Consider the following 144,179-nt stretch of genomic DNA (forward strand, 5'->3'; position numbering starts at 1 on the left):
AGAGGCAGAAATCTAATCCTTCAGTTAATCACCAGCAATATTTGAAAAGAGAGGAGCTATTGTGTGTCTGCCTCAGGTGAGCAGCAGGAATAAAGCACATCAGGAAATGAAATGTGTGTAAATCACTGAAAAGGAGAAGTTGACCAAAGTTGCATTTCAAGGCATTCAAAGAGCAGGAGAATGGATGAGAGGTGGGAAAAAACCCCTGTTCAGCTGCTGAAAAATGGAAAACATTTGTTTTATGTTCCAAAGGTGACTTCTGCACTTAGACAAAAGGGGTTTAACCACGGGGCTTTTAAAGGCAGGCATCCTGTAGTCATGATTTCAAGAGTTTTAACAGAAATAGAAAGATTCTTTATCTTAAATTCTAACTTCTGAAAAATTTGTTCTCCAGGTAATCAGGCAAATCTTTCTGTCCTAAACTGGAGAGAAATACAGGGTGTATTTCAACTGTTTCAGTAGAAGATCACCAGATTTTTGGGTATGATTTAGAGGAATTTTTAATGTTTGCTCTGTGTTTGCTCTGAATCTCAACATAGAGGGTGGTTTTTTGGTTCCCCCCCCCCCCTCGATCTGAGGAGGGCTTGGTTCTGTTTGCCCATCTGTGGATTGACAGGATTTTAGGTGTCTCACAGGAAAACAACACCTCTTCAAGCATGCATTCCCTGTTCCTGACAAGTTCACTGTTCATGTGAACAGGGCTAGGAATGAGAGACAGACACATCAATTTATCATGGAGAGAGGAAAAAAAGGCTGCAGTCAATAGGACTGGAAACAAACAGCACCTCTCTCCTGCTTTTTAGGAGTGGTTTTTTTTCAGAGCACACATCCAGACTTTAGAACTTGCTGGAGAACTATTTTAGCTTGCTAGAATTTGGGGTCGAGCTGTCCCTAGAAGAATGTTTTTTATGGTTGCAAAAGGTGCAAATTGAGTGAGGTCTGAGCTTTGGTTCTGCATGAGATTCCTGAGTAATTAGTGTGTTAATCAGTGAGAGTCTCCTGTTGCTGTCAGCCTCGTGCTGAGGATGTGCCACAGAGCTGGAGCTGCTGTGGGTGGGCCAGGCCTTGGGACACTGGTAAACCCCATGGGACAGCCTGAAATCCCTGATGTGGGACACTTGGTGGGTCAGCTCCTCTGACCATAAACACCTTGTCCTTTCCTTGTCCTGCTTCTCCAGGAAATCCTCCTGCAATGCTGCCCAAACTGATCAGGGAGAAGAGAGTGCAGTGGGTGGAAAGGTCATCTTGTGTTTAGAACATGAAATATAAAAGTGCAAATAAAATTACACACATGCTGTGACTGGAAATGTGTCTTATTCCATGGTGAAAAAGGGATAAACCACACGATCTTAGGTTAGCTTTCAAGGATTAGGGTCAGGCTGTCCCTTGCCGTGGTCCTGGGTGCTTTCATGCTAAAAATTGCTTTAAGAGTTTTGAAGAATTCCTTAGGTGAAAAGATATTTAGTTGTGTAGTTTCTGCACGTGCCATAGGGAGAGGGCAAAAAGTGCAGTGGCTCCTTGTGAATGAGCAGCTTCTCCTTGGGTTTTCCCAGGGAAAGATTCTTCCTTTCACCAGTCTGCTTGGCTGTGAGCTGAACACAGCAGCTTTGCAGACCTGTGCCAGGCTGGTTTTGTTTTTACAAGTAAAACAAGAAAGAGGCTGTGGCTGTCTGCAAAAAACCACCATGCAAGAGTTATCTCCAGGAGTGCCTGGGGCAGGGGCACAGGTGGGGTGAGAGGTGCCAGGGCTGCTTAGGAGGGTTTTATTCCTTCCATGAGCTGGTGCTGTGTGTGTAAATAAAATCATGTATTTCTTCTGCCTTTGGCAGTTCTGTGTGGACTGTTGCTATAAAGGCAAAAACCCCTTAAATATTTTAAATTTTTGTTTGTGTATTCAGAGTAAGAACATTTTGTTGTTAGGGGTTATGTGGTGGGAAAAGTGTTGAATATTCTTAGTGTGGGCCACTTCCATTGTAGGAGAAAGCTCAGGATGTGTCTGCTCTGATGAAAGAGCATCTTGCGTCTCTCTGTAAAACAGGGCAAGGCCAATTCTTCCATTGCAGCAGCTAAGAGGTGAGAACACAAGAATAATTTAAGAATATTAGAATATAAGAATACTAACAGTATTCTTACTGTTAGTATATTCTATAATATAGTCCATATTATATTAATATATTCTTATACTATTTTTTTTCTGCAAAGCTGATAGGCCAATGCCAAGTTAGCCTTTAAAAAGGAAGGCACAAGTGTTGCCTGTGTATTGCACTGGAATACTGTGCTTTTGCTGCTATTACTTCAGCTTTTTTTCCCCTGTTCTAAAGAGATATATAAAAGAAGGTTTGAAGTACATAATTTAGAAAATTCTTGTTGCATTTTTTCTTGTTGGCACACATGTACTATAGGCTGTAAGGACTTGGATAACATCTGTGTAACTGTGATTTTGTCATTAGGAGTTGAGTTTGTCCCAGGTGTGTGTGGCCAGCAGAGCTGAGCCCTGAGGCTCTCAGGGTCCCCCTGATGTCCCCTCCATCCCCCTGGCCCTGCTGAGGCTGTCAGGGTCCCCCTGATGTCCCCTCCATCCCCCTGGCCCTGCTGAGGCTCTCAGGGTCAACCTGATGTCCCTTCCATCCCCCTGGCCCTGCTGAGCCCCTGGGCTTTCCCTCTCTCAGTGCACTCACTCAGCAGCCCTGGGCAGCCTCTGGAGGTTCAGGGGGTGCCTGGCTCAGGGGCTCCCTGTCACAGACATCTTTTTATGAAAATCCTTTTCTTGGGATTTTTTCTTCCTGAGAAGCTGAGAGGCCTCAGGAACAAAATGTAAACATTGATTATTTGCTGCTGTGGAATGCAACAGGTGGATCTGTGCGTGGCCCATCTTGGATGTTTACAATTAATGGCGAATCCCAGCCCAGTTACCTTGGTCTCTCTGTCTGAGACACAAACCTTTATTATTCATTCCTTTCTATTCTTAGCTTAGCTAGCCTTCTGAGATGACACTTTTCCTTCTGTTCTTTTTAGTATAGTTTTAGTGTAATGTATATCATAAAATAATAAATCAAGCCTTCTTAACATGGAGTCAACATTCTCGTCTCTTCCCTCACCTGAAAACCCCTGTGACCATGGTCACATTCCCCTGTGCACACTCAGCCCTGCTGGAGCCATGGGGGAGAAGGGAATGGGAGCTGGGGTTGGGAAGGACAAGGATCACAGAATCCTCCAGAGGGTGTTCAGGGGTGCTGGCCACAAGCTCACCTTGGTGCAGCCTCTGTGCTGACATGAAAAACGATGTGGGAGTGTCAGGCAGCAGGGTTTGGGCACAGTGCAGCGTGGCAGAATTAGCACTGCTGTGCCACAGCTGCATATAGGAAAATAAAATATTTCCCTCCTTGGGCTTGCAGGTACACAAGTGAATCTCAAGAGACGTGTTAATCTGAACCAGTAATTTGTAGTATAACTCATCTAAGCATTGACAAATCCATTTGATACAGGCCTGATAAGATTTTTTTTTTTTTTTTAAATTTTGAGTGCTTAAAGTGTTGTATGCACCCAAGCTGATGTGTCAAGATAAACGTGTGTAAGTTATTTCCCTTTCCTCCCCCGTTTATCATCAGTGACTGGAAGAATAAAATACTCTTATATGTTTCTGAATCTTACAGTTTTACTTTCTTTTATTGTGACATCTGTCACACAAAAAGTTTTATCCTCCTAAGCATCTTACAAAGAACTGCTTTTTTCATGGTGAGGACTTAATCTTTGATCGTGACATATTTTAACCAAGACGTGTCACTTAGACACTGTTTTCTTCAAAACTGAGGAACTCTTGGAGGTGTTTACTACTAAACAGAACTTTGGGGGAAAAGAGAATATAATTTTTTTGTGTCATGAAGAATATTATGATGCAAGTGGGAGCAATTTCAAAAGAAGTAGAAAAGAGGAGAGGTATAAAACCTCGATAACAAGAGAATGTGCACGTCTTCGTTTGTTCCATGCTGTATTGATTTTTCTTTTGCCTCAAAAAATGGCAGCTGTCTCATGTATAGCAGCTTCATAAAAACAGGCTTAGTTGCACTGCTTTGAAAAAATGTGGGACCAAATTCTGAGTTCAAATATAAGTGACAAACCTTCACTCATGCCACTGAAATTTCACTATTACACACCAGGAGACAACTTTGTGCTTCAGGTTGCATGGGTCCCATTTAGTTTGGATTTCCATCAGGAATCATGATCATTAGATACTTCATCTTTGTTCTGAATTTCATGAAGATTAAAAGCAAAAAGAAAAAAAAATCCTGTTTGGAAATGTTTGAAAAAGAAGACATTAGCAAGAGACTTCAGCCTTTCCACTAATAAAAGGAAAAAGTGCTTGAATAATTCTCTTTATTTTCAGTGTTGTGTAGGTATGCAGTGCTGTGTATTTCAGTGTGTACATGAAAAGGGAGAAGGCAATGGGAAGGTGAATCTCTCACCCAGCACCAGCTCAGAGCTGCTGCTGGTGCAGGCACAGCTTGGACTCAGCTCCCAAATGGCTGCAGAAATTGCAGCAGTGAGAGCATTGATCCCTCCCAGCTCCCCAGAGGGGCTCAGCTCACTTTTATCTGCCTTTTTGGAGAGGAAGTCCCCGCTCCTAGAAGCACACAGCCAATTTCTCAAGGCATTTTAAAGCAGTATTTGAATAATGCAGCCTGGACTGCTCCCTCCTGCCCTGAGCAGAGCCAGGGGAGGCAGCTTTCCTTTCCTGGAGAGAGGGAGGACAGTGGCCAGAGTGTGCACTATTCCTGCCACACTGGGAGCCACAGCCACCGAGCACACCTGGGCACAGCTCCTCTCCCTCCTTCAGGGTGTTTTGTGTCACCCAGGGCACCTCTGGAGCTGCTGCTGCTGTGGGATTTCATTGGGAGGAGCAGCAGAACTCATCCCTTCAGTTCCCAGCCCATTCTCCATCTCCTGGCACAATCCCTCCTCAGGATTGTTGTGATGGTGGGCACAGCTCCTGCTGGGGCTGCTAGGGGCAGAGCTGCTTCACAGAGATGGGGATGCTCCAGCCCTGCACTGATTTAGGAAGAGAAGCTCTTTATTCGTGCAGAAACACAACAGTGCAGCCACATGAAGGAAATGGTTTTAATGGGGGGATTTTTCTGCATGTCAGGCCCCAAGATGAGGAAGCACAGGGGGAGTTTCAACAGGAGCAGCAGTTTCTGCCCCTGCAGGGGGTTGTGGCACATCTTGACTTCCACCCTCCTCTGAAAAGCATTTCCCTTCATATTTCTGCCTGCTCTTCCTAGCCCTGCAGCTGCAATCACAGAATGGTTTGTGTTGGAAGAGACCTGGCATGGGAAGGACAACTTCCACAGGACTGGGACACCTTCCAAGGAGCAGGGACACCTTCCAAGAAGCAGAGACACCTTCCAAGGAGCAGGGAAGGACAACTTCCACAGGATCAGGGACTCCTTCCAAGGACCAGGGACACCTCCCAAGGAGCAGGGACACCTTCCACAGGATTGGGACTCCTTCCACAGGGCTGGGACACCTTCCACAGGGCTGGGACACCTTCCACAGGATCAGAGACACCTTCCACAGGAGCAGGGACTCCTTCCAAGGACCAGGGACACCTCCCAAGGAGCAGGGACACCTTCCACAGGACTGGGACTCCTTCCACAGGGCTGGGACACCTTCCACAGGATCAGAGACACCTTCCACAGGAGCAGGGACTCCTTCCAAGGACCAGGGACACCTCCCAAGGAGCAGGGACACCTTCCACAGGATTGGGACTCCTTCCACAGGGCTGGGACACCTTCCACAGGATCAGGGATTCCTTCCAAGGAGCAGGCTGCTCCAGCCCCATCCAGGCTGCCCCTGAACACTGCCAGGAATGCTCAGATCCCAAAGCAGCACCCATCCCACAGCAGCCACTGTGCTGGGCATGGATCAATCACAAGGCAGATTGAAGTGGAATGCAGCCATCAAACAATCTCCCCTTGCAAAAGCTGCTGTTTCTGTTCAGGATTTAAAACACCTGAATGCAAACCCACAGTATCCAAAATAGATAAAATCTGAGAGGAAAAGATATTTGGGTGGGAAGGAGTGGAATCAAATGGTCACTCCATGTAAACAGAGCACAGACATGTCCATTGGATCTATTGGAGGATGTGAGAAAATATTAATTTACAGATTTAAAACGTGCAATATTTGAAAACAGTAATTATTGTCCAGAGTTACCAAATGGAAAGATATGATGGATTTTAGGGCATTGAAACTTGCTGTGTTTTCTGCCTGTTTTTCCCTGCAGATTTGTGTTTGAAGAGCTGTAGATTGAGGTTTTGTCGTAGTTCCTAAGGTTAATATGGATTCACTTGTAGTGCCTGGCTATCGATCTCTGCTTCTCTCTGGTTTATAAGATATTTTGATTGTCATCTTGCTCATTCACTGTTAAGGTTGCAAAATAAGATTTCTGTGTATTGTTCCATGGCATAGAAGAGTCAAAAATATCCTTTTGCTTCTCCAGTAATTTTTATGCTGTGATTTTTACTTTAATTTTTCCCCACTCCCATTAGCCTTTAATTCTTGTGAGTGGGGATCTGGAGAGTTGAATTTATTCCTGGGTGTTCAGAAGCTCCTGTGATCAGCACACCTGACTACAGCTCTTCAGAGCTGCCAGGAGGATGGGATATAAATTAAAACGAGTAATTAAGCACATAAACAGTTTTGAAGATGCTTACAGCCAGTGGTGATGTTCTTCAGTTGTGGAACTGCCTCCTCCACCTGAAGTGCACTCAGAGAAGGGCAATCTGATGTTTTTATTCCTGGGAAAAGCAGCAGTCATTGCAATCAGCTGGGCTGGCCTGGACTTTGCCTTACTTTTCATGAGGGGTTTCATTGTTAATGAAATCATAGAGGTTTGTGAAGTGACCAGAAGGTAAAGAAATGGTGGCTGTGTGTGAATGGCTGAGCTCCATCGCATGAGCAAGGCCTGCGAATTCTCTCCTGGATTTTACATCCTCTTCTGTCAGGCCTGGCCAAGTAACTTGCTAATACCAACAATTCACTTTCTTTTCTATTTCCAGTGTAACTTATTGCCACATCTACCTGAGGATCTTCTTTTAAAATCCATCTGGAGTGTTTGAAAGCAATGGCGCCTCCAGGAGTGGCTCGGGGGGCTGTGAGGGGCCTGTGCTGTGCTGTGGGGCTGTGCCAGGGGCAGATTGTCCTGAGAGAGGGGCAGGGAGGAGGAGAGGGCAGGACGGGAATTTTGGGAGCAGAGGGATGTGTTTGTTGTGTTTGTGCCAGTCTTGGCCATGGCAGGGAGAGAAGGGAGGTGCTTCCTTGAAGGTTTTTCCCCTCAGCCTTGATGGAACGAAAGAGCAGGAGCCCCTATGTGAGTGCCTGGGATGGGAAAGGCCCTCAGGGGAGCCAGTCCTACTCCCACTGCTGCCTCTTTGGGGCCACCTAAAACCAGAGGCCAGACAGAATTAAGGGAACAAAAATCAGATCTATTTATTGGAGGGCCTTCAGGCACATTTAGGGCAGACAGGGTCCTCCCCAGGTGCTACACCCAAAATGGACAATGGTCCATTGGAGTTTGGTCCATCTGCACATTGGGGGTTCATCTCCCAATTACAGCTGCAGGTAATGAAGTCATTAACCCCAAGTTTGCTCCCCCAACTCTCTTTTGTTTCCATCTCTGCAGCCTGAGGCAGTGAGGGGTCCTTGATTCCAGGCCTGGAGAGGAATTGTTGTGTCTGTCCAAAATGGGGAAGCAGCAGCTCACACTGTGTATGGAGCTCAGAGCTCTACACTAAAGAACTGCAGGATGACAAATAGATGGAAAATACAAAAGCTGAAATGCTGAGGCGTCACCACATGGAGCTGGAGTTTGGGAATTCTCCCTAGGACATAGGAACTGTGCAGAGGGACGGGTCAGTCTGCCAGGCAGCTCTGGCCTTCCTGAAACAGGCCTTGTTCCTGAGGGATCATTAGTATTTATCTGCTCAAATACAGTGCTCAGCACTTGTCTTGGTCCAAACTGCCTGAGAGCACCGGGGTGAATCAGGGCAGTGTCTGCAGGGATGGGGAGGCTGTGGGAATCCTGCAGGAGCAATGCATCAAATGCATCAGCACCTCCCCATGAGCCTGCTGGCATCCCTGCATTTCCTGCCCCAGAGGTGATGTGTTGGTGCTCAGCAGCCTTTGATAGTTCCTGCACTGGATTTGTTCCCTTGGCTGCCTCTGGGAGCCCTGGTGTGCTCAGAGACAGGAGAGGGAAATGCACACATTGTTAGAAGTTATGGATGGCTTCCTGGGCCTGGGATATGGCGCTGATTCCATGGGAGTGTGTTAAGTGTCCATCCACGTGCATTAATCACTGCTGGAACAAAGCACAACCATCCAGTAATGCCTTCCCAGGCTCAGCTGACTTGGAGACCTTCATAAATAGCATTTGCATGCACTTGTGAGGTGCTGGTTTTATTTGGTTTAAATTATTAATGGCTGCAACATTATTATTGGTGTTTGCTCTGCCTTGGATTGGATTTCTGTGCTAACAGTGCTGCGGCCTGGTGCCCATGAGGGGCTGGGGTGCTGCCAGCCCTTCCTTGAGGCTGCTCTCTCCCCCTGACCCTCCTGCAGAGCAGGGGAGTGCAGACCCTGCCCAAAGGCACCTGCAGGAGCTGCTCCTGAGCCCATTCCTGGGCAGGGAGAGGGGCTCTGTTGGCTCAGAGCTCTTTGCAGCACCTGTGAGTGACAGAATGTGGCTGAGATTTAGACAATTTCAAGTCCAACTGTTCAGTGACGTCTCCCAGGTATTGCAACAAAACATCCCTGTGTGCACCAGGCCGAGCCAACACGACACAATCCTGTCCCTGAATTGGCTCCTTCTCAGTGCAGCAAAAGGGAAAAGAAAAGAAAGAGAAGTGCTTCCATGCTGTGCACTTATTAAAGTCACATTCAAAGGTATGTTTTGACTTTGTCTCTTTGCTGCCTCCAGCCTGGCCCTACTCTTTTATGTTCCTCTCTCTGGGTCTCGTTTTATTCCACTTAAAGCTCTCCAAAGTTTCCAAGTTAACTTGACCTGAAACAGTGTAAAACCTTGAGCTGCATTTGAAGTGAAGGTCATGGAGGAATAAAATCTTTTGTTAGATCAACTGAAGTAGCATGGAAGCAATTAGGGGAATTTTTCCACTCATCTGATCAATTAGTTTAATAAAAACAATGTATACCTCTGCAATAAATTCTCCTTTCTGTGTCCCTAAGCCACAAAGGCTGCTCAACACAGCTTCTGTAAATAAATAAATACAGTCAGGGTTGGGCCATACATGCCAAGCACCCTTGAAGGTGTTTGCTCTTTTAAATGCCTCCCTGCCTCTGGATTTGCTGTCCTTGTGTTTGTAACGTGATCTTTCCACTGAAAATACAAGTTAAAATTATTCTTAAAAAGCAAAAAAAACCAAAACAAAAAACCATTGTTTTTCTGAAAGTATAATTGAGAATGGAGTTGGTGATAAGACCCTGGAACGTATTCAAGATGGCTTAGTTCATTTCTTGGTCTGGTATCCTTCTGAAAGGAATTAAACCAGAAAAATCCAGTCCCAGTGTTTCCCAGGGTTTGTGCCATGTGCTCAGTTTATCTGATATTGATGTCACAGGAGGTTGATGGCTTTTTCCCTGGAACAAATCTGACTTTCAGACAGTTCCAAAGCTTGTGTTTAACCTCACCTCCACTGACTCCCTATCCCATCATAACAGCTGAACCAGGATTTCTTCTGGAGCAATATTCAAATCAGTTTTTAATGAGCTATTTAATGAAAGGCTAATTGAGGTGAATTCATTAAAGGTTTCCAAATTATGCTTATCGGAGTAGCTATGTTTTAAGTGTTAAATATTTGTTTTATACTGCATTGTTTGATCATGAAAGCACATCTAAAACTTTTTAAATGCCTAATTAGACTTTCTGTGCACTTTCCTTAATACCCCATGTTGAATTTACCACGTGTGAATTCAATATATGGCTGGTATTTACCTAACATAATTAACAAAGCAATTGAGGAGTGTTTTTAGCAGCTTGGATAATACAGAATTAGAGTATATTGGAAATAGTGATATTGTTGGGTTTTTAATTAATCTCAGTCTCATTCTGACTGGGTGTTAACTATATTTAATGCTTATTTTCTTAATCTTGAAACGTTTCCTCGACAGCAGGCTAACTGCAGGGGATATTACCACATTATTATAGTATAATTTTATTTTATTCTTTTTTCAACCATCAGTTAATGAATAAGAACATTAATTAATCAATCTGGTAGATTTCTCTTTCTGGGAGTACTTTCCTCTCAAATCAAAGTACATTTGGAAAATAGGCACTCAAGTTGACTTTAATCTTTTTGTCATTGACAGAAATACCAAAGTAGTTGACTGGAAATGTGGGGGAAAGGAAGAGAAAATAGAACAAGAAATCTGAGGCAGACAATTCCCACAGTTAATCTACATTTCCTGAGCTCTCAAGATTTGCTATCAATAAATGGGTCATCGGGATAAAAACCTGTAAAGAAGAGGGCCACAGAGACCTTGTTGAAATGAACACTTCTGGAGTTTTTTCTCCCATGTTTCTCTTTGTTCATTGGAGTGGCTGGAGGGGAGCAGCCCAGTCAGCCTTTCCTGTGTCTGGTACCCTTGGGATGCAGCAGGAGATGCAGGAGATGAACAACATTGCTGCAGCTGAGGGCTGGAGGGGCTCAGCAGTGCAGGAGAGCAGCAGGAGCTAAACCCAGGTGGGTTTGACTGGTGAGAGACCCACGGGGAAATGTGACTGGTCAGAGCCCCACGGGGAAATGTGACTGGTCAGAGCCCCACAGTGAAATGTGACTGGTGAGAGACCCACGGGGAAATGTGACTGGTGAGAGACCGACCCACAGGGAAATGTGACTGGTGAGAGACCGACCCACAGGGAAATGTGACTGGTGAGAGACCCGTGTGGAAATGTGACTGGTGAGAGACCCACGGGGAAATGTGACTGGTGAGAGACCCCCCAGTCCCACCCTGCCCTGGGGACCCTGCACTGACCCCTCTGCAGCCCAGGCTCCCAGGCTGGAACAATCCAAGTTATTTTATGGCCTTCACCCTTAGTGGGGTTTCTCCCATTTCTGAACTGTTGAGCAAAACAGGAACAGCTCTCCTGCAAGTGGAAGGAATTTTTTGCAGGAGAGTTCTCTCTTTGTTAGGGTGGTGACAGAGCTGTCACTGCACTGTGCTGTACCCTGATGGAGGATGGAGTCACAATAATCTCAACAGTCAAAGTGTTTCAGTGTTTATTGCTCCAGGATTAGATAATTCCTGCCAATGAGAAGCTTTTTCAGTTTTGCCAAACAAACTGAAATATCAGTGACAATTTAAGCTTTTATGTTCAGGGACATGAAATGAGAACAAAGGGATTTTTTCTTCAGACCTTTGCAATCCCATTTTAGTTTTTTACCAAGTGTTTCCTTCAGGTGGCCACAAACATCCCATTAGTCTTAAGGTATTTAACACAAAAATATTTAATTTAAATGTTAAAATGTATTATGTTTCCCCTCAAACTGTTTGTGAAATTAAAGTCATCTTAAATCTGCTGAAGAAATTTCTGCCTCCCATCTGATTGGTGGCATTGGGTTTTTTTTGTTAAAGTGATATAACTGAGCCAAAATCATATTTTCTGTGTGTGTAGGACAGTCTGAGAGTCTGAGACATTAATAATAACATTATAAGCCTCCCTTAGCTCCCTGTTCTGCACTCTGGAGGCTGGGGGCTCCAGGCTGTGCCAGGAGATGAAGGGATGGTGGAGCAGGACAGGAGCTCTGCACCAGGCTCTGTCCCCAGCAGGGTGGCAGAATGTGACACCTCTGGGGTGGTCCTGTCCCATGGCATCCTCCCAGTTCCACCAATACATGGAGCAGTTGCTTCCAGTGCTTTGAGGCTGGACATTCCCTCCAGGAATTTATCTAATTCATTTTGAAAAAATTTATACTCTTGGCAGAAGCACCACGCTGGGGTAATGAGCTGTATGATTTAATTATGAGTTGAGAAGGAAAAGTCCTTCTTCTTGGTTGTTTTGAACTGCTTGTTCATAATTTCATTTTATTCCACTTATGTCTTGAATAATGGCAAATAATGAAAAATCATTGCCTATTCACTATCTCTGAGCTGCTCCTCGTTTTATAGACCTCGATCATATTTCTCCTCAACCACTTATTTTTGAAAATTACTGCCTGGATTGGCTTTCTGTGAAATCCATTCCATTGCTCTGATCAAATTCTTTGTTCTGCACCCCCTGAGCTCTCCTGGGGTCACTGGCACCTGACAGTGGTGATGAGTGTGAGGTGTTTGGGGCACACAATGGGGGAGCCCTGAGCGTGCTTTGTGTTCTGCCCCTCCTTTCCTGAATTCCTGATAGGAGGTGGGATATATTCACAGCCAGGAGATGGGAATTGATTCTCTTTCCCAAACTGTGATAAGGGTCTACACTTCATGCAAAAAAAGAACTTGTTCACAAGGCAACCAGATTGAGTTTATTTCATTTTCGCCTGCCATTCTGTAATTTCTGTACTGTAATTTCATCTATCCTCTTGTAGATCTTCTGTGAGGTGATAGTTATAATTTTTTAAAAACCCTAATATGCAAAATTTTAAATATTTTAATGTAATATACATTTAATTTGTTTTGTCTTATTATATACATATTTCCTGAACACTCATGATTATGTTGAACTGAAAATATTCTAGTGCAGGTTATTTCATATCTTCCCTTTTTTTATTCATTAAGCAATATTGACTTTTCAGTATTTCTTTCTTGTATGGATTTACTTTTGTTTATAGTCTGCATGTGACCATTTCATATGGTCTGTAAAAGAAGAATTTTACTGCCTTTGCTTCCTGAAGGTCTTGTTTAGGTTTAGGTGAGACCTTTTTTAATATCATTGATAGCTTAAACAATGAGTTTCCTATTTCAGTCAGTACTTCAACTGCCCTTTATTAGAATTTGTAGGTAAATACTAGCTAGACTCAGATTATTATTCTTTCTGTTCTACACTAAATTAATAATTTGTTTCTTAATTAATGTTTCTTAAAATTATTTGTTGCTCTTCTGGCCTAATTTCAAGTGCAACATACTTCCTGTTATCCTTGCACATACATGCCTATATATATTAAATATATTTATCAGTCCTTTGTCAGAGCAATAGAGGTGTCTTCCTTTCCAGCCACAATATGCAGACAGGTTTGCTTGAAATGGGAAGAACTCTGGAAAAAAGTTGGGAAGAACTGACATAATTGGCAATTGATCATTTTAGAGGGGCACAGCAGTGGGATTGCTGTTATATTTATTTGGCTTGATGTTAACTGTTTTTTTTTTTGTTTTGTTTTTGTTTGTTTGTTTGTTTGTTTTGGTTTTGTTTGGGGTTTTTTTTGCTTAAAGAAGTTGCATTGAAAGTAAAAGCTCAGGGGGAAAAAATAATTACTGAGTATAATTGAAATAACATTGCTTTTTTCCTCATTTCTGGCCTTTCAGTAAAGCCACCAAAGGAACACATAAAAGTGGATTTAAGCCCATTTTAAATTGAAATATTATCAGGTAGGAGAGAGAGATGTTCATGATCCAGTGTGAGGGGAGGATCAATACCATAATCTGTGTGTTTCTAAATATGCTGCAGTCCCTGTTACCAGCTGTGATTTACCCAGGGCTGGGCAGGAAGGAGCTGCAGGTCAGTGATGTTCTTTCCCACTGTCTCTCATGACAGGTTAGAACTCCAGGAGCTCGGGTGATGGACAGCAGGTTAAAACCTCAGCCTGGGAATTGCTTTATTTGGGGTACAGGAGCTGGCACAGGTAATTGCCTGTGCCTTATTGCATGAGTGCATGGATCTCTGCTTGGCTTCAGTGCCACATTCACCCAGTACTGCACAAGAAAACACTCCATGTAAATTGAACTTAGCTGGTTTTCCCTCTCCTGTTTCTTTAGCATCATGTGGAGTATAAGCAGAAAAAAGAAAAAAACAAAACAAAACAAAACACCAGAACAACAACCAAAAACCCCCCAAAACCCAAAAAACCCCAAAAAACCAACACCAACCCCTCCTCCAAAAAAAACCCCAAACTAAATCCAAAACCACAACTTGATTAATAACCTTGTGCCGCAATTAAAAAAACTTATACAGCCCTTTCTCAAAGTTATAATGATGAAAATAAGAGAGATTGACTTTGTTGTTCAATTTTCAGTATTCAGCTGTATTTGAATAGGCTCTGAGGCCTGTAAGCAGTGGCATTCTAAGGCCATACTAACACTGTCCATTGAATAATCAATGTTTATTTGTAGAAGTAAGAACATAGAGAATTTTATTTATTTTATTTGTACATCAGAGTGCTTGTCACTGTGGGGCGCTTCGGGATGTCTTAGGCCATCCTGCTGCTGCTTGGAGCAAGGCTGGGCCTAAGTGCTGGCCAGGATATTGTCTAGAGAAGATCAAGTAGAAATAACTTTTTAATGGAAATAGGTGTTATGGATGTGGACATGTGTAAAACAGCTCAGGCACAGATGATAACACTTGATTGTTTGAGGGAGCAAGTCACTGTTTGGATCAGCAGCTCTGATCCCAAAATTCTGCCTTCATTGGTTGTTTCTAATATGTGTTATTTGGAGGCTGGTTGGGATATTCTCTTCTGCAAGGGTTCCCCAGTGCCAAGGTCCATCTGAATCCCAGGACCACTGACATTGGAAAATCCCTCCCAGCCCATGGAGTGCTAGCTGTGCCCGATGCCCACCCTGTCCCCTGCCCAGAGCCCTGAGTGCCACCTCCAGCCCTTCCTGGGACACCCCCAGGGATGGGCATTCCACCCCTGAGTACCTGGGTACCTGGCCATGCTCTGTGACAAAGGTTATCCTCCAAGCAGAGCCCTTCCAAAAGCAGATTCCCATGTGAAATCTCTTGTGAGCTCCCCACCTTCCTGTGCAAGTTGCACAGAAGGACTTATTCAATTAGTAAAGTTTGAGAAATTGAAATAATTCCATAATTTTAAGAGGATTAAAGTGTGAAGAGGGAGCACTGAGGTCTCTGTGTCTCCTAGGCAATAGAGGAAGAATCAGCAGGCTGAGATGTGTTAATGCAGCACAGGGGTTATTAAGAGGGAGGCAAGGGGCACCTGTAGCTAATTTTGGGCTAGTCAGCATAAATTCATGGAGATCCTCCATGCAGTGTTGGCTCAGACAATCCTTTTATTGAGAACAGAAGCTGTAATGCACAATGACACCAGACAAGATTATGGGGGGACATAATGAAGTTTGCAGTGTTAGAAGATAAGATGATTAAATACCAGATGCCAGGCACAGCCTTCCTAAACCTCCATCTTATGTTTTCTTGTTTTAATGAAAAATAAGTTCCTTGGGGAAAAAAAAAAAAAAGACAAGGGAAGCTGAGATGGATTGTCATGTTGATATTGGAGGAGAGTTGATAATTATGCACCTATGCCAGCCTGCACTTTGCCGTCTTCCTGCTAAAGATCACTCTTTAAATCATCACCCCTCTCATGCTGAGACTTCTGTGCTCCCATACCAGTTCCTTGTGTCTGATTTCCTCACACAGGTCTTCCTTTCATTCCTGCTCAATGCTTCTCCACTGCTGAGGACTTTTCTCCCAGATTTCTTATCTCACCCTGCAGTGTGCAGGTTAGTTTTGGATATTAATGTGACAGGATCTCCTGTGCTTTGCCTCCCTTATTTCAAGTGTTCTTCCTCCGATCATTATTTACTCAGAACTTCTCTGTAATTCACAATTCCTGTCCTTGGTGTCAAATGGGTTTAGCAAGACTGAGTGGGTTTTTGGCTGTCCCTTTCTCTACAAACCTCCTTTGACTTATTCAACACTTCCCTAGATTACAAGCTCTTTTCAAACCTTTGTCATTAACTACTGTTGAGGACTTGCTTCCTCTGTTCAGGTTCCAGTTCTGGTGCCACCAGGTGCCTTGAGAAAGCCTGTTTGCCTCTTGCAAAATAAAAGTTTACTCATTTGCTTTTCACATTTTTTTCCTGTGGCAATTCTCAGAAATGAGATGATTGCACATAATCAAGGGCACAGTTATAGAAACTCTCATCCCCCTTTTGAGAACATTCAGGAGAAGTCAGTGGGGTCTGTACAGAGCAACCTCCCCAGGCTGGAAGGTTGAGTAACTTTTATAGGACCCCGTTTTTTTAAGGGTCTGAGGATTGAGAGGATTGCAGATAATCCAGCTGGGATTCAGCCTTAGCAGGAGAATGAAACATGCTGACATGAGTTGTCTGTGACAGAAGGCAACATAAATTTTGTTTTGCTTTTGGTTTTCCACCTGGGATGTGGAGCCCATGGAAGGAATTGTAGAACACTCATCGTGCAACCCACCAGAGAGGCCAATATGAAACAATTTCACAGACATGTTTTGCCCAATTTGTGCCTTGATGGTTAATGCTGGACAGTGATCAGCCCCTGTCATGCATCCATGGCACTCCTGCCAGGCTGATATTTCTTGTTTTGTGAATAAACCCCCCATTCTCAGGCCCTCAGCTGGGCTGACTCCTGTCTGAAGCGTGGCAGAGTGGGAAGAGGTCAATCCAAGCTGGAGTAAAACATTCTTTAAAGTTGCTTTACTCAGTTCTTGATGGTAACCACACAAGGATTTCTAATTTGGTTTGTCTGATACAGATTCTCAGGTTTCAGGGCAGAATAAACCCATGCAAACCATACATGAGAAATTATTGCCCATTATTACCAAAGAGATGAGGAGGAGTTGGATGCAATTATGTGCAAGGCCTGCTCTGTGGTGTTGAAAGCATTAACACAAATAAATATCTTCATTACATTGTGAAATACGGTGCAAATTACTTTTTCAAAAGCTATTATTCCCTTGAATGCCTTCTGTGTCCAGACACAACACCTTATATATATTGCACCACATTTTGGCTGAATTTCAAGAAGAAAGGTCTCTGTCTTTCACTTTTGTGGCCTTGACTGTTAGAAATGCCCTTAATTTTTTTTGCCTCTCATTCTAAAAAAAAGAGTTAATAAGGAAGGATGCTGCAATGCATTTTTTTTTTTATTTTAAAAATAACTTTAGGCTCCAAGGCTATTATTTGTGGTAAAATTATGTAAGGTAGCAGTGAAACTCTAGAACTGGAATTATCTGCTGAGGGGAAGAATCCTTCCAAAAGAGCTGAGGCAGAAGTTTGCAGCTCTCAGGTTGAGTGTAGTAGAACATAACCAGAATGTGTTTGTGTGGCATCTAATTCAAACCTGTGACCCAAAACCACCAGCCTGACTTTGCAGAAATTTAGAACAAATCTTGAAGAAAAGAAAATAACATAGGAAATGAAATAATATATTAAAATATCATGTGTTCTTATTTTCTACCTGCTATGGCAACTTGGCTTGAAAGGGGTTAAAAATCTGTATTTGTTTTTGCAAGATACAAATGTGACAGTCAAGGGAAAAGGGGCTGTATTTCTGCTCAAGGCCTTCAATACCTTTGTGCCTTCTGGTTTTTTGTGTATTTCAACACAATGTGAATTTTCCTTTCAAATGTGGGAATTGTGCTGGAGATGGAACCTCCCTCCTGACCCCTTTCCCTTGGATTTGTTGCCCAGATGAGTCATTCCTGGATGTAATGATTGGTTTAAATTGCCAGATTCCAGCACAGTGGCTCTGGCAATGTGTCCCTGCTAATCCTCACTCACCCAAACTCTTCAGGACTGTCAGCAGGATTTCCAAGCCTAAAGGCTTGATGGAACAAGGAAAAAGAGATTTCCATCTACTTATGCCTCCTGTTTTGTTGTCTAATTATCATTCATTTAGCCTGCCATAAAAGTCATCCTTTACCTGCTTTCTGATTGCTTTATGGCTGCTTTTACAGCCTTTGGGGGAATAAATTGAAATATATGTTCTCCATGTGCTCTATCCCTAAAATAACTGATCAAGTCAACAATCTGTGTTTTATTGCCCAAATGATCCAACAACCCCCATGTTATAAATGGAAAATGGTAAAGAGAGTTCAACTCTGTCTGCTGAAGTCAGCAAAACACTTCTCCCTTTGTTTTGGCAGAGCCCCCTGCAGTTGGACACACCCAGCCTCCCCAGAGCAACTGGGAATTAAGGGTTTGTTCCCAGCTGCTGTAAATACAAATGCAAAAATAGGTGCATGAAAAAAAAAGTAAAATATTAATAGCTACAATGACTGCTGTATTTTTGGACTGATTTTTTGGGGTGGTTTTTGTGCTTCAGCTGGTTTGTTTTCCTGTAGGCAGGTTTGGGGAGCTGAGGCTGCTGCTGTGGGCTGTCCCTTGCTCTGTGTCCCCACAGTGCACCGAGCCCATTGTGATTTTTGGTGCTCTGTGAGTCAGATGTGCTCCAATTCATATAAAATTATAAAAACTTGAGAACTGAGGGACTTGTTGCATGTGCAGCTTAACATAAAATGTGGGGTTTGGCTTCTTTTAGTTTTATCATATAATAGAGTTCATTTTAAAGGCAGTCCCAGCATTAGTATTTCTCAGAAAGTCTGGGATAACCTCTTGATTTGACAAATTTACAAAGAATCAGCAGAAAGCCACGAGTGTGTGTGCTGAGGGTCTGTCTGACAAGTCCTGGTGCTGTGTGGGATTCCTTGGAGTCACACCCAGGCTGCACAATTGAGAAATTGTTCATCTTTATTGTCAAGGCCCTCCAGAACCAGCCCTTAAACTGCCCTGGCATGTGGCTGTACTGGCGTGACAGGGTGGGCAGGGAGCCTTTGGGAGCTCTCTCTCCATCCCTCCTCCATCCTCTCTCTTTCCTGCCTCAAAGTCCATCCTCCCACCCGCTGGAGCTAAAGAACCAGATCCCCTTGAGCAGATATTGCTGTTAATGCTGCATTTTCCCCTCCTGATCTGTCATCTCTTGTCCCTTCCTTCTTGCACTGGATGTGAATTCCTCTCCCTGTGGCACTGAGAGCCAAACACCTTGGGCTTACCTGGGAATGTCAGGAAGGCAGGATGGGAGATTTATGGTGCTCCAAAAATTGTCATTCATGAATTATTCTGAATCCGTATGTGCTCCCAGACCCATATTTTAGTTTGTTTTCAGTTCATTGGAGAACACAAAGGATTTATTGATAACATTGATGGTGGCCTTCACATTTAAAGCAAGTTTTCCCAAATCACTCTCTACAAACTCTTCTGAACAATTCCTAATTAGTCATGACAAATTTAATAAGCAACCCTAAGCATGTATAGAGCTGTGCCTAGTTTGTAATGAGTTATGACAATAATATTCTTTATAATATGTTACAGTATGTTCTCCTTGTTTCCTTGAATCTGGGTTGATCCTGAATCCAGATTTTGTTTTTAAAAGTGACTGGTGGGCCAGGCAGGGTTTGCAGTGTCTTTGCTGGTTTTGCTTGCATAGATGAAATTATTTTAAGCCTTTGTAAAGCACAGCCTTACAAACACAAGGTAGTCTGGAGCATCTTTAGCTCTTTATATAGCTGCTGACACTATTATTTCTTGACATCTTCCTGTTCTAGTGGCATTTTGCCATCTGCTTCTAAGATGTCATTATAATGCAAAGTAAAAATTTTAGTATATTCTTCTAAAGTCTTTGCTTCTCTCGCTGCGCCATTCTAATTCTGTACAGTCCCTGTTGATGGATTCCTATTTATCTTGGCTGATAGCTGGTTTATTTCCCTATTATGTTGTGCTATTCAGCTTGCATAGAAGGCATCAAGATGCCTTCTCAATTTAAATACTTGCCTTCTCTTCATTAACAGCAATGCCTCGTCTGCTACCCAGACCTACTGTTCTCCTTTCCCATTTTAGTTGTATAATTTGGTGAAGCCTGCAAAATCAGGGGATCTATTTACAACCTACTTTGGATAATTTTCACTAGGATTGATTGCATATAGATGAGAGAATGTGTGCAGGCTGTCTTCTGGAAAAATAATTGATTGAGAGAGTTCAATGTGTTTAGGAATGAGCCCACCAAAATAATCGTGCTGGTCTGTGCTACAGGCTCTGACTGCTTTGAATCTGAGTTTACATTCTGGCATGCAAAGCTGAATTTCAGCTTTTAATTTTATAGTTTGAGCAGTTCTGTGTCTTTTTGCAGCACACCCTGACACTTTGGGAGAAGACTTCGTAATTTTAGCAAACAGGATAAGGAATATTAAAAAAGTGTATGAATCCATGGCTGTCCATCATGCTGATTGCTATTTTGCATGGAATAATCTACAATTTGTTCATTTTATTACCAGTCCTAGTATGTAAAAAATTTAAAAATCAAGCAAACAAATGGAATAATTTTAACACTATACAGTTTGCTTTTTTTTCCACCAAGGCACATTTTTATTGGTATAACACATATGTGTTCTTTAATTTCCACAACAAATCCACAACTGAATATTTTGACCATTTCAAGAGTTCTAATCTTGTTTTTCTTCTGTAACAGACCCAAAGAGATGTGTTAGGTTCAATCTTGCTCAGGTTGCCCATGTGCAGTTGTATGATTTTTAATCTGATGTTACATTTATCAAAATTTGCCAGGGCAGACAAGCATTTCCATGCCCTCCCTGGGACAGGAAATTGTCTTGGTGTAGAACAGAGGCTGTGATGGAACAAAACTAATGCCTGTGGAAGATCAGAGCCATCTCCTGAGGAAAATGCCACCTTCTCCAACCTGAAGGCAGCAAAATGGAGAGGAAGCTTATCCATCAGGGAAAATTATCCTCCCCATCAATGACATCTGGCTTGGCATTTTGTGGTCTCCCTGTTATTAAATGCTTTGCTGTATCACGCACAGGTTCATTAGTACAAATTAGGTTCTGTTCACATTACAGTGGGTAATCAATTATATTGGATGTGAAATGTCTTCTCATAAATCTGAATTACACTTTCCTGGAGCCTGGGCCGGTGCTTGGGCTGGTGCAGACAGGGCAGAGCTTGCAGCCTTGCTGCAGATGGGTGTGGGCTTTGTTCCCTCTGTGCCAGGGTTGTTCCAGCTGCACAATGGTTGTGCCAGGGCAGCCTGGAGCTCCTGGGCACCTCCACCCTGCAGAGGCTCAGGAGGGATCCGGGCTGGAATCTCTCATATTCCTGCTGCTGCTGATGGAGGGCAGGGACAGGGCAGCAGCTGAGGTCACCTGTGGGCACTCACAGGCTGTAGTAACTGAGATTTGCCCTGTTCAGATCAATGTCATCTGAAAGACAGCTGGGATCAAATACTGGCAACCAGTTTGAGTTAATGTATCAAATATTTTGTGTGTTGGTTCCTTCTGTGATCTGCTGAATTGAATTGAGTCAGGTTGAATTCCTTGTGCCATGAAGTGCTGCTGAACTGGGTAGATTTTATTTAGCACAATACAAGTTTCTACTATAAAAATTTTATAAATTACCAGCCTTGTTAACACTTCGAGCAGGGCAGCTGAAAAATAAATGCGTCCTAAGAGTTGAGATGTCATTTTATAACCTGAAGGAGGAGTGTGAGAAAAATTCAGAAGTGTTTGTCTTCTGAATCCCATTGAACTTCTGCTTTTGCACAAATGAGCTTGGGACTTCTGTTATTTGTGTGTTTCAATGTTTTATTTCATTTTTCTTTACCTGCTCATAATTACTTTTAATTTCCTGTAGCTAATAAATGCTTCTCCAGAAAACACAACTTCTAATTAAAAATCCAGCATGACCTCGACAATCAGGATCTATAGAAATGGCGCTGCTGCTGTAAATATTTTAAAGGTCCTGTGCATTTTCTTCTCCAGGCTTTGTGCTTGCATTGCATCTAGAATAAAGAGTGTAATTACCTGCAGTGCGATTCTGGGGAAACAATGCTCAGGGTAATTTGGGCTCAGTACTGCACATTTGTTAAATCCACCCCACAAACTCTGGCTCTGATGACCAGCAGTTTATGACAATGCAGATAATAGCAGGTTTCAGGTTATTTTTGCCTCAGCCTTCAAACTTCAAGTACCTGAAGTCTCTGAGGTATCTCGTTAGCATTTGAGAAACATCTCCTCTGGTGGAGCATTAGTTCTGTCTCCTGCTGCTCCTGAAGTCCTGAGTCAAATCTTTTTCTTTTCTGGGATTGATGACTGCAATTCTCTGTTGCCTTGCTTACCCACCTCTGTTAGAAATAGGCTCAAACTGGTGAGGAGAGATACTACAGAAGTGATTCCCAGACTTGAATTCATCAGCACTGTAGCTTTGAGCTAAATGTTTTATTGATCTTATCTGAATATTGATCCTCTCTGAAGATCTTATTTCTTGCCTATCTGAATAGGCCAGGAAGAGTTAGGCAAGGAAAGTCACAAGGATTAGTTTGTCCTAATGAATGTGCACCATGTGACATGTGACCTGGTGTTAGAAATCTGGTATATTTGTTTATAGCACAATTCATGATTGTCTGTCCAGTTCTGGGCCTCCCCATTCAGGAAGGACATGGAGGGGCTGGGGGTGTCCAGGGAAGGGAACAGAGCTGGGAAGGGTCTGGAGCCCCAGGAGGGGCTGAGGGAGCTGGGCAGGGGCTGGAGCCCCAGGAGAGGCTGAGGGAGCTGGGCAGGGGCTCAGCCTGGAGCAAAGGAGGCTCAGGGGCCCTTGTGGCTCTGCACAGCTCCTGACAGGAGGGCACAGCCGGGGGGTCAGGCTGTGCTCGGGGAACAGGGACAGGAGCAGAGGGAACGGCCTCAGGCTGGGCCAGGGCAGGCTCAGGGTGGGCACAGCAGGAATTTCCCCATGGAAAGGGGGCTCAGGCCTTGGCAGGGGCTGCCCAGGGGGGTTTGCAGTGCCCATCCCTGGGGGTGTCCCAGGAAGGGCTGGAGGTGGCACTCAGGGCTCTGGGCTGGGGACAGGGTGGGCATTGGGCACAGCTGGCACTCCATGGCCTGGGAGGGCTTGTCCATGAATTCCTGAATGATTCTGGGATTCTACATCTCACTTCTTACTTTTACCTCTCCACAGCATATTTTGAGGGACAAAAAGTAGTAAAGATTTTCTACAGTTGAAAAATCTTCACAAGGTTTATTTTTTTCTGTTGGATAGATTCTGCCTCATCCACTCCTTAGAATTCTCCTGACAATCCTTTCTCTTTTTCCCAGCTCTTCAAAGAAACTTTGACATTAGAAGGCAGATATCAATGCCTCTCTTGGATAATGCTTTAGCAGGAAGCACAGCTGACTTCCATGTCAGAAGGTGTTAGTAAAAATGGATGCAGAAAAACAACATCACATACTCAATAAAAATATTTCCTAAAAATATCAGCTTCTTTTCCTAGAAGACTACAAATACAATTTCACAGCTGGTCCATCACTGAAAGTACAAGTAGGATGCTATTTAAGCATTGCTGGTGCTGTATTGTCAGTAAATCAAGGGGCTCAGATCATCAATCTCTGTTTCTGTTTTGTAGGTAAAGTTCCAAATAACCCTTCCATTTCCTCCCTTTGTTTTCCTATAAATGAATTCTGTATGATGCTTTCTTAGATCTATTTCTTCTTTCTTTGTTTCCTCTTCAGTCAGGTTTTCTGTGTCAGATGCTCCCAAGCCAAACCAGGTGTGAATGCAAAAGGGAAAATGTATTTGTGGAAATGACTAATGCTGGAAAACAGCAGTGATGAGATATTGAATATTTCTCCTCTAATGTGCTGAATTCAGACCAAGGCAGCAACAATCACAAGTCCTTGAAAGGAAATAATAAGTAGCAGTTAGTATGTTAGAGTATCTTAATGTATTTATATTATAAGAACTGTCCTTTTAATAAATAAAATAAGGCACAATAGCCCTAGAATACAGAAGTTACAAGTTTAGAAACAAATCTTACCTTGAATACTTAATCCCTTTCATTTAAAATAAATATTTCAAGGTTTCTAAGTCTCTTCTGTGAATCTTATTTACATTTTTATTAAATGAACTATATTTACAAAGCTGCTTCCATGATGTTTCTTATGCTTTTTTAAAAGCTGACAGTATATAGGTCACAAGAACCTCGAATTTCTGAAGTTACTTTTTAATGTGATGCTCATAGGCATGAAAAACCTCAGTAAACTATTTTTTTTTTGCATCATATGACATGAAATTTTGAAAGGCAACCTGGTTTACAGGCTTCATTTGGAAAGGCCAGAAGGGTTTTCCTCTGGTAGGGAAACATGGGCAGTTTTGGGGAGTTGGAGGGGAAATCCTGGGATTCCAGGAGTTGTTGTGGTTCAAGTGTGCACTTGTGCAAAGCTCTGACCTGGGGTCCTCCTGCTGGACTGTGTCAGCTCCCTCTGTTCTCAGGTAGGAAATCTCTAATCCTGGTTCCAAGATCCTTTGGACAGCACTTAAGTGGAATTAATCCTTGTTCATCTATGTGCAACAACTCAGAGCTTTGGATACCACTTAAGAAATGGAGGGGGGAAGAAAACAGGAGTGTTTATGCTCCATTAAATATTTTCATTATGCATCAGATGTTAAGAAATTTCTAGTAGGCCTGAAGCATCTCTGGCATGGCTGTTTGGAAAACAAACACAAAGCCCTGTGGTGCATGGCAAGCAGTGGGGCTTGTTTTCATACTTAGAACTATATTTTGAATTCTATATGAGATGCAACATAAATTTATCGGGGCTTTGGCACTTACTGATGCTCACAGAACAACTGAGATTTGGGAAACATTATTTCTATTATCAGTAAAAGTGTTTTCTCTCTTAATTGAATGGTGTGGGCAGGCAGTGGCAGGGTTGGACCATATGGGTGTGGACTCCAGGATTTTTCTCCTTCTTAGCCTTTTGTGCCTGTTCAGAGGTGTGTTGGTGGGGTTTGGGGTGGGTTTTTCAGTGAGCTGATTCCCTGTCCAGCTTGGGTACATAAATTAGATTTCCTGTGGAAGCTGAAGTGCAAAGGAGCTGTGGGTGCTGGAAAGAGAGGCTGTGGCTGGGACCCAGCCCAGAGGTGTGCAGGGCTGAGCCATCTCCTCCCTTTGCCCTGGCTAATTGGAATGTTCCAGCAATCCAAGTGGTTTATGTCTGGCTTTCACTGTTACCTCATTTGCCTGTCAGAGCCAAGCCTCTCCAAGTGCCTGGTGTGTGTTTCCCAGGCTGTCAGAGATCCTGGGGAAAAGCTGTGAGGTAAATGCGCTCCAATCCACACACTTTAATTCTTTAAACCTTGAATTGCTACCTTAATTCTGCAGCAGTCAGCTCTCTCTCAAGGGTTTGCTCATCACAGCTTCCTTCAGCTGTGGTCTTCAAATACTGCAGGATCAACCCAAATATCACATTCATGTCTTTGATGGCAGGGAATTGAGGCTTCAGCAAAGCAACTGGATTGAAGTGAGCACTGAGACTTGAGTCATTGCCTTCCCATGCAGATGTGCCAGGGGAAGGGAAATCCCAGGAGGAGGCACAGAGGTGTGTGAGCCTGCTGGGAGGCACCTGGGAAAGGCTGGGAGGCACCTGGGAAAGGCTGGATGATGCTGCAGAGTGGGCCTGGAGAGGGTGGAACGAGGGTTAATTCTGTTATCAGAATTTTCGCCTTGCCATAGATAAAACCAGTCAGATCTTTCTCATCAGTGGTTGGTATTTTTCAGGTGTTTGCTAAAATCAGTGCCCTTTTTGGTCCCACTTTCCAAAAGGAATGGTGCCATGAGTCTCCTGCTGCCAGACCCTGGCATCACAGTTGGAGATTGACCCCACAGTGTTTCATCCCAGGCTTCTGAAGCCTTGGGAGTCAGTCCTCCCTCAGCCCTACCCAGTAAATTAAGGTAGCAGGAAGACAAATGTTATTGATGTTCAAATACTTTGTCTCCTTGAAGCACTCAACACATGCAAATTGTATCAAGAACAATGCTGGATTCTTGCTACTGTCATGAATCTCCAAGCCTGTGTAATAAATGTTGTTGTCACATTATATGGGCTAAATGACTAATGATGGAAGTGTGTTCTTATTCATGCAAGCAGCTGCTGAAGAGTGTGTTGTCCTAAAATATACCTTCCTGTCTGTGGGGCTGACAGCCATGAAATGATGGAATCAAGATCCTGTCCTTCAGTGTTGCTTACAGTGAAAACTGTCACAGTTTTTAGAGGAGTCTGTCAGAGAAGGAGCCCCAGTTCTGATAGTGTGGACAACACACCCTTGAATGCTTTGTGCTGTGGACAGTGTTAAGTGCAGCACCCAGGTGCGATTTTACCTTTCTTTTCATCTCCCCTCTCCTTGATGATTTAACCCCTTGTCCATTAGAGGGCAATTCAAAAACAAATAAGAAAGGAATGGGTAAGCGCAGATGTTACAGTGACCTATTTACTGTCCTGCCTCTGGAACAAGCCCAAAGGTTAGAAAGATTATCTTTTTTATTTTCCTATTGCATAAAATTGAAGTGTGAAAACTTTTGGGCACCTTTGTCAAGCTTGCCATCATGTGCACTCTGACCCTGCAATTTTTTCTGTCTCATTTGCATGAAGAGGCTCTGGTGACATAAATTTCTTCCTTGAGGACTGAACCCCAGGGGAAGGAAGGGAAGAATGAGTGTGGCTTGACTGCAAGACTGAACTCCAGAAATAAAATGCCACCTCTTAATCCACTGCTGTCTTTATCCATGCAGCCCCTGATTTCACCTGCACAACACATCTGTTTAAGAATTGATCTAGCAAAATATCTCCTGACTCCTTCTCGTGCTGATGCACTGTTTGTCAAATCCATTCCAGCTGGGGTTTGCAGTGCTATTTAGAAACCATGGTTTGGGGGAAATATTGACATTGTGCTGAGAGCTGCAAACACAACTGATGAGGTGGGCTCTGCCCTGGTGAGTCCTCCAGCCAGAGCTGATGTAGGTTTAATGAGCAAGTACCTAATTAGGGGAGCAGAGGTTATTTTAGATGCATTCAGTGTGTTACAAACACAGAACTCAGTGATGAGAGGAAAAGAAAAGAGTTCAATAATTTAATCATGGTTTATTGGAAGTATGTTAAATTAGCAGTTAGGAACATCCACGAGTGGTCACCAGTAAACACAAGTTGATACCTCATTTAGGATAAAGCTTTTCCAGGTGCAAATTGCCACCTCGGGGTGGATCTTTATAGCACACAGAGAAATGACAAAGGGATGAATTTTCTTCCATGGTGAAGATTTAACAGCACAGAGTAGAAGAGCAGGAGAAGCAGAGGAGCAGGAATTTTGAAAGCAGCTTTTGCAGTGCTGGGAAGGTCCCTTAGTGTAACATGCAGCTCTGGTGGTGAGGAGGAAGCAGGAGAGGGGCTGGAAAACTGGAACCCTGTGAAAATGCAGAGCACCAGGAGCTCCTGGGCACTGAGGGCTCCCCTGGGAGCAGCAGATGGAAATGTGGCCCCTGTGCCTGTTCTTCGAAGGAACATCAGCTCTGTGCCTCAGCTGAGTTAACCTGTTGAAAGGGAGGCCATAGAGATACTCAGCCAACGTGGTAAACAACATTTCACCCAACACAGGCAGAAGAACAATGTCAGAGCACTGAGCTCTGGGTTCGTGCAGCTTGCTGAAAATGATCTAACTGAAACCTTCATCTGCTTGCTTCCAACTTGGCCCTGTGTCTATAACTAATAAATAACTTGCAATCATTTAATATGGAATTGATTATTAAATCAATATCTGGCTATTTATACCGTTCGTAAGTCAGCCATGAAGCTGTATTTATTTAGCTTCAGAGAGGCTAGAAATTGGATTACTCAATTAATTGGATTACTTAACAAATATCGATTAGCATTTTTTAGCAATTAACATTATAGACATGTAACAGAGCACGATCTTTTAAAATATTAATTAACTGTTTAAACAATGCTTGGAAATTTAAAGTTGTTGAGATTATAATTACATTATTGCCTATGCAGTTTGGAGTTAATTATACTGCATTTCTATAGACTTGATAAACTGCAAAATGTATCCCCTTAACAATCAATCGGTATTAAATTACTTTCAATTACTTTTTATTAAAACCAAATTAGAGCCTCACTTGCAGCACAGTAAGAGCAGTACAGAATCTCAGGACTCAGCTGTGATTTCTGCCACACCTGCTGGTTTCCACACGTCCAGCTGGTCAGGTGGCGGCCACACTTTTAAAATAAAAATAAACCCAGCAGACACAAAGCAATTCAGAGCTCTGGTCTTCAAAAAATTCAATGTCTGATATGGCTTCCATGGAAATTTGTACAAATTTTGTTGATTTGTGTGCGTGGGAGAAAGTCTGAGTCTGGGATGTTTTGTGTCAAGTTTATAGCTCCATTATTGGCCACAGGTTTCTCCCCTGTAATTGTGGGCATTTTTCTGATCCCAACGGGAATTTTTGTGGTGTGTGGTGGTATAGCATGGTGCTTGATGAGAATATCCACTTGTTTACTCAACAAGAGTCAAAGTTAATCTTGTAGGCTCAGGGCTTTAAAGAAGCTTTCTTTCAGCTAGCGATTCCCAGATTAGTTAGGGTTTAGATACTTAAAAGCTCTAATATTTGATAATAAAATACATTTAATCTGGTATCAGAAAATATAATACACTGCTTCCTGTGGCATCTTTTAGCAATTTATGACCCTCTTTGTTTATCATGTGATTTTTATATTTTTTAATTCTGCTTTCCATCTGAACCATTTTTATTCTGCTTCCTCTTCAGTGTTGGGGGTGCTTCATTAGCTGTTGAGTTTTATAAAGCTGGGTACTGGGTTTAAGCAGACTTGCAGTAGCAGCACAATAAAAACCCCCAAAGGATGTTACAGAGGATGTTAGTTTGCAGATGAAACTAACCCTGCAAATCAAGTGATGACTGAAACCCCTGAATGCCTCCTGGAGACCATGGATAACATGTGCAAAGGCAGTGCCTTTCCACAGCTTTCAAACCATGGCTTCTCCATTTTCCCTCCTAAACTTACATGTTTGCTCAGGGAATAAAAAAGTTTTGTTTAATTCAAATATCAAGAGAAGGAGTCATGACTCCTAAAAATTCAGGATTTAATAAAAAACAAGTGTGGACTGAAGCAAGGATGTTTCATGTAGGAGGCAGTGGTAGAGCTTTCCATGTGCCAGTGAGGATTAGTGAGAGCCCCAGCTGGAGTGGGAAAAGGGGCAAGGACAGCTGGGGCCCACAGCCACCCTCCAGGCTGGCTCTGGGGGTGATGCTCTGTGGAGCCACGGGCTCTGAGCCAAGCCTGAGGTGCCAGGGGACACCTGCCTGAGAAGGTGGCTGCTGGAATTTGGGTGCTGACGGGTGTTGAGCTGTTTGATCGTTCTGGTGCCTTCAGTTTTTAGCTTTTCTCTTTTTCAGATCCTGCACTGCATTAGTAGATAACTCTGAACTCCATGTAGAGCTGAGTTCTTCACACTTTGGTCAGACAAAACAATCCCTCTGGGCCTGAGAACCAAGGTCACCATCACGGCCTGAGGCCCCAAAAAGTACAGACAAAAGTGAACCAGGGGGAAACAAACTGGGGAATTGGACTTCTTTACCCAAAGCTGTAATTGGACAATTAACCCCTGGTATGCAAATAGACCAAATTTATATCTGTCTGAAAAACCTGTGTCCATGGTCCTCCTTGGGAGCAGACCCTTCTTGGAGGCCCTGGACTGCCCAAGGTCTATTAAAGGCCTTCAATAAACACCCACTTTATTCTTTGAGCTCTGCCCAGCCTCTGTTCCAGGCAGCCACTCCAAGGCAGCAGCTCCCACCTGTTTGTGAGAAGCTGCACCAGGCCTGGCTTGGGAAGAACCAGCTCCTGGTCTGGCAGATTTTGGGAGTGATTGGCTCAGAGCCAAAGACAAGAATAACCAAACAGAGCCAGACTCCCCAGACTCTGCTTAATTTTCTGAATGATGTTTCTTCTAACTGATGTTTACCAAGGTCCTGAGCAACCGCTGATTTCATGAAAATTTACACTGAATGGATGTTTAGAGCTAGTCACATACCACAGATGGAAAGAGGTGCATGGTGAGGATTTCCTTTGGGGCAGAGGAATTGGGCAGGTTCCTGTCTGGACTGAAAATCAATGGGGCTCAATTCCAGCCTCCTTTAAACACTGCCTTACGCCCCCAAACATGTCCTTCATCCTTTGGCTCTAAAGTTCCTTTGAAAAAACAAACATAGTCAGTTAATTTAACCCCCAAACCATCGGGGTGTGACTCTTCTGCCTCTCCATGGCCTGGTCCAGAGAGAGAACTGGACCTCAACGGGTCGGAGTTTTGTCTGGACAGCTGGTGGAACTGGGGCAGCTCCTTTGGTGGCCATTGGATTGCTCCAGTTGTATTGCAAAGCTGATCTTTGCTTAATCCTTTGAGGAAATACAATTTTTTTCTTTGCATCCCTTTGAAAGAGTAGAAAATATTGCCCTGTCTGTTTATGTGGACTACAAATATCCAGAGGCATCCTGGATGTTTCAGAATTTCACTGCCTTCAGCACTGACCAAAGGGGAAGTTCCTGTTTTCATGCAGTCTATAGTCCAAGGAACTTTTGTCATATTTCTTCTTTGGTATTTGACTCACTGGCTGACACAGCAATGAGCAAATTATTATCTTTCTTTTACCTGAGTTTTGTGGCAATTACCTCCTTCACAAGGATGTGAAATTTAATTTGCTTCTATTATTTTGTTGCTGTTTGGTTTTGTCACAGGCATCATAATGTGAATTGTTTTATTGCATCATTTAGAGGCTAGTGTTATTTGTATTGGAGTGAATCAAATGCATGTGACTGAGGGTATGGATATTTAAAAATTAAAATCTGGTGACTGTGCAAAGATAACTTTGGTCTACAAGTTGTCTTCAAGAAGTATTAATAATGACAATATTACATTGTGTGAGAGAGTAAACTAAAATGTCCCTGTGGACACATTTCTCTTCAGTCATTAAGAAGAAAATGACTGTACTCTTTATTTAGAATAATGAGAGCTGATAGTGGTTGTCGTTAGAGTATGCTACAATCAAATGTTAATAAGAAGCAGCTTGAGAATACCACACTAATGCAAGGCTTTTTTTAATCAAATTTTTCGAATTGATTGCCTGTGGCAAAAGAAGCAAAATCTTTAATATGATATAATGATTTTTATGCTATCTCTGGGGAGAAATGTTGGCTCTGTTGACTTCTTAACCTCTTTTTGGATGCAAACCACATAATATATTTTGTCCCAACCATAAGAAGATTGTGTTTTGAACAGATATAGTCATATGAAAAGTTTGATAAGCACAGTCTATGGTATTTTTCAAGCTGAAACCTTTGAGTAACTGCATGTTACTTTCTAAAATGTGACTGTAATGATTAGTACTAATCTTAAATCTAAGATCAGTGAAAAGAAGACTATTTTCAGGTGTCACTGAACTATTCATACTGATTCTGTCCTTTCAAGCAGTGGTATCTGACATGTACCAAGTTATTTTTTTTCTTCTAATTAGAATACAAGCCACAAATACCACCTAGAAGCAAATACGTGGAAAAATAATTTTAGGAAAAAGATGACCTCGAGTCTTTTCTTTTACCTTTAATTCCAAACTCCCAGACTTCTCAGCAGTTTATTTCTCTGAGACAGAATATGCTTCAAAGTTTTGATCTCACCTAAGTGCGTCTATGGGTGCAGATTCCTCTCCTAACGTTTGTGCTTGCGAGGAAATATGGGTGTGAAATGAATTTTGTCTTTTTCACCAGGAGGAACACAAAGCAGAATGGAGAGGAAGATAAAACTCATTTCAATATGTACAGAGAGAGCATTTCTTATTTCTGCTGATGGCTGCCACATCTTTTCAGTGGGAACAGCTGCTATCTAAATGGCTTCCTCAGCTAAAACAATGTCTATCTCACTTTAAAATTTCAGCAGGAAGCTGCTGCTTCATCATTTAGTCATGTCACATATTTATAGTGTTGTCTTTGTGTGGAGTGTTTGAGACACAAAAATGAAAGAAAATTGATGCTGTGTACATCTTGGCGCCAGTGAACATAAAGTTATGGTTTGTCATAAAAACCTGTAATCTACTGCAAGGGGGAGGAACCCAACTCTCAGCACTGTAGTGAAACTTTTAGAAAGAGAACAATTAAAAAGTGTAACAGGAAAGATGGGTCCTGCTCAACAATGTGCTGCTGATCATCTCTAAGTGTAAACACATCAGCAATGCTGCTGCAGCCCTGCAATCTCCCTCCTCCTCAGGCACCCCTTCGAGTCCCTGCAGCCTGCCGGAGCCCAGGTGAGCACCTGTGCTCCTCATCAATCCTCATTTAGCTGGCATATTGTGCCTTCTTGCAGATTTCAATATGAAAATAAAAATGGAAATGGAAACAAATTGAGTTCCAGGAAAAGGATTAAAAAATGTACACAGGATGAAGGATAAATCAAAAATGATGTCAGTGTTTGCTGACCATATGAATTCAAGTGCCTTTCTTTAGTTTTCATTTTTCCTTGTTATAGTGTTTACAAAAGAGAAGTCAATAATGCTGCTTAATAAGAGCCAGTTCTGTGCTTTAGAAATGGAAAACAATGAAATAAGTCTATTCATTCAAGCTGTGAAAATCTAGTTTACAAAAATGGCATTTCGTTTTCTCCATCAAAGCTTTGTGTTCTTCTCACCATCACATTAGTTATACACATCCCATACATTGTTTGGGAACACCAAGTTCAAAAAGCTCATAATTTAGATGAATATTTAGAGACAGGGCATGAAAACCCTGTTCTGCTTCATCCCTTGTCATCAGTGAGACTGTTCTGCTCAGAGCAGTCACTGCACCCAGAGTGAGTCTCTTTAATAACTGTGGGTGCAAAAGAAGAATTTCCACAGGGTCCCTGGGAAAGCCATCCTGTGAAGGGACAGGCCAGCCAGGCTGGGACACATCTGGAAGCAGCATCAATGGAAGCAGCAGCACTGCAGGAATGACCTGGGCATCCCCATAGCATTCTAAACACTGCGCACAAACCAAACTAAGCCATACCAAACCAAACCAAACCACACCGCACCAAACCACACCAAACCAAACCACACCACACCAAACCAAACCACACCACACCACACCAAACCAAACCACACCGCACCAAACCACACCAAACCAAACCACACCACACCAAACCAAACCACACCACACCACACCAAACCAAACCAAACCAAACCAAACCAAACCAAACCACACCAAACCACCCCCTCAAAGCTTGTGAGGAGGACAGGAATGAAGTCAAGGCCTGTTTCCCACTCTGACACAAATAATGAGGCTTCCGCACAAGACAGGCAGGTGCTGTTTGCTGCAGATGGAAACTTCCTCTCAGAGATCCTTCCTGCTCAGGAATATTGTGTTGTGCAAACCTGTTTTTGTTGTTGGGTCAGTTGTAGCAAAAGCAGGGGAACCCAGCCCCTGTTCTGCAGGGCAAACCTGGTTGCAGTTCCTCCTGCCCACAGGGGCACTGAGCTCTTGAGGCCCATTTTCCCTTTCCCAGCTGATCCTGACCTTTCTGTGGTGTCATTTCTTCTGTCTAGAATTGCTTTAAGGAATAGTTATATTTCATGGTCCAAGAGACTTAAATGTCCTGGAAATCCTGGGAAAGACTGCTCAGAAGTAATATTAAGTTTTGGGTCCTGTTTAATTTTTTTTTTTTTTTTTAAATCAAAGTCCTTGCGGGGACAAGACACAAATGCCGAGAGTTAATGAGTGTGGGTCAGGCCTACTCCCTAATTCCTCCTTTCCTAAATGGGAGCTGCTTTTACAAGATAAAAGCTTCAGTGCCTTCCTGGGTGAGCAGTGGGAAAGCAAAACCTTCCTTGTGCTCCAATTTTCCCTGGTCCTGCACCTCTGGAGCTTCAGGGCTGTGTTTATAAAGGGAAAGGAGTGTTGGCTGGACATCTGACAAGCAGGAGGCAGCTCCTTAAAGCTGCTTCAGATTCCTGTTATTTTTAATACCCCTGCTGGGCTGAGGATGTGGCTTCAGCCACAAGCCAGCGATTGTCTGCCTGTGAGGAGTTAACTTTATTTATTATATTTACTAATTACTGCATATTTGTGGTTCAATTGTGTGGAGGCACAGCCCTGGCTGGACAGTAGGAGAGGAAGACAGGAGCTTGTTTTCATTTTTGAGGTCTTTTATGAGCTTGCCAGTCAGGGGCAGTTACGGCAGCTGGAGGGAGAGGGAACCTGGGAATGCCACTCCAGGAGGGAGGGAGGGAGGCAGAGCTGCCATTCCAAAGGCCTTGCTGGCATCTCCCTGTGCACAGGCTGCTGCTCTGCTGCAGGGCAGTCAGCAGGAGAAATGGCCTTTGGAGCTTCTGCAAGGGGAACAGCACGGGCAGCACCAGCCTGGAGCACCCGGGGCACCTCCAGCTCCTCACTGGAGCCCTGGCAAAGCAGGAACCACAAGGCATTCCTGTCAGGGGAATGATTTCCTCACAAAAGTATTCTGAGCACAAGACATGGGTGGTTGTTACCAATTCCAGTGCCTGGAACACTGTAAAATCCAGCGATGTGAACTAATTGTGCTCAGCCAGCAGAGGAGCAGCCCTGGTCTGCCTGAGGAGGTGACCTGGCAGCATGGTGGGCACTGTGTGGAGGAGGGCACTGTGCAGGAAGACAAATCCAGACCTGCAGCACTTAGCTGGATGCATGCACATATTATGGTAATTATTTCTGTATGTAAAGTTCAACTTAATAAATCTTTTTCCTCCTGCGTTTTCAGTTCCCTGCTCAGTGAACTGTACAGAAACATTCTGCTTGGCCATTTTCACGAATCATTTGATTAAATGTATTTCAGTCTGATATCTACTCAGTGGCTAATGTGCAGAGAGAAGAGCAACTTGCTAATTTAATAACCAGCATTTCAAGTTTCTGACTTAAAGTAAAAATCCTGTATCTATTTGTGGACCCAAGTGAAAGGTGGGGAAACTTAAAAAAAACCCAGTGAGATTCCTACTTAACTGTTAGTTTGTAGATTATTTGAATCTAGGAGATGCTAAATGGAAAGGGTATATTAATTATGGGATCAAGTGTGTGAGGCTGTATTTTAAAAGCTTATTTTCGTTCTGCCTATGTCTGCCAGGAGGTTTTTAAACATGTCAAAATTCTGGCAGTGTCTGCAGCTAAGCATAGCAGTCTAGCTTTGAGAAAACCTACAAAATTTCACTGCTGCACCTTCCAGGAATAATTGGACACAATTAAGAGCCTGTGTCTTCCCTCTGTAAGGTCCCAGAGGAGCTGAGACGCCATTCCATCCTCTCTTTCCTTTGTTATCCCCCAGGGCCCACCAGCATGTGGGATATATAAACCAAGCTGCTGGCATTGCTGAGGAAATGGAGAATCATCTCCATTTCCTGATATTTGCATTTGTTTGGGATATTGAGCAAATACATGGATATTTATCTCCCTGGATGAAACAAGGACTCCTGGCCTCAGCTGCTGTTGTCTCCCTATCTGCTACATCTCAGAACTGCTAAGTTAAGCAATATGTTCACTTTTATCATAACCTGTCCTTATCAAGCTGAATCTTATCTTCTCCCTCCTGATTTGCCTGCTTGTCAAAATGTGCTTCATCTTCTTTTAGGAAAATTAGTTTTCAGCAGTAAACTTTTTTGGGAGCGATATCATTTGTTAGGGTATGACTTTGTGTCCAGTGAATGGTGATTTCAGAAGTGATAAGGAGATAATAACTTTTTGCTATCCCAGTGCACGCTGCTGAGGGAATTGCTGTTGTGCTTGGGACCTTGGGAGCAATTTGAACTCCAGGCTGGGAAGTCCCAGCTGGGAACAGTCTGGGAATAGGTGGGTGTAGCTGGCAGCCTGTCAGATTCCAGTTAACCAAAATAAAGCTGAGGCTTCTGGGTTTAATCTGTGCCTTTGTTTTGTTGTCTGTGTGTGGGAGCAGCACAGAGATCTTCACTTCATCAAATATAAGTACACAGGCAGAAGGATGAAATAGCTTAGCACGGGGGGTTTGGGGCAGGGAGGAAAATGCATCGTTTTACTTGGCTGTGTTTTCCAGTCTTGCTGGTGGCCACTTCTACGTGCCTAAATCACTTTGTCCTCTGCCTAAAATCATACCAAGAATAGGAGCTCAGAATGTTGTAATAGTGACTGTATTTTTCCTCAGTAAGAAAGAGCAATAAATCAAGTATTGAAACAAGAAAAAAAAATTAAAACACTATCATTAAGTAACACCTCATAAGATTCTTGTTCATATTTAGCTGAGCTCGTTGTTAATGCTGTAGTTAGACTTACCAGGCTAGAAATAATTTTAAAATCTTTTCCATTAATAATTTATATACTTGGGATCAAATGGTGCATGAAGGCATTTTGAACCACAGTGTTCATTTAGACATTTGGCTTAAGGAAAGAGTACTGCCCTGCTTGACTCCTGTAGCTGGATTCTGTGCTATTTAATGCTGTAAATATTTGAAGTACACTCAGCACTAGCTGAAAATCTGTGTTTCAGTCAAACAGTTGTTTTTGTTTCTTAATTGACTTTTTCTGCTGAACATAAGCAGAGGGAAAGGATTTTGATGAGGTGGAGATTACTTGTTGGGACTGCATGTCTATAATTTTACAGTTCTACTATATCTTGGATTGTTTTACATTTGTTGTTGCTGCTCCATTTTGCTGGAGCAGTTGACCACTCTTCTTTTCTACAAGAAGAGAGACCATGGTGCTGTCTCTGATCAATCCTCACTTTCTGCCCTGTGCTGGGCCTGAAGTTTCATCAGCTGCTGTAGTCACTTCTCTGGTGCTTCTCATAAGTGCTGCCAGAAATTACCTGCACAGAGTCAATTCTGTGTGACATTCCAAGCAGTTCCATGGAGCCAGGATGTGAAGGACGCGATCTGCTGTGAGCTGCAGTAACACTCTGTTACCATCCCTGCTGCAAACTCAAAATCTTTTGCTTTTGTGGTAGCACAGAACTGCCATTCCCAAAGTGGTTGATTCCTGCCAAGCAGTGGAATCCCAGAACAAGGACAGATTCAGCACTGTGTGCACAAATGGCACTGCACTGTGCTGGATGTGAGGTCAGCTCCTGACACATTGTGATAACCAACAAAATCAATTCCAGCCCCTTCCCAAGGTGAGCTCTGCTGCCTTGGTGCTGCAGCCCTTGAGCACCAGGAAATTCTGATCAGCAAAACCCGATCAGCACAAAGAATGTGCAAAGTGGAGCTGTTCTCTGGGCAAATTGCTGCCTGAGGAATGATTCCTGGTGGATATCAGCTTTTAAGAACAACTTAGTCCAGGTGACAGCCACAGAAAATAAACAAAATCCTCAAACTGTGATGATGGAAGCTCTAAGGGTCTGAGGAGCTAGAGCTCAGGAAATTTCAGGTCTTCTTTATTTCAGCTCTAGCAGTGGAATAGCACAGTGGTTTACACCTGTTATTAACTCCATAGTAGGCCAGGGTAACAGCCAGTTATTAAATCTCCATGTCAAATCAGAGCAATTCCCTGCATTGTCCTCCTGCCATCTTCAGTATTGAGGAGAGGAAGTAATGCAGTGTCAGAAATTCAGGGTGACATATAAATGGACTTTATCCTTTTGTGTTTCGTTCTCTTTTTTTTTTTAACCAAGAATTGTTACTTTGGTTTTGACCATCTCCTCAAGGAGATGCATTTACCCACATGAACACACCCTCTCTGTAAACAAATGACCTTTGTTAGCATCTTGTTTCTTTAAGAGACATTTGGGAGAGAAAAGGGGGATGCAGAGAGAGAAATTCTTTCTGACCTTTAAGCCTGTGCTCCTCTGATCATTTGAGCTTCCTGAATATTTACATTAAGTTTCATTTGTTACAGTTCAGCCCAGAATGGGCTCTGGTATTAATCTGTGTGAGGGATCCTACAGATGTGGGAACCCAGGGAAAGCTCTTGTGGAGGGACATCACTACAGGTCTGAAATGTTTGCTTCATTTTTCACTTGCTGCCTAAAAGAGGGGGGTTTAAATGTATAATACTTGATTATTCAGTGATGAGGAGAAGGTGCATTTGATTCCTACAAGTGCTTTAGGGAAACAGCCACATCCTTATCTGATGTTCCCTCTGAAGTCACAAACTGGGATGGGGACTCATTTATGTGCAGATTGGGGTTTAGTTGTGTCCTGTATGGGCTTGCTGCCATGGATGTGATGGTTCACAGGAACCTTTAGCAGGAGGAGTTTTTGCTGTTCCTAAAAGAATAACCACAGAGCCCCTGAGTTGGAAGGCACCCACAAAGATCAGAGTCCAGCTCCTGACCCTGCATGGGATAATCCCAAGAATCCCACCCTGAGCCTCAGAGCATTGCCCAAGAGAAAGTTGCCATCATCGCTGGAGGGATGGAAAAGATAGGCTCTTAATTTATATGTGATAATGATGGTTGTTTTTCTGCTGTCTGTAAACACTAAATTAAAAATCTTAGCAATGAGTGGGGCTGTTTCTGAGAGCAGGTAATTAGTAACAATTGTGGAGAAGTAACAGTTCATTAAAACCATCTTTCTGTTGTAGCAAATAGTGAGAATGTTCACACACTCTGCATTTCAACTTAACCTGTAAATTAATCCAATAATAAACCAGTAGCTGTAGTATGGCCATCATAATGCAGGTGCAATTTTTTGCTTTTATTGCAGTTTCATCAAGATATATGAAAATTGCCAAGGAAATTTTGGGAGACAGTAGATGACAGTGATTTTAGTAGAATATTTCCCATGCTGTTGTAATTCATAGTGACACTTTTCCCTTCTGTCAGTGAGTGACAACTCTGATGCAAATTCAGTGCCTATGATAACACACCTGCAATGTGCAACCTCAATTTCCTTGTGGGATGGGAAGGGAAGGGAAGGGAAGGGAAGGGAAGGGAAGGGAAGGGAAGGGAAGGGAAGGGAAGGGAAGGGAAGGGAAGGGAAGGGAAGGGAAGGGAAGGGAAGGGGAAGGGAAGGGAAGGGAAGGGAAGGGAAGAAGGGAAGGGAAGGGAAGGGAAGGGAAGGGAAGGGAAGGGAAGGGAAGGGAAGGGAAGGGAAGGGAAGGGAAGGGAAGCCCTGGCAGAGGGCAGCTCATCCTTGCTGCAGATCCCTCTCCCTGCAGGAGCAATGCAGCTGGGCTGGAGCCTGTGCTGGAGCAGAATGAGCAGGGGATTTTTGGCTCTGGGATGTAGTTGAAACTTCTTTTCAGCCTGACATTTATGAAAGGTTAACAGATATAAGACCTGATGAAAGAGCCAGCAGCATCAGGGGCCCAGCTTAATAGCTTATCTGCTCTGCTGTTTATTTTCCAGGGAGATTTCCTTGAACAAGAAGCAAGAAATGTTGCAATACTTGTCACGTTTAGGCCAAGGGTCTGAAAAGTTTAAGATTTCCTCAGCTCCTGAAAACAGCCTATTCTGAAAACATGGTAACTCCTCCAGTGAACATTACTGGGAAAACTGCTTTCTAGCATGCTGCTTTGTTCAAAATGTTTTTGTGAATAAGAACACAAATTAATTTTTTTCTCCACCTTTGCTTCTCAGTCCTTTTTAAGCCCATTTTGAAAGTAAATTAAAAAGAAAAATGCAACTAAATACCACTTATTCCTTGAGTTAAGTGGATGCAGGATCAATAATTTAGTATTCCTTGATGTTTCTAAACATAGCTGCTGAGACAGACTAAACAATGGATCCTCAGAGTCTTGCTTACACTGCTCAAATTCCAGATATGATTTTGGAAGGTGTGGGGATGATTTGAAGGGCCAAACTGAAAGGCAGAATTCAAATTCTAAGTATATGAAATAAGACCTAGCTATACCAGTGCTCCTAGTTTATCCAGGAATTGTCACAGACATCTTTTCATTAAAATCCTTTCGTTAGGATTTTTCCTGCTGAAGCTGAGAAGTTTCAGCAACAAAATGTAAACAATGGTTATCTGCTGCTGTGGAATGCAACAGGTGGATCTGTGATTGGTCTTGGGTGGATGTTTGGATTTACTGACCACTCACGGCAGAGCTGGGTCTCACTCTGTGCTGAGACACAGACCTTTGTTATTCATTCCTTTTCTATTCCTTGCAAAGCTAGCTTTCTGATGACTTTCCTTCTATTTCTTTTTAGTACAGTCATAATGTAATATATATCATAAAATAATAAATCAAGCCTTCTGAGCATGAGGTCAACATTCTCGCCTCTCTCTTCATCCTGCAACCCTTGTGACCACTGTAACAATTGTATTGCTTGTGTGTTCCATGTTTGAGAAAGAAGCCCAGGGGCCTTTGGGGGCTGTTTGCAAAGCTCTTACAGCAGAACAGAGATTTCTGGATCACCTTGAGATGGCCAGCCTGGCCCTTGGTCACAGTCCAGCTGACCCAGCATGGAGGGGAGCTGAGCTGAGTTGGCTCAGGGATTTTTGCAGCTTTCCTGGTTGTGCAGCACAGTTTCTCTTTCAGCTTTGCAAGGCCAGATCACAAATCCTGAGCAGCCCTTTCCTTTGTGTATCCTTTTGGCTGCTTCCTGGAGGAGTCTGTGCTTTTTGCCAAGAACATTGTCTAGGTGCAAAAGCTTTGCTGCTGTTCCTTCCCAGCCCTTCCCAAGTGTTGACAGAGTGAGACACAAGTGCCTGAGTCCCATTCAGAGCCAAAAATGAGCATCCTGCTGATTATGTGGTCTGGAAAACGTTCTCAGATTCTGCTTGCTGCCTTGGTCCCACAGAAGGTGGTGAGGAGAGATTTCTCTCCTTTCCTGTGTGATGCCTTCAGTACCTAATACACCCTCCCCCAAAAAAGTCCCTGAATAGCCTTGAAGTTGTTGGAGAGCAGAGTTTATACATGGATGCATTTATTTCCCTAAGATTTATGTTGCTGTATTTACAGTGTCTGCAGAGACATGATGAAGTGCAGCTCCCATTTTTGGCTGTCTCCTGCTGCTCGTGCAGCAGCCTGGCCCTGCCAGGAGCTGTGGGTTCCCTGCAGGATTGGTTCCCTGCAGGATTGGGTGGTGCAGGGCTCAGTTCTGTGTGCTCCCTCTGAGCATGTAGCTCATGATGTGCTGTGGCAGGAACATTGATTTGGGACACAGAATTATGTGGGGAATTATGACAAGCTGCAGGTATAATTAGAAGTTGTTCATCTGGTGTATCCAGTTTTGAAGGCTGTTTTGGCTGACAGGGATTTTGCAGTTTTGGTAGCCTTTCTTTCCAAAACACATGAAGTTTGTTGGGTTTTTATGTGGATGACTCTTTTCATGGTTATCCCAATGTGTAGAATTCCCAGAGGGATTTCCTTCTCAGAGTGCAGTTGGTGGCACAGAACAAATCGATGGCATTGAACAATCAGCCCCAAAACACTGCAGAGGGGAAATCAGCTTTTGCCTATTAGTGAGAGCATTTCATTATTCCAGTATCCCTCTACCTCTGCTATTTATTTTCTTTTCCTCTAGCAAGAGCATGTATAGAAGCATATGCGACAGTTCCTGAAATTTAAAGCTGTTTGGTGTCCAGTGTGAGTTTCTGCACCTTTCCATTCAGTGATCCATCCATTTGCACTTTCCATGGCCTCAGAGCTGCTGGCAGAAACGCAGCTGCTACAGGAGAATTTTGGGTACCAAGTGGTCACCTTGCCCACGTGCCCTTTCCCTGCACCTGCACAGGACAAAGAGAGCAGTTCAGACAGACAGGCTTTAACTATGATGCCAGCAGGTTTTCCTGCCTCCAAAACATCCCTGCCGGAGGAAAAGAGCCATTCCTCCAAAATATCCTGCAATGAGGAAAAGGAACCATTCCTCCAAAATATCCCTGCCTGAGGAAAAGAGCCATTCCTCCAAAATATCCCTGCCTGAGGAAAAGAGCCATTCCTCCAAAATATCCCTGCCTGAAGAAAAAGTGCCATTCCTCCAAAATATCCCTGCCTGAGGAAAGGAGCCATTCCTCCAAAATATACCTGCATGAGGAAAAGAGCCATTCCTGTAAAATATCCCTGCCTCAGGAAAGAGCCATTCCTCCAAAATATTCCTGCCTGAAGAAAAAGAGCCATTCCTCCAAAATATCTGCCCATAAAGAGTCATTCTCCAAATACTGCTGAGAAAATCATTCCTCCAAAATATCCTACCTGAGGAAAAGCATTCCTCAAAATATCCTGCCTCAGGAAAAGAGCCATTCCTCCAAAATATCCTGCCTGAAGGATCACCAAAATCTGCCAGATCATTCCCTCCAAAATATCCCTGCCTGAGGAAAAGAGCCACTCCTGCACTGCCTTAAGCATTTTCATTTCCTTGGCTGGAGCAATGGCACTGTCAGTGACCAATTTGGTTAAAGTGATATTGGATCATGTGTTTTGAGTGCTGGTAATTGAATGGGATGGGAGGAAATGCTGTAAAACTGAGCTCTGGCCAGGCTTTATCAGACAGTGCAATCAGAGGGGCTGAACCAAAATACATGCAGAGAAAAGTTAAAAAAGATCATGAAACATCTTCACATGGTCAAATCCAAGGGCTCCACGCCGTGAGCTGTCAGGGCTGTGAGCAGCTGTCCCCAAATTTAAGGAAATTACAAAATTGCCACAGTTCCAGCTGTGTTTTAAGTGCTTGGGAAACACTGCGATCCCAGGAAATCAGGTTCCATATGCTGACTGAAATGGAGGGTTAGCATCACCTGGCATTTCTCGTGGATTAACCCTTCAGCATTCCTGACAGTGCCACTGGAGATTGCTGTGCCAATGTCCTCCAGCCTCCCAGTCAGCCTCAGGATATCCTGTGTGCACCACACTGCTCAGAGCTGCTGCTCTGAGATTCAATGTGACATTTTTAATGTATTCTCAGCTTCTGTTCCTGAAAGAAGCTTTTCATTTTGGAAATAAAGGGAGAACATTTTAGGAAATGTTTCTTTGCAGAACAACTGCACGCTGCTGGCAAAATGGAAAGGGATTGCCACAGAAACAAGTCTGACATACCAAGTGCAAGGAGATTTTGTGTTTGTTCAGACTGAGACTTATTGGCATTAATCAGCGTGTGCTTTTAAACACACAAAAATAAGTTTTCTGTGACTGTGTTTGAATATGTGGATGTGAAATGTGTAGGCTTATTTTCTGACAAATGCTGAGAAGGGCATATGGAGCTCCAAAAAGCAGTTTCAAAGACAGGAAGCTGGAATGCACAGAATCACCTTGAGATTTGTCACCACCTGTAAGAAAAGAGGTGTTTTCACCTTTAGGTGAAACATACTGAAAACCATTTTGCTTTACTATACAAAATGTAAGAGAGCTAATTTTGAAGGAGAAACGTTCCTAAATAATTTCTGCTGTTTTATCTGTGTAGGAAGTTCTTAGAGGGCTGATATTCACCTCTGTGTGTGAGGACAGCAAAGACATCCTGAGGGGGTTGAGCCCTTCATGGGACCCTGGCTGTGCAGAGCTCCTGCTGATCCCTGCAAGGCTGATGTCCCAGGGATCTGTCCCTCTACATTTATTTATATATCATGGTCTCAGGTTGCTGCAGCCCGAGCTGTGGCACACACAAGGAGGCCCTAAATGCCCCAGGTGGGGATTAGAGCAGCCCTGCCTCTCCCAAAACAGTTTTCCTTCCTCCGTGCCCTGTTGGGAACAGCAGATTTTGGGACCTGGAGTTCTTCAGATTTTCAACAAGCTGATGTGGTTTGCTGAGGATTTGTGGAAGGTGCAAATGCTTGGGGTGAATTCCTGCCCTGACTGAAGGGAGCTGCTGGTCCCCATTAGGTGTCAGCTCCTGCTGGCTGCTGTGGCTGTACAGGTGCTCTCACTCATCAGCAGAGCTTTTCCTAATTAAAATTTTCCTAATTTGTGTCACTACCTCTGCCTTCCATAGCACTGCATAATTTGTGACACTTCTCTGAGCACAGCTTGAATGTCTCCTGAATTTTGTTTCTCCACGAGCAGAACCCTCATTCTCATGGTCAGAAAGTGAAAGCTGCAATGTAAGACTCTTATTCAATTTACAGGATGAGATTTACAGGAGCAGAGCATAAATTACAGGGCAGGAGGTTGGAATGAGGGGCTAAAAGCAGACTGATTTTATCGTGAGGTTTGAGAGCCCAATGAAAACATGACAGAGGTTAAAGTCTTCTTTTATATATAAATATATATCCTGATGTTTAGGAATATCCTAGCCAGGAAACAATGAATCCCAAATGAAATGCAAATTTTGATGTGTTTCAGATTGTTCTTGAGAAGTGTAAATGGGATGTTTGGGGTTCCTCATATTGTAAAATATTAAACTAAGAGAAGTTTTAAAATCTACACAAAGGATGCAAATGGGTAATTTACATGGGGAAAAGTTATTGTCCATAGTAGTGATCAGGTGGGACTTCATGCTTCAGGAATGTAGTGACTTCTGAGAAAATGAATTCCCAAACCCAAAGAATTCCTGTGGAATGCTATGAAGTAAATACGGAAGTAAATGTGTGTCTTTTGCTGTTTTTTGGGATTGATTTCTATTTGTTTTTTCTTTAAGTGAATATTAACTCCTGCTTCTATTTCTCTATTATTATAGTTTAGGAGTTTTAAAAATGGATAGGGAAGATCTGAAGTCCTGAAGTAAGTTATTTTTTGCCTGATCTGTGTGCTTTTAGAGTCCAAGAAACTGGGATATCGACTCTTGGAAGAAGAAAACAAAAAAAGAGAAGTCCCAATTTCTCACTTATTACAATGTTGAATCAATATGTTTGGCCTGTGAAATGTTTTCTGGGATAAAGCAAAATGCCTCTGAAGCAGAATTTTTCTTCAGTACATCATAATCTACAGCTCATCCAAGCATAAGGGATCAATAGTGCTGTGTCTTGTTAGGTAATCATGAAACTGGAGGAATATATTAAAGGAGGATAGCAGAAAATGAGCCTTTTAGGGAACTATTTGGTTTGGGATTTTTAAAAGCAAAGGTAATTATTGTAAAGCCATAGAACCTCGTTATCAATTGAAATATCAATATTCCTGTGAATAGAAACTCTGCATTCATTGGACCTTTCTTGCATGGTTTCTGTGAGTATTGGTGAGTGTTTTTATATAAACCTGTGGGTGTAAATGTGCATCACTCAGATTTCTCTGTATGACAACTGTTATCTTTATTTTCTGATATGGCAATACTGAAAGCTTGCAATACAGTAAAACTCTCTGTAGCTTTGAAGCAGAATTAAGTGTAGCTGAACCCTGTCTATTGATCCAGCTTTGGAGGTTTCCATGTCCCCTGTTCATGTGTGGCCACCCCTGGGGAATGGGAGAACTCTGTGGGCACCCTGTCAGAACCCCACTGAGTTAAAGACAGCCTGAAACTCTGTTTTGTTAAACTGAAAATAAATTAAAGAACTTAATTTTGGGATGAAACCATGGCTGGCTGGTGCATGAGACGCTGCTCTCCAATATTGGCCTGTCCATCCAGGCTTCCAGAGGAGGGGAATTGTTCTGTAACATGGGAGTGGGAGGGGGAAGGATCAACAATTCCACCTTTACATTTCTGAGCACTTTTATTGTGCCAGTCTCCACCTGTAATTGTACCCCTGCTGTCGTGCTCCACGTTCAAGAGCCAAGGTTTTGCTGGCAGAGGAAAAGAGCAAAAGTCTCGTTCTGCAAATGTGTGTTGATACTTACAAATCTAATTATGATATCAAACTTTGGTGATGATTGTTAAATATGTAACTGTAAAAATGTAAGGAGCACACCCACACATCTTCTTAATTTTGCACATTTCTAATGATTTTTAAGTGAAAATAAAAGTAGTCATAAAAGTGAGAGCAGAAATACAAAGTGGAATGAAAGCAACCAACAGTTTTAAATTTTTTTTATATATATATAATTGCTTTAAAATATTTTTATTCCACTGTCTTTTGTGTGCCAGCATTGAATTCTGGGTGCAATTGCTTGTGAGCTCACAAAGTGGTTGCAAATTTGGTGAGTTAGTTGATAGTAATCACACACTTGAGGTTCTCATGGGAATTTTTTCGATGTGATGCCTTGATCTGTGTGTCATGGGAAGGTTTGGGGGATGTAAATCTTTGTTCTGATCCTCTCAGCTGCAGAGGAAAGTGGAGCTATGTCAGTAATTCAGGTGAATAAATGCAAAAGTCACCTGAAATGGATGTTGGACATTTTTGAGACTGACAGATTGTCCCAGTTATTGTGACAGTGGGTGCTGCTGGTCTTCAGATCCTGGCAAGAGAAAGTGTTCACACCAGGCAAGGCAGAACCCAGGGGCACAAACTGGGTGGGCTTGAATACTCAATATCAGTCTGAGTAGACTGATAGGCTTATCTGGGTTCTTTTTTGGGGGTTTCCTGGGTTTTTTTCAATTTTTTTTTAGTTGGTATAGAAAAGCAACTTCCTGCACATCCCTTGTTTCCTAAAGCCCGTGATGCTCAGTTGCGGATCTGCTGTACAACAAGAGCATCCTAAACAACACCTAAACCCACCTGATTGCTTCCATGAAATCAGCCTTAACCTCCTTAGCTGTTCTCCATTCAGCTGAATTCTGAGTGAGCTGGATTTACCCTAAATTATTCCAATGCTATGTCCCAAAAGAAATGCTCTGCTTCCTTCCCTGGGAGAGATCCCACAGCTCAGAGAGATGGGGGCAGCTCAGCTGAGGGACCCTTTGAATGTGTCCAGAATGGGTTTGTTTTCTCTCCTGATTTATTCTGTCTCTTGGGCTCACAGTGATGTCTGGCTGCAGCTCTGCAGGCCCTGAAATAAATGAGAATTGTAGGTTTGAGACAGAAAGCAGATTTCAGTCCTTTCTCTCTGCTCTGAGGTTGTTTGCAGTTTAATTTAATTGTTGTTTTATATTTCCATGATGAAAAATACATTGGTAAAGCTGATCTGGCCTGAGCTGCTGTGTTCTCCACACCCTTGCCATTTCCTGGTGGTGGTGCTGTCTTTGGCAAATCCATGAGCAAAAGCTGGTTTGGGAGAGAACAGGCTATAAGTAATTTGAGGCTATCCAGTTAGAACAAAGAGTTATTTAAAAGTTCATTTAATTTCTTAAGGTTCAATCTGATGAAGAATAAATTTGGGATAGTTTATAACAGCCCTGTGTGTGTATGCATGGAGATGTGTGTGTGTATTTCCATTTATATGTAAATGCAGACTTGCAATTCATGAACTCCCCATTTTTTTCAGAGGATCAGAATATTTTAAAATCTTGATGACCATTAATTTCTTTTGTAATTTAAGTATTCATTTGCAAAATGGGGTAAAGAACACAGACATGGATGGTTTGAGCTGCTGGGACAAGGAGTGAGCAGTAGGGAGAGAGCACGTCCATATAACCTGTGTGGGGCTATAAACAAATTAGCTTGGGGACTGTTGCTTTCAAAGCAAGTATTAAGTTGTCAGAAGTTGAGGTATATATTAAATGGCTTCATTATTAGAATTTGGTTACTACTTATGATTTATAAATCCATCTGTTAAGATAATTTTAAGAAACAGCAGCACATCATTAATAAAATTTTCAGTTCAGCAGAGCAGTATGCAAAGCAAACATTATCATCTTAGGCCCGGTTTGAAACAGGGAATAAGTTTGAGTTCTAATGGAATTATTTTTTTAATGGAACATTTTATTTTCATAGTTTTGTAATGCTCCTTTCATTTCCTAGCCCGAGGCTGATACAGCTGCCTTATCCTCTAAAAGTCGGAATAAATGGAGTTTGCTCGGCCACATGGGAAAGTCAGGCCTAGATGAAGACTCAGGCTTGGTGATTTCTGTCTGAGGAGCAAGAACAGAGTGCTGGAGATGCTGTGTGTTGGCTGAGGGGTCGTGGAGTCCCTGGTCAGCTGCTCCCAGAGCACAGCCTGAGCTCGCTCCTCTCTGGCAGAAGCCACCAGGGCTCTCTGCGCCCCAGCACAGAAACCCCCTGGCATTTGCAAAGAATTCAAAAGAGGAGAGATAAAAGGAGAGAAACATAGAAAAGCAAAAGGGAAAAAATAAGGAAAATAAAAGGAATATAAAGGAAAAAGAGCAATGGTAATTTGCAGATGAAGCACTCGATGCTGTACCTTACAGAGCATTGTCTCTGTTTTCAGGGAGTTGAAAGGACAGCCTACACTAATTATTCCCACCTAACTGTGATTTCCTGGTTGCTCCAAGTGATGCACTTAGGTGAGTGAGAGGGGTCTGGCTGTGCCACGTGTGAGGGCAATGAAACCTCCCCAGGCTTGGGTTACATGCATTTCATTAGCAAGTGCAGTGTGGTTTTCATCCCCAAATCCTGTGCTTTTCTCTCAGCAGGAGTGATTACAAACCCAGCATTTGTGGCTGCAGAGTGCCCCGGGCTGGCTGTGTGGCTGTTGGTGTGTCGGGTCTCTGGTGCTGGGATGCAGCAGGGCTGGGCCAGCAGGGAGGGCACTGAGCAGGCTCCAGGCGCTGTGTCCCACGAATGTCAGGCTGTCCACTCGGCTGTCTGTGCCCAGACATGCATAGGATGGTTCTGGGGCAGCCCGTACTTCAAAGGATGAGTCTGGACTCTTCAGATTTTCAGTCTTCAGATTGTTTATTATTTCTTATCTACAGAATTTTCTTTCTGCCCAGCAGAGGTCTGACCAGCAAGGCAGCCAAGGGCACTCTGACCTCCCACGGTGCAGTCGTCTCTTTTTATACTAAAAACTACGTACATCATATTTACCTTTATTTCCCAATGCCTTTCACCCATATTAGCAAGTGCACCTTCACCATGGACCAATCCAAAAGTGCTAACATCATCACAGGAAATGGATGACAAGAAGAAGAAAGAAGAAGGACAAGACATGCCCTGATCCCTCCATCTTGTCTCCACAACCCCCCTGTACCAAAACCCTAAAATCTGTATTTCACCCTGTAAATATATCATTCTTACACCATTCATTCCCAAGTGACTCTCATGTCCTCAAACAGGTGGCACATCCCTAGAAGGATGGAAGTCAAGCCACCAGGCACTCCTGGCAACATTCCAGGATTTCTGAGCTCCCCCAGGGGTTCTCTCAGTAACTCTGGAATGATGTGCTGAGTTTCCACAGCCGGCTGCTGATGGAGCTGAATTTTGGAATTATGGCCCTGACACCCCTGGCCCCTCTGGGTGTCCCTCCCCTGCTGGGTGCTACAGGGTAGCTGTGATTCCTGGCTGTGTGTCCTGACCTTCCCTGGCACGGCTGCCCAGGGATCCTGCAGAGCCTGGATTTATTGATGTGTGAGCACTGGTGCTGGTGACAGAGCTGAGTGATGGAGCTGTTTAGTTTCAGGGTCCTTGAATCAACAATCTGGGTGGTAGCACAGCCTGAGAAAAGCTGTAGGTAGACTAGAGTGATTTCACACTGAGGATTATTTTTTTTTCCCCAGATCCAGAAAACTGGTACCTCTTATTTGAGAGCCCAGGAGATAAAGTCATTCTGGAAAACAAATAGGCCTTAGGCTTATCTGTGTCTCTGGAAGAACATTGCTAAAACTGAGAGAAAACAAATATTACTAGCAGGATTAACTTCCCTTTGAAAACCAGCAATATCCTTTAGAGATCTTGTGACCATATTAGTAGCTGTCCTAAGATATAATTTCAATTGAAGTTCTTTTCCTTTTCTCACCATGTCATTTCTGTGGCCATCAGAATGGCTCAGGTCACTGAGGGCTGTGACAGTGACTGGCCTGATCACCTGGGATACCAAACCCAGCAAAGAGATCTGGGTGAGTCTTCACTTGTCTGGTGCTGGGAATGTGATTTATGCCATAAAGAAAACATTTATAAGGAGTGCAGTAGAAAAGGAAATTAATACTATAAAGCTGTCATGAGGCGTTTTAGTCAGAAATGGAACCAAGGCAAAGCTGAACCCTTTGCCATGGCAAAATGAAGTTCCTAAGGAAGTGATGAAACCTTGTGCTTAACCTTCCACCACCACTCAAGGACATAAAAAAACCTCCAGAAGTTCACTTGCTCTTTGCTGCAAAAACTCAGTTGATTTTGAGGCTGCAGACTCATATAGAGAAAAGAATTAGGAGTGTTTTCCCTTTGTGATTCTATGAGTGTCTAGTAATTAGTGCTACAGAAAAATACTGATTTGATGCACTTGCCCTGTTGGATAGTTTAATTTGCCCTCAGATGCCCTTTGTCCCTATCCATCTGCAAGGTGAACAGTCACTCCTCACTGCTGAAGCTGTTTGCTTTGCCTAGGCTCAGTCCTATACTGGTTTTTAGGGTTGCACCCCTCGAATAAAGCTGGATTAATCTGTAGCCTTTGCTGGAGAGTCTCCCCAGCCAGCTGATCCAGTGTGCTCAGTCTGACTGAACCCCTCTCTGGATGCACTGGGAGAGGTGTTGGTGATCCCATAAGGGTTTTAAATGTCAGGACAATGTACCTGGTGATGCCCTGAGTCAGCTGGGTCTGTGCTCTGTGTGAAAGCACTGCTTATGAAGATGTGCTCAAAACGCTGCCTGTCTATACATTATTGCAATTATTGTTTCTCCTCCAATTATTTAAAGTTCTAAAAAATCACACCATTTCCCAGTGTGGTATTGGTGTAAATTTCAGCAGGAAAACCCAACCAAGCCCCTTGATCATTTAACAGAGGTGGGTCCTTGGCAAGGAGCTGTGACTGAGTTTGTGCCTCTCACAAATCAGCTGAAGGCTTCATGCAAATATTTATGAGCTGCTGCTGAAGGAAAAGAACCACACATATTTTTTACTGAATTAGCAACCTATGCTTTAAAATATTCCAATGCCCCATCAAGATTAAATCCCTAATCCAATAGCTCTGCTGTAATTTTTTCTCACAGCAAATAAGAATTGGAGAAAGTGGATCACTTCTGTTTTGCCATCCTAGAGTGAAGTACCAAGAGACAGAAAAAATACATTTCCCCCCACTCTCCCCCTCTCATACCTTGGGTGCTGCCATCTGGAGCCTGTGCTATTTGGTAATATTAAATAAATGCAAAACTAATTAATTCCTTTCTGTCAGGTTTTTCTCATTAGGGTAATAATAACCTTTCAAAGTTTGTCATTCACCAGTCAGCAATGTGCCATATGCTTGATGTCACATGATAAAAAGTATTCTCCATTTGCCATGCTCTGGAGTGCCTTAGTGCTGCTCAGGATAATCATTTGTTTCTCAGGGATGTTCACTGACATATGCCACAGATGCATTGATTGTTTGCTAATACACTCTCAATCCCATCACTGCACATTTTTTCCAGCAGAAATGCTCTCATAAAGATATTTCTTCTCCGTGAGCTCCAATTCCATTTGATATTAATGCCTAATTCCTACTGGTGCCTTTGGGGGAAGATGTGTTAGGCCTGCTGAAACTTGGAGGATGTCAGTGTGGCTCCCATGACTTTGTCCAGCCCTGCGATTATGTCCAAAGAGATTGTTAAGAACCCTCTTTTCTCAAAATCACAATTTTCTCTCTGTCTAAATGTATTAATAAGGATTTACACGGGCAAAGTTAAATTGTAATTTCTCAAACTCTGTGTCAGCATTGTTATAAAACAGCTGTGTGGTCATTTGTGCAACAAGTTAATAGCTCTGCCTGCAGTGGGGACAGGGCTGCAGAGAATACAGAGGAAGCTTCATCTCCAACTAAAGTATTTAGGAATCCTCCTTCATTTGTATTGCATTGAAAAATAAATCTGTGAAAATTTGAAAACTGTAAATCAAATCTGTGCTGCTTTGGTAGGAGGGGAGCTGGTTCAGCTGGTGCAATAACAGCTCAGAACATAGAATAATAACATAGAACATAGAATAACAGCACAGAACATAGACTAAAACAGTGTGTGACCATAGAATCCCAGCATGGTTGGGTTTGGAGGGACCTTAAAGCCCACCCAGTCCCACCCCATCCATGGCAAGGACACCTCCCACTGTCCCAGGCTGCTCCAGCCCCAGTGTCCAGCCTGGCCTTGGGCACTGCCAGGGATCCAGGGGCAGCCCCAGCTGCTCTGGGCACCCTGTGCCAGGGCCTGCCCACCCTCACAGGGAACAATTCCTCATTCCCAAGATCCCATCCAGCCCTGCCCTCTGGCACTGGCAGCCATTCCCTTGTCCTGTCACTCCAGGCCATGTAAAAATTCCCTTTCCACCTTTCCTGAAAGCCCCCTTTAGGTACTGGAACACTCCCAAAGTCAAGGTGGAGCCTTGCCTTCACTGAATGTACTAAGAAAATTCCCATTAAATATTTTGTTTGTGGTATTTTCTGGTATTTTACTTAGGATATGTGAAATTAATAATATCTGAAGGAGTTTTATATTTAATCTTTCTGTCCTTATTCTGTAATGAATTCAGCTCTTTTCTGTTGTCTGCTCCACAAAAGCCAATTCAGGCTTAGCCACTCACTCCCGTGGCTCAGCCATTTTGTGTTTTGATTCCTAATGGTGGAGCTGTGAATATCCTGTTCCAGCTGCTGCCTCGTGGGTTGAGGTCTCCTGCTCTTGGGTGACCCTTTGGATTGATGTGCAGTGAGTTGAGAGCAGGAGCTGCTGCCGTGGTGCCGCTGCCTTTGGTGGCACTTTCCCGAGTGACCCGGGATCAATGCCCTGTAACCTCCTGAGAGGGGCTCACAATGGGATATTCATAACCCTGGCCCACAGAATTAAAACTGGCAGCAGCAAGCTGGCCTTGGATGTCTTAAAAGGCAGAGCTTGCTTGCTGTGAAGGAGATGCAGTAATGGACTGGAGGGAGGATATCCATATCAAAGCACCACCTTGTTAGCAGGGTGTCTCTTTATTGCTGCTATACTTTAAGAAATAATGAAAGAAAATTCTGCCTGCCTGTTCCTTCCACGCTGCAGCCATCTCCACAAGTGATATTGAGGTTTCACTGCCCTGAAATGTGCATTCACTCCCAAATTAAGAAATGGGACTGTTTGCACTGTGCTTATCGAGAGCAGATGAAGCCTTTATGACCCTGGGTTTTTTGATTTTTTTTTTTGTTTAATGATGGTTGTGTAAAGAATAAAGCATGCAAAAAGCGCATTCATGAAGATAACTTTAAGGGAGTTCAGAACAATCAGTGGTAGCTGCTAAAAACAGTCAGTCATGCATTTCGGTCATCACTTTTAACATTTCTGATCAGAAATCCCCACAAAGTGTCTCAGAAATGGAGCCAACCAGAGGTTAACTCGTCGGAGTCAAAATTATTAACAGAGGAATGTTTGTTTGATGCAAGAATTGTCTTCAAATCCGTCTGGTTTCCCTGCTAGTGCTGGGAATAGAGAGTGATCTTGCCAGCTCTCAGCCTTTCAGTCTCTGCCCTGCCAAGTGTGAGAGAAGAGTCTGTTTTAAGTCTTCTCCCATTGAAGTTACTCTGCAGTGCAGCAAAACTGTACCAGCAAGGGATATTGCTGTTGCACTTCTCTCCTTCCCCCTCCCACTCTCTTTTCCAGGATTTTTGTAGTCTTTGGCTCTGCAAGGGGAGCTGAAGCCCCTTTGGACTGCGGCGCTTCACACGGAGCTGCTGAGAAACAAATGCTGCAGCTCAAGGGAGCTGCTGGAGGAAAAGCTCCCTCTGAAGCCTTATCTGAGCCACAGGCATTTTGTCAAAGGTTTCCCAGTGCTCCTCTGCCCTGTTCTTGGGATAAATCCCTGCTATACAGGGCCTGCTGCATGCACCTGAAGCAGCTGCTCTGGCATAGTAATCCACTCAAAAAAGAGGGAAAATTATGTGATTTGTCAAGAAAAAGGGTTGAGTGTATCAGGGGGAGAATGGGAGGCAAGGCTGTAGTTTTTATCAGAAGAAAAGGGGAAGGACAGGGTTGCTGTGCACTCATCTGACTCTGCTGTACCTGAGCTACGTCAGGCCTTGGAAGCAGTTTTGACACAGCAACTTTGTCCAGAATTGGTTCCTGAGGCTCCCAGTGGGAATTCCTGGCTGTCAAACAATGCCACAGCTGCTTGGTGAGTGCCAAATGGTTGGGGTCACTAGAGAGGCTCATGGGGCCAAGTAGGAAACTCCTGAAAAAGGAACTTCTTTACTCAAATTGTCATCCCACAGCAGTGGAATGGGTTGGGTAAGGTTGGGTTGGGTTGGGCTGGGAGGGATCTTAAAGCTCATCCAGTGCCAGCCCTGCCATGGCAGGGACACCTCCCACTGTCCCAGGCTGCTCCAGCCCCAGTGTCCAGCCTGGCCTTGGGCACTGCCAGGGATCCAGGGGCAGCCCCAGCTGCTCTGGGCACCCTGTGCCAGGGCCTGCCCACCCTCACAGGGAACAATTCCTCATTCCCAAGATCCCATCCAGCCCTGCCCTCTGGCACTGGGAGCCATTCCCTGGCTCCTGTCCCTGCAGCCCTTGGCAATTGTCTCTCTCCATCTTTCCTGCAGCTCCTTCAGGCCCTGCAAGGCCACCCTGAGCTCAGCCCAAAGCTTCTCCTCTCTGTGCTGAATACTGTGATTATGTCTCCAGTGGTCAGTTTTTATGCATCTCTCAGGTGAGAGGCAATGGTGGAGGATTTAGGGCAAAAATAAACTCTGTAACTGTGAAAGAAGAGCTGTGTATCCGGTTGCCAGTTTGGGGGAAATAATGAATGAAGATCTGTTCTGAAGGACACAGTGTTGGAATCAAATTTTCAACAGTATCTCCAATCACTAAATAGGAGAGAGGGTGTGTGATGTGCAGCACCTCTGTGAAATCTTCTCCTTCAAAGTATTGAGCTCTTTCAGGTAGTTCAGTGCTCTGCTGATTGATCCAGGAGGATCTTGTAAAACAATTAATGTCACTGGCCAAGAAGGTGGAAAAGAAACTGTGGTGCAGACTATGGCAGAATGAGCCAAAGCAGAATGAAGTGGGGCTGAATTTGTAACTGACAGTTACAGTTCAGGAAAGTGATCTCTGGGCTTTAGCAGCTTCCTTGAACCCTCAGTTCCAGGGCTGTCAGGCAGCCTGAGGAAGGGCACTGCGAGGGACAGGCACAGGGCACTCAGTCTGTGCCCCCACCCTGGGTGTCTGTACAGGGCTGATCTCCACAGCTCAGCAAGGACACGGTGCAGTCAGACAGGGAGCAGAGAAGGGCAAATAAAGCAGGAAAGGATGGGAGCTCATGCTGCAGAAAATGAGCTTCTCGGGTTTTTGGAAAGAAGGCTGAAGGGAGAGTATGGCTGAACTTTGGGAAGTCACAGGGGCAGAAGCTGAGGTGAATAAAGAGCAGCTCCCACCGTCAGAGATTTGGGAGTTCTGGATGAAACCTGAGGAGGGAGAGTGACATAACATCACTTTCAAAAGGATATAATGTAAATTCATGGACAAGATTCAAGGTAGATCCTAGCAGGAATGAGCAGGAATGTTCCCCTGATGCCTTCACCAGAGCCTGTGGGATGGCCCCTGGCAATGGCCCAGTTTGTGTGCCCTCCCAAACATCCTCTGCAGTGTCAGTGGTGGTCACAGGTGGCTGTGCTCCATCAGCTGCTAGGGCATGGCAGAGTGGGACATTCCTCGTTAGCTATGCAAAGCTGTATCATTACTGAAATGCATGCAAATAGGTTAATTAGGAAAGGAATTAAAAATGCAGTGTTCAGTTTAGTTCATGTAGGTTCCAGCTGGTAATTTGTGTAGGGAAAAGGCCATGGAGCTGGGGATGGAAATGTTGCTGTGTCTGTGCAGGGAATGCTGAAGGATGAGGGCTGGAAATGCATCCCCCCCCTTTCTCTTTTGGAGGGAAGAGGTGATGGGAGGGCAAAAAAGCTGAACTGAATCCTGTGGCTGTTATCAGTGGGGCATGGTGTGAGCCATGTATCAGGTCTGTTTGGAGAGTAATGTGAACTTAGTATAATAGGGGACTTTCACTTCTGTATCTACCATGGAATTCAATGGTGATGGCATTCTGTAGGGAAATGAATGCAGGGTTTAAATGTCCAGCTTTATATTATTTTCAACATGCTTGTTCATGGCCATAGGACCATCATCTGGAAAACATTTGGGAATTTTGCAGAAAAACATTGTGACACCACCTAGGCACTTTTGTATATGAAAGTGTAGCACTATTTGGTAGGATTTTCTGGAAATATAACCTTTTCTTTTTAGTGTAAAAAGTGCCTTTCAATTGCTCCTTTACTTATGGAGAGGCAAATAATTCCATAGAAACAAATCCAGATGAACCATAATGAATAGCAGCACCATAGTCTCTTTGACTTTCCTCTGTGCACAGATAACAAAGCCCAGAACAGAATTCTATAGGAGGAGGAAAGTCTTGAGCCTTAAATGCTAAAAATGAAGCTAGCAAAACCTGGCTGGTAGTTTGTAAGCCAAGCTTAATCTTCTCTTCTGCTCTTGTTGCTCTTGGCTTGCAGGTTACGATTAATTGATGGCATTTTGAGGTGTAAATGAATCACATTTTTCCACTGGGGTTATTCAAATTTCCTTGAAAATATGTCTGGGTTGAAACTCCTTTGGGTTGCAGCTGGAAGAGTTTGGCTTTACTATGAATAAAGGAGGATTCAGCTCTTAAAGGGAGTATCCTTAATGCCACTTCTGCTTCTGCAGCACCATTCTCATCATCAATTCTCAGTTATCTCTCACAGAGCTGGGTACAGGGGGAGCCTAAGAACAGGGCCTGATTAAAGGCCCGTTTTGGCCTTGGCTGCTCCAGCAGGATTTCACTTGTTATTATCAAGGAGTGTGGATGCATCAGCTCTAACAATGGTCTCTGCCAGCTTGGGGATTCCCCTGCTGGGCCATCAAACCCCCCGTGAGAGGGGCTTTTGAAGCGGTGCAGGGAGCCTGGCTCTGCCTTGTGCTGTGGCTCTGATTGTTGGGAGCAGCAGTGGAACTGCTCTCACCGATAACAACTGTATGAGAATCTGCAAAAACTTCCTGGGCTCTGCAGCGGTGGCTCTTTTTTTCTCCCCTTCCTGGTGAGAATGAAGGCTCAGCACAAGGGAGTGGATTTGCAGTTGGTTCAGATCACTGTAGTCCCGCTGAAGCCAACCAAGCTGAGCTGATTTACACAGAGTGTGTCCAGAGGCACTCCCAGCTGATGGCATTTTAAAGCAGTGACATTTAAAATGAATCAGTGCCACTGTGATGGCATTGCTCTCCATCACCTCAGGAGCACAACAGCTTCTCCAGGAAGCCAGGTTCTGATAAAGCCCTTCCCACTGAATTGAGTGTTATCTGCTGAAGAGGTTTTTTCTAATAAAAAGTTTGTTTCCAATACAGTACTTATACCAGGAGCCATAGATAATAATTTTTAAAAAATGGTTTGACCTTTTGTGAGAAACGCTGTAAACTTTTGCGGCAAAATATTGATTTTAGTGTATTTGAAGAAAAAGAGTTGCAGGATTCACCTTAATGGGAGTGAAAGTCAGAAGCCCAGGTGGAAACATCTGCAGCCAAAACTCTGTCCTTCAAGGGATCTTGCTTGATGTAGTTTGAAGAAATAGTTCTAAATATGGATTGGAAAGAAAATATCAGCTGACTACCATTTAATTAGTATGCTTTTTAAGAACTTCTAGAATGCTGGGTTGTGGGTTCTCAGTGTGAGCACCCACTGAAGAGCCTGGCAGTGGGAGAGCAAAGCAGAGGGACCCAAGGGTGCTGCTCTGGGGAGAGGGGCTGCAGGAGGAGAGAGCCCTGTCCTGTCAGATCAGTGCTCAGATCTTCGCCACAACTGCAGGGGAAACCCAAAAACACTCCAGCTTGCTTGGTCCTGAGTGTTATTAACAAAAACAGACTTTATATTAGTAGGAATGGAGCTCTCTGCAGTACAAGACCAAAACTTCACCAAGATATCAGCTGGCTATCACCTGAGCCTCCATGAAATTTTCTATAAATAAAGATTCAAGTTGGCAATCATTACTGGTTTGTCTCCCTCCAATCCCCTCTCCTTTTCTTTTTTCTTTAATTCAGACTAAAAAATCTGCCCACTACATGTCAATAAGCTTCTCCTGCTTTTTAACTTCCATGTTATCTCTAAATGTGCTGGTTTTGCATGAGTTCTTCTGTCTGTGTAATCAACTAATTATCTCTTATATCTTCAGCAGAGAAGACAAAGAAAAATTAAATTAGAATGAAACAGTAACAATTCTTCTAAAGATCAAAGTGTAATGATAACTACAAATTTTAACATGAAAAATTATGCAGTGTTGCCTGAACGGCACGGACTTCACACAGCTTTCCTGTGGCCCAAGTGATTATTTTGAATTATTTCCAGTCCCAACATCTAAGTAAAGTGAGTGGAAAACTACTAGAGAGTTAGGACTAGTCTAGAGTTCAACTTATGTATAAGTTAGTGCATTGATTTATCAAGACACCAGTTAACACGTGATAGAAAATATTTCAATTTACTGCTGTTTTCATTGCCTAAAATTCAGTAATGGCCTGCTGTGACTGATACTTGGAGAGAGAAAGGTTGTGCAGTAGTGGTTTAGGGAGAAAATGGGTGCTCCACAATAAAACCAACTATCTTGGGATGCAACTGGTTCTCCTGGCACGTGGCTGAGGCAAAATCCCTCCTGTATCAGTTTGAAATTCAGAGTTTGAAATCAGTGCTGCAGGATGCTGATGTGGTGTGGGTACCATGTTCAGGCAGTGCTCCTCTCTGTGGGACCTCCAACATGAAAGCAAAGATATCTCTGATATGTTTGAGTTTCCAAGAGCCTCTGTCATTGTTACACATTTCCAAACTCTGGTTGTGATGAGCCAAGCGCTTGGCCTCGATTCCTTGCTTCCATTCAAATTCAGGTGGTGCAGCAGAGATGCAGCAGCTTTGTTTCACCACTCCAAAGTGTCTGGGAACATTATTAAAACTGATAAAGTCCTTGGCTTGTCTTTTAGGGGAAACTGGGCCTAACCCAGGTGTGATTAATCATGGCCTGGCATCACCCCTGGCTACCACAGGAGAGCTCAGGGCTGAGCCCCAGGCCTGCCCTGTGCCCAACACCCCTCAGTGACTCTGGGAGGATTCATCCTGAAGGAGATAAGGAGATTCCTCCAGATCTTTTTGGTGCATGGGACAAAAAGACCACTTTTCCTCTGGGCTGCAGTATAATTGTGTGTCCTGCCAAATGCACTGTACTGTGTGTAATGCTTGCACAGGTCTGCAAAAGGGCCAGGATTGCTGTAGGAAAGGACAAAGGGGGCTCTGAGGCACTGCACCTCTCCAGCCCTGCACAGGCTCCTTTCCAGAGGGGTCCTTTAGAACACCCTGGAAATGCTGTGGGAAAGCTTTTGTATTCTGTGTTGCTTAGTGATGCTTTCCATTAAATATGGGAAATTCAAAACAAAGCTTGTTTTTGATACTGGAAAATCAGGGTTCTGGTGGAAACACTTTTTTTTTCTTTTATATATACATATATATATATATTGCATAGAGTAGGGGCCATGCCTTTGTTCCATGCAATGCATTTACTCTGTGATTCACCCAGGAGAGAGGGAGCTGGACAATTTCCCACATCACTCCAAGATTTGTTGGTTGCCTTATGCACAGCATCCTATGGACACTGAATGAGCACCAGGGACTTGCCTGCAGAAGTTTAACCCAAGTGCATAATCAGCCATCTCCCTCTGTACAACAACTACAGGGCACACCCTCATTTGTTCTGTAGCTCTGGGAGGTGGAGGAGTTTGTACAGTAGGCTGGATGTTATTCAGTAAAATATTCTCTCAGAAGCACATACTCTGAGACAGTTATTGTGCAAACAGATTTTTATCTGAATGCCAGGACGTTCATCTGGTCCCTTTCTCTGCCTGTGTGAAAGCATTCTCTTTTATAAAACTTAAGATGAAATTAAGATGGGGATAACCTTTTGTGGGAATGATAACGAGGTCTCTTTTCTGAAAGATGATGTCACAGAAAAATGTGTAAGGGAGCATTTATTTGAGACAGTAGATTTACAGTTGTCACTGTCTGTTCCAGAGCATTGCCCTCCCTAACAAAGGGATTACAAAGAGACTGGAGAGGGCCTTTTCCCAAGGGCATGCAGTGATAGGCAAGGGGGAATGGCTCCCAGTGCCAGAGGGCAGGGCTGGATGGGATCTTGGGAATGAGGAATTGTTCCCTGTGAGGGTGGGCAGGCCCTGGCACAGGGTGCCCAGAGCAGCTGGGGCTGCCCCTGGATCCCTGGCAGTGCCCAAGGCCAGGCTGGACACTGGGGCTGGAGCAGCCTGGAGCAGTGGAACTGGATGAGTTTTAAGGTCCCTTCCAAGCCAAACCATTCCATGATTCTTCGATATCTCTGTGCTGCAGAAGTGTGCAAATAGGCAATGGACTCAGCTGAGTAAAAGGGATTTCTTTGCCTCTGCCATGCTCTGAGAGCTCATAAATGCAACCACTGCAAGATGTGCCTGCAGCAGTGCTGCAGCTCAGACCGGAAGTCTGATTTTGGAGGAATCCTCTGAGTCCTCACTGAGAGGCTCTGACTGACAAAGCAGAGTGGTCTGTGTGTCAGCACTGGGTACTTGGCACCAACTGATTTATTTGCTTGAAGATATGCTCCTTTTGAGTCATCCTGCATCCTCCTGTAGCCAGGATTTCTGGGTGCTTTTGAGTGGCTACAATTGCTCACACCTTAAAACTGCAAGAAACTGTAGGAGTTGTCTTGCAATTCAATTTCCTACAGCTGTAAACCCATCCAAAGAAAAATAGGAGTGTTCAGAGGAGCACAGGTCAGTTCAGAGACAAGCTTCAACTTTTTTCTTACTTATTCAGAGCTTGGAAAGTCTTTGACATTGCTGTCTCTTGCTTGAAGCATCATGTTCTTTGATCTTTATGTTGTCTCATCTTTATCCGCTCTGTTACAATTTCTCTTGCTTTTATAGTGTCTGTATTTTTCCTTATGATAAGTTTCGCAGCATTATAAAATTGTCTTCAAGAATTACTTTATTGTTTCAAGCCCTCAAGACATTTGTCTTTATTCCACAATCTGTTATTACCTTCAGTATTATGCTACCTTCTTTCCTGTCTCTGTTGCAATCTCTGCTGGTGCTCTTCGTGTTTCTGCACTGTGGTTCCTCTCTTGTCCACACTGACAAATTAATTTTCAGTCCTTCCTTGTATATACTTTTCTCACTCATTACTTTTGTTGTCTGCTTCGTCCTACAGCTCTCAGACTGAAACATAGAAAACCAGTCAGCTTCCCTGCAAAGAAATCAGATTATTCTTCCCACTTCAGATGGGCCCTTAGGGGTACCTCAAACAGCCTTCTTAGAAATTCCATAGGTTTTCTCCACGGTCCTGCAGATTGTGATATGATCATCTATCAAATGGGATCCAAATTTTGTGTCTCTTCAAAAGGCAGGACTGGCTGTGAGGGGTTAGCACACAAAGCAATTCTGGCCTGGATCAATGAGCACAAAGTGAAAGCAGCCAGGGTGCCTTTGTGGGGAAGTGTAGTGTGTGTCACACAGCGTGTCCCCTGCCTGGGGAGGCATCCAGAGGGTTTGTGTCAGGAATGGCTGGTGCTGGCAGGGGAAAAGGGAGGTGGCAGTGCTGCTGTGTGCCTGCATTTGTATGGAGAGGAGCAGGCTCAGCCTCGCCAGACAATTGCAAGCATGCTCTGAAGGAATATTGCTTCACTCAACTAATAAAGGAATGCACTGCTGTTTGTGCTGCTACCAGCAGTAATCAGTTTTACTTGTTTGTGGGGAGCAGATTTGTTTCAGGACCTGTCAGTAAGACTTGAAATCTTGGTTAACATATGTGTATGGTGAACTAGAGCCTGGATTTACTAGAGATGTGAATTAACAGTCTCCTAGATTTTAAGAGTTCAATATGATTTTTTGCCCTGCCTATCCCCTTTCAAATGCCTGTGACATCAGTATGCTGAGAATGCTCTTGAGTGGATTTAAATCTTTATTTAGCTGTATCTTCTGGTTGTCCAGGGAATTCTACAATGAAATATGTCAAATTTTTCCCATTAGTGCTGTGCAGATTGAAACACAGATGCTGGCTGTATTGTGATCTAAATCTCTATCAGATGGTCTAATCTGGCTCTAGACTTCACAGAGACTTTCAAAAAACCCTTTAGCACTTAGCTTCTGATAGGGCAGCTTTAAGACTTGTTAAATAGGTTACCAAGCTCATGTACCCAGCTCTCACTTTTTGCAGATTAGAACAGGGACGGCACTGGGGGGAAGGAGCCCCAGTTTGTGCTGAAGAGGGGGCAGGGAAGGAAGGTTTGAGAGGGTGATAGCCAATGTGGTGGAGAGATCAGAGCTGTATCCTGAACTCAGCAGATAGGACTGCAGTTTTTCTGCACCACTGATATTGCAACTGTTTTTTGACAAATCCCTTTGTGCTCTGTATTGAAATCAGACTCATAAATAGAGCTCTCTTATGGGGAATTCAATATATTTCTTAGAATTCACTCTAAGTCATTAAAATATGTTTGGGAAGTGTATACCAAGAATATTACTGCTGTGGTATAAATGTGCTGCACCTTTTGGTCAAAACGCTGGCACCTTCAGAAGGGAAAATAAAAATAAATGGTGGCAAACAAAGAGCAAACAAACCATGGAATATCATTAGGGTTACAATTGATGCTGTTGCTGTTCCTGCAGCTCTGACAGTGTGATAATTTTGGATAAGTGTTTTATTAAGACTGAGAGCCTGAATCTCCTGTTCATTTATATTTAGGAACTGAATTGACGCATTTTAAAAATAGACATGGTTAATATTCTGAAATAACAAAGAATATGTGGAGTTCAAGGTGTTCTGAACTGCAATACAAAGAGGTTGCCTCTCTGAAAATTAGAGAGGATCAATGTGTGCATGTACTTTGTTATGTTAATGGATGCTTCGAGCAGCACCACAAATTATTGGATGTCTAGCAGACTCCTGGGATTGCTTTGAGTATTTCTGATGCTCTTCATCAATCTGTTCAGTTATTCCTCTCAGTTTCTGAGGGCAGCTTTCATTGCTGCAAATTAGATCTCTTATTTGAAAGGAATCATGTGTTTGAAAAGATAAAGACAACCCCCAAATCTGGCCCAGATTTAAGATTATTTTCCCCTTTCTTTGCATTCCAATCTTGTCATTATTCCAAGCTACATCTGGGAACAGTGCTGCAGATTTCTGAGCTTGGGGTATTCCTTCTTCTCATTCAGACAATGTATGGATTGCACAGTGCTTTTATCTCTAAGTCATGCCCGCTCTACACTCACATTACCACTAAAACCTGAGATTAATTCATCCAGCACAGTAATCGTGGCATTTAGACACCATGCACCTCGATGATGCACTATGAGAAACTGTGATTTTATTGAAATGTTAGCCAGAATTTTGCTCTTTGACATTGTTTAAACAATTTTCCTGTCTGTTGGCATGTCAGTTTAGACAAGGGAGGGAAGAGTGAACAGCAGAAGATGTTCAATAATACATGGCAGTGGTCTTCCCAACTTTGATCTGGGAGGAGAGATTGGGATGGCACCTATTGCTGTCTTGACAGATTGCGTTATTAGGTCACCTTGCAGAAAAGTAATTTAACTTGTTAATTAGTTGTGAGATGTTTCAATTATCCTGGTGTCTGGGAGCCTGGAGCCTGCCTGTGAACATGTCTCCACCTTTGTTATTGCAACCTGATTTATCCAAAAGCAAGACAGACTTTTTGATGGTTTAAGGCATTGCTATAAAGGATTTATTTGATTTGTAATTGGTCCCTTCCTAATGAAGAGCAGAACAAGGAGGAGCACAATGGTGCATCCCAGACCCTGCTGGTGCTCCAGCCCTTGGAGAAATGATTTCCATGGAGCCACACCTTTCAGACAGAGCAGGGCCAAGATTACAAGGGAGGGCTCCAGTAGGTTGTTTAAGCCAGCAGAGTCACAGAACAGCTGTTTTGGGGCTTCCCTTGCTCAAGGTTGTTGTGAAGAACAGTAGTGACAACAAACCTTTAACTAATATCTGACAAGAACAGGAAAATTTCCACCAAAGCACCTTTGCAGGAAGGTAAACTTCCAGTACAAAGCACTGCAGGTAACTGGGTAAAAAATGTATCTGGGGCAATCCTGGTCACACCTGGAGCTGGGTGGAGAAGGGATTGAGAGCAGCCCTGGGAGAGCCCTGGGGGAACTGTGGGGCAGAGCTGGCCCTGCCCCGGCTGTGCCCTGGGACCCCAAACCCTGCCTTGGGCTGAGCCCAGCGTGGGCAGCGGGGAGGGGATTCTGCCCCTCAGGTGAGACCCCACCTGCAGAGCTGCCCCAGCCCTGGGCCAGCACAGCCAGGACCTGGAGCTGCTGCAGAGAGCCCAGAGGAGGCACCAGGATGAGCAGAGGGGTGGAGCAGCTCTGCTGGGAGGAAAGGCTGGCACAGCTGCCATTGTTTACCTGCACAGGAGAAGCTTTGGCTGAGCTCAGGGTGGCCTTGCAGGGCCTGAAGGAGCTGCAGGAAAGATGGAGAGAGACAATTGCCAAGGGCTGCAGGGACAGCACACAGGGAATGGCTCCCAGTGCCAGAGGGCAGGGCTGGATGGGATCTTGGGAATGAGGAATTGTTCCCTGTGAGGGTGGGCAGGCCCTGGCACAGGGTGCCCAGAGCAGCTGGGGCTGCCCCTGGATCCCTGGCAGTGCCCAAGGCCAGGCTGGACACTGGGGCTGGAGCAGCCTGGGACCGTGGAAGGTGTCCATGGTAGGGGTGGGATGAGAGGATGTTTAAGGTCCCTTCCATCCCAAATCATTCTATGATTCCAATCCTGTGGCTGATCTATTTGTAGCTATAAATTCATTGACTTCACATGAACACAGGAGCCACTGCAGTCTCCTCCCGAGCACATGCTGCTGCACAGAGCTGCACTGATCCTCTCTCAGGAGATTTTTCTCAGCAGCTCAGGATTATTTAAGCCAGAGATGCACTGGGTGTCTGGGCTTCACCCTGCTGAAATGCTCAATGCTCAAAGATCACTCAGGCCCACATCCCCTTTACTCCCAATGCCCAGAGGTGAGCTGGCTGAGGGACAGGCTGCTGTCCCCAGCAACCCTGTGCCAACAGCCTGAGTGCCACCCCAGGTTCAGAAGGAGCTGCCCCTGCGCTCCTCTCTGCTCTGCTGGGAGCAGGGACAACAGAGGGATCAATATGGAGAAATGAGGCAATAAACATAAAATCAGGGCAGGCCCAGGACTGCATGAGGGCTTTGGAGAAGTGAGGAGGGAAAGAGGTGAGGCAGGGGCAGAGCCAGCCTGGATTTTCAGACAGGTCAGCACTGTAGTGTATAACCTGTGCCTTTGTCTCTCGAGAAAATGAGATTAAAGAGCTCTGTCAGAGCTCTGTAGGATAACACTGCACAGCACAGGCCCTTTGGGCAAGAGGGCCCAAGCCCTTGTGAATTCTGAATAAAACAGCAGAATTGTGCCATTGCCAGTTTCTGAGAGTCTTTGAGGGTATTTATTCTGTCTGTGTCTCCTTGGTGCAATTGGAAGGGGCACAGTTTGTGAGGGGAGAGATCCTGCAATGGGTAAGAAGGCACCCAGGGGCTCATACAGGAAAGCAATTGGACCCCTCAAAATAAAGTACTCTTTTAGTAGTGCTAAAAGTACTACTTTTTCTTTTGTCCTTCTGAAATTTGGATGAGAGATTATCTTTTTCTGGTTTAATTATTCAGTTTTATTACCTATTTTGCAGACTATCATTCAGTTCTAACAAATGGTCTTCAGTAAAAGGAAACTCCTGCTTGTTATAAAGATTTAGTTCCTGGGAAAGATGAGGTAAAAAGCTGAAGATGAGTGGAGTGTTTATTTCTGAAAAGCAAGGTGTGAAGGGATGCTTTCAATTTTTCAGGATACGGGGAGTGTGCTTTCCAAAATGAATCCATATGAAATGGGAATTTCTAGAACAATCTTCAGAAAGATATTTAACAGGATGTCTGGGCACTCACTGAACTTTAAAAGGTGCTATATGCTTAATCTTTTAAAAGTAATATTTGAGAAAGGGAGAAATATAAAAGAGCAAATCTAGCATATGGTTGGCTGGTTAGCACTTCTTACTGCAAGGCTGTTTTTGCTGTACTGTTCCTTCCTACCAGACTGCTAAATCTGAGGAGTGAGGACTTTCTTGGAGCCTTTGAGGGCCCTACTCAGCCTTTTCCATACTAGAGAAATGGAAAGACAGCAAACTTTCTTGTTTCCAAAGAGGAGTCAGAACAGAGCAGTCTGTGGCAAGAATTTGTGCTGAATTTATTGTGCCATTGTCTTTGCCAGTCTCCCTTTCCTTGCCTGCTGGGCTGATCCAGACCATTCTGAGTGCAAGGACAGAGCTTTTCATCTGAGGGGGACTTTGAGTCTGCCAGAGCCTCGGGGAACTCTCCTGTGCAGCTGCTGAACATGGGAAAGGTGAGATTTCCATGGTGGAAAACCAGACAGGAGTAATTCCTCCTTCCTTTGATTGTGCCTTGGTTCACCCATGGTGCAGGGTGAGGTGAAGGTTCCATAATGTGACCACATTTCTGACTGTGTGACCAGAGTGTGACCTTAGAGCTGACTGAGTTCATGCAATTCACATCTCTCCTAAGGGTTGGTTTGTTTTCATTTGTTTTTTTCCCCTCCCTGACTTGTATTAACACGAGGATGTAGTTTATACTATAGAGTTTATACTATAGTTAGGATTTTTCCCCTCCACAAAATACTAAGCAGACATCATTAGGTACCTTGGGTCTTCCACAGCAGAGAACAGTTGTGAAAGGGGAAAAAAAAGACAATTTCATGTAGGTAGTTCATTAAAGTGGAGGCTCCTGTTGGGCTGGAATCCTGGCAGTAACACACAGAACATGTATGACCTTCCCAGCAGCAGGCGTTGCAGTGATGTCTCATTAAAGCAGCATTTGTTAAATCATCTCACCCACCGTTAACATTTTCAAAGTGCAAGGAATGGAACATAATCCCTCTGTTCTCCTTGTTGAAGATATTTCCAAAAGAGATAATTCTGGTCTTGGTGTCTCTTAAATCAATTTGTACGCAGCTCAGCCTGTGCTCCAAAACTTGACCACGTTCTTGACATTAAATTTTATATTAAACTAGGCATGATTCATTTGAGTTTGGTAGTGAAAAGTGTGAGTGCTCATTCCTTCTGCAAGTCTCACAGATGTAGTCACATTGTGCTGCAAAATCCAGCAACAGCTCCTTCTTTTTTCTCTGAAATATGCTCAGGCAATCTCACACATCTCTGACGTTCATCAGTCAGTTAAGAGGAAAATTAAAACTCTGCCTTTCTGAAAGATTTTTTTAATTGAGAAAGAAGCCAATCTGAAGAGGAACCCAGTTTTCAAGGAGGTGAAATGCCCAAGTGCATCCAATCTGATCAAGCCTTAGATGGGAAGGGTATTTTTTCTTTTTTCCACCTTTATAAGGAATTGGTCTTTTTAAACATTCCTCTACTAAATACCTCATCTATAGATTTTTGATGGCCTAAACATAAGCATTCAGTTTTATTCTCAGACAGACTGGATAAATAACTTATCTGAATCCTTTGGCCACATCTGTTTATAGTCTGATCCCACAGATCACTTGGGGTGTAAATTCTGATGCTCCACCATCAGCAGTGTCAGTAGGGGTTTGATGGATACAAACTGATCTCCAGCACATCGAAGTTTAAATAAGGAAATGGTATGATTAAAAATCCTAGAATTGATCTTGGGAAGGCACAAGTGTGTACTCCTGTTGTTATTCTGGAGCAGTCACTCAGGGAGCTCCCACTGTGAGTACAGGAGTTCTGCCTTTAAAAATTAGTCACCTTCAATCAGACATCCCCGAGTTCTTACGCTTCTGCAGTTTTTAAAAAAAAAAAGAATCATAAAACCCAAACTATTGCAAAACTTGTGGAAGTGCAGAGATCAAATAGTTCTTCAGGTCTTTCAAAGACTGAGAACAAAGAAAACCACTAAAACTGTGATTTATTCCATGTGAGTACATCCCTTGTTTCACTATTAAAACATACCTCTGTTTCCTACAGCAAAATGTGCTGTCACATGCCAAAAGAAAAAAATAAAGAGGAAAAAAAGAAAATTTCTCATCTTTTGAAAGGAGGGGAAAGCTGTAGAGCACATTTTTGAGATACCTTTGCAAAGAAAACAGCCCTGCTTGAGGATAACAAAAGCAGAAAGATACATTGCACTGTGTGAAATAAATACTGCCTGTATTCCTAAATGCCCTGTAACTAGCCAGGTATCATTTGTACTAATCACATTATCATGTCTATCTGGAAGAGATGAATGTCTGAATGCAAGGAATTAAACCAGTGATAAATTCATTTTGAATTGTTTCATTTTGTTGTCCTTGTTCCTGACTGAGAGCAGGTTTGCTGTCACTGTTTGTGAGCAGAAGTGATGGGTTTGGTGGGAACTAAAGGGAAGCTTTGAAGTGTGGGCTCTTTATCCTGGTTCTGCAGTTCTAGGGTAGCTGGAGCTGACACAGGAGGTGCAGGAATGAGATGAATGCTTGGGAGAGCTGCTCACAGGGTCTCCTCTCCCGAGCAGGCCAGTTGTGGATTCCATCTCCCTGCAGGCTTACTCAAAGGGAACCACATTTGGGTTTCTATCTGAAAGTCAGAGAATCCCAGAATATCCTGCGTGGGAAGGAACCCCCCCAGGATGATGGATGCAGCCCCTGGCCCTGCCCAGACCCCCCCAACAATCCCCCAGGATGATGGATGCAGCCCCTGGCCCTGCCCAGACCCCCCAACAATCCCCCAGGATGATGGATGCAGCCCCTGGCCCTGCCCAGACCCCCCAACAATCCCCCCTGTCCATCCCTGGTGCCCAAAGGCTCCTGGAGCCTTGGGGCTGTGCCCATTCCCTGGGCAGCCTGGGCAGTGCCAGCACCCTCTGGGGACAGCAGAACCTTGCCCTGCTCTGCAGCCTGAGCCTGCCCTGGCCCAGCTCCAGCCACTCCTGGGGCTGCCCTGGCCTGAGCACAGCTCGGAGCTGCTCCTCTTTCCTCCTCTAATTGTTGCTGTTTGGTAGCATTCAGGTTATGAAGGGATCTTGTCCATCCTGTTTAACACATCTGAGTGTGCTGTAAAATTGTTTCAGTATTTCCAAGACTAACTGCTGTGCTGCTGCAGCCAGTTAAGAGACCTTCCCTGCAGGAAGGGCTCTTACTTACCTGTGGTATCTCACAGATAGGAATACTCAGGTAAATTATTAGACTTCAAAAAGATAATTATCATTCATCATTATGAAAAGCAACCTTATTAGGAATTCATAAACTCAGAATAAATTTGTTCTGGTGACAAACTAAATTTTTCAATCTAACCAGTTCTGTGAGTAATAGTGAGTTGAATTATTTACTGCAGAATTAAGCTTGTTTTCACCCAAGATGTTGTATCAGATTTTGTCACTAATTTACCAATAGGTGCACTTACCAAAGAACTCATCACCCAGCGCTATCTTATCAATGTTATGTCATATCACAAGGAAGATAAAAATAAATCAAATCCAATTTGCTTGTGTTTACAAAGTTTCAAAAGCAAGTACATGTATAAAAATCTCCTGGCAGGAAAGCAACTGTAAAAGCTCCTTGCAAGTAGTGCTGGGATTGTATTTCACTGGAGACATCCCAGAGAAGGGAGCTGTGGTGCCCTGTCCCTGACACTGCTGCTTGTCACTGGGATGTGGCACAGAGGGATGGTGGCACTGCTGCCTTGTCACCAGGATGTGGCACAGGTGGCTCTGCCACCTGTGTCCAGCCCTCAGCAGGTCTCTGCCCTCCCTGCTCTCGCTCTGTGCCAGTTCAGATGTCTGAGGGTGTTCCCTGTGCTGGGTTTTAATTGATTTGTCTGATGGGAGCTTGCTAGAGGCGACAGAAGGAGAATCTGACTCGTGGTGTCCTCTTGGTGATGATCAGGGAATCCCAGGATCACTGACATTGGAAAATCCCTCCCAGCCCATGGAGTTCCAGCTGTGCCCAATGCCCACCCTGTCCCCAGCCCAGAGCCCTGAGTGCCACCTCCAGCCCTTCCTGGGACACCTCCAGGGATGGGCACTGCAAACCCCCCTGGGCAGTTCCAATCCCTCACCACCCTTTCCATGGGGAAATTCCTGCTGTGTCCACCGTGGCAGGCTTTGGACTAAGTGTTGGTGTTAGGCTTTGGACTAAGGTAAACCAGAAAACACTTTTCCTTTTCATTCATTTGAACTTTCAGTTCAAACCCCATTAGATCAAAACAAGAATGTGTTGTAGCTACTGTTGCTGTCAGGGACTGGATGGCATCTGGAACAAGAAGAAAACAGAAACATTATTGTTGTTTCAACGAGGAAGGTATTTTATTACTGATAGTCCAGAGACAGCCCAGATTGGACATTTCCAGTTATATCAAAACCTCACCATGAACTTTGTACTAGCCTTGAACTGGTTATGGTTTATTCTTAGAGTGCTATAAATATTTGTTGCATGTACATGCTGAATGATTAGTTGGACTTAAAATAACCAAAGCTTCTCATATAGGAAGTATAAATCCTGAAAGGTTAAGAAAAAAGAGAGGAATTTGTAGAAATTACTGCAATGTCTGAACAAGTAGTGGAGACAGCATCTAGAAGGACTTTCTCCTTGAATCCAATGTTTTAAAGTAGTTTCAGTTATTGCTAAATTCGGTGTTCTCTGCATAAATGTAAAAGCACTACCTGCGTCTAAATTCACGTGTGCCACCTGAAACCAACAACCCCCCAAAAAAGAAAAACTAAAAAAAAACAAAAAAAAGGAACCACCCACCCCCTCAAAAAAAAAAAAAAAAACAAACCAAAAAAAAAAAAAAAAAAAAAAAAACCAGAAAACCTTTGACCATATATTTGTTACACAAATGACAAGACAATTTTTTTTTCTTATTCTCTTGGTCCCCTAAATCATGGAATCACAGAATGTTCAGGGTTGGGATGGAACTTAAAGCTCATCCAGTGCCACCCCTGCCATGGCAGGGACACCTCCCACTGTCCCAGGCTGCTCCAGCCCCAGTGTCCAGCCTGGCCTTGGGCACTGCCAGGGATCCAGGGGCAGCCCCAGCTGCTCTGGGCACCCTGTGCCAGGGTCTGCCCACCCTCACAGGGAACAATTCCTCATTCCCAAGATCCCATCCAGCCCTGCCCTCTGGCACTGGCAGCCATTCCCTGGCTCCTGTCCCTGCAGTTCCTGAGCAATTGTCCCTCTCTGGGTTCCCCTCAGAGCCTGGAAGGAGCTGTGAGCTCTCCACACAACCTTCTCCTGTCCAGGCTGAGCAGCCCCAGCTCTCCCAGCCTGGCTCCACAGGGGAGGAGCAGCTGGGATCTGAGCTCTCTGTTGTTCAGATCTGCAGTTCCACAATGAACTACAGACTAGCAGAGTTATTTGGACTGTAAAACTTCTCTGAGACATTTGGAGTTTTCTAATTATCATACATTTTATAGTATGAATTTCACAATCTCATTATCTGCTACTAACTAAATCTATCCAGACATTAAAATTTGGTGTTGTTTTCTTGCTTTTCCCCATTCTTAATATCAGCTATATTTTTTTTCTCTTTCCTGAAGTGTACATATGAATTGTGTATCCTTGTTTGCATCCTTCAGATTACTGCACTACTTCTTTTTCCAATACCTGGGAAACGATATCATGTTCAAAGCCAGGGTTGTATTTCAATGTACAAAACAAAGGCAGAACTCCCAAGCCCTTGGAATTCTCCCCGAGGCCTCCTGTAAGGGCTGCCTCCAGCTGTGTGTCTCATTTGCGCACACAATCCTTCCCCTGGCCAGCAGCAAGGGGCACTGCCCAAGCAGGTGACTGTAATTAGTCATTTGCATTCATCATCACCTCATTTGCACATGCAGCGGAGCAGCTCTGCATGCTAATTGAAGTGTCTGGTGCTGCTCCCTCTCTCGGTGTGCCTGAGAGTGAGAGCGGCCCTGGGGTCCCTGCAGGCCAGGGGGATGCAGGAGCCCATGGGAGAGGGGGGATCTCTGCTGAGCAGGGCTCCTGCTCCTGCTGAGCCTCCGCAGGGATGGATGGATCCCGCTGTGGCAGGGATGGATCCCGCTGTGGCAGGGATGGGGATGTGTCCGTGCTGCCAGGGCCTGGCACACCCGGAGCTGCTCCCCTCTGCAGCCCCCAAAGCACACCCACAGAGGAGGCTGCCCTCAGCCCCTGGTGCACTGAGCAAGGGATCCTTCTCCTGCCGAGCCTCCGCAGGGATGGATGGATCCCGCTGTGGCAGGGATGGATCCCTCTGTGGCAGGGATGGGGATGTGTCCGTGCTGCCAGGGCCTGGCACACCCGGAGCTGCTCCCCTCTGCAGCCCCCAAATCATACCCACAGAGCACGCTGCCCTCAGCCCTGGTGCAGCTGAGCAAGGGATCCTTCTCCTGCCGAGCCTCCACAGGGATGGATGGATCCCGCTGTGCCAGGGATGTGTCCGTGCTGCCAGGGCCTGGCACACCCGGGCCTGCTCCCCTCTGCAGGCCTCAAAGCACATCCACAGAGGAGGCTGCCCTCAGCCCCTGGTGCACTGAGCAAGGGATCCAGGGATCCTGCTCCTGCCGAGATTCCGCAGGGAGGGATGTATCCTGCTGTGGCAGGGATGGGGATGTGTCCATGCTGCCAGGGCCTGGCACACCCGGGCCTGCTCCCCTCTGCAGCCCCCAAAGCACACCCACAGAGCACGCTGCCCTCAGCCCTGGTGCAGCTGAGCAAGGGATGCTTCTTGTCAAGGAGCAAATACAGAACTGGGATTCCTGCTCATTTCCCCGTGCTGTCAGTGTCTGAAATGATAGCAGTTTCTGTTAGAGTGAAATAATCCAAAATCTAGGTCAAGTTCATTCTCCAGAAGTCTCTTGAGTATTGTTTTTCTACAGGTTGAAATTATATTCAGGCTCTTCTACATTAGTAAAATAGCATGATTAATGGGAATTTAAAATGCAAAGTAGCATCTTCACTCAACTTTCCAGGTCCTTCTCTGCATATCATTGTCTGGAATCCCAAATCTTGCAGATAAAGTACAATATAGTTTCAGAGATTGTAAATCAGTCAAGGAAAGGTGATCATTAAATACATTAAAATGCATGAAAATTACCTAAATGGAAACCATTAGATTAAATGAAGCAGCTACAGTATAATATCCTGATGACTCCAGAAACTTTATTTAGATCATAACTGTACTGCTGTTGTGCAAATCCCATGATTAAAGGGAACGTAACATATCTCTCCCTCTGCCTCCCTTTCTTTAAGAATTTGCAATTTCAATTCCTCCATGGCTTAATAAACAGTTACCTCAATAAAGGCTCTTCCTGACGCTCGGCACCAATCTGCATTTTGATGTGGTGCAGCATGAAACCTTATCTCAGTGAGGCATGTTTGCAGAAATAACAATGTTTAAATAATGACTGAAATGAAGCATGAAACTCATTGCCAGCTAAAATGGACATAGTGAGAGATCTTGAGCCTCAGCTCCTGTCACCACTTTGGGGTTTCTTCTCTGAGGCTGACACTTGTCCGTGCTCCCAGAGCCCTGCTCCACACCCCATGCACACTTGGGATTAGCTCTCTATTTTACGGTTCTTTGTCACCCCACCCAATGGCAGCTTTTGGTCTTAATGCCGAGCAGTTTTGTGAAGTTTCATTGCATATATATTTTATTCTATTTCTGTTGGAACTTCCTAGTGAAGTATCATTTTCCTTCTCCTCTCAGTGCCATCATATTTGCTGTACAATTTTTGGATTGTGAGTGCCCTCCTGCTTCTTTATGCAGCCCATATACTGCACATTGCAGTTTTCTCAGGGAATTAAAAGGTCAAATTTTGTGCACAAAATCCTTGATCCTTCTCTTGATTCTAACTGGTTGTTTCTTTTGGACCTTTTCAGTTGTGTACATCCTGGTACCACAGAAAGTGGCATTTCAGTGTTTGATGTCGCACACCCCAAGCTGCTGTCCCTAACCATAGGTGCCCATCCCTGGATGGTGATTTGGTGTTCTCTCAGGCTGCTGAGCTGCTCTCTTTTCCCTGGCTCTGTCTGCACTGGATTAGAGCTTCTGGGGAATTGCAATGCAACAACAGCATGGAGGGAACAGCTTCCTAATGGAGTCACTAATGGTTATTATTCCGCAACTCATCCCACTTCAAAGGCTAATTCTGATTGATATTAAAATAATGAAATAACACTTACTGATCTTTCAGCAATATTTACTATTTGTCATGATAATGTTGCTGTTTGCAGTGGACAGGGGTTTAAACCCCCAAATCTGCAGATGGCCATGTGGGATGTGGGTGGCACCAGTGTGTGGAGTTCGTGTGCCCTAAAAGCAGAGTGCACTGTGTAATTCCAGAGGGAAGATGGTGAGGGAGCAGGAAGATTAGAGATCAGTGGCCCAGGGATGCTTTCAGTTGCAGTGGACTCAATTGACTGCCAACTTGCAATTGCAGTTGACGTCAGTGGAAGCTGCCAGTGTCTAAGAAGTTCTCATCAGCTTAGCAGTATTCATCTGAAAAAAAATTGGAAATGTATTCCACATGGTGCCACTGCACACACTGGCGTGTGCTTTACAGGGAGAGCAAGGGCGTGTGAGGAATTCAGGTAGAGTTCAGAGAAAGAAGATACAAACCTTTCACAGAAACTGAAAGAGAATAGCCAAGAGGACTTGCAGCTACTGAGGCACAAGAATAAAAAGAGACCAGAGGTTTCTCTGTAAAGAAAAGGTTCAGCCAAACTCCCTTCATATCACACACAGAATTAGAATTGCCTACTTTGATTTTGAATTAATAGATCTTTTATGCAGAAAGCAGAGAGAATCAGGGCCATTTGCTGAGCTACATGAGCGCTCAGAGAATGCCATTAGCAAAAGACAAAAGCTCAAAAAACTGTGGGGTTTTTTCCTCTGCCAGTCTGCAGGCAGAAAAAGTTGGCACATGTTCAAATCTGCAGTGGCCTTCTGAAGTCCTGGCAGGTTTTTCTGCCCTCTGTGATCTGGGGAAGCATCACGGGTAGGATGGCAGAGCTCACTCCAGGAATTCCCTGGCTCTGTGTTGCTCCCAGTTTGCACCATGCACTGCTGGGCTGCTCCTGCAGCAGCTGCAGCCAGATGTGGTACCAGCCCTTTGTTTTGGTCATCAGTAGCACCCTGAGAAACTTTCACTGACACACTGGTGACAGCAATACTGGCACTGTAGCCCCTGATCCCACCTGGCAGAAGCAGCGCTCCCAGGGCAAGCTGTGCAGGCTCCCCTGTGCAGGGAATGCACTCTGAGCTGTGCAGGGAATGCACATTGAGCTGTGCAGGGAATGCACACTGAGCTGTGCAGGGAATGCACCCTGAGCTGTGCTGTGCCAGGAGAGCAGGGAATGCACACTGAGCTGTGCAGGCAATGCACTCTGAGCTGTGCAGAAATGCACACTGTGCTGTGCAGGGAATGCACACTGAGCTGTGCCAGCTGTGCAGAAATGCACACTGTGCTGTGCAGGGAATGCACACTGAGCTGTGCAGGGCATGCACACTAAGCTGTGCCAGCTGAGCTGTGCAGGGAATGCACACTGAGCTGTGCAGGGAATGCACTCTGAGCTGTGCAGAAATGCACACTGTGCTGTGCAGGGAATGCACACTGAGCTGTGCAGGGAATGCACTCTGAGCTGTGCAGGGAATGCACACTGAGCTGTGCAGGAATGCACACTGTGCTGTGCAGGAATGCACATTGAGCTGTGCAGGGAATGCACACTGAGCTGTGCAGGGAATGCACACTGAGCTGTGCAGGGACTGTACACTGAGCTGTGCAGGGAATGCACACTGGGCTGTGCAGGAAATGCACACTGAGCTGTGCAGGGAATGCACCCTGAGCTGTGCAGGAATGCCCACTGAGCTGTGCAGGGAATGCACTCTGTGCTGTGCAGGGAATGCACACTGAGCTGTGCAGGGAATGCACTCTGAGCTGGGCAGGGAATGCACCCTGAGCTGGGCAGGGAATGCACACTGACCCGTGCTGTGCCAGCAGCAATGCCAGAGGGACCCGGACGGGCTCTAATGATTATTAGAAAATCTGCTATAAAATCCACTGATGTGGGCCCTGTTCCGCCCTTTCTCAGGGTTCTCTGCAGTGCTGGCTGCTGGTGCAGTGTTGTGGTGAGCACTCATACACACTTTTCACTGACAAAAGCAGCTGTTGATGAAGTTTGGTATTTTCAATCACAGCTGAACTTCCAGCTGGTTCCACTAGCACATAAAGGCTGTGCAGCAGCATTGTGGATTTGCTTATCCCCTTCCAGCCCCACTTAAGGAAAAAGGAATTTCTTGTCTGTACAGCAAGCATTCCTAATAATTATTATGTTTGTTTATGCTTTGAAATTGCATCCATTAAAAAATGCTGATAGAAAATGAAAATCAAGATGGAAGTCTGTTCTTGTTAGGAAGTACGTGTTTTTTGCATTTTTGTCCTTTGCTGCCACGGAGAACACTCCCTGTTGTAGCTTTTGGGGCCCTCCCAGTCCTTCCCTACCTGCACAGCCCCTGGCCTGGAGCATCCCTGTCCCTGCTCCTCACCTGGAGCTTCCTGGCCCACCTTTGGCTCTAACATGTGCCACCTCACAGGGCTGCTGGGACAGGTCCAGGAGCTGCTGGCTGCACAGGAGGTGGAAGGGCAAGGTTTTGACATCTGGGGTTTGTGGGAGGGCAGGGGAGGAAAATCAGCTTGTTTCCCAGAAATGAAAGCATTCCAATGCATCCACAGGTGTTGTCTGTGTACAGAAGCAAGAAGTTTCCTCTGTAGAAAGAAATGTGCAAACCAAAGTTGAAGGCAGAAATTGCTGCTGCATTTGTTAAAAGAGCCACAGAGATGATGCAAAGGAAGGTAAATTTTACAGACATAGTCGGGGCAGTGTTTTGCTGACAGTGCAAGAGAAGGTCAATGAGTCTCAGAAGAGCAACTTTTAGGGAGCTTGTCAAGGAAATCCAAACTTCCATAGGCAGCTTCAATTATGTCTCATCTGATTACTCCAACTAAAGCCTGATGAAAAATTTCAGAAGCTCAATATTTTCTTTGCTGTGGTTGGGAGAAACAAGCTGGATGCTGTTAATGCTGTTATTTTGCTGCCTAAAGAGCAGGCTCTGCAGTGCTGGATTCTGTTCAGACTCGGGAGATGGGGACTGGAAGGGGTTGGGGTCTTTTGTCCCTTTTTATTTCCTGATAGCTGAAGTTGGAAAACAGGATGGCAGTCCCAGTGACATTAATTTCTCATTGTACCATATTTTAGGCTTATTCTAGAGGTGTGTAAAGCAGTGTCACCAATTTGATTAGTGCTGCAAATGGACAAAAGTGCCAGTACAGTCCAGAGGGGCAAAAATGGCAGTACAAAAATACCACTGCAATCCAGAGGGGCAAAAATGGCAGTACAATCCAGAGGGGCTGGGCTTGGGAGCTCTGCTGGCAGAGTCTCCAGCTCTGGGCCCTTTACAGGAGCAGGAGCAGACCCTGAGCATCCCCCCTTCCCAGGCTGGACTCAGATCCCAAAGGACTCGCTGCTGCAGCCTTCTTTCACATAAAGCACATTAAAGAGGGCATTTCTACATCCTGGAAGGTTTTTAATACAGTTGGTGTTTGCATCCTCCCTGCAGTACCCTGGCTCCTGCCTCATTTCCAAGTGCCACAGCAGCAGCTCCTGTTGCTTGCAGCCTCTGTATTCCCAACCCTGCACTGCTGAGGGATTTTTATTTCATATATAATTTTTTAGTTACAGCTGTGTTATCATATATCACATCTGCAGAGTGTGGTGTGGAGGATGTTCTCTGAACAGACACTAAAGAGGGAAAATCAACACAGAGAAATCTGGGGGTTTTATTGCACTTAGGCAGAGCTCATTTCTCAATTCTTTAAAAAACCGTGTGATTTTCTAACAACTGCAGGCCATTTGTCAAGCAAAAAATGCACCTGTATGGATTGAGTAGAGAGCTGGTTTTCTTGGGCACTGATGTAGTATCGGGAATTGATAAATAAATAACCAGGAAAAAAGATTTCTGTCAGCTGTGCAGAGAAATGACACGGGAATGGTCCTGAGTTAGGGGTTCTCACATCCAGAACATCCCCTGTCACAGTGAGCAGCTCCATGCCAGCACAACCCCCTGGCATAAATCACAGGGAGGAGGAGAACCTGAGAGAAGCAGGAACAAGCCCATCTATCTCAGCTGTAAGCAGCACCATTTGTGATATTGAGAGCAGCCCAGTTTTGTCCTCCCTTTGCACTGGCTCTGGAGAGAGGTGACATTGCCCCAGCCTGTCACCAAGGCCCTGCTGCAGTGCCCCAGGTGTGCAGTACAGCTTCTCAGCCAATTACCATCCCCAAGTGCCAAGGCAAGCTGCAGCCAGCCCCATGTGCTGTTGGACTCGTGCTGTGCTCAGGTCAGCCCTGGCTCCCTGATCCTCCTTCCCTCGGAGCTGCTCCCACCCGGATTGGGGCTGCTGCTCCTGGGGTCACTCAGAGCAACAGAAACACCCAGAAAACCTCCAGCCCTGCCACGTTCCAGAGGACAGGCTGTGGACGCTCAGCTCGTTTTCTCTGTAGGATTGCTTGTTGTCTTAGAGCCTGAACGTGAGATTTGTGTATTCCAGGACATTAGCCACCAAGACAGAGATAAGAGATCTGAAGATAAGCAAGCAGCAGAGGTCAGAATGTGTTTGGAATGGGCAGCACAAGCCATCTGCATTACTCATCTCCCCAGTATTTTTTTTAATCAGCTCTGGCTTTTTTGGCATTTGTATGTATTTTTGAATTGCAGAGTGTTCCTCAGAAGAAGGGCCAGTCCCTGTCCTGAGGAGCTAAATGGGAATTAAAAAGTTTCTATGTTGTTGTTCCTATGGGTGGCAGGAGATAATACTTGGTTATTCAGGAAATCCCTTCCAGCCCTGTATTTCTTTCCATTTCACAGAAGATAAGCCAGGGAAAGATCATACCATGTAACTCAAGGAATGGGAAACATTGCACAAGAGAAACCAGCACAGTCCTACTGGGCCCAGGAACCTGGCCCCATATCCTGCAGCACCTTTAATCATGAATTGATTCAAAGGCTTGTTGGCTTCTCTGGAGCCCTCATAGTCATGTCACAAGAGTTTGGATGTGATTCTTTGGGGACAAACAAGAGCAACTGCTAGTGGGAGCTGAGGCAGAGCTCAAGCAGTGCTGCCCTTTCCCCATTTCCTGGCTGTGCATTTGGTGTGATGGGATGGGCACAGTGCTGGATCTGCTGTGTCAGCACTGGGGGATGCAGGCAGGGATTAATGGCTGTCCCAGGCAGGAACGGGTTAATGGCTGTCCCAGGGAGGGATTAATGGCTGTCCCAGCAGGGATGGGTTAATGGCTGTCCCATACAGGAATGGGTCAATGACTGTCCCAGGCAGGCAGGGATTAATGGGCTGTCCCATGCAAGGATTAATGGCTGTCCATGGGAGGACAGCCAGCTGGTCCTGCAGGATGTCCAGGAGCAGGACAGACACATTCCATGGGTGTGTGGCATTTGCTGTGCTAAGGCTGGCACTGACTGCAAGCTCTCTGTGCACAGACAACTGCTCCTTTCCTCTGTGGAGTGCTCAGCTGTTCTCATGCTGTGCTTGCCTAGGATAATGCACTCCCTCATTTACATGTGCTTTGTATTAACCATGCTTTTCCTCATCTGGTCACCCCATTCACCTGGCTGCTCTGAAATGTCACTGCACAGCACACAGCTCTAGTGCCATGCTTTAAGAACCACTGTGTTCCCAATATCCCCAGGTCTCCAGTGCTCCTGGGTGGGGTAGGAAAGCAGAGTGTCTGTACCCCAGCATCTCCTTGCTCCCTCCCTGCCTGCTCAGGCTCACACAGCCCTGCCCTGTAGCCACAGCAGTGCTCTGCCACAGAGCTCCCATCCCAACAAAACCACAAGTTTTAATCTTATCAGGCTCCAGTAGTGGCAGAAGTCTGTGCAAACTCAAGTCCCTGCTTTCGGACAGTGTCACAGTTCATCCTCATCCCAGCCATCAGTTGTCAGAGCGAGCTGACAGGACACAAAGAGCTGAGGAGAGCAGTTCCAGTTCTGCAGCTGGAGATGAGCCTTAACAGACTCTGTCTCCACAGCCCCTCCCAGAAAAAAGCAACCTTTGCTTCAGGAGGATGAAGAAAAAGCAGCCCAAAACTCCATTTAAAAATACACTGAACATGTTTTGATGCTTATTTGTGTTTTGTACCTTTTAAAATTTATATATATATATATATATATATATATATATGATGTCAGAGAATACAGAATTGTTTGGGTTGGAAGGGACCTTAAAGCCCATCCATGGCAGGGACACCTTCCACTGTCCCAGGCTGCTCCAGCCCCAGTGTCCAGCCTGGCCTTGGGCACTGCCAGGGATCCAGGGGCAGCCCCAGCTGCTCTGGGCACCCTGTGCCAGGGCCTGCCCACCCTCACAGGGAACAATTCCTCATTCCCAAGATCCCATCCAGCCCTGCCCTCTGGCACTGGGAGCCATTCCCTGTGTGCTGTCCCTGCAGCCCTTGGCAATTGTCTCTCTCCATCTTTCCTGCAGCTCCTTCAGGCCCTGCAGGGCCACCCTGAGCTCAGCCAAAGCTTCTCCTGTGCAGGTGAACAATGCCAATTCCATACACTTTATGGTATGCACAGGCTCTCTAAAAACCTTGGGACATTGAAAAACTTTGGGACAGAGGATTGTTTTCCCCATGTTTGTGGATATTTTGATGTCCTTTTGAGCAGACTTTCTGTAATCTCTGCTCTTGCCTCACTTGACCATCATTATTTGGGGTAGTCAAAAGTGACTAGGAAATACAGTTTTTCTTAGATTGCAGGGATTTAGTGGGGCTTTGGAGGCTGACACTGGTGAGATGCTAATCAGTGACAATGACAATGTTTTTATCCCTGGAAAGAACCATTTTAAAAAACACCTTTAAACACCCTTGAAAAGAATCATTCAAACTTTCTACTCAGATGTACTTTAAGAGATGTGCTCTAGGTGCAGAAGTTAAGTCAGGTTTTCCAGGCAGGGTTGCTCTCCAGTTTCCATGACTGCATGCACAGATTGGGCATTTGGATGTAGAAGTGGACAATCCCTTAACAGACAGGTGACATTTCCAAACCAGGTGTGCAAATGTGGTCATGAATTCTGCATTCATTTGAAACCTTTATGATGGGATAATTTGTCCTCTTTTCTTACCAAGGGAGCTCAGGAGCCAAGATATTCATAAGAAACCAGAACCACATTTGAGGGATTATTTGCCTGAGCTCTGTCCTGACCCGTGATCTGGGGAAAAAGAAGTTTGGTTTTGGCCCAGAGTCAAAATCAGCCCTGTAACCCCACACCAGATATAAAAAAAAAGAATGTGACTCATGGGCAGAGTGCAATTGGGAAGGTTACAAATTTCTGATACAAGATGTTGTTTTGAATTTACCAATCTTCTTCCACCAGCAAAACTACGAATGTTCATATTCCTTGGAAAAGGTTAAAAATGCTTTATAACTTGGACTTTTTTAGAGTAAAAAACCCTTCATATTAGAAGAAAAAGAAGAACTGCTTGGATTTGTCCTAAAAAATTCTTAAAATAAAAGTAGCACAATGTCCAGTTAGGTCATTTACAGAACAGCAGCCTTGCCAAGAGCTTTTGATTTTTTTTTCTTTTTCTGTTACCTTCTTGTCTGGTATTTTTGAAAATAGGAGATCAGAACACAAGGGCTGGAATAGGACGAGAATGAACAGAAAGAGGAGAAAGAGAAACAACAGGGAGCTGTGGGGACTGAGGAAGGGAGGATAAAGGAAACAGCATGGAGATGGGAAAAACAAGAGCCAGGGAGGGGGTGGAGGTACCAGAGCGAGCTGAAGGGAACAGAAGAACAAGAAGAAACTTTCGTCTTTCTGATCTACGAAGCTGTCTTTTACATTTCCTGTTAAATATAGATGGCAACACACATCCTACAAGACAGAACAGTGAGGGAAAGCAGAAAAAAACAAATGCTGAGAATAAGTCTTTGGGTTATTCTAAAAAGCATCAGAGGCTTTCAAGTTGCTGGTCTTTTGATTTATGATGATATTGCTGGGATTGAGCGCTGTCTGTGCATCTCAGATTTATGAACCCATGCAGTAAACATGATTTCAATTATCTCTGAAGAATGTTTTGATTTTATTCATGGGGAAGCTGCTCTCACAAGGAGGGCAGTGCTTGCCCTGCTGTCCCAGTTAGGCTTGGTGTGCCCTTACCTGATCCCTCCCCTCCTGCTGGAATTCACTGCTGCTGCTGGGGAGCAGCTGCCCTGGGCCCATCCATGCAGAGGAAGGAATTCCTGGGTGGAAATAGCTCGGGGGGTGGAGGATCTTTGGTGTAGGATCTTTAGTGTAGATGCTAATAAAATCTAATGTACCAGCTCTGCTTTTACTGCTATTAATGCCAGGAGTTTTGCCCAGCTCCAATTAATGTTAATGTAAGGAAAAAAGAAGAAAAAGGCGTTTTTGACAAGTTTAAAGAAGATTCTGCTCAAATGTCTTAGTGTTTCGTCTGCTCACTATGTGTTGATAAAAATGTAAATGCCTGTGAGAAATGGAGAAAGGGAAATTTAAAGCAATTCACACTCATTTTTGGCTGGGAGCAGCAGTGCTTGTGAGTCAGTTTAGGCTCTCCAGCCAAGCAGGCTTGGCCACTCTGACCCTGCCAGCATTTGCACAGGCTTCTATCCACTGGCTGCTAGGGGCTGATCCTGCAGAATCCTGTAGTCTCAATTTATGGTAAAGTAAATTTAATGTAAGATTGAATGGGAGGCAATAAACTCACAAAAAGCAGGCAGCATGACCTGTGCCTTAATAGCTTTCTCCCAAATGCAGGCACCTGATTCCAATCCATGCCTGCTCCTCTAGCAGGTATTCTCTTTTTGCAATTAGTTACACAGGCTGCAGCCAGGCATTAATGAAGGGAGAAGAAAAAAAAGATCTGAATTTCTATTGGAATTTCTCATTTTCCAATTTCACTTTTTAAAATTGGCTTTCAGATTGCTAATTTCAGCCTAGGAGAGGAAGGAAAGTCTGTTACTCCAGAGTCTGCACCTCAATGGATGTGAGCAGACTTTGTGTACTCATAATATTCCAAAATGGGTTTGTACTGAAAAATGATGTTCCTAAAGCAGTAAAGAATGACTGAAAGTGATTCTCTTTTTAAGAAAATGGCCCAAAAGGAAAGCAGCCCAATTAAACTGAACCTTCTTGTCTTTGCCATTGAACAGGTGGGCTTATATGAAAGTCACATTTAGGACTTCAAGACATTTTTGGACCACAAGAGGGTGTTCAGATGGAGGGTAATATTTTGGTGGCTGAGGTGGATGTCTATGGCACTGTACATCTCCAGACCAGCAAAATGCATCATGGAGGTGCTGGGGAATAGGAAAGATAAAAATGGCTTGAAAATAATTGAATAAAAAACAACCTGGTGCTCCAAGTTAGCGTAAGGTTAGGCCATTTACAGCAAAATCAGCATCCAGCCCTTTTCTTTTCTAAGGACTGGTCAGAGCTGTCAGAGCAATCAGTGGCTCTCAGAACACATCCTGGGCTGGATTTCTGCTTCAGGAAATTCTGAATTGCATGATGGTGCAGTAATCCTTCCTTCCTTCCTTCCTTCCTTCCTTCCTTCCTTCCTTCCTTCCTTCCTTCCTTCCTTCCTTCCTTCCTTCCGCCACTTCCTTCCTTCCTTCCCTTCCTTCCTTCCTTCCTTCCTTCCTTCCTTCCTTCCTTCTTCCTTCCTTCCTTCCTTCCTTCCTTCCTTCCTTCCTTTCCTCCTTCCTCTTCCTTCCTTCCTTCCCTCCTTCCTTCCTTCCTTCCTTCCTTCCTTCCTTCCTTCTTCTTCCTTCCTTCCTCTTCCTTCCTTCCTTCCTTCCTTCCTTCCTTCCTTCCTTCCTTCCTCTTCCTTCTCCTTCCTTCCTTCCTTCCTTCCTCCTCCTCCCTCCCCTTCTTCTTTCTCCTCCCTCCCTCCCATGTCCAGACCTGCTCTCATTTCACCCTTCCCAACCCAGCACTCTCCAGTTCTGTTCTTGTGAAAGCCATCAGCTTCAGACTCAGCCCTTACAACCACCCCAGTGTTGACATTCTAGTCCCTGTAGCCACAGGGAGGGTTTTTGAGAGACCATAGACATTTTTCAGACAATTCTGAGCCTGGTTCCCAGCCAGGGCTGTTCTGTGTGAGTGATACCAGGCTTTGCTCTTGGCCAGTTTCAGATCATTTAGTGGGAATTTAAAAACTGGTGCTGAGGCTTAAGTGAGTTCTGCACATGGAGATGTGACTTTGGGGACCCAGGGAGCACTTCCTCAGCACTTCTCCTTGGCACTTGGAGGCATCTCAGTTGCTCTTGGGAGGATTGTGGGGAGCAGCTTCGCCAAGAGCTGTGCACCTCCTGTAAATCAGCAGCAGCTCTGCAGTGTATGCAGAGACATCCTTTAAACTTCCCTTTGTGCAGCTTGCTCAGGTCCTCAGTGCTGCTCACTCTGACTCCAAGTACTTCCTTCCCTGAGAGTGTTTTGTCTGTGCAAACTCTTGATAAAGGTCAGATTAATTGAACAAATGAGATGCTTTCTCTTGAGTATTGCAAGGTGAATGCAATTCTCAGTGGGAATATATTTACAGTTGCAGAATTGTCTTTTGATTTGATTTTTCCCTGAAAGAAAACTCACCCAACTATCATATAACCTCTGGGGGTGAATATTCATTAGATAGAGATAGAATAGTAAAATAGAAATTGATATTTTCTTGTATCATTGGCAAAATATTCCTTCCTCCTCTCTCTGTTCCCAGTAAATATTCTGCAAATAAAATACAGCTGATTCTTGCTTTGGCAGCCATGTTCTACACCAGCAGAGGGGAATTCAGTCAGCTTTTCCTTTCGTGTTGGAACTCTCTTTGCTCCTGCAAAGCAAGTACAGGGTGAGGAAGCTCCACGTGAGGGGTCAGCCCACAACCCAAAGGAAAAATACCTAAATGGTGCAGACCACAAAACACCAAAATGGTTTGGGTTGGATCCTTCAATCCCATCCCATCCCTGCCATGGCAGGGACACCTCCCACTGTCCCCGGCTGCTCCAGCCCCAGTGTCCAGCCTGGCCTTGGGCACTGCCAGGGATCCAGGGGCAGCCCCAGCTGGATGGATACTGAATGTCTGGTAAGGTATCCCAAGAGCTAAAGGGAACAGCAGAACATTCAGAAAAGAAAGCAAGAATGGAAATGGTATAAAATGATGTCAGTTTGTTTTTATAAATGGGGGAAGTGGTGCAATAGCAGGCCAGGCCCTCCAATAAAACCAGCAGAATGCAAATGATAATGTCAGACCCTCCTGCACTGCCTCATTGCCTTGGTTTCTCTCACTTTATCTGGTTTCTGTTTTTCTATCTTTGTCATCATGGCTAAATTTGTAATAGCTTGACGCTTCTGGGTACAGTATGGTGATTGCCAGTGTTTTGAGATGAGTGATTCCTAAATTTGTGTTCCTTAAGTTGCATTTCTGTAGCTATTGCTACATCCAGGGCAAATGCATTCCTTTGTAATGCTCATATTACCTACAGGTAATATGTAGTTCAGTTCTTTAAGTTCAGTTCAATTCAGTTTAGTTCAGTTCTTTAATATGCAGGCAGTTCTTTAAGATGAGCATTGGAGTTGAGTGCTTCTAAAGGAAGAAGGGTACAGAAAACAAGAAAAATAATAAAGGAGTGCAGAAAACTGATACTTTTAAAGGGTTTTAAAAATATTTTTAAGCCTCTTCTTTAAGAGTTGAGATGTTTTTTGAACTAGTTTTGTGAGTTTTTAATTTTTTTTGAGGATTTTATTCTGTTCTCTCAGGTCTGCATTAGAAATATTACACTGGCTGCACAAAATTATCTCCCATTGTAGCAGTGCTGCTACTCAACGGTGCTGCTTCCAGCAGCAGTTCTGACTCTGTTTCCAAAGGTTTATTTGTAACCTACACCATAAATTGTGCTTGGTTACACCTCATATGGAAACAGTCGGCCTAAGTCAATATTTACAAATTAAATTTTTATTCTGTTAGAATGATGGTTTTTGTATTGCCTAAATTTGGTTTATTTTTTTATTTTAGGCACATATCCTTATCTTGCTTAAAGGGAAAAGCTAATTCTCCAAAGATGGATAAAAGCATGGTTCCAAAGAGATAAAAGATGGGATGTAAGTCTGGCTTGGTGAAAACCCTTAGTCCTGGTTCCACAGCTGAGGTAGAAGACAGGAGTTTGTAGTGTGGAGATAACATAGAAAGGAAAAGGACTGAATGGGCTAAAATAAGTTTGGCAAAGTTCAGGTTGATGTTTTAACAAAGTTTTATTGGAAATGGACACAAAGAATCTGGAGATTATACTAATATGTATGGAAAAGACACTTTTAAGGTGGGTGTTTTCACTCAATAAAGTCTCAAATGAGGGGTGGTATTCCAGAAAACCTACAGGTAACACATTTGAAAAGGACACTTCCCTAAAACTTTTCTTGTTTCTACAGCAAATAACTGGGACCACCACAGAAATTTGGATTGTTCAGACCATCTTACAGGGCTCTCAATTTGTTTGTGTCACAGTCCCTTCCTTTGCCTCTAATGTCACTGAAAATGGGAGTAGAGAAAAAAAACTACAAAAATACTTTGACTTTACCAGTGAAGGTTAAAACTCAACCAAAAGTGGAAGCCTCAGAGAAAATGGAAGATGTTTAGGTTGGTCTTTAAGCTGTAGTCACGCTGTTATAGCCAGGCTGTATCTGCCTCATAACTTCAGGAGGGGCTGCAGCTTGAATGTAACAGCCACAAACTGTGGAGGGGTGTGGGCCCACCAGGGCAAGGACATGGCCATGGCCTGGAAGGACACACCATAGGATGGAAGGACACACCATAGACAAGGAGGGACACACCATAGGATGGAAGGACACACCATAGGCATGGAAGGACACACCATAGGCTCCAGGCATTCCTCCAACTCAGGTGAGAGAAAGGGCTTCCCCACAGTGCTCTGCAGCACCATGTTAATTAACCCCAGTTCTCGCCTCCCCATTGGCCTTACCTGCCCATCTTTCCCGTATTTGTCTCAGTTCTAGAAAGCTCCCTGTTCCATTTCCCCAGAGGCCCTTGCACCTCTGCGTTTCCAGCCTGGCATTCCCCATTGGTTCCTACCCTTTGCCCCAGGTGTACGGCCCCTGTGCCCTCAGCCCATTTGTTCTGATGCTGTTCCAGCCCCTCCTGCCCATATTTAAGCCTGGACCCTCCTGGATTCCTTGTGATCTCTCCCTGGAGCCCCTCACCGAGGGGAGCCACGAGATCTGTGCCAGAGCAGCCCCTGTGGTGTCTCCTCCTGACCAGCTGTGCCCTGACTGTGAGTATTTGCTGAGTGCCTGCCCTAGTGCCTCCCCAAAGCCCCTCCAGGGAAGGCAGCAGCATTCACCATCTCACCCTGCTGCTGCAATTACTTGCAAAAAAAGCCAGAGCTGACCAGTCCTTATTCATATCACTGTCAGAACTATGGAAAGCCCAGGAAATTTCTGTAAAGAGATCTACAGGAGGCTGAAAGACATTTTGGACCATAGTGCCATGCTCAGACATCACAGATACAATATTTCAGTATTATTAAATTCATATGCAGAGCATTAATAAATAAATTAAGCATATTTTATGCATTAATTACAGCAGTGAGGTAGGTGATTATCCACTTCCACTCTGCTCTTCTGAGACCTGGATGCTGGGAATAGTTCTGGTGTCCAGACATAACAAGGACATGGAACTGTAGGAGAGAGTCCAGGTGAGGCCATGGAGGTGCTGAGGGGGCTGGAGCAGCTCCCCTGTGGAGCCAGGCTGGGAGAGCTGGGGCTGCTCAGCCTGGACAGGAGGAGGTTGTGTGGAGAGCTCACAGCTCCTTCCAGGCTCTGAGGGGAACCCAGAGAGGGACAATTGCTCAGGAACTGCAGGGACAGGAGCCAGGGAATGGCTCCCAGTGCCAGAGGGCAGGGCTGGATGGGATCTTGGGAATGAGGAATTGTTCCCTGTGAGGGTGGGCAGGCCCTGGCACAGGGTGCCCAGAGCAGCTGGGGCTGCCCCTGGATCCCTGGCAGTGCCCAAGGCCAGGCTGGACACTGGGGCTGGAGCAGCCTGGAGCAGTGGGAGGTGTCCCTGCCATGGATGGGGTGGAATGAGATGAGCTTTAGGGTCCTTTCCAACCCCAAATGTTCCGTAACTCTATGATTTTTCTGTTGCTGGAAATATGAAATTAATAATAATTTGGTGATTGTTGATAGCATTAAATATTGTAAAATTCAGTTGCCTACATAGAAAATCAGGGGAAGCAGCTCTTGTTGACTCTGAAGTGCCTTTAAAGCCAGCATAGAGACCTCAGCAGTTTCATTCTAAGTGTGAGTGACCCTATTGGAAATGACAGTGTCCAAACAGGTATTTTGTGGCCCATTTGTCTGAAAAATACCCTGTTCCCTGTGACCAACTTGGATGTTTTGGTAATAATATCAAAATAAATGTACAGCTAATAACTGAGAAGAAAGGAACTAAGTTTTTTCTGATAGATTTGGGTATTTTTAAATGGCTGGACTAGCAAGTGGAAAATGGTGTTCAGTGTTTAACATAGACAAATGTGAAATAATCGATGTGTAGGCAATGAACCAGAGTAAAAAGTGTATATACAACAAAAATCTCTGCAGCATAATGACAGGGAGAGGATTTAAAGGTTATTATAAAAAAATCCATGAAGATATTAGCATGGCTATGTGCATGGGGAGAAAAAGTCACCATGAAGTGGGGATGCACAAATGAGCAGAATACAAATGGAAACAGGAAATATTGAGAGAATATGAGGTTGTTTTACTCTTTGGTTTAAATAGTACCACAAATTCCAGTTTTTCAAGTTTAGTATCCTGGTTATAAACCTGCTTTGTATCTGAGCCGTGCTTTGGGCATTTGGATTTCTAAAATAAGATTCCCATATTTAAGCCCTGGGACAGAATATTTGCCCCTGTAATTTCTGTTAACTATCTGTATTTTAGAGGGCTTCTTCAGTGGCCACAGCACAGTAATTGTATGCACAAAAATCCAATTACATGTTTAGCTGGCTTCTTGCAGGCACACTTACATTAAGTGGAGCCACACAACTGAAAGAATTGTTTATGCAAGTAATGGTTGAACACACTCATGGAAATCAGGGTCTCTTTTTCTAAAGTCTGGTGCAGTGCTTTGGATGGGCTTAATACACAACCTGTGAGTGTTTTTCATAGCTTTGCTTTTTTTTTCAGAATTTGGTACCTTGAATGAATAACTGGTTCAATATTTCCATGGTGCCTGACCTGGGAGCCAGTGACAAAAATGTGTGAGGGCTCCACAACCCTTCAGAGGGGCCTCAACAGCTTGGGGAGATGAGCACAGAGAAAACATCTGATGATCAACCAAGGCAAATGCAGGTCCTGCTCCTGGGCAGGAACAAGCCCAGCACCAGCACAGGCTGGGGGGACCTGCTGGAGCAGCTCTGGGGGAAGGACCTGCGGGTGCAGGTGACACAGAGCTGTCCCTGAGGCAGCAGAGTGCCCTGGGGGTGCTGGGGACACAGAGCTGTCCCTGAGGCAGCAGAGTGCCCTGGGGCCAAGGAGGCCAAGGGTGCCCTGGGGCCAAGGAGGCCAAGGGTGCCCTGGGGACATGGGGCAGAGCTCTGGCACAGGTCAGGGGGGACAGGTCAGCCCTGGAGGCACCTCTGGCTGCTGTGTCCAGCTGTGGATCCTCAGCACAGCAGGGCCAGGAGCTGCTGGAGCTGAGCAGGGCCTGGAGCATCTCGGTGCCCAGGAAAGGCTGAGGGAGCTGGGGCTGCTCAGGCTGGAGAGGAGCCCCAGCTGAGAGGGGCCCTCAGGCCTGGCTGTCCCTGTGTGCAGGGAGGGGCAGAGCAGGGTCCAGGCTCTGCTGCGGGCCCAGCCATGGCCCCAGAGCCACGGGCAGGGCCTGAGCCCAGGAGCTGCCCATGCCCAGAGCTCCTGCCCTGGCAGTGTCCAGCCCTGAGCAGATGGGGCACAGAGGCTGTGCAGGCTCCTGCCTGGGGACACTGCAGAGCCACACGGACACACTGCTGTGCCCTGGGCTCTGGGATGGCCCTGCTGGAGCAGGGAGGTGCCACCACAGCAGCCCCTGTGGGCCCTTCCAGCCTGACCCAGCCTGGGGCTCTGTGAAAAATGCTGTTTAATCCTTTAAACCAAACCTTTGTCACTAACAAATCAAATCAAATATTCTCATAGCATGTGTTTTGCCTGTTAGGATGCAATGAGTTGAGGACATCTGTGACATATTTCAGTGCACACACAGGGGGAGTTTCTTGGGCTGTGACAAAGCAATGGCTCTTTGCTGGCTCTCAGTGTCCTCAGAAGCCCTTGGTTTGTGTACAAGTTTCCTTCACTTGGCCTTTCCAATTCAGCATCTTACAACGAGAGAAAGCAACTTTATTTAAGCCTGGCATTACTACAGTACATTGGGTCAGGCACCCACGTTGAAGCTGGGGATGCCCTATGGGATAGTCGAAGGACTGCATCATTTTAACAGCTCTCAGGCTTTTTGCTCAATGATTAAATGTAAACTTTTATTAGCAGGCAGCCTGTTCCTTTGCTTCCTGCATGTGGGCATGTTATCTTTGATACAAAGATCCTAAAAACACCAGTTTTATTTCCTTAAACTATTTCTCATAATGGCTAAAGTCGCAAAAATATCTCTGCTAGTGCAGCATATGTTTGATTTTTCATGTGCCCCATATGCAGTCTGGTCAACACATTTAAGTCTTCTTTTTTTTTTTTTTTTTTTTTTTTCTGTTTTTTTCCTTTACCCTGTGTTACAGATGGTATCATATGATTTCCATAATTTTATAGTACTGCCTTCATACGGATTTGAGTGTCCTAGGATAAATAGATGTGGACTGTAGCTGATTATGTGAAAATTAATAATGTGTGTTGAACCCAATAATCTGATTGATACTGTGGCCTTATTTTTATCAGATTCCTGAAGAGACAGAGATCGCCTTCTCTGCAGTAAAAACATTGCTAGTTAATCTAAATTTAGTTTAACAAGCTGGTGGGAGATGACAAAGTTTGGATAAACAGGTCTTTCTTTTATTTCCATGTGTTGTGCTGAGGCTGAAGAAACTGTAAGACTGGGAAGGACAACTGGAGTGCCCAGCATAGCTTGTTATTGGGCAAAAGTCCTGAACTTGAGATTGAGGTCACAATCTGAGACTTGCAAAGGGAGTTTAACGTATAATATTTTAAAATATCTTTACCAATATTGAATCCCAAATGTATCTGCAAGGTAAAATAATTTCATTTTTCTATTATAAAAACTGTAGTTTTTTCTGATATTCAGAATCTAAGAGTCTTCAGACTTGCTCATCTGCCAAGCTCTGCATTGATACATGAAGAAATTTGAAGAAAACTTGAAGTTTTCCAATCTTTTCCTCTCACAAAGTAAAATTTAAGAAAGTTTTCTTGCTGGAATGAACTATATGTTATTTCTACATTTCTGGAGTTTATGTGATTGTGATTGTGAAACTTTAGTGTATTTTTATTAGTTCTGGAAGCCTTTAAAGACTTTATTCCTTCTACTGTCCTGCTGCCTGGAGTGAATGTTGCAGTTTCAGAGATGACAACACCTTGCAGAAGTTTCCCACAAAGATGAAAAGTGAAAGACCATTCTGTAACCTCAGTCATGCCACTCCAAAATAAGGTTTTATAAAAAGTGTATTTCTGAGTGTCAATAAGGATGGAAAAGTCAAGTTCTGTGCTCACGCAGGTCTGTGAGGGGGAGAATAACCAGCAATTTCCATGGATAAATGAAGGAGGAGACAGTTTGGGCTCATCTTGGGTTGATCCAAACCAGCCTATTTTTTAATATACCCTTTTTGGGGTGGTTGTGTTTGTTCAGGGGTTTTGTTTGTTTGTTTGTTTGTCCAGCTTTAGAGCCAGGAACTTGTATCTCTTGGAATTTGTGCCCTTTTGAGGCTGGCTTCAAAACAGGACATGGAACTCAGACACAGTAATAAGAACTTAAGGTTAGAAGGGTTGTGGGGAAATACAGAAAAATAAATGTTGGCTTTTGAGTGCAATTGTGAAATAGGAAGTGAAAAACAGCGTAGGAAACGATGGAAAAATAACATGAAGGTCCCAGGTGATGGGCTATATGACATATTTAATGAGAAAATTGATTAAGGGCTACTGAAATGAAATTGGACATGCTGGGAGCAATAGGTAAATCAGATAAAGTCCAGGTAGAATGGAAATCTGTGCAGAGATCAGAGAAATGGGGACTGTGCTGCTCTCTCAAGCAAAAGAAAAAACCTCTGATCTAATTTTCATAACTTTTATAATGAACAAACAGCTAAACAGGCCCTATTATTTCCCTGCAGTGAAATTGTGCTAACTGGGTGGAAGTGGCTGCATGGGGGACAGTCCATGTGAGACAGGATTGGAATTCTCACTCTTGGGAATGTCAACCCAAAAGGCTTCTGACCCTGATGACTTCCCCCTGTGATGTTTTTGGGGCAATAGTGGTTAAGTTCCTTCTCCTCCAGTCCTGGGCAACTTCTGGGCCTCTCAGGGCAAGAGAAACCTTGAGGGGCTGGAGCGTGTCCAGGGCAGGGAACGGAGCTGGGAAGGGGCTGCAGAATCCCTGAGGAGCTGGGAAGGGGCTGCAGAATCCTTGAGGGAGCTGGGCAGGGGCTGGAGCCCCAGCGGGGCTGAGGGAGCTGGGCAGGGGCTCAGCCTGGAGCAAAGGAGGCTCAGGGGCCCATGTGGCTCTGCACAGCTCCTGACAGGAGGGCACAGCCGGGGGGTCGGGCTGTGCTCAGGGAACAGGGACAGGAGCAGAGGGAACGGCCTCAGGCTGGGCCAGGGCAGGCTCAGGGGGGATTTTGGGAAAACTCCTTCATGGAAAGGACTGTCCAGCCCTGGCACAGCTGCCCAGGGCAGTGCTGGAGTCCCCCATCCCTGGAAGGATTTAAGACCTGTGGATGTGGCACTTGGGGACATGGGTTAGTGGGATTTTCAACATAATGATCATGTGATTCTCTACAGAATTATGTGTCTTGTATATCATAAAGAAGTGCAGCTTCTGTTCCAGGAAGTGTTCATCCTTTTGTAGATTAGTGAAGGAAGGATAACATTCTCTGTGGCTGGAAGTCATAATTAATTTCCTATATATTTAGCAAGAAAATACATATTTTTTGTTCTCAACCTCTGAAACTGTTATCTATGTACGTTAAATATAGTGTGAGTGCTTTGTTAATTTTCACACCAGAAAGATCAAGAACAGTAAATCACCCTGCTACCTTTTAGCTGTACATTGAGAAAACCCATACCCTGAGAAGTTCAAGGCAATCTGAGCTTTGGCTCCCTTACATGCTGAGATAATTTACATGTGTCTTTAAGATCACAGTGATTTGGGCGATTAACATTTTAATTTTTTCCAATTAACACCAAATGCTATCAAAAACTTTTGCAAATTGCAATTTGCTGCTGCAAAGAGCACGGAAGAAACTGAGCATTTGGCTTCCTATTTGCAGCCATAATTCAGTGCCATACAAACATGGGTATTGTGCTTTGCAGGAACTTTATCTCCAAAAGCATATGGGAATGGATAAGCATGTGGGCTTGGGGTGAACCCAGGATGATTTACAGTAATCACAGGCTTGCTTTCATTTTAACTTCTGCCTACTTCTATGCTTTTCATTCTTCATCAGAGAAAGTGTAGATTCAAATATGATCCTGATTCTTCCATCAGTTTAGTGGTTTTGAGAGTGATTTTCATTCAGAGAGGGTGAATTGCATGTCTGACAGGTGCTGCTTAGTTGGTTTCATTGCTACCTGAAAGGTCTTTGTCATTATTTTCTTCTCTTGGACCATTTACATCAGTGGGGAATTGGGGGAACTTTGCACAACCTGGTTTTGTTTGGGTTTTACTACAAATATAAGTACACATTCCTGAAACTCCCATGCAGACAACAACATTCCAAAAGCCAAAAATTATGTAGGGATGGCCTTGAGAGTGTCACAGGGCCTTTGTTGGCTAAGATTTTGGGGTAGGCCTTGATGGCATCCTGGTAGTCCCAATGCCTGAGTGTTCAGAGCTGCTTTGGAAAAGCAAATTGTCCCACACACGGTGGAGATTTAAGTGCAATGTTTAATGCCAGTAAACAGAGACACCAAAGAACAAAAGAATCTCTGGGGATAATCCTCTCCTTCCAAAACTGGCAGCTGCAAAGGAGGGAGTTGCATGAGGATATTTAAGACAGACAGACTAGGAGGAAACAAAAAAAAATTGCAAAGAAATCTAGCAAAGGTGAAAGGATGCTAGCCACAAGATGAAAATAACAGAATATTAGGAAATCTGCTGTGCTGAGTGGTCTGCTGGGAAAGTGGCAGATATCATGTCCAAAGATAACTACCAGGCTGTGATTTGATATGGGGAAGAGAGGGTGGAAAATAACCCCAATTCCACTCATTCTCTGACAGTACCAAAGGAATAAAAGGTGTCCAACCATCTTAGCCAGAGCTGAAAGCAATACCATGGTCTGAGACTCTCAGAATTTCAAGGAGGGAGAAAAAGCTGGGGAGGGAGAAGGAAAGAAAGGAAAAGGCAGAGCAGGACATCTTACAGGAGTTCAGGAATTTCAGCTGGAATTTTCACATGATCATATGTACAGTCTCACGACACTGTCCTCTTTAAGTTGTCATTTGTGCTGGTGACAACCATTATACACTCAGGGAAGCATATAAATTTCTCAAGATAAAGCATTCAAAACAGGGAAATTTAAACAAACCACTTTCTCAGGCTGTTCTGGATCTGTCGGACCAAACTTACTTTTCAGTCATCCCCCCGCCTTTCACTTTAAGGAACCTTTATGCCAGTAAATGCCTAACTAGCCATAATCTCCCAAATGACACAGTTTTAAACACTGATTTTTTTTCCATATCAACTACAGCTATTTATTTTTCAAAATAAATTCCCCATGTATCAATCTCAAGAGGTTATTTTTAGAGGCTTCTTAGAAAATGAGCAGAGATTGTTTGAAGATGCCACAGGATGCTGAGCACAGACCAGGCTGCTCATTGCAGGGGGATGCTGTGCTTTGCTCCAAAAGGCAGAGTTCCATGGAGGGAGGGAGGGGGAGATCCCAGCACGTAAGGATTTGTGCTGTGGGAAACCAGCAGGAGAGAGTTCACTGGGGGCTGGGTCTCTAAATATTTCCCAGAATCACAGAATGTCCAGGGCTGGAAGGGCCCCACCAGGATCATTGACCCAGCTCCTGCTCCTGCAGAGACACCCCAACAATCCCACCCTGTTCATCCCTGCTGTGGAATTTTTCCCTCCTTTTCTTGGGGTCACCTCCTCTTTTCATTTCCCCGTGGTCTCTGTCTTGCCTTGTCTACTAAATCTGGAATTAACACCATTACTCTCAAATGCCAGACAGTGTTTTTCAGCTCCTTTTAAAGCATGTGCAAAAGTAGGGGTCTCACTTCAGGAAAGTTTTGTGCTGTATTTCCTGATAACCCTGGTCACTGAATAATTACTTCTTGTGTTATGTTCTCGGTTCAGAGCTGTTTAATAAGGTGGGAAATTGGGGAGTATGTGTTGTCCAAAAGAGTGGCTGCTGAGCACCTTGCAGAGCCTGAGCCCAGGAAATGACAGAAAAGGGGGAAATGGGGTTCTTTGAATGTTGAGCAGTTATTTCTGCCTCTCTCTCTGCATCATAGAAATTCTCATAACTCTGGTATCTGCACCTTTAAGTAAAGACAAGCTGCAGCTCAGAACCTGCAGAATTTTCTTGGTGACGTCTCTTAGTTCTGAGTGCAAATGTTCTGACTGGAGAGATCTTTCTAATTTTATTTTTTAAAATATTATTCCTGTTGTCTGTCCTTTTATATTACAACCATATGCATAAAATAACCTGAATCTCAGTGTATTTCAGAACTGTTCCAAACAGCCCTATCAAATTTCCTCTTTTTAAAAGAAATGCCAGTAGATGCTTGTACTCTTGCAATAATTATAGTAATGATCCAGTTAAACTTATGCCGTTAAGTATTTTAAATTTTTTGTTGGTCATGTTGTTAGGAGCCAAAAGCAAACCCCAGAAGACCAAAAAATAAAAAATTCAAAGATCATTTTGATGTGTGCCAGATTACTGGGTATGTTACAAATGCCAAGCAGCTCATTCCCAAATCACATAGGCCAAAACCAAGGCAAGCACGTGCTGGGAGCTCAGGGGAATTCAATGTCACTGGCTGGGACATGATAAAGTAACTTCTTGTGCTCAAACATTTTAAGTAAACAACTGCATTATGTCTTTCCTCACTCTGCCTTTCAGTTCAGCTCAGACTTCAATGGTACATGAGGGAAATCTGCTTCCCTGGTCCTAAGCAGTCCCTGGGGTGTGCAGAAATCAGGCTCAGCAGCACTGGGAGTCTGAATGTGCACTGGATCGTTCCCTGGAGGAGCACAGAGCTGCTCTGCCTGGGATCCGGGGTCCCCATGAAGTTTGAAGGTGATAAGGGCTGCTTTGCCTTGTCACTGTGTAATTTAGTGGGAGAGAAAGAAGCTGCCTGAACTGCAGGTCAGGGCTTGGAGTCACCTGGTCCCTCAGGTGCTGGGCACCATGGAGTTCCTCCTCCCAGCCTACAGCAAATCACTGAAGGACCACATTAACTCTTAGATCTTCCCAGGCTGAAACCCACTCTCTCCAATGAGCATAAAAGGCGGGAAGAAGTTCTGAGACTTAAAAGTGAAAGCCAGAGGCATTGCCATCCCTTGAGATATCTGTCATGAGCCAGGATTCCATCCAGTGGCACTAAATGGGACTCCTGGGGAGTCTGAAAGCCTGGACTAAATTGCTGTCATCTGGCTTCCATGTGGGCAGTCCCTGATTCCTGCTGAATCCCCCCCAGCTGAAGTTCCTGGGCCTAAACCAACATTCTTTATCTCCCTCATCATATCCAAAACTCATTTTGTTGTAAACCACCCCCTCAGCCTGGCCCCAGTGATTGATGGAGAGTTCTGCCAAAATTTCCCCCCAGCCTGGCTTCTTTACACAGCCAGCTCTCCTGAAGGGCTGCAGGAACGGGGAGGGAGAGCCAGGCTGCACTGGGTAATTCAGGACTGTGCTGTCAGCAAGAGGGACTGAAAACAACCTCACTGAGGAATGTAAAACCATCTGCGGCAATGTCTCCTGACACCAGGAGAAAAAAGTGAGGATAAAATTGTTTTTCATAAAGAAGGATAATGTTAATAATTTTAAAGACTTCTACAGCCAGTTTAAACTTAAATGAGCCCTTTATTGCTCTCCTGCAAAGCACAATCAAGGAACTCGTGCTCTTTCAATAAACTCCAGGGTTCTTAAAGAGAGAGTTTAGTCATGGATTGTTCCTACAGTGAAAATATGAAGGTAAACAAAAGAGATTTTTTTTTAATTTACTTACTTTTATTTAGAACCACATATTCAGATAAAAAGCATAGCTTTGGAAGCATCACCTCCTTCTGCTGAAAGCATTGTGCTCTCAATTGTAAAAATCCAGGGGCCAGGAGCCTGCTCTGTGTTATGAATAAGTGTGAGCAGTAAAACACAACTGCTTCCTGACGAGCCTGGAACATTTTATCAGCCTTCCCTGGGCCTGGCCAGGCTGGGCTGGCTATTTACTGCTCCCATTTCCCTCCAAGCATTTGCTTATGGAAGCAGCTCTGGTCTGCATCAAAGGGCAGAGCCTTGGAATGTGATCATCAATCAGTCAATCAGTGCTAATGGACCTGGTGGTGCTGCCTGGTGGCCCCAAAGTGCCCCCACACGGCCCCATCGCCATGGGGCTGGACAGGAGGTGCTCAGGTGACAATAGGCAGGGGCAGAAAGGGTTGGAGGAGCCTCACTTTTCCCTCTAAGTTTGGGAGCCCAATGTTTAATTTTCTTCTCCCTTTTCCTTTCCTAACTGGCCAATTTTTGTCATTAATGATGACATCAATGCTTTATTGTCATGGAGAAAAATTTTCCCTCTTTCTTGTAGAACTCATGATTGATGGTGATGAGCCTCTAATTAAAAGGCAGTTTTGGAGGTTTTTTTCGTGAGGAGGAGTTTTTCTAAAAGTGTTTGGCTTTGAAAGCACTGAAGAACAGTGCATGAAGTAAGTTTAGCACTATGAGCCTCAGTTTAAAGGCAGGAAAATTGAAGAACAGGTTTTGGTAAATAAGTTGCCAAAGAGGCATGGAAAATTGGTGACAACTTTTCATGTCTGAGCCATTAATGTAGTGTTTGTTCCACAGAATAAAGCCCTTGTAGCTCTTCCTTGCCCAGAAAGAAAAAATCAGCCTGGCCTCTAGATCTCCAAAAGCACTCTGGGAGGAAAAGAAATAAAAGTGAGGATTTAAAAATCACTTTTTTTTTTTTTTTTTCAAATAAATGCTTCTAGCTCTGTATTCCTTCTATCAATATTCTAACAAAGAGACAGAGAGTTCCAATTTGAAAACGGAATCGCAGTAAACAAAATCTTCCCTAATGTCAACTCAGTGTTCCTTACAGCAAGTCATGTGGGCAGGAAGATTGGTGGTTCTGATATCTGGATGTTTGTAAGGTCTTTAATCACAACATTCTTCCAACTCATAATTCAACACCACAGAATGAAATACAGAAGGTAATTGAAGCTGATTGATAAAATATGGATTTCCTCTCCATGGAAGAAAGTTAAGAGTACTTAAGGGGGAGAAACCCCAGAGCATTCACAGTTCCAATGAAAAATATGCTGACATATTTCTTCCAGGAAAAAAATAAATAAAGATGAAAGCTACAGGAAAGAGTAGGTGACAATAATTAGTTTGTTGTTTTAAATTAGGAGGTCTCCTGGGCCAGATGTTAGTTGTCAGGCAGTGATGCCCCCTCCTGAGACATGTAATGAAACTGAGATAGCCAGGGGCCTTGGGGAAAAAAATAGGCTCTCTGTTTGGAGATGGCATTTTATTACAATGTTCTTGCCTTTTGCCTGAAGCATCCTGTGACTGGGGATGGAAGGGAGAAGGCAGAGAAGGAGTGCAGGGATTGATGGAGGGATGCAGGCAGGATTTGTATTCCAGCAGGGTCTGGACAGCGGAGCAGGCAGCGTGAGGAGGAGGCAGAGCTGCCAGTGCCACAGCCCAGGCTGGCCATGCAGGGGACACTGAGCTCATGGCCATGCAGGGGACACTGAGCTGGCCATGAGTTCATGGCCATGCAGGGGACACCGAAGCTGGCTGAGCTCATGGCCATGCAGGGGACACCGAGCTGGCTGAGCTCATGGCCATGGAGGGGACACCGAGCTGGCTGAGCTCATGGCCATGGGGGGGACACCAGGCTGGCCGAGCTCATGGCCATGGAGGGGACACCGAGCTCATGCCATGGAGGGGACACCAGGCTGGCCATGAGTTCATGGCCATGGAGGGGACACTGAGCTGTCCGAGCTCATGGCCATGCATGGGACACTGACCAGACACAGAGCAGCAGAATGGCCCTGATTGCATCCTCCTCTCGGCAGAGCCCAAGGCTCTCTGCACTCCTGAGCAATGACCACAGCATCCCAGCCCCTGGGCACGGCATCCTGCTCAGATGGGCAGGGCCCTCCGTGCCATCCAGGCCGGGCCCCCTTGGCACCCCCCGTGCCAGCGCACAGCGTGTTGGCACCATCGTGTCCTCGGGAGGGAGCGGCTCCTCTGGGGATAAGGACAGCCTGGCAGCAGCACCTGCTCCAAAGCCGGCCGGGATGCTCCACATTCCACAGGCTGCCCGGCACTAAGCGGGGCTGGGAGCAGCCAGCGCTGCACAGGCGCTCCAGAGGGGCCCGAGCAGCCCGAGCTTCTCTCTGGGCTCCTATGAGTGCAGAGCCACTGCAGAGCCACTGCCACCTCGGAGCCAGTGCCACTGCAGGGCCACTGCCAGCACAGAGCCACTGCCACTGCAGAGCCACTGCCAGCACAGAGCCACTGCCACCTCGGAGCCAGTGCCAGCACAGAGCCACTGCCACCTCAGAGCCACTGCCACCTCGGAGCCACTGCCAGCACAGAGCTACTGCCAGCTCAGAGCCACTGCCACTGCAGAGCCACTGCCACTGCAGAACCACTGCCCCTGCAGAGCCACTGCCAGCACAGAGCCACTGCCAGCACAGAGCCACTGCCCCTGCAGAGCCACTGCCAGCACAGAGCCACTGCCACTGCAGAGCCACTGCCATCGCAGAGCCACTGCCAGCGCAGAGCCACTGCCCCTGCAGAGCCACTGCCAGCACAGAGCTACTGCCCCTGCAGAGCCACTGCCACTGCAGAGCCACTGCCAGCACAGAGCCACTGCCACTGCAGAGCCAGTGCCATTGCAGAGCCACTGCCAGCACAGAGCCAGTGCCAGCACAGAGCCACTGCCAGCACAGCTGGTCACAGCCTCGTCCGTGTCCCCAGCCACACTTACACCCTTTCCATTCCACTTCCAGTCCCGTCTCAGCCTCTTATTTCAGCACTGGAATAAGGACAAGTATTAACCTGATTTCATATGATGGATAATATATTTTCCAGCATTCCAATGGACCTGTGTTAATTTATTAAAACATCTCTATGCTTCAGAAGCTGCAAATGCTAAAAAAAGGTGTCAGATACAGAAAAATATATGTTTTGCAAAAGTTTTGCCATTCAAAATTATTTTCCAACACTTAAGTGTTTCAGAGCCAATTAACTTTGAAAACAGCATTTGCATTTACTTTATCTCAGTGGGGTGAAAGACTGAATTATTTTTGATTTATTCTTGTTTATGGAATGATTGAAAAATAAATCTCTTTAAAAGTGACTCATTTAAGGTGCCCACATGATGCACATTTTAGTGTCTGCTCTAAAAGGTGTGCCAGCAGCATTCTGCATTTTAACAGCTTCTAACTGGTTTAATAAAGTGCAGTTTGCATTTGTGACTTCCCAGCATGAGCACTGTACTGTTTCAGATGATGCAGCTGCTGACTTTTAATCAAATGACAATTCAAGAGACATAAAGACATACCTCCATCTCATTCCCTGGCTGGAATTTCAGCACAGAGAAATTACAGAAGGAATGTTACAGCATATTATGGTACTTGTAATCTCTCAATTGGTTTTGGAGGGTTTATGAGATCCTTTTCCTAAACCCACCTGCTGTCCAAAAGTTACAGGGTTTTTCCATTAGTTATATAAGATTACTCCAAGTTTACCTAATGGCTCTCTGGGACTCTGTCCTGGCTGCCTGGGAGCAGAAGATGCCTGGGATTTTTCAGGTTTAATCCCTGGTTCTGTAGATTTCAAAGAACCAGGAGTTAATTAACTATTGCTAGTCCTGGTTAGCTGAAGGAATACTTTAAATACAGGAGTGAGGGTGAACCATCCACACACATCCCATGGAGTCAAACCTCCCAGCTGGTTGTTCATTAGGAGTATTTTATGATGTTGATAACTGCTATAATCTCTCAAACACATGGCTAATTGGATAAACTAGGGGTGAGCCTATGGGCATTTTTGAGTTTTATTCAAACTGATGTTTGCTTACAGAATTCTTTTTCAGCTAGTGTTACAGTCAGAATAATGTTTTAGGAAGTGCTCTCATGATTGAGAAGTCTGTATTTCATTCTAAAAAATTGAATTTGACACTCCTAGGGCCACTTGAAAATCTAGACCATTTTGAAAGCATTTATATATATAGACAGGAATTGTATGTGGAAAATAAATACTTGGAATCCCTTTCAGCTGAAAGTTGTCAAGCAGGATGCAGTCCATTAGAAGAGATTGAAAAGCCCAGTGACAAGCAGGACTGGGTATTTTAGGCCTCGGCACATATTTGTTGGCACAATGTGTCACAAAGGTTTAGGCAGGAGATGCAGGCTGGGATCTGACTCTGTGGTGTGTTATCTGTGGTGTGTTATCCTCCTGCTCCACTGCCAGCACTGCAGCAAAGCTTTGCTGAAGGCTCTGATGCTTTCACTTTTTTGTGACTGTTTAATTTACTTAAGGGAATGAGGAGTTTGTTCAGACACTCCCCAGTTTTGGTGGCAGTGCTGGGAGTGTGAGGAGGCTTTGATCTGCTCAGACACTGTGATAAGATGGGGGCACTCCCTCAGATAAATGGACTGCCCTGCTCTTGCCTTTCTCAACAGGAAATGTGTTCATTGCCCTGAGGAATGTGGGAAAATGTGCAGCTAATAGGAGCCCTGTGAAAATTCCCTTGTGCAGCTCTGGGACTGGCCTGGCTGGATTTATGTTGCTTACTTTATAAATACCTGAAAGGTGATAGTTGCTTTTACACTTCTTGTACAGGAATGTCTTGGCTCAGTCATATCTAATGGTTCCCTTTCTTTTTTTAAAAATCCTTTTTTTGTTTTTTCTCTTTTCTTTCCCTCATTTCTTTTTCCAGTGTTTAAATCCAGACTAAAATCCTCTCCCATTATTCTGCTGCAGTTTGACTTCATGCCCACCCCACATCCATCTCTGGCAGCACTCAGGCTGCAGGCTGGGGGCAGCTTCTTTCTCATTTTGACTTTTGTTTTCTTCCCTTTGTTTGCTCATTCTCACAATGTGTCAGAGCAGAAGACAGCTTGGAAGTTGTATTTTACAGTTAGAAGCAAAGGCCCACCATAAGTTACATTTATTATTTTTGTTGTACTCTTCTGGATTTTGTGAACATGCTGAAAATTTTTGATGAAACAGAAACTTTTACAATCTTCTCAAGAGTTTTTGGAATTTTAGCTATCTTCTTCCATCATCTATTTCTGTTAGAAAAAAAAACTGACTGAACTGCAGTTGTTCTCAGCTTTTGCTTTTTTAATTTTTTCTTTGGTGTATTTCAAAACAGACTTGGGCTGAAATATCCCACCCCACCCACACAGACAGTAGAGGTTTCTGTAAATTCTTCATGGCTTTCACATAGGTCCTGCCTATTCAGGCCTGATCCTATATTTTTATACACATTATATTAAAGGGAGGAATAGTGTTTATGTTTGAAGAAGCAGGATTAGCTTTTCCCAGAATCTCCAGTTATCAAAGGACACTGAATTATGGCAGTTTAGACAGTGGTTTAGCTGCAGTGCTGTAGATAAGCTACTTCTACGAGATGTTTTCCTTTCTACAGCTGAAAATGATGGCTGGAGGTCTTTCAGAAGAGCCTGGATTCCTTATTCTCATTTTCTTTTAGTAGGAGTGAGGTCCTTGGACCTCTTAAAGAGCTGTCGCTTTCCTTGCTGTTTCACACCCTCATTTTCAGCAGGAGTGTGCTGATAACCCATCTCAGCATTGTTATGCCATTTTTCATCATGAATTCTCTGTGCTTCTGCTTGTATTGCAAGTGCTGGAAGATTTATGGGATAAAGGAGAGTGACTGTGGGTATGAAAGCAGGAATGAAATCAGACAGAGAGAGAGAACAGCCACTCTGTGGGCCTGCTGGACCTCTTCAGCAGTGGACAGTGCCACCATAGACCACCAGCAGGGAGATCTCAACCTAAACCCTGCTCTTTGTGGGGTGCCCTGTGTCTCCTAGTTCCTCTGCTTTTCTCCCCATTCCTCACAAGTTCTTGGTGCAGGGGAGCCTCTCTCTGGATGATCCTTTACTCCTCAGTTTGGTGTCTGTGGGAAAGTCTGTGCTGAGTTCTGCCCATACCCAGGCCAAGCAGAAATAATGCTGGTGCCTCAGGGACTGGCAAAAATCCCAGTGCCCTGTGAAAGTGGCCCTCCAGATGGTGGTACAGTGATTCATTTGTAGCTTTCTGGAAGCTTTGGAATTCTGTGAAAATGCCTAGGAGCCATCATGGCCTTTGCAGATGTGGTCACATTCAGACCTGGAATGATGGAGCTGCAGCCTGTTCCAGGCAGAGGGGAGGGATCTCTGCATGCCCTGTAAAACTGCCCGAAGGAAAGATGGAGAGAGGGTATTTACAGGAGTCTGGAGTGCCAGGTTAAGGGGGAATGGCTTCACACGGACAGAGAACATGTTTAGATTGGATATTAGGAGGAAATTGTTCCCTGGGAGGGTGGGCAGGCCCTGGCACAGGGTGCTCAGAGAAGCTCTGACTGCCCCTGGATCCCTGGAAGTGCTCAATATATTACAGGTCTAAGATTCCTTGGCCAGCAGTATGAAAATGTTAACTAATTTTATTTTTTTTTAACTTCCAAAATGAACTTTTTATTTTCTGGACCTTGGATGAGCCCCATTTTTCCACAAGGATCTTATCTCCAGATGCAGTCCCAGTTCAGGCCATACACCTCCCAGCACACAGTATATTTTTTAAAGAGAAGTACCTTATTAAGACATTTCCTGAGGAGGGAGGCAGTTAAGAATGTTTATAATTGCTTTCCTGAACCAGTGCCATGGAGCTTGGCTGCTGTACCACATTCCATAGTAAACCCTCTGGTTTCTCAGCACCTCTTACAGCTTCACCCCATCCTGTCTCCTCAGCTTCTCCTGTCAGCTTTTTCTGACACAGCACTTGGAGGGCTGTGAAGAAAGGAAGCAGATTTTTTTTCATCTCCTGATTTTTGGGAGCTGAGGGTCCTCAGTTCCCCGCAGCTCTTATTTCAGTGTTGACTCAAGAGCACCACAGGTGAGGAACTGTAGCAAAGTATGAAACATTAATCTGATACTGAAGATGCTGCCCCAGCTCCTTTCTTCCATATGTGTTCCAGTGACCATCTTGATTGGGTTTGTGTTTCACAAGTCTGAAGCCTGATTTTTCCCTTGGAGTCAAGCCATATTCAGCAAGATGGAGTAGAGATGTGAGCAAAGCCTGACCTGCAGAGAGGAGGTGCAGAGCTGAAAAGGCTCTCACATGTGCTTGGCCTTGGCAGAGTGGGCACCAAGTTCAGGACTGGTGACACCAGAAATGTTCTCTGTTGGCACGAAGGTCCTCTCTGCAGCAGGAGGAGAGGATTTCACACAGTAAAATAGCAAAAAAACAAAAAAAAGGTCAGCAACCAAACCTTTTTATGAAGTTACTTGCAAGATTTCAGAGAGGATAAAAGCCACAGATCCTTTGTTCCATGAGCAGCCCCTTTGGAAATTTCCCTGCAGATGGACTCCAATGCTGTGAAACATTTTTCTGCTGTTGGAATATCATGTAATGGGATGGAACAAATCAGTGCAGGCTCTAAATCAGTGTGTGCATGTGCTCTGGAGAAGAAAGAAGAAAGTTGAAATGAGGAGTTGTTTTCCTTCCCTGTCTTTTCTCTAACTGTGATTCAGACTGCCCTTCTCTCTTGTGGCAGGATGGGAGACAAAGAAATGCTCTAGTAACCTGGAACATGACTAATTAGCATTAGTGAGAGGTCCCAGGAGAAGTGGAGTGTGGAGAAACACTGAAGGTTTAAGGAGGGAGAGTTCCACTTTAGCTCCTACTTAAAAGCTTGCTTTGCTTTTAAAGCAATGTTTGCTTTCAGCTTGTGATGCCAGGTGTCTGTTTAGCACCAAAGTTGTATTTTTAGGAATGTCAGCCCCTTATCTCTTAATGAAATGATGCCACAGTTCATTCTGAAATTGCAATGCTATTTTCATATGCTGCTCAGGGACCAAAGGCACCTCCCAAGCTGCAAGTACCAGGAGAGACATGGAGAAGTGAGAATCCACTGTGGGGTCTTCATGCTTGCAGCTGCTTAAATTCCAGGATGCTACATTGGTCTTATGTCATTGTGTCATGGGATGGGAAGGGATATTCCCACTTTTCCAGCACTGCAAGTGTTACAGCAGAGAGAAGAACACACTTGGATCTCAGATCTGAGCAAACCCCAGAGCACAGGGGGCAGCTCCTGTGTTGCTCTGCAGGCAGGCCAGCAGCTTTGCACAGAGCCAGTTCTGTGTGCGGTGACACCCTGTGCCCTCTGTGCTCAGGAGAGCAGCTGCTGCCTGACAGTGCAGAGACTGAACCTGCATTTGTTCAAACAGAGAACCTTCCAGAAGCTTTTCCTTATGGAGTTAAGGATCATGGAATCACAGAATGATTTGGAAAGGACCCTAAAGATCACCCAGTGCCACCCCTGCCATGGCAGGGACACCTCCCACTGTCCCAGGCTGCTCCAGCCCCAGTGTCCAGCCTGGCCTTGGGCACTGCCAGGGATCCAGGGGCAGCCCCAGCTGCTCTGGGCACCCTGTGCCAGGGCCTGCCCACCCTCACAGGGAACAATTCCTCATTCCCAAGATCCCATCCAGCCCTGCCCTCTGGCACTTGGAGCCATTCCCCGGCTCCTGTCCCTGCAGTTCCTGAGGAATTGTCCCTCTCTGGGTTCCCCTCAGAGCCTGGAAGGAGCTGTGAGCTCTCCACACAACCTTCTCCTGTCCAGGCGGAGCAGCCCCAGCTCTCCCAGCCTGGCTCCACAGGGCAGCTGCTCCAGCCCCCTCAGCACCTCCATGGCCTCACCTGGACTCTCTCCAACAGTTCCATGTCCTCCTTGTGCTGTTTCCAGAGATCAGGTTTCTTTTACAGAGCTCTCCAGGATTTTTTACTTCGTGTACCATGTAGAGCAAGGGAACAGGGAGCACGTGGAGCAGAGAAGCCATGTGCATTTTGGACTGGGCTCTTCCTATGACTTGTGATGAGCATCAATGGAAATTGTATTGAACTAGGATAAAGTGTATAGGAAAGGATCTGTATCAATTCATGGGTTCAGTCACTGTAAATCTTGTAATCCTCACCAGACCCTCATGAGTACCACATTAGGGGCTGATTGCAGCAATCTTCAGAAAAAGGGCAGAAATGAGTGTGTGACAAGAGGGAAGAGTTGATAAAGAGATATTGCACATCAGAGCTGGGCTGGACTGGAAATCCTCTGCAATATTTATTTCCAAAGCATTATGGATATCTCAGTGAAAATCATGTTCCAGGTTGACGATTTCATTTTAGTGTTACTTGATCTATCTTTTAAACACTTGGGAAATCAGTGTAACATTTTACCTCTCCCCATGCCAAAATGGGAGCTTTTAGATGACTAATTTGCTCTGCATGCTTTCCAGGATGAGCTACACTTAGGGCTTGTTGAGAGGAGAGTTTTTGCATCACTCTGTGGCCAAGCCCTCTTTAGTGCAGGTGCTGGTGAGATGCAAAGGAAATCCTAGAGGAGGTTCTCAGGGCTTGCCTGCAGAGTCTTTTTTGATGTTTTCATACCAGTGAGTCTGTGTTTACCAAATGCATATCAAGGAATTGTTGGGGTTGGAAGGGGCCTCTGGAGATCGTCTGGTCCAGGCAGGGTCAGCCCTGAGCAGGTGACACAGGTGGGTTTTGAGTATCTTGTGAGAAGGGGCTCCACAATCTTTCTGGGCATCCTGCTCCAGTCTCTGTCACCCTCAAAGAAGTTTTTCCTCCTATTCCTGTGTTTCCCTCAGCTCCCCTTGCCCCTTTTCCTGTGGCTGGGCACCACTGAGAAGTGTCTGGCTCCATCACCTTCAGATATTTGTGTGCATTGATAAGGTCTCCTCTCAGCCTTCTCCAGTTTAACTGGCCCAGCTCCCTCATCATCTCCTCATGAGAGATGCTCCAGCCACATCTCCATCTTTGCAGTCCTCAGTACCTGTGATTTCCCCTTGAAAGAAGGAGAGCAGTCAACTTTTAACACTTGTTTTACAAAATCAATATTCAGAAAGCTTACAATGCTGCTTATAGCATTTTCACCTGAACAGAACCACATGAGTTCTCCTGGGGCAAAGTGGTGTCAGCAGAGTCCCGTGCTGAAAGCACAGTGAGCAGCTCAAACCCTGCACCTGCAAAACCCTTTTGTAATGTTCTCTGGGCTCGTGACCTGATAAGTGATTAATTAATGTCTCTGGAGAACATTAAAGGAAATAAGGTTTTGCAGGTGTGCCCTGAAGGGCTGTCTGAAAACACTGCTTGGAGGATTTGGGGGTTTTTCTTTGGGGGAAAAGGGCCTCTCCCTAGAGTCCCTATAGTTTGCACAGCAGCCTGACTTGCAGCTCACAAGGAAGCAGGAAAGCATTGAAAGCTGAATTACAATCAAATTACCAAGGAGTTCACCTCTGGAGTTGGGATATTTAGGAGCTTTCCAGTGCAAAGCGCTGCCTAAAGTTCTGCTGCAGTGATGTGAATGAAGAGTCAAACACATTTGGTCTGAGGGTGATGCTTTCAAGCTCAATAAATATGTTGGTTGGAAACCTCCTGATTATTGTTAAGCCCCAAAGTGCAGCTTTTTAAAGGGTTTACATCTAAACTGACACCTCAGCATTGATCAGGGCTGATCGACCAACGCTGTGATGGACTTGGAGAAAAATGTGAATAAATAAAGGAAATGCATTGCTGCTCCCCTCTGCAGGGGGAGTGCTGAGCTCCAGGCAGCCACGGGAGGAACTGGCTGGGCTGGGGCTGTGAATCAGAGTCTCAAAGAGCCCTGGGGCTGGCTGAGGGTCACCTCTCTGCTGATACACAGAGGCAAATTGGAAGGCAATACAGCAGTAATCTGGAGCACAAAGGGTTTATTTTTGCTGCTGAGAAGGAGATTGCCAAAGCCTGCTCTGTGGGGGAATAAAAAATTATAAGTTTTGTAAACAGAGAGTTGGTTTACAGAGAAATAAATAGAAGTTGTGGGTTTGGTGCTTTGATCTCTAGCAGCTATACCTGGTTAAGTGTATGAGGTGAACAGGTGATTTCAGATATCTGCACTGATGGCCACTTGTGAAGGAAAGATGGGAAAGCTGGGAGCTGCAGCATGGAGCAGATAGAGGGCTAAAATCAGACATGAGAGTAGAAAATGCTTAGAACTTATCAAGACACTTTGCATTGACTGCTGGTTGGAATGACTTCATTTGAAATGTAGCAGAACTCTTAATTCTCTCTAAAGATATAGAAAGTTAAATTCTTTAAATGAAATTACATGTGTGCTATTAATTTGGCCTCATTAAGTAATGAGAACTACAATTTCAAACATTGGACTTATGATTTGTTCATTTTTTATAAAAGGATGAAAAAATATCCAGGCTTTGGTTTGCATTTGTTCATCAGAAGGCAAGTAATGAGCTGCTTCTGTTAGACCTTAGTAAGGAAACTAGAGAGTGCAGGTTATGGGATCAAAAGCCTTGCAACAGTATGTACAAAATGAAACCTGATTTTTGAAATACAGAAATATGGATAAGGAATGAGCTCTTTCCTCTAAAATAACTGTCAGTGTCACTCCATGAGATGAAGATCCAGCTCGCGTCCCTCTGTTGTTTTATTTCAGTGGAGGAGAAACCACATGACTGATCTTTGTTTGCAGAACTTGTTGTAGCTCTTGGACTCTTTGTCAGAGCATTTTCCAGCTCTGTTTCTAGGCCTGCCCATGCCTGTGCTGCTCCTTGCTGACCTTCCCTGGCTGCCTGCACTTTTCTCCTGAACCCTTTCCTTACCTGGAACCAATTTCTTTCAAACACCTTCTCAGTAACCTCTGAACTCCCCCTTTTCCCTCAATCTTGTTCATCTTTCCTCTGGCAGATAATGCATATTTCTTTTTGGTTTCTAAAAGAATTCATAAAATTATAGCAGTGTAGCTCTGTTTAATAGCTGGTACCAGTTGCACTGTTCCTGCCCCACTTCCACAGAGTTTTTTCCTCATTTTGGCTCTGAATGCTGGGTTTGGGTTGGGTTCGTTTTAAAGTTGGGTTTGCTTTTTAATTGAAATCAGGCCTTATGTAAAAGCTCATTCATATGCATAAGTGTTTCACAATCAAATCATTAGTGTTGCTGCTTAACAAATAAAGGGGGAAAATTAGATTATAAGGTTTACTTTTAGGTGGTTCCATAAGAATTGTGCCTGACAATGTAGCCATGGGAAATTCTGGGCTCATTTAGAGGCTTTGTCCTTCTGCTGTGCCCACAACCTCTGCTCAGGGCTGGTGCAGAGATGTACACAAAGGCAGCACCTCGAGGAAAACACCAGCACAGCCAGGCAGGGACACAATCTGCTTTTCTCCTTGAGTTCAGCAGACAGCAGGGTAGTGATGGTGGGAACAGGGAGGTTCATCTCACACACCAGAAGAGTTTTGCCATTCTCTGACCAGAGCTCTGTGCCCTCCCATAAAAGCACCCGTCTCCTTTTCCATGGAGTGTTTTTTCAGTGCTGCTGTCAGGACACCAAGTGATTCTGGGGTAAGTCCTGTGGCCTGTTTGGAATGCAAACCTTGGGGAAATGTGCGAGCTGTGGAAGCAGCCCTTCCTCCTTCCCCATGGCACTTCCAGACTTCCAGGTCTGCTCTGTTCCTGCCAGGACAGCTGGAACTAGATCCCAACCAGCAGCAGACCATTGCTGATCATCAGCAAACTGCTGGGTGCTCTCCCATCCCAGGGCTGGGAACCTGGGGGTGTCTGCTGCTGCTCTGGGAGACAGAAGGGCAGGCAGCAGAGATGAAGTGCACAGATGAAGCTGGATTGACATCAGGGTTTGTCACATTCAGATCCTTCACTCCTTGTGTTGTGGCTTCTGGCAGGGGCAGTGCCACCATCCTGGTTCACCCTGCAGCAGTCTGGTTCTGCTAAACCTTCCTCTAACTGTGCTGCAGCAGAGTGTGTACTGCATTTCAGCTGTTTGCTCCTCTGGAAGCAGTGTGCTATCTGTTCCTCCCAGATGTGGTGGGTGCTTTGAGGTGTTTTTCCCTTTCTGACAGATGTTGGCAGCTCATGGGGAGCTCGCTGTGAGTGTGAGGAGGATTCCAGGGGGCCTGGCTGTGACTGGCACAGCAGCAGGCAGCTCATGCCACCTCACTGAGAGGGATGCCAGGTGTGTTTGTGGGGTGAGAATTCTGCTGCCCTCAGCTCTCAGAAACTGAGGAAACATCTCACTACTGTTCTCCTCACAGGTACGTGTTCCAAGGGATGTGCCAGCCCTCAAAGCAGACGATGGGAGAAATTTTTAGGTGTCAGATGTGTAGCCTTCATCCCTGACAGCTGAGAGTCTGGTTAATCTTCCACGTGCTTCTTCTTCCTACTGAAAAGGACTTTTAGTCCCATTTTTTCAGTGCAGAGGTAGGAAATTCCAGAGCCTAATTCAGTGAGCATGCCTGTGGACAGAGGATAAAGTAGAGGACTGGTCTCCCAAGTTTTAATTCCCTGACAGCAACCACATCACCAGTTAGGACTGACAGCAGGACACTGACCCTGAACCTTTTAAAAATGCACCAGGTTCATCTTGAAAGTCGTTGTCAGTCTTGAGTTAACCATAATTATCCATGGAAACTCAGATTTTGTGTCCTATATATCCATCAGAATGCATTTTTATGATGAAAACTTGAAATAAAGCCAATTTCTTGAGATGTAAGAAGATTCCAATTGACTTGTGGTTAAGTTTGTCAGAGAAAGAGTTTACTCAACTCTGCTTGTTCAGGATACAAACACTTCATTAGGCAGAGCTCACTTCCATTATTCCTTGTGAGACCACTGAAGAATAAAAAAGTCTTTCCTTTGTGCTGAATACATGAAATATTCAGTTAAATCTGGGACATTTCACTGGCCTTCAATCATCTTCCTGACTTGTCAGAATGAAGGGTGTGCCAAGGATAGAGGACTTGATATTTTGCCCCTTGTTCTTCTGTCGCCTTATTTTTTTGGCTTGGAAAACAACGCAAAAAAAGGTGAGGTTGAAGAACTGTGAAGCACTTAAGAACTTTATGTGTCATTTTGATGGAGTCAGTGGTCAGGTTTCACCCACAAACTGGGCCTTGATGAAATCAGTGAGAGGCTTTGCTCATGTCTGACACTGAGACTCTACACGGGTCCTTTGAAATGCATGGAATTCTGTACATCTTGCATATGAAGACTCTATTACACAGAAGACGCCTGGTTAAAGCAAAATTAGGGACAGAAAGTGAAAGAAAAAAAAAATTTCATAATTACTTCCCATTGTTTCCTTCCTGTCCTTCCTGCCTTTCAAGCTGAGCACGCCCAGCTGCTGCTTTCCTTCCAAAAGCACATTTTGCATTTGAAGGTACAGTTGTGAGGGTTGGTTGTGCTTACCTGCACAGTGGTTAATCCCTGGGGTCAGGATAACCCATCTGTCCCTTTCATTCCAGACAGAAATCCCAGGTGCTTCCCAGAGCCTCCAGCCCCATCCTGCCCTCTGCATCCCTCATGTGTGTTCCACTCCTGCTGCACCAGCCACCTCCCAGCTCTTTGTTCCACTTCTCCCAGAAATTGCCCTGTTATTTTCTGCTCAGCCTATGAGCAGAATCTCAGATAAAATCACTTGTATGAATTACAGGTCACTGAAGCAGATTTGAGATGCTGAGACCCCTTTATGTAATTTAATTTTTAGGGGCTGAATTTGCGAAAATCAGACCTGCCTGATGCTTCCATCTGTAACTGAGGCCTTTAGTTTGAATCAACCGTGTTCAGTGGAACAGCAGATGACAAATTTAGAGCATTTTAAGCAAGTGTTGAGATGTGAACATGATGGATTCACCCACAGCAAATGGAAGGTAGACACTCTGTTTCTGTGGTGACATTTCTAAAGAGGCAATTCCACACCACAAAATGAAATGGTGCCTGATTTTAGTGATGAGCTATGTCAGGGTGTACAACCAAACAGTTCCCTTCTCTGTTCAGGTCCCACACTTGGAAGAGTCATGAACATTTGAACAGAAACATTGATTTGATCCCCCTATTTTCTCCTTTGCACCTGTAGCTGCTACAGCTGTTTAATTTATTTTTTTGTATGCACTTGACAAAAGGGGAAACATCATCACTTTTCGTGCTATATTTTTCCCCCTTTTTTTTTGTTGTTGCTTTATGCAAAACCATTTTGATTTAGCAGTACTTGTCTGTGCACTTTCATGTTGTTTCTCTGGAATCACTCCCTGTAGTGTGAATAAATGTTATTTGTGTCAGCAGCTAATCTCACTCCAATGCCTGCACTGTTATTAATATGTTTATTTGATACTGTTTATTCCAGCCCCAACTTACGCATTTCCACGTTCTTTATTCCTGAGTGCCCAGTGCCCATCAATCCTCCCCCTCTGCTGGGATTAGAGGGATGAGGGATTACCCGTGCAGAACATCTGTCACTGCTGCTGCTGGAGGAGCTGCAGGGCTGGGGAGGGATGGGGCAGGGCCTGGGCTCGGGCTCAGCACAGCTCAGTGCTGTTCTCCTGGGCACAGGGCTGAGCTTGGGCACAGCCTCAGCCCTTCTCTTCCTCTGGGAACTCATCATCAGGGTCTGTGCAGCGCTGCTGTGCTCAGGGATAGCCCTTCCTGGGGAAACAGGCAAAATGCACAGAGAGAGATGTGCACTGCAGTGTAAACACTGGGGCTTTAATGAACAAGTAGCCTTGAATAATTATGTTAATTTATTTCCAATATCATCTAGGTTTAGAAAAGCATTTAGTCCCTGGGGAATCTTTGCCTGCTATTGCAGGGTGGGATTTTGTACCATTTGGAGCAGCTGCAAAGAACACAGTGGCATTCCTGAGAGCCACGGCGAGTGCTGGAGAGGCCCGTCCCAGAGCCCACATCTGCCTGCAGCCAGGGCCTCTCCTGTCCTGGGGCAGCTGTGCCGGTGGTGGGAGAAAAAATTACAACCTAATTACAAACAAATTTTGATTGTTACCGGGCTTTGCAAGGGTTTTTCAGGGTGAAGAGAGAGACAAGAATCTTGACTCCATGATCAGAAGGCTGGATTTATTAATTTATGATATATAATACATTATGACTATACTAAAAGGAATAGAGAGAGAAATTCAGAAGCTGCTATGCTAAGAATAGAAAATGGAATGAATCAACAAGGGAACTCTCTGTGAATCTGTCCCAGAGAGCTTGGTGCCTGATTGGCCCTTAATTGTAAACATGGAACATGGACCAACCACAGGTGCACCTGCTGCATTCCACAGCAGCAGATAATTATTGTTGACATTCTCTTTCTGGGGCCTCAGCCTTCCAGAAGAGGGAAAAATCCTAAAGAAAGGATTTTCCATAAAAGATGTCTGTGACATTAGATGATTGTCATCATCTAAACTTCAACTGAAGAAGCCTAAGCCTAAACTCTCACCAGCAGTTCCACACAGAAGGAAAACTGGATAAGGTGGTTTTTTCCTGATCTTTCTCAGGCCTTGGAGCATTGACCTCAGGGATCAACTCATGATGTCAGAATTGTCACCACACTGCAGCATCTACTGCTTCTGTGGTAGAAATAACTTTTCTTCTAGAGATTTTTGCAATTTGTCTAAAAGCTTCTTTAAGAACATTTGTATGAATCTGTAATGTTACTTCCAAATCTCATGTATGAATCAACACAAACCTAATTTGGAATTAGACACAGAAATTCCAGATCATACCACTGGTATTATTTTATAAATTAATTCTCTTGATTTTGGCCTTGCTGTCAACTGAGGCCAAAGCAATTTACACAGGTCACATCTGCCATAATTTAGCTCATTAAATATTTCATGTCCAAACCTGGCTAGTTGGGTATTGCTAAAGCAGCAATAAACTGCTTTATTTCTAAAGTCACTCATTCCTAATGCTTGAGCTCCAGGTGCCTCAGTGTGGACACTTGAAGTTGAAGAGTTTTCCAAACGTCTGTTTTGAATATTTGTTTGGTTTATGAGCACCATGAAGCCTACTTGAGGCAGTAAATAATCACATAGACATCCTCTAAATAAGTATATGAATCTGACAAGAATAGAATCTTAGACAGAATGTTTTTCCCTTGGGAGCCTTTAGTCCCTTTCCTGTGCCAAGCCATCCTTGTGCCTGCACAGGTTCCTGTTTTACAGGAAAACAGCTGAAGCAGTCTTTCCTTAGGTTTCTTCCCTTTCCATTGCTCCTCTTGTCACGGGCAGAGCTGTTCTTTCAAACTTTTTGATTGGTGCATAATTAAGGAGGTATATGGGACAATAGCTTCTTATTTTAAAAAGCCATAAAGATTTAATGAGAACATGGCTTCAGGGCCTTCCTCAGTGAAAAAGGGGAAAAAAAGAGAATAAAAAAGAGGAAGGCACACGTATTGCTGGTTCCTAGAGAACCCTGCTGCAGCACAATGGAATATCTCCAGACAGACATGGCAATGAAATGCTGAGAGCTTTTGAAGAGGCAGCTAACAACAGGAAGAGAAAAGGACTTGAACCATCAGATGAAATGAGTGCTTTGCAATGAAAATGATCCAGACAAAGGGAGGCTGGCACTGGCTGATGGTGGACCCTGAGGTACTTGATCTGCCTTTGCTCCATCTTGTATCTCACAACTTCATGCTAGAAACTAACACTCCTCTGCTTTCTTGTGCCTTTTGTTTTCTGCCTAATTATTTCCAATTTGTCCCTTCCAATGCCATTTCTCTTCTAATTTTCACTCTGGAGGTGTTTTCCTTTCTTTGCTGCTTTGTTCCAGGAGCCTGTTCTCACATCCCCACTCTGCAGCCCTTTTAATCTCTCTGAGAGCAAACATGCATCATCTGAGACTTCTGTCTGTGATCCTCATCAGACAGACTGCAAGATGAATTCAGAGGAACAGAGGGATGTGCACCTTGCAAAAGCAAAAGCTTCCACAAAATTTCGCTAAAGACAAAGGGTTCCAAGTTTGAGCAACTCTGTCTTTTGAGATTCACTGGTCAAAGGAATGCAAATCTGGAAGTCTATTCTTTAGCCGGCCCTTTGCAACATAAAGTGCCCTTTGTTTAATGCTCTGCTCTAATGTAGAAAATTCCTTTCTTACAAGGTTGCCGGCAGTAGGATTCATCATCACATGGAAACAGTGGTGTGTGCTGGAAAGATGTGGAAAGAGGAAGCGATATTTATAGAGCAGATGCTAAATGAACTGCATGCATTAACCAAAAAACAGGATATACTTCAAACAACATCACATGCTGCTGTTATATTCATTTATGTTTAACCACTGCACCACATCCTGAAAAGAGCTGTGAATGGTCAGTCCAGAGTGATGGTGAACTGCCTGGCTTTTGGGAGATCAAATGGGAAATCAAATGGGAAATCAAATGGGAAATCAAGGCCTTACCCACTCCTGAACAGGCTAAAGGTACCACACAACTGCTGTGCAAATTCCAGAATGGCCTGGGCTGGAGGGACATAAATCCCACCCAGTGCCACCCCATCCATGGTAGGGACACCTCCCACTGTCCCAGGCTGCTCCAGCCCCAGTGTCCAGCCTGGCCTTGGGCACTGCCAGGGATCCAGGGGCAGCCCCAGCTGCTCTGGGCACCCTGTGCCAGGGCCTGCCCACCCTCACAGGGAACAATTCCTCATTCCCAAGATCCCATCCAGCCCTGCCCTCTGGCACTGGGAGCCATTCCCTGGCTCCTGTCCCTGCAGCCCTTGGCAATTGTCTCTCTCCATCTTTCCTGCAGCTCCTTCAGGCCCTGCAAGGCCACCCTGAGCTCAGCCCAAAGCTTCTCCTGTGCAGGTGAACAATGGCAGCTGTGCCAGCCTTTCCTCCCAGCAGAGCGGCTCCATCCCTCTGCTCATCCTGGTGCCTCCTCTGGGCTCTCTGCAGCAGCTCCATGTCCAGAATAATGAACAGAAGGGAGCCAAAAGCTCAGAATAAATGTGGAGCCTAAAGAGAAACAAATGGTGTCACCTTTAGCCCCAAGGCATAGAGCAAGGAAAAATAAACTCAACAGCTCTGCCCCTTCCCAGCAGGTCAGGGACACAAACTGCAGAGCAGGGCTGCACTCTGGGCTCTCTCTCCCGCTGTTCTCTGTGTTTGCACAGGACTGGGTGAAATTGTCTAAACAGAAATGCCTCAATCTAGGTTTGTCTGCTGAAACCCATTTCTGGCCCTCTGAAAGTTGGGAATTCTGTGAAGCTGATCCAGAGCTGCTGTAAATCAGTGCAGCCTTTCTGTCCATTATCCTTGCTGCTTATGGAACTCAGTTTTAAGGTCCCCATTTTGTAGCATAGGAAACAATTAACTCTCTGTTCCTAATATTTATTGTAAAAACATCCTCTCTGTATGCTCTCCCAGCTATCATGTGAAGTAGCTGACTGGATGCATTTCCACACCTTCTTCTACTGAAATTGTTCCCAAAATGGATTAATATCCTTTCCAAAAACCTGATCACATTAGTCCTGTTGGAATATGTGCAGCCATAGGAGGCCTCAAGGCTTTTTAGAGACTTTTTTTGGAGGTTTTAACATTTTATGCTAAAGTATAGAGAAGTCTCTTCTGTTTGATACATATACAAATGATCTGTATTTTCAGAAGCCTTTCTTATGCTTCAAAAACTGTCATTTCTTTTGTGTGCCTCTATTCAGCAAGCTTCCTGTTGGTGGCCAGAACAGTTAAAACGAGGTTTTAACATTCTTTAATATGATTTTTTCTGTCATTCTTTAAAGATTTTGACTGTTTTGCTAATGATAGGTTAGCAGCTCAGTTTTATTTGGTACCTTGACCATGCAGATGAACAGATGGACTCACTCACATCCACGCTCATATGGAATACACATCCCATTATTTATCCTTGGGTTCCTGCAGCAGATTGTGCAATGTAAAGGCATTGTAAAAGTCATCTTGCAGTGCCTGGCCTCAGTTTTAGGGTCATCCTCAGCCTCTAGAAACCCAAACACAATGAGTGTTTTGACATGTCAAGCACTAAGGCTCTCTAGGTGTCTGGAAAAAGACTGTGCCTAAATATGTGGAAGGCTGGAATGCTTAGGATGAAGCAGAAGGGATTTAACCTGAGTAGTAAAAAGAAAAAAATAATGCAGTTTTCCAGTCAAGGAAACTTTGTGCTGAGAGAGACCTGAATTTGACCATTTCATTCGATTCTGCTTTTTTAGCCAGGCTGCAGTTTGGGTGCTGGGACGTTGCAGGGTTTGTCTGCAGGGAGGGATGGGGGTGCTGCAGCTGCTGTCAGGGTGTTTGGGAACACCTGGGAGTGCTCTGGGAGCTGCTTTGCTCTCTGCTGCCCAGCCCAGTTCGCAGAGAACATTTTGGCAGTCTGCCTAATGAATGGGGAGGGGCAGAGAAAGTTCCTGGGCCCTTCCCAGCCAGGCAGCAGCGCTGCTCTGCAGGAGGAGCCTGGGCTGGGCAGCATGTGCAGAGCAAAGGTGGCCCCCTGCCTTCCTCCTCTGGACCTTGCTTCTGTTCTCTTGCATTCCTCCATGTGCACAGATGCTTGTGTGGCAGTTTCTGGTTTTCTTTGAAGCCTAAAAGCGTGGTCATGGGTTCTTGTAGGAGAGGTGAGTGTTTCACTTGTCCTAATCTGCGTTGAATCAGTGCAGAACCACAGTAGGAACTGGTTGTCTTTAAAGTGTAGACGTCCCTTGAGATACTGAGATCTCTGAGTATGTAAAAGTGCAAACTTGTGATTCAGGAGTTCACTGCCTGCTGTTAAAGCCAAGGGATGCTTTCCATTAATAACATGGCTTTGTGGCTGTCAGATTTCCCCCAAAACTTTAGCAGCACACACTCAAATTTTCAGTGGTGGGTACTAAATACTGTTCTGATAGGCCCAGTGGAAGACTCCAGAATAATTGTCTGCAGAGTAAGGTTTAAACTTAGGGAGCAATAAATAAGATTTAGGCCATGCATTGAGCAGTGATGAGAAAACAAAATATCGAGTGGCTGTTCATTAAGTAAGCACTGCCTGCTGCACTGGGGCAGGGAAAATATGGTGGAGTAGCACAATGGTAAAGCTTATCTTTATGATTTATGTGTGTACAGATGCCATGGACAGGTATTCAAGTTACAGGGTGATGTTGATGGCACTTCCAACTTCTCCGTTTTGCTGTTCCAGCCTCGCTGGTGAGCTCTGTGTGTGTTATATTTATGTGTGTGCCACTTCATTGTCTGGTCAATTGCAATGAAATTAACTGTGTCATCAAGTCTTGCAAATGCTTTCAGGTAATACCAGTATTTCTGAATACCTTTGAAAGTAGAAAGAAATAGCCAACTTGCTGGGTTCCCAGTGTTAGCCGTTTATGTGACAGTTCTAGCAAGAAATGTATGCAAAGCCATTAGAATGAATGGCATGATTGCAAACTGATTATTGCACAAGAGAGGACAGAATTGGTATTTAGCATAATATTGCTTCCCTTTACGTTTTGAAAACCTTCGTTCTAGGGAATACAGTAGAACTTTAATTTAAGCCTAATTGTTGGAATTTAGCGTTGTACTGAAATGTCAATTTTCATTTCACAGCAGAACCAAAGTTTTACAAACACCATGGGAGTTCCTGCCAATTCCAGTGGAGAAACTGCTGAAACTTGCACGAACTAGCTAAGATGTGAAAACCTCTGTTTAGCCTCATAGATGGACCATGCTCAGAGGCAAAGTGGGTGTTACTGCTCGGGTGACCCAGAAAAGATCAGTGTTTGGGATGCCTGCTGCTAGAGCAGCAAAGGCCACACCTCATTGGAGGCAACTGAAAGGACCCAAGCTTTCCTGAAGGAATCATTCCTCAGGTGGATCTGGGATGTGGAGGACACTCAGGGAAAGCTTTAGTGTTTTCACATGTGTTTAAGATGTCATAATCACTGTTGTCAAGAGCTGCTGCATCAACCATCCAAAATAGTAATCATAACAAAACTTTCCATGGGAAAGATTGGGTTCACATCAAGGGCTTGAACTGCCAGAGTTATATCACTGCTGTGTCATAAATTTAGTACTGTTAACAAAAGTGGCCTCAGACTCCAGAGGCAGCTGCGGTGTGGCCTTGGAGCAAAGCACGTGGTACAAACTCCAGCTCAGTCTCTGCTGTGGCACTGAACTGCTGCCAGCCCGAGGCTCTGGCCACAGCCAGCTCTGCTGCTGTCCTTTCTCTTAGGGAGTTTGGTTCCTTGCAGTGTATGGTGTGCTCTGTAAAACCCCGCCCAGGAGATGGGGGTTTTACAGACCATACCATACACTGCAAGGAACCAAAGTCTAAGCATGCATGTTAGCATACATTCCTAGACAATGGTAAGGATTATAGGGGAGATAGGAAGGAGGATGATGGACATGGTGGTGAAGATAGCAATTGCAATGCTGGTTGGTTTGCTAGTAGGTCATTGTTTTATATGGTTTGTGGCGTGTGGGGGGAGTGTAATTGTTGTGCAGTATGCAAACCCCTGGATCCTGCTGGTGCAGACAGGGAGCAAAGTGGGAAAGAGCAGATGCAGCCAAGAAGATGAGTAGCAGAATTGTGAATGAACCCACAGTGAAAGCGAGGGGTGAGGTTTTCCTCTCCAAAAATCCTGCATCTTGTACCTGATGCACAAGTCCAGCCCTGCATTAACTCTCCTTAGCACCCACAGCAGCTCTTTTGGGGCTGCTCCGCCCCCCGTAATCCCCTCTGGCTCCAGGGGCTGGCTGAGCCAGCTAGATTTTCTCCATTTCCCTGTCCAACACAGTTCCAGACTTTGCCTTTGGGAACCACCTCTTGGTAGCAGGAGCTTGCACTCATGCCTCTGTGTCTCCTTTATTGCACATCCTTTCTGCTCTCCTCTTTTAACTTCTGCATCTCCAGGTGATGCATCCTGCGTGCTGCAGCCTCCTCGGGGTTGTAAATCCCAGGCACACAATTCACAATTGTCACCTCCCAGCACAGTGCACTCCTCACTACTGCCTTTGTCCTGAGGCTGGCGTGGAAGTGTAGCCCCTGGCTCAAATGGGTCCTGCATCTCAGGCAGCACCAGACTTTTGGAGCAGGGCTCTTCCTTGCCCTTCTGTGCTCCTGCTGTGCTGTTTGACATCAGGGCTGACTCTGACACCAGAGAGATGCAAAGGCCAGAGCAGAAGGTGGTGAAAAGGTGGTGGAAGTTCAGTGTGAAATGTGGGAGAGGCACAAGGGCAGGAAGGCACTGGGCAAGGCAGAGGAGCACTGCGGAGCAGTGAGGCTGTGGAACATCTGTGTGTGAACAGGTGCTGTGAACTAGAGAGGATCTTTGGCATTCCAAAAACAAATAAACCAAGAGGGTTGGGGAAAAAATAAACTATACATGGCCTGTTGAGCAGAAGTGAGTGTGACTGTCATGCCTTTGGCAGGCAGGAGGAAAGACAGTAAGATTTGAAGGGGGAATGAAAATGGCAAAAAATTATGGGCTGCCATGATAGAGTGTGTTGGAGAAAACAGGGTTAAAGAAATAGAAAGAAAGTAGGAAACAGTCCAGAAATTCATAGTTGACATTGCCCCATTTTTTCAGTGTATAATTGGAACCTTTTTCAGAGAGAGGGAGGGGAAATGGAGTGGGAAAATGCTGTATATCATGACACCTCTTATTCTGATTTTAATTATCCTACAGAGGAGCAAGTCATCTCTGCACAGATGGGCCTCTTTCCTCACTCCCTAAAGTGGCTTGACTGTAACCTGTCTGAGGGGTCTGGTAATTATAAGTTTTACAGGTTGAAGTGAGGCTGGAAATTACCAGGACGTTTAGATGTGGAAGGATGTAGATATTTTAATAAAAGAATTTTTGTATGCAATTTTCTTTGCTCTGAGCCTGAAGTCTCCATGTAGCTTAGAGTGGGAATGAAAATCATGGTGAAGATCTTGCCAGAGCTCTGCATATCCCATTTAAAACAAAGTCAATGTGAAAATGGGGCCATCATCTTCCAGATTGCAGCAAGTGGGGTTCAAACTTATAATGTAAGACTATAAGGTTAGCCTGGTCTAATGCAGAAAAATAAAACTGAGAGAAGACACAATGAACACAATGATTTAAAATATCATAGAATGCTTGAAAAATTTTCTATTCAAGTGCCTTTGTTTCTTAAACAAAATGTGCTCCTGGCCCTGCAGGGTTTCAGCAAATGCTCAAAGATTAGGCAAATTTATTAAAATATTGATTTGATTTGAATATTATGATGTTAGAGTGATTCTTGCATTGGTTCTCTTTGGGAAGAGATTTGTTTCTGCAATAGGGAGTGACTGTGCCAAGAGTTATTGTGCTGGTGTTCACTAAATACTCAGAGCAGCACAAAACTGACTTTGAAGGCCTCTTATTTCAGTCCTAATGAAAATTATTTTTTTTCAGTACTTTTAAGGTTTTGCTTTTAAAGAATTATTATACCTTCTGCTTCTCTGAGTGTTCCTGCACAAAGGTCTCCCCTCACAGTTGCTTTTAGCTGGGTTTCAGCTGAACAGAGCAGTCAGCTCTTGCTAATTTTAAACCCAAGGGGCTCCTCTTTCTGTACATTTCTTAATTACATGGGTTATTAAATAGGGGGCAGAAATGCAGCAAATGGTATGAGGGGCTGTACACAGTGAAATAAACCCCTGCTCCAGCCTGACCCACATCCACATCACACGCCCAGGCTGCTGAAGGTGAGGAGGAGCACACACCACCCAAGGGTTTGGTACTTTCTTATTAAAATCACTGTCAGATTTCTTAACAGACTCCCTGGCACAGGAATTCCAAGACAGCTGCATGCCTGGAGACTGCAGGATTGATGTACAGAGGCTTCTAGTCCACACAGGCTCTACAGATCCTGGAGAATGAGTCTCTAAAAGCACACACAAGCCCCACCTTCTCCCCAAAGCACCATCGTGCCCCTTACTTGGTATTTCAAAAATTCCTTTCCTATTTTCTCAGTACAGGAAAAACCCACAAAAGGAGCCACCAGTGCCCCTATTGATATATTCTGTTTTAATGCTTGGCTCCGGTTTTTCCTGCTAGGTTTTATTCTGAGTGTTTTGAGAGGTCTGATGAGTGCTTGGTCTGTTCTGCTGTGGAATTTTCTGCCATCTCCCCATGCTCGGAGAAATACAAAATTCAACAGCAGCAGAGTTTTTTGCAGAATCAGGTTTCTTTCTGCCTGTCCCCAAGCCCACGTTCTCTCAGCACACGAGCAGGTGGCATCAGTATTTCCTGCCAGTGTCCCCCCTGGCTTGTGCTGTGGTGGATATTCACAGTGCTCACGCTCATTAAAGGTGCTGCAGTGAGGAAAGGAGGGATCTGCTCTGTTCTTGATGAATAAAAGAAGCAATATACATTTATGAATTGCAGCCCAGAATCAGGGTAGATGTTAGCAAAGACACCCAAGTGGCAAAGAGGGGAAGGACTGGAAGAGAATGCCTTGGGCTTGGGGAATATCAGAGATTTTCAGGGGGAATGAGGCAAATCTTTGCCATGGACTGTGTGGGTATTGTTGGTCCTGCTCTGGGCAGGAGAATGGTGTAGCTGACTTATTGAGCCCTTTCCAGCCCTACTTGTTAGAATTTATGCTGCAGAAAAGAAGCTGTGTCCAGAGTTTCCCCAAGCACACGGTCTCTGCCACTTGGGCTTGCAGGACTGAAAGGAGAGCAAAGCTTTAGTCTTAGAAATTCTCATGAGAGTGCTCAGAAAATTTATATTCCACAGAAATTTGTTACAGTGCTGTATTAACATACTTAGTGTGAGATATGTGTGTAAATCTAGTATGGGTGAGCAAGCAAGGCTATAAAACTTAATTATCCAATTGGTCTGATGTTTGGCTGCTGTGTTTGCATCAAAAAGAATGCCTTATTCATAAACTCTAGTCCTGGTTCTTGACTTGATCACTGATTTTCTCTGCTCTTTCCCCAGACCCTGGAAATTAATGACTTTGTCTAACAGGGCTCTTTTCAGTGTGCAGTTCACAGTTATCTAAACTGTTGGTTCCCTGTCCTTCTTTCCCTTTAACTTTTTGACTCCTCTGTCTCTGTGTGGGTTTTGTGTCATTCCAGAGGCCAGAGGCAGCCCTGCAAAGTCAGCTCAGTGTTTTTCTTGCCTGCAGTTCAGTGTTTTGTAGCTTAATGGATGTGATAACAATCTGCAAAAATCTCAAGGCTGTAAACACTGGAGAAGAGCAGGAATGGTTCCAAGGATGTGTGGGAAGCAGTTGACCAAAGGAGCATGTAGAGTGTGTACTGTGATAAGTATCTTCACAGCTGGAGCTCTGAGAATGGAATATGCTTTCAAAAGATTTTTCAGACCACTTTAAATAAATGATGGGAAGTGTTCTGCAGCGTCAGCTCTTGATGGTGCTGCGGCTCTCTCAGCACACTATCAGAGCACATATGCTCATTCTTTCCCCCAGAAAACCAGTTAAAGGGCAGGAGAAACCTCCTCTGCAGCTGCTACATATCACAGGGAAAAAATCCTTGGAGTTTTGTTGCTGATTTGAAAATTCAAAGCTAACTCGTTATCTTCATGATAGTTGAATGTCTCTAAAAAATTCAGCTGTCCTGCTTGTCCTATTTGAGGTGTCTGTGGGTCTCAGGCAGCAAATTTTGCTCCCTTTCTTGCAGGATCCATCATTATTTCCACTTCCTAGTATTCCAAACCCAGAAAGTTGTAATGAATTCCATGTAGTTTTCTGCTGCTTGCCAGTGCTGTTTGCTAATGCAATGTGAAAATGCTAATGGCAGTAATAAATTTGGTACATTTCCTATCTTCTGACACAAAACCTCACTGGGTTAGGTGATAAGGATGTCTTTCTTCTGTGCATCTTTATAGGACTGTGCTGCCTGTGGAGCTCAGAGAAGCTGGGCAGATATGGAGCACACCAAGGCATGCAAGGAACAGCCCCTTCTGAAATGCCAGGATTAAAGTCCCCAAGCACACATCTGTGCACCAACAGAAGATCTCTTTGCCCTGCCTTCCTTCCATTTGAAACTTCCACAGCCACGATTGCCTTACTGTAGGCTCCCTCTTCCAGGCTCTGAGTAGGGCAGGACATCCCCCTGGGTTATTTCCTATCAGGCAGTCATCAGAAACACTGATTTTCCTTCCTGTAGGGATTTACTCCACATGGACCCATGGGAAATTATATTTCTGCATTCCCAGTAGCTTTTTTTACTCCACTCCTGTCCAGAACCGGGGTGCAAATGTATAACTGATGCTCCAACAGAGAATCTGAGGCTTTCAGCTTTTTCTTCCACACTTTAAAACTTCACTATTGGTTTCCTGTCACTTGCCTTCAGGCCTGATTAATACTATGTAAAACTGAAGACTTCACAGCTATTCTTCAAAGGGATTTAAAGTCCCCTGATTTCCCATAGTGAAGTAAGCAATTGCATTATTTCAGTGTGAAGGAGAGAAAATTGAGATCAATATCCCCTCGTAAATACAGCGCTGCAATTCGTAACAACAACCGTGATTTAATTTTTTTGAAGGCTGGGGGACCAAATATGTGGCAGTTCCTGTGTTCTTCCATAGCCATATATTTATGTGTGAAACTTCTCCAGGTGGTTGACTTACAGGGTTCAAGCAATGTGTCTTCAGGATATGTTCTGAAGAAAATAAATAACTTTGTCTTACAAAATTTGGGGACAACACTGTCAATTCCCAGCAGTTTTGCCTTTTCCACGCTCAGTGGTGATTCAGGATTCAATTCACCCCTAGACTACAAAGAGTGAAGGGGATTAAGCACTAAATCAGGCTGGAAATTCCTAATCCGCATCTTGACTGGCCTACAGGTGAGGATTTAAATGGCTGAGAGGTAAGGGTGAGTGAGGAGTGCTTTGAAGGAGAATTTTTTCTTGCAAAGAACTGGGAGTTTCTCATGGTGTGATGTTCTACCATGATGCTTCACCTCAGGAGCAGTCTGCAGGCAGCCAGGAAGAAAAATGGCTGAAAATTTGGTTCTTTTTTCGAAGTGAAAAAGTTGAGGTGTTTTTGGTTAAATCATGTGAGAGGAGCTGTAAGCACAGCAGAAGTGCTCCTGCAGCTGAAGAACAAGACTTTAATGTGTGAGGACGTTACTCCAAAGAGAATCCTCAAGTCTGAACTCTGAATCCTAGGAGGGAGGCTGATGTTAATGTCAATAGGGCATGACAAGCTCTCCTAGGGACCCGTGGAGAGTGTGAGATGCAGAGAAAATGCACCCAGAGCAAGGAAGAAAGCAGAGGAGGTTCACTGATTGTCTCCTCAGATGAAATGTATGGATTCCCATGCATTAGATCACAGTCATTCTCTGCTTTGCTGTTATTCCTGGTGAACTCAGAAGGATTCTGGGACATCAATACATGGATGCAGCTTCTCAAGAAGAATGGATAGCCAGATCCCTCTCTGGGTGACAAACACATATTCCTGTCAGCCAGAAGGACTGGGATTTCCAGGGGTCCTTATGGTGCTGAGAAATCACTGAAAAATTTTTCATTTGAGACAAATGAGTTTGGTTTGAGCTTCCAGGGCCAGATGAGGAGGGCAATAAACTCTTGAGTGTGGAGGGATTGAAGTGTTGGGTAGGAGCTGGAATTAATTTCAGATGAAGAGATGTTTGCATGCTAAAGTCTGTGCTGACTCCAACCATTGCACTAGATTTATTTGGAGAAAAGCTGTGCTAAGCGATTGAAAAAAGGTTACATGCCTCTCGCAGGAAGTCTAGAGAAGAGCAAAAGTGGGATTTATGTATCTGCCCTGTGGCTGAGATTAGATAGCCAGCGGCTGTAGCCTGGGGGAAATGTGCCATCATTTGCATGCAGCAAGGTAATTACATGTTCCTCCATTAAATCTCCCCCTCTGCACGTGGATCTATGGCTTCCTTAGGACAAGTCCAATTACCTTCCTGCTCTCGGTGTGGAAATGGAGTTCACTCAATGCAAAATAAAGCTGCCAGTGTGCTGGGTGGGCTGGTTTGATGTGGATACACTGCACCAGCTGGAAGACTGGGATGTGCTTCCATTTGCTTCCATGTGTAATTCAGGACATTCATTGAGAGCTGAGCATCTCAGGTACCTGAAGGAAACTTCAGGGCCATCCTGGGAGTTCCACTGATTGGTTATCAGGGGAACAGTGCACAAAGCTTCACTCCAGTAAGTGAAATCATTTCACACTCCCAGCTGTGAGAACAGTCAGGCTGTTTCTGTAGCACAGCAGGAGCAATAGATGCAGGTAATGGGACCTTGGATTTTTCATTGGAATCATAGGCCTTTAATGCAGCTTTGAATATGAATATTGAGGTGTCATTGGCTCTGCACAGGTGTTATTCTCTCTTCAGCCTGAAAGCTGCCTGTCTGTTGCTTCTTCTCTGACCCGCTTCTCCTTCCAGAGGAGGAAGCTTTCAAACTAAACCGATTTTGCTTATTTTTTCACAAGGTCTTCGTTAAGACAAGGTAAAAACAAAATTGATTTTCTGCCTAAAAAGTCTTTCAAAGTTCAGTGTTTCCCACACTGTGTCTTCAGTGAGCCTGGGCTGTGCCCTGTAGCCCATGATTCCCTGAGAAGGCATCAATTCATTTTCCATGTGCCTCCAGTTATGTAGTCCTCAGAGGGAAAAGGAGTTCCTTGTCACCCTGCTGACCAGTGAGGGCTGCAGTGAAGTGACTGACCGCATTTCACTCACTCATTTTGGCTTCTTTTCAACTCCCATATCTGAGACATTAAGACTTTGTATTAAACTGTAGGACTTTGCTTTGTCTCCATTTCTTCTTCAGTCTCTCCTTGCTAATAAATAAAAGATACAGGAGAAAGAATAAAGCACTAAACTTGTGCCATGGGACTGAAGTTGCCATCTAACTGGTGATCCAGCCCCATGTAAAATCTATTTGATGGTTTGAACTTGGTACTTCTGGAACAGTGTTCCTCCTGTGAAGATACTAACTGTAAAAAAATTTAGCCTGGCAAAGCAATCCCAGTTTCTGCTTGAAAAAGGCCAAAGATGAAGTTAATATAGAAGCAGGATTACTTTCACTCCAGAAAGGGTCTCCAGGGCAGCCTTCCCTGGGCTGCTGCAGGGCAGCCAGTCCTGTGCCTGCTCACACACCTGCAGGGCTCTGCTTGATAGACAAAGTGTGGCTTCAGTTCTTGGGCTTTCCAGTGACATCACAGAATCCCAGAATGGATTGGGTGGGAGGGGACCTTAAATCCCACACAGTGCCACCCCTGCCATGGCAGGGACACCTCCCACTGTCCCAGGCTGCTCCAGCCTCAGTGTCCAGCCTGGCCTTGGGCACTGCCAGGGATCCAGGGGCAGCCCCAGCTGCTCTGGGCACCCTGTGCCAGGGCCTGCCCACCCTCACAGGGAACAATTCCTCATTCCCAAGATCCCACCCAGCCCTGCCCTCTGGCACTGGGAGCCATTCCCTGGCTCCTGTCCCTGCAGCCCTTGGCAATTGTCTCTCTCCATCGTTCCTGCAGCTCCTTCAGGCCCTGCAAGGCCACCCTGAGCTCAGCCAAAGCTTCTCCTGTGCAGGTGAACAATGGCAGCTGTGCCAGCCTTTCCTCCCAGCAGAGCTGCTTCATCCCTCTGCTCATCCTGGGCTTTCTGCAGCAGCTCCAGGTCCTGACTGTGCTGGCCCAGGGCTGGGGTAGCTCTGCAGGTGGGGTCTCACCTGAGTGGCAGAATCCCCTCCCCGCTGCCCACGCTGGGCTCAGCCCAGGGCAGGGCTTTGGGGTCCCAGGGCACGGCTGGGGCAGGGCCAGCTCTGCCCCACAGCTCCCCCGGGGCTCTCCCAGGGCTGCTCCAGCTGCTCAGCCCCAGCCTGGACTGATCCCAGGGGCTGCCCCGACCTGGCTGAACATTTTGTGACATTACATTATTTTTTATGTACATATTCTTAAGCACAATTGCGTATGCATATATTATATATGCATATATATATGTGTGCATAAGTGTGTGTGTGTATATACATATACATATGCATATATATATACACACATATAAAAGTAAAATATTCCCTCCTCCCACAGTTGCCTCATAAGGGGGAAAACACCACCTGGCTGTGACTTGGAAAGTAAATGTCTAATGTCACTTACATCACTGCTAGAGCAGTTCTTTTAATAATGAAAAAGAAATCTACACCTGATATTAATCCGCTGTTTGCAAATCTTCATAGTCAGAAATTCCACTGGGTTTGACTTTTTAGCCTAATATATAATTAATATCTTGAAAATGGAATAGGATCAGGAATGAGTCGTTCAGAGTTGGACATTTCAGCCCATATTCTGTGTCTTTTGGATTTCTATGGAAAGCACAGTTCTGCACAATCACTTGTCTTCCTTCAAATGTGCAATGAGAATTTTATGTGAATTGTTTTTGCATGCCAGAGTGACCTCAAAGTCCTGGCTGAGCTTCATTGCCAGAAAAGTGCTGAAAGAGGGGACGTTTAGGCACCTGTGCATAAGCGCAGGATCAGGTCAGTGGTTTCTCCTGCATTGAAAAGTGAAGGTGTCTGAGCTTTCTGAACATAGTACTTGGTGCTGTGGTCTGAAATCAGCTCTGGGTTTTGTGGTGTGGGATTGGTCATTGGGCTACTGACTACCAAGATATTAATGGGAGGGCTGCTCCCTAAAATTATCCCTTTGTGTCTAAAAATTGCTTTAGTTTTGCTTCTTCTCTCTAGAATACTAGGACAGGTTTCTCAAAGAAGCTGCATCCCTGGAAGTAATTGAAGGCCATGAGATGAGCTTTAAAGTGCGTTCCAACCCAAACTATTCTGGGATTCTGTGATAACCCAAGAGCACTTGGTGGAATAGGGCAGTAAAAAAGTTCTTTTTGCACTGGGAGTGTTAGGAGTGTTTTGAGTGGACTGGTCCCTTCCTCCAGGCTTCCACTGACCAAGCTTGAGACAGGAAATTCCTGAGGTTCATCCACTTGTTCTGGCAGCTGAAAGCATTTGCATGAAGCCAGTTCAAGTTAGTGGCAGATGACAAACAAAGTTTTGCTGTTGTGCTTTTGTGTGGAGGTAAAAAACTGCACAAGACATTACAGAATACATCAGACTTAGGAATTAATGGTTACACCTCAGTTTTTGCTGTGTCTTTAAAAAGATTAATAACAAAGGTGAATCTTCCACCATTCCCTGTGAAACTCTGTTGTGCTTCAGAATAAATTTTAAAAACCCGACAAAGTGTGCCAAGCTCAATGGAAACCTTCTCTTGGCTTCAGAGAGTGTTGAGGCAGCTGCTAAATGAAATCTCACCGTGAACCCACAATGGTTGTGCTTTCTTCTTCTTTCTGTTTGTGGGGAGAAGATGGGAAAGGCAAGATGAGTACTAGAGCTCTGCATTGCTGCTCGTGGAGAAGCAAAGCCAAGTGAGGAGCTTGTAGGAGAAACGAAGCAGCAACAGGGCCTGATGAAAGAGTCTCAAAATGAGAGAGCACCGGTGGGACTTTGCATCCTGCAGCAATCCCAGGACGTCTCTAGACAGGAAATTCCTGCAAGAGGCAGTGCAGGCAGGGAGAGGGCAGGTCCAGGTGTGTCCTGCAGAGCCTGATGGAGCAGGGCAGGGCAGAGCAAGCTGTGCCTCAGCAGAGCTCTCAGGTTTCAAAGGCAGTCTGCTCTAAAAGCTGCTGCTGTGGTTGGGAAGCCCTGTTTCATCGCAGAGAAATCCCTTCAGAAACAAAGTGGAGCATTAACAAATAGCAACTAAAATTTTTGTTCAAAATGTTGCCTCTGGCAAATAAAAAATTGTCTTCTTGGGTAGCTTGCATTCCTATGTCCAGGACCCCCATTTCTGCAGGCTCCTGCTCATCACTGGCTCCTCTCTTGAAGGAGATAAATAATACTGGCCTTTGGAAATATGTGGCTCAATAGTTTATCTTGGTTTCAGAACTTGCTAAAGCTTGTGACTGTGTCTGGGATGATTGTTTCAGATATATCCATGTCAACAAGAACTTATGTGAGCTAAAATAACCAATTTAAGAGTGCAGGACTCAGTCATCTTGTTGACAAGCTGCCTTCACAGTAGATATGTTCTCTATTATTGATGGCATTTCCAGCAGATCCCAGAACAATGCTAGGTGAGTTCTAAAATTAATATCCCTTTCCATGGTTCATTAGTTTGACTAAGTCTGGATAATAAATGGAGCTGCAAAATCAAAAAAAAGCAAACAAATCCCTGCATTTCCTCCCAGATCCAATCCTAAAACTGCAAGTGGGTTGGTTATTTTTTGTAGATAATTTGAACTTTGACTGAGAAATCTTTATGGAAGTTCTAAAAACGGCATCCTCATTTTTCTTTTCACTTTCATAAGCCTACTGAGTCCCAATCAGAGTGATAATTAAAATGTTGAAATGCAATGAAATAATGTCTGTGAAGTGTTTCTAAGCAGAAGCAGAGCTCTCTTGCAAGATTTCAGCTCAGTTCTGCAGACCCAGAGGATTTAGCTGTTTCTGATAAGCCTAGATAAGCCCTTGGACTTCTGAATGCCTGAACTGCAACTCTGAGCTTGTTGAAGTTTACTTACCAGTGAATTTGTATTTAATTTAATATTGTCTTATCAGCTGTCTTTGTATAACTTTCCTTCCTCCTCTCCCCTTCAATCCCCCTCAAAATCCTACCTGACATTTTAAACTCAAATCCCATTTAAATATTAGCATGCTTAATAAAGAAATTATAGATCAATATATTTTTAATTGCAGTCTACAGGCCCTGGTAAAGATCAACAACCATACTGAGCAACAAAGGTGTTTAAATTACTCACAAATTAAATAGATTTAGAATTTTGGAGCAAATAGCTTCACCCTGTGAATATTTAGTTGCTAAATAAGTAGTTCAATTGGAACCAATGTAGGTTTTACATATATACTTGTACTCTTACAACACTAATTTCTCTTACTGTATTAAATACAATCTTTTAATTAGACCAAGACCTCCAAGTAGAAGGATCATTGCTGGTTATTTCATAATAACCAAGAGGCTTGAATAGTTCTAATTATTTCCCAAGCATAATATCTGTGATGTGAAGTTCTCATTGAAATTTGGGATAATTCTTCAAAATGATAAAATGATATTTTTAAGAGATTGATATATGCTTGCTAGTCTGTGAACAATGCTTGTCACTTTGGATTTCAAAATGTTTAAAGGTAATTATATGTATCTTGAGCTGTACTGAAAAAACACATAATGACGTTTGCTTCAGGGCCATACAACATGTGTGTTTTGTTTTTAAACTCTTCACACTACAAGATTTGTAATTGTCCAACACCTCATGGGATTTGCCTGCCTTTGTTAGCTGAGTAATCCTTGGTGCTACATGAGCTTGGAAAAACATTCCCAGGTCTGTGACCAGAGCAAATCCAGACTCCTGGAGTTCAGGGCAATGCCCCTTGTGTCAGCGATTTTGGAACATCTGATTTCATACTAGAACTGACCTTTTCTTATTAATATTTGATTCCGTAATTACTTGATATTTAATCTTCTCATACTGTTGGGGAGGGTTGGAAAATGATAATTTTCTGTGGGACAAAACCTGGAAGTTCCAATCAGTTTGATATTAAGTTTCTGCACTTTCAGATGTGAAATAATGTGGTTTAATTATTCTGTTGTTTAAAGTGGCCTTTCACTTCAGTCCAATGTAATTTCCATTCCCTACTGAATTCCTGGGGTACTTTTAATGTTCGGCTCCACACTCTTAAAGGAAGTCATATCAGGAAATAAGAACCTGTGTGTTTCTAACCAGCAAGTTGCATGTGAAATTTGTATTCTTCATTGAATTTAAATATGAGCATGAAGGATTTGTAAGCGAACATAAAATTCTGGCCAGAAGAGATGGTGAAAAAAATGTAGAAGTAATGGCTTATATAACATTTCAAATTCAAGATTTAGTGTGAGACATGTGCCTGCTCTGACCAGGACTGGGGGGTGAGGTGGTGCCAGGTGCTCCTGTGCCTGCAGGGAGCCCAGCCCTGTTCCCATGATATTCTGTCTCCCTAAAAGAATATAAATTGTATAAATTGGTCACTGCATTCTTTTGGCCATGGAGGATTTTTACAAGACTTGATATCTGAGGGTAGTTCTGATAAATACTGTAAGACAAAGATTTATGCTCTGAAAAGTGGTGAAGGGAAATTTCTGCTCTGATTTTCATCTTCACTTTGAAACGAGAGGGGAATGTTCTCTGAGCACAGACAGCTTGGAGAGCTGCATCTTTCCCCCTCAAGCTGTGCATTTAAAGGGCCTTAGGAGATTATATAAAATATGTTGACAGTTTGTGAAACACAGCAATGCTGCAGATTCATCTGCCATGTAGACAAATCTTTATTTCCAACAATTATAAAGTCATTATAGTCAGGCAAGCTTAAAAAGCTGTGGAGTTCTCACTTATTGTGCCTGTTCAGCTGAAATTATTAATTGCAAATTGAAGTTTCTAGAACTCCCACCTCAGAGGACTGGAAGCAGCCCTTCAGACTCCTTGAGGAACCATGTTGGTCTAAATTCAGAGTGAAAATATGTTGCAACTATAATGTTATTGATTCTTTATTGCAGGTATTAATCTTTCCCTTTAGCAGTAAATAGCAAACATAGAGGCAGGGAGAATAGGATGTGCTTCCCAATGGAAAACTGAGTAATTAAATTTTGAACTGTAACTACTGGATGTGTATACTTCATATGAATGCCCTGCTTTTATCATGACTTTTTTTTTCAGCAAAATCCAAGCTGTATTTTAGGTAGAAAAGAGTGAACTCCCTTAGTGTACTTACAGATTTTTACTCAACTTATGACTTTGGGAGGCTGATTCATATTGATATTCAGTTTCCACTAGGAAAAGAATTGGTTAAAAGCAGGATGGAGGCAGGAAACAGAAGACTTTTTTCTGTGTATGGGTGTAAAACCAGAAGATAAGTGAAAAACAAATATAGGGCAGTAGGATTTTCAGAGAACTGCAGCCTCTGCTTAGATTTCATTCACATTTAGGCTGAAAAAAATGTTTGTACTCATTTTCCAAATTGCTCAGCACTTTCCAAATTCACTCTGAGTGATCTGAGCTCCGTGCTTCTGGAAATCCAGGCACTTATTTTACCTTAAATATGGACAAGAGACCAATTATAGCTCTTTTATTTTAGCCTGGGCCTGAGTGCACTTTATACTATGATAGCATATTCAGTGAATCTCTAGTTCATGGAATATATTTTTCTCTCCCTTAAGACATTTATAGGAGCGATTTAGAGGCTCAGCGTGGCGGGATGATGTGATTTGCCCCGAGCTCACTGCAGCAGGTGGGTTTTGGGAGCTTCTGCAGGGTGAGCAGTGTCCCAGCCCTGGCCCTGCCCCTGTCCCTGTGCTCCCTTCAGGGAAGGATGGCTGCCGTGCCCCCTGTCCCTCTGCTCCCCTCAGGGAAGGATGGCTGCCGTGCCTCCGACCCTGTGCTCCCCTCAGGGAGGGATGGCCACTGTGCCCCTGTCCCTGTGCTCCCTTCAGGGAGGGATGGCCACTGTGCCCGTCCCTGTGCTCCCCTCAGGGAGGGGAGACCCATGGCGGTGCCCCATGGCCCTGTCCCTGTGCTCCCCTCAGGGAGGGATGGCCGCGGTGTCCCATGGCCCTGTCCCTGTGCTCCCCTCAGGGAGGGATGGCCGCAGTGCCCCATGGCCCTGTCTCCCCTCAGGGAGGGATGGCCTCAGTGCCTCCTGGCCCTGTCCCTGTGCTCCCCTCAGGGAGAGATGGCCGCAATGCCCCATGGCCCTGGCCGTGCTGCCCTCAGGGAGGGCAGGCCCATGGCGGTGCCCCATGCCCCGTGCCTAGCAGAGGATGCAGCAGCCTGGGCTCCTGCCTTCCCGTGGGACTCGGGGTGTGCTGTCCTGGCCTGGCCTCCAGCTGGGCAGGACTGCTGTAGCTCTAGCTGTGCGGCGGGCACCGAACGTGACCTAAAATCTCTCTGGGGCAGGAGGAGTGGTGGCACGTTTTGAGGAAGTGTAGCTGGGAAGATTTTCTCCATTCTGATTGACAGATTAAGGACATCTTTACCTTTCTGATAGTGCTGGAACCAAGGCTTTCCACTGGGGATGTGACACAAAGGTGATGACTGACGGCTGGATTTACCTGCCCATTTAATGAGGCCTCATTGACGAGGCCTTCTGCAGAGCAATCCCTGTGTCACTGCTGCTCCTTATGCCCAGGAACAGGTGGTTTCTTTATGGAAATGTCCAAACTATTTACTTTAAAAAAATGTTATTCTCATTTGTATTAGAAATGTGGGGGTTCAGGACTGATTTTTCTGAAAACCTGAGTCGGGCTCTTCTGAAGCCATATTTAGCTTCTGCTCTGTGCTGTTTCCTTGCTATGGCCTGAGGTTTTCCTCTCTATCAGCTGGACAAGACAGAATCCCATGACACAACTGGCTAAAGAAATCCGTGAGAGAATATTTACAAAGCCCTGGAGTGACAGACAAGGGGGAATGGCTCCCAGTGCCAGAGGGCAGGGCTGGATGGGATGTTAGGAATCAGGAATGGTTCCCTGGCAGGGTGAGCAGGCCCTGGATCCCTGGTAGTGCCCAAGGCCAGGTTGGACACTGGGGCTGGGAGCAGCCTGGGACAGTGGGAGGTGTCCCTGCCATGGCAGGGGTGGCACTGGGTGGGCTTTAAGGTCCCTTCTGACCCAAACAATTCTATTATTATGATTCTGTAAAATCTAGAACTACCACTCTGAAAGTAGCCTGGAATAATTTTTTTTCTTCATCTTCCTCTATCCCAAGGAATTCACATCTTGCAGTGGAAGAAAAAGAAATAGTGATCCTCAATACAAATTTGTGGTTTCAGTGTGAATAATTGTGTTTATTGGATGAATACAGTGTGACATGGGAGTTTCCTGATGATAAATTTGTTCTGAGATGGGAATAGATGTGTGAGAGAGAAGGGGATGCAATCTGCAAATCATCTCTTTAATGATTAAGACAAATCCCAGGTTGCCCAGAGAACAGCCACAGGGAAAGGGAAAATGTGAGTTTATGACAAAACCCTGAGCCATGCCAACAAAACACTCATCTGTATCTTTCTGGTATGAAATTTGGGGAGTTTCTGCTTTCAGAGACACACCAGTGTTTTGCACCCATTCCTGTGGTTTGTCTCTGAAGGAAATAAAGGCTTGTTAAGGTATTTAGAAACCCAGAATTCTCTGCATAAGAAATGTCTGCATTCCTTTACAGCTCACTTTTAATCCCTAAGTCAAGAAGTCTTTAACACAATGCCCTGCCTGCATGCAATACAAATGAGGGAAGGCTGTGTTTGAAGCTTTTTGTACAGACAAAGCATAATAGCACTGACTGTGGTGGTAGAACACATCATTTATTTTGCATGTTATGCAGCATGTTAAAGTTCACTGGAGCTGGGATTGACTGCTCAGTTTGAGCAAATGCACAATTTTTCTGGATCATAGTCAGTGATTGTCCAGCCCACTCCTTAGGGATTAGTTCATGTTAATTGTGTGGGCAAAATACAAGGGTTGCTTCTGAACTGGTTTTTCTTCTCATCTGCTCTAAACAGTGCTGTGAATGAGGATTTCTGGCTTCCATGGCATAGGAAAAGAGAGTAGGGTGTGATGGGATATTGGGAATGAGGAATTGTTCCCTGGCAGGGTGGGCAGGCCCTGGCACAGGGTGCCCAGAGCAGCTGGGGCTGCCCCTGGATCCCTGGCAGTGCCCAAGGCCAGGCTGGACACTGGGGCTGGAGCAGCCTGGGACAGTGGGAGGTGTCCCTGCCATGGCTGGGGTGGGATGAGAAGATCTTTAAGGTCCCTCCCAACCCAAATCATTCTGTGATTTTCAATAATCCCATGTTTGCAAACATTATTTTGAAGCTTGACATAAATCAAAGTACAATATGAGTGAATTTAGCAGCAGAAACTTTGCTGATTTATATATTGTTTTCATTCTAGTTTGGCACCTTTTGTTCCTTTCCACACTTTCCATTTTTAGGCTGAGATTCTGTAGCATATGTCAATATGTGGGAGTTCCCTTAAAACCTCCTCCTCATGGGAGTCTTGGTTATTCATGTGGAGATGGGGAGCCAAATGCAGGGAACTGGTGCCAGGAACGAGGGCAGGGTGTGCCTGTGCTGCCTTGCATCCGTGCAGGATGGCAGCTCACACCTGGATTTTCCTCCAGTGCCAGGGAATGCTCCCAAAGCTGCCCTGACGTGTGATGGATGGGCAGAACCGGGGTTCCACCCTCAGCTCTACCAGCCTGCAGAGCTATAAATCAAACTGTGAGCCTAAAAAAAGCCCAAGAGTTTTAGATTTACTCCACAGCATCCAAAATAGAGTTTGATTATTTGTAAACAGCTTGTAGAAAGGGTGAGCATTTCAGAGTTAGACAAGGAACACCTGAGATATTTTTAAAATATATTTTAAAAATATTTTAGCCATAGGTGAAACTGGCTAATACCTACAGTACTGTGTTTTATCATCAAAGTAAATGGGCTTGAAGTCAAATTAGTCATTTATTTTGTTGTCATCTCTGCTCATTCATAGGAAAAAGCCATAGAAATGAAGAAAAATTGAGCTAAAAGGTAATGCTTATTTAAGTAAATGTGTGCTAGTGTATACTTTAGGCTATGCAAATAAGAACTTTGCTGTGTTTGTGCAAAAACATAATCAAGATATTTTCTTCAAATTATTTAGTCTTCCTTTAACAGACTATAATGTGTGAGGTATTGGAGGCCTCATGTTTCTGCTTCTGGCGGCACCAGAGCTTGTGTACCTCTTGTGGCTTGGCATGGCTTTGTTTCACCTGGAATTTGCTGACCCTTTGAAAAGACATTGGTTTCTTATTTTTTCCAGCACAGGATGAGCTTAGTGTAATTGTACTAAATTTTATCTTCAGTTTCAAAATGAGTTGTTATTGCTGTGGCGGGGAAAAAAAAAGGAGCAGGATCAGGAAATTACTCTGGTTTGAGAGGCTTTTTACACGTGCCTTCAGGAGTGATACAAGCATCACGAGTTACATCTGTCCCGTGTGTTTTCTGTCCCTGAGGGAGGGGTGTGCAGTGAACTGTTTTGCTTTGGTGGAGGTTGCTTTCTACCCAAACAGTCCCTGTTTCTGTGGAAGGAGCATGCCTGGTGTTTGGAGCACCAAGACTGGAATTCCTGCTTCCTCTCCAGGACTGGCAGTGCCACTGAAGGGAACAGCTCAGTGCCAACACAGTGACACCACTTTGGAGAGAGTCCTAACAGAGCAATTCTTGTTTAACATTCTGAAAACTCATTTATTCAAAGCATTCTGAGGGGACTTCTCTTGGACTTGTTTTGGGGGTTTCATTTTTCTTGGTTGCACCAGCACTTCCTACATCTACATGGAAGAATTCTGTATCTGGAGGGAACACTGAGCTGGGTCATCACCTGCATCCCAAGGGGAGGAAGGAAGGAAGTGGCGTAAGGAAGGAAGTGGCGGAAGGAAGTGGCGTAAGGAAGTGGCGTAAGGAAGTGGCGTAAGGAAGGAAGGAAGTGGCGGAAGGAAGGAAGGAAGTGGCGGAAGGAAGTGGCGGAAGGAAGGAAGGAAGTGGCGGAAGGAAGGAAGTGGCGGAAGGAAGGAAGGAAGTGGCGGAAGGAAGTGGCGGAAGGAAGGAAGTGGCGGAAGGAAGGAAGTGGCGGAAGGAAGGAAGTGGCGGAAGGAAGGAAGTGGCGGAAGGAAGTGGCGGAAGGAAGGAAGGAAGTGGCGGAAGGAAGGAAGTGGCGGAAGGAAGGAAGTGGCGGAAGGAAGGAAGTGGCGGAAGGAAGTGGCGGAAGGAAGGAAGGAAGGAAGTGGCGGAAGGAAGTGGCGGAAGGAAGTGGCGGAAGGAAGTGGCGGAAGGAAGGAAGGAAGTGGCGGAAGGAAGGAAGGAAGGAAGGAAGTGGCGGAAGGAAGTGGCGGAAGGAAGGAAGGAAGGAAGGAAGGAAGGAAGGAAGGAAGGAAGGAAGGAAGGAAGGAAGGAAGGAAGGAAGGAAGGAAGGAAGGAAGGAAGGAGGAAGGAAGGAAGGAAGGAAGGAAGGAAGGAAGGAAGGAAGGAAGGAAGGAAGGAAGGAAGGAAGGAAGGAAGGAAGGAAGGAAGGAAGGAAGGAAGGAAGGAAGGAAGGAAGGAAGGAAGGAAGGAAGGAAGGAAATTTACTAGCAAAAAATATTTTTTTGTTTTCTTGGTGAAGGGCACAAGAAATAAACAGTAGGAGTAAAGGCTGATGAAAACAAGTATGGATTGCTGTTATTGCCATTTTTTATTGATTCAGGTGGTGTCCAAAGAGACCAGTTAGAATTAGACCCCTCCTGTTTTAGACCCTATAAAAACCAGGATGAATTTCCCAGTTTTTTCTCAGCTGTGTATGCTTTGTCAGTGCACTGCAGCAGAGGGGCTGTATTCCAAACAAAGACAAAGCAGGAAATGTGTTTGTGATTCTGCTCTGAAATCTGTGTGGCTGTGGTAGATTCTGCTGCTGGGTTCACCTCTCAACAGCACAGAGGCACAGAGGCAGAGCCGCTCTGGCACTTCTCTGTGTTGGCATTATCTGCTCAACAGCAACAGTAATTAGACTAAATTTAGAATGTACAGAGTGATGAATTTAAGTTTTCAAAACAGACTTGTGCCAGAGTTATGCACACAAGAATGCCTTAAATTGAGTATTGAAAGAAAAGAGAAATGGACTAAATCACTTCTAATTTTCTGGTGGGAAAAGACTGTAAAATATGCTAAAGAATACAAATAGGCAGAAAAATCCTATTGTAAGAGGGGATTCAGACTTGATCTCATTTCTGGTCCAGCTGTAAGACAAGGGAGAACAGAATTTTTATCAGATTTGATACAGTCCTGACTATGTCACTGATGCTCGTGCTGTAATAATGAAACAGTTTCCTTTAGTCATCCAGCAGATGCAGAAAGGTTGTGTATTCTCAAAAGAGTCCAAAATATTTTTCTGGGAAATGAATAGAGAAGCCTAGTCTCATTCAAAGACACTCCTCATATGGGACACCACCTTTTTTGGCTGTTTGTAGGGTTTATTGCACTCATATTTTTAAATTATTATTATTCTATTGCTAATTTGAGTTTCCGTAAGGGCTCACAATAGATAAAGATGTAGATTCAGGCAATGTCGTCTTAGTATAATTTCTATTTTGTTCACAATTTTTCCACCTTTTCATGCAGCAAATTCAAGCAGTCACTTGAATGGAACAGAAAGTCTGGATTGCTCCAACGCTGTCTAATACAGAAAAAGTTGAGAGGAATAAGGAAAACTCACCCTTTTTATTTAAGATGCTTCAAATTATAACTGAATTGGTGGGAAAGACCCATCTTCTGGAAAAACCTGTGACTGCAGAACTCCTCAGGGGCAGTGTCTCCACATACAGAGGTCTGTGTGCATTTTTCTACCCCTCCACAATAACCTCTATAAATCATGTCATTAAGAAACTGTCTCAGACTAATAAAAATGGCTTCCATTCTTAAATCACTGTTAGTTTGGAAATCAGAAGAAGTAATGGTCTCGTGTTTCCTGCAGTAGGTAAAGCTGCAAAGCAAACACTGAACAAATGAGGCTCGTGGCTCCTGTTGGCAAAGCCATGCCAGAGGCTTGGAGCTGGGGAGTGGCAGATCCATCTTCCCTGAAAGGCAATTCCTCGCTGCTCTTTAGGGTGGCAGATATTAAATATTCTTTGTTTTGCCACTCACATCTTTTAGAAGTCATAAATTGCTTTATCCTGAGTAATTAGGGTAGCTTCAGGTAATAGGGATCTAAATTATGAATCCTTTTATTCTGCTTTTATTTTTGGAGGCAGAGGGGAAGGATGATTTTATTTTACCTTTTTAGAGAAGTAAGGCTTGCCTTACTTGGGGAAGCTGGGGCTGTGAGAAAAACATGCACTATGTCAAAATTTGCAATAACATAATGAGCTCTCATTAACACTGCATTCCACCCAAAAGTTTCCTCCTCTTCCTAATAGCTTTTCATACCAGCACAGTTTCCCCCAGTACCATTAGGGACTATGTATAGTACCTAACTTTAAAATGACAGATCCATTCAAAGACGTGATCGTGAGAGTTTTACTTACCCATTAGCTAAAATAAATACACATTTCCTTCTCATTTCCATGGCCAGCAAAGTAAAGACCCACAATTGCATATTGCTAAAATGCTACGTTTTTCAGCTTTTTTGGAGGGGAAACTTTTTCTAATATACAGATTCCTGAGAATGTGTGTGATATTTAAAGAGAAAATGTTAACTAAATTCTTGCAAGAGCTTTCAACAGGATTTCTATGAGGAAAAAGAAGCCAAAGCCCCAATAATTTGAAAGGGTATTTCAATAAAGATGGGGGTTATACATTTTTTTTTCAGTAGAGTCATTCTAGCTATTTTCTCCCAAACCATCACCAAAACCCCACCAAAGCAGAGGAGTTAAAACTATATTAATCTCCATGAAGACACAGGGACTGCATGCACATTTAGATGGCTGTGGTCTGTTTATTCAGGTCTTGAGAACCACAGAAAATTGAGTTTGCAATGGGGCAGGCAGCGTGTGTGGGTGGAGAGTGGATGGGAGTGAAAGGCGAAGTGGGAGAGCGCTGGTTGCATTATAAATGTTTCAGCAGGAGGTATTTGGAATGGCTCCCTCACTCCCATGTTGTGAAGTCAGGAGGGAGTTCTGCTGCATCCCAAATGAGTGCTAATGAAACCTTTATTCTCAGCACCATCGTGGATCCTGCATATGCTACATACGAGGTGGGAAAAACTCAAATTAAAATTGAGGGAGAGGGGGAACATGCGAGAGAGAGGCAGAAAGGGTTTATCAGCATGAGGTTGGGAGGGGGTGCCTTAGTCACAAAAGCAAAGCTGAATTTATTAGTTCACATTTTTTTCTCTCCCTCTGAGCCCTCAGTCTTGGCACTCACTGGAGAACAGGGGCTTATGGGCACAGGCTGCAAAAATAGTCTCAAAAATCTATTTTAAAACTCCTTTTCATCTTTCAATAAATACTTTTTTTTGACAATATATGAGATGGCTTGGGGTACAAAAGTCTTACCAGCACTTGTTTGGAATTTTCTGCATTTCTCACCCCTAATTTTAGTCTTTTGAGTTTTTTGAACTCTCATATCTGAGCCTTGGCCTTTAATCAAGCCAATGGAAATAAAAAAACACCTTCTAAGAAGGAACTCTTCTTTCTCCACCTTCCCTTCTCCACCACTAAACACTTTTCCCCTCTCCCTGGATGTACCATTTGCTCCTCCCTCCCCAAGGCGCAGCACCTGGACTCTGTGCAGTTCTGGGATGGTGAGTTTGGGTTTGTATTCCTGGGGTGATCCAAGGCTGCAGGGACTCTCCCGGGTTCATGGAATGCTCCTGGAGCTATTGCAGCTCATTTGGTAAAAAACACAAAGATTTCTGCCTTTCCAAGGTCAGCACAATTTCCAGTCATGCTGCCTTACAAATCAATAAGTATTTAAAATACTTTAAAAAACAGCCTAAATCCATAGTTGTGAATCATTTTCCTGGTTTAATGATAGAGCCATATGCACTGTACCATCCTGATGTACCTGCCTGTCTTCACCTCTGCTTTGGGAGATATTAGTGCACCCCTCTCCCTCTGTCTGTGTCATTCTGTTTGACCTGTCTGGGGCTGTAGGAGCAGAACAAACAGCAGCAGTGGGAGCTTTTAATGCAGTGGCTGAATTCTGATTTTCCTACCAGAAATAGGCAGAAACAGTCTTTAATAAAGGTGACCTTAGTTACACTTCAAGATAGGCAGTTCCAGAGGGAGGGAGAGGACATTGAACTATGAAGGGTTTGTGGTATTAGTGACAGGAAAAGCAGTGCAAGTGTTTTATTCCTCATTAAGGTCATCTGGTCATTATGTTCTTGCATCTTTTCACTCGGAGCCTTGTAAGGAGAAACTCTTTCAGATTCCACAAGGAGGGGTCAGGTGGCATGGAGGAGGATTTTTCCTCCCATGCCTTCCCCTCTTCCTGACCTGATGCTTTCTCTCAGCAGGAGCAATTCCTCACCTGGTTTTCTCCTGTGTGCCCAAATGAGTGCTCTAATTACACACCCTGCCCTCCCAAACCATTCTTTATCTACAAAGGAAAAATAAAAAGCAGATAGGAGGTCCAGAAGATTTGTGCCTATACCCAAAAAAGCTTCACCTTCTTATTTTTGTTTTATTATGGTTGTTTTTCTTGAATATATTTTCTCTGATTCACGGATAACAGGGAGAAAAAAATTCAAATAATGGAAAAAGAAATGGAAACTATTCTTGCCATAAATCTTCCTTTTTCTCTATTTACTGGAACAGAAAATTGGCTGGAAGTTGAAATGTAGTGTGTATGTGTGTATTTGTGTGCCTCTGAACCTCCCTTTCCAATGTAAGTAGTGACATTTTCCTAATTTCAGTTTATATAAAAAAGGCTTTGCATGACTTTGATTTTCATAACATGAAGGTCAAACAATTCAGAATAGAAACAATAATATTCTTTAGAAATTGACCCATGAAAATGTATTTAAGTTGGGTCTGGAAAACTGCCCTTCAAAGCTCCTTCCCAAGTAAACTTGCAATGACATTTCAAAAACAGAACGTGGGCACCAGTAGCTGTGGGGAATTTTTGGATAGTTTCTACTAATTTGGACACCACACACAAAATACCTGCTACACAAATCAAAGTCCAGTAATTTACTATCCAGGTACCTGATCTTGTAACAGCCAACATGCTGAGAAACGTTTGAGGATATTCAGCTCAGCCTTATATACGTTCTCTATTGCTTTTTCTATTACTTTGATTGCTGATCTTACTTCCCAAGGCCTTTAACAATAAGAGAGATAAAGCTGCTGCCCTGTTAAGGCACAAGGCATTGAAATATCAGAGTAATTTGATGTCAAAGGGGTCATTCAGTTAAGAATTAAGGTTTCATCATGGTTTTATATCATTATTTTATTATTGTTTGTCATGAAGAAGCAAAGTGTGGTATTGCCTAGCTGGACTCAAGTGTTTGGGAAGGTGAATGTCCTGCCTGTTGGATGCTGTGTCTGCTGCAGTGACCTGGGCAGGAAGGATGGTGGCACTGGGAAATCATGGGGCTGCAGCGTGGGGGCTCAGCTTTGGCTTTATCTCTGCCAGGCCCCAGAAATGGGGGTGAGCACAGCTCATCCTCGTGCTGCAGAGCAGCTCAGGGTGCTCAGGAGCCCCAGCACAGCTGGGAAGCTGCCCCCAAAGCCCTCCTGAGGTCTGGCAAGGGCCTCGGGACAAGGGGGGCAACTTCACCCTCAGCTTTCTTTGAATGTTTAAAATCATTGGTTATATATTATAGGCGTGGGTGAGGGAATGGGGCTGGATAGAAAATGGGAAAGAAATAAGTCTTTAATTAACCTTCTTTGGATATTCTTTGGCCTTTGTCTTGAGTTCTCTTCTCTGTTGTAGAGTATTACCTGAGTATATAAATATAAAGAGTACTTTCTGAATATGTTAAATAATGTGTTGGGAGCATGCAAATCCCCACAGTGATGGAGATCTGGCGAGGGATAAAAATCCCCACTTCTGATGGGCTGTGCAGGGGTGTGGAAGGGCTCACATGCAGAGAAAGCTCTGTGCTGACAGCACAGGGAACCCAGAACACCCAGTTCCTGGGGGAATTTTGCTTCATGGCAAAGTGGTTTGGCCTAGTACTGGCCTAGTGATTCTGTGTGTGCAGTGCCTGGATCCTGGGGAGGAATTACCTGGCATCAGCTCTCATTAGTGATTATCTTCCTGCTGCATGCTAGATAGAAATTCAAAAGCTCTGTTGAATATCTGGTGGATTGTTATTTAATATATATGTATGTATGTGTTTAAAAGCAAAGTGTAGCTGTGGGTAAATCCATGAATCCACTGGCCCTACAAAGACATATCCATGTCCATACCACCCCACAGCTGTCCATGTTTCATTTTTAACATTTTGGGAGTGATTTCACCATTAATCTTCTACTTGTTGCCCT

The sequence above is a fragment of the Zonotrichia leucophrys genome, chromosome 11 (assembly GCF_028769735.1).
Source record: "Zonotrichia leucophrys gambelii isolate GWCS_2022_RI chromosome 11, RI_Zleu_2.0, whole genome shotgun sequence".
In the NCBI taxonomy this organism is placed as follows: domain Eukaryota; kingdom Metazoa; phylum Chordata; class Aves; order Passeriformes; family Passerellidae; genus Zonotrichia; species Zonotrichia leucophrys.